The sequence below is a fragment of the Oncorhynchus gorbuscha genome, linkage group LG05, assembly GCF_021184085.1.
Source record: "Oncorhynchus gorbuscha isolate QuinsamMale2020 ecotype Even-year linkage group LG05, OgorEven_v1.0, whole genome shotgun sequence".
NCBI lineage: Eukaryota > Metazoa > Chordata > Actinopteri > Salmoniformes > Salmonidae > Oncorhynchus > Oncorhynchus gorbuscha.
Genome location: NC_060177.1, coordinates 33,976,684 through 34,120,862, shown reverse-complemented (window position 1 = coordinate 34,120,862; position 144,179 = coordinate 33,976,684). Strand labels below are relative to the sequence as shown.

The following is a 144,179-nucleotide window of genomic DNA, read 5'->3' as shown; positions in this document are numbered from 1 at the left end:
TTAACATTTGATAATTTGTATTTATCTTATTTAACCTTTATTTCTATTCATTATTACAGGAAAATAAACTCACAACATGATCATTATTTACAAGTTAATGGCGAGCAATTACAGAAAATAGCTTGAGTGTGATGAAATAAAAGAAGGGCATTCTACTGGAGAATTTTTGAACTTGGATACTGTCTCATCTGCCTAACATTATATCCTAATTTGACTTTGGTGCAGGTCATGTTCTCCTTCACATTACCGTCTCTGGTAAATACACACTATATGAAATATAATCAAAGTTTATTTGTCACATGCACAGGATACAGAAGGTGTAAACAGTACACTACAGGTAGCTAAAGCTAACCAACTAGGTTCAAAGTTAGCGAGTTCACTAACATTAGGCTATAACTAGCAATGAAATTGGCTCTAAAATATGAATAATATTACTGCACAGATCATACACGCATCATTAGCAAGTGAGCCAGCCAGCTAACGTTAGCTAGCTAGCAGTGGTGTAAGGTATTTACATACAGTTGATGTCGGAAGTTTACATACGCTTAGGTTGGAGTCATCAAACACATTTCTTGATAATAAACAATAGTTTTGGCAAGTCAGTTAGGACATCTACTTTGTGCATGACAAAAGTATTTGTTCCAACAATTGTTAACAGACAGATTATTTCACTTATAACTCACTGTATCACAATTCCAGTGGGCCAGAGGTTTATGTACACTAAGTTGACTGTGCCTTTAAACAGCTTGGAAAAGCTTCTGATAGGCTAATTGACATAATTTGAGTCAATTGGAGGTGTACCTGTGGATGTATTTCAAGGCCTACCTTCGAACTCAATGCCTCTTTGCTTGAGATCATGGGAAAATCAAAAGAAATCAACCAAGACCTCAGAATAAAAATTGTAGACCTCCACAAGTCTGGTTCATCCTTGGGAGCAATTTCCAAATGCCTGAAGGTACCTCGTTCATCTTTCAAACAATAGTACGCAAGAATAAGCACCATGGGACCAAGCAGCCGTCATACCGCTGAGGAAGGAGACACATTCTGTCTCCTAGAGATTAACGTGCTTTGGTGCGAAAAGTGCAAACCAATCCCAGAACAACAGCAAAGGACCTTGTGAAGATGCTGGAGGAAACAGGTACAAAAGTTTCTATATCCACAGTAAAACAAGTCCTATATCGACATAACCTGAAAGGCCGCTCAGCAAGGAAGAAGCCACTGCTCCAAAACCGCAATAAAAAAGCCAAAGATCGTACTTTTTGGAGAAATGTCTGATGGTCTGATGAAATAAAAATAGAACTGTCTGGCCATAATGACCACCGTTATGTTTGGAGGAAAGGGAAAGGGGGATGCCATCCAAAGAACACCCAACCGTGAAGCACGGGGGTGGCAACATCATGTTGTGGGGGTGCTTTGCTGCCGGAGTTACTGGTGCACTTCACAAAACAGATGGCGTCATGAGAAAGGACAATTACATGGATATATTGAAGCAACATCTCAAGACATCAGTCAGGAAGTTAAAGTTTGGTTGCAAATGGGTCTTCCAAATGAACAATGACCCCAATGATTCTTCCAAAGTTCTGGCAAAATGGCTTAAGGGCAACAAAGTCAAGTTGTTGGAGTGGCCGTTACAATGACTGAAAAAGCGTGTTACACCAGCTCTGTCATGAGGAATGGGCCAAAATTCACCCAAATTATTGTGGGAAGCTTGTGGAAGGCTACCCAAAATGTTTGACCCAAGTTAAACAATTTAAAGGCAATGCTACCAAATACTAATTGAGTGTATGTAAAATTCTGACCCACTGGGAATGTGATGAACAAAATAAAAGCTAAAATATATATATATATTTTTTTCACCTTTATTTAACCAGGTAGGCTAGTTGAGAACAAGTTCTCATTTGCAACTGCGACCTGGCCAAGATAAAGCATAGCAGTGTGAACAGAGAACACAGAGTTACACATGGAGTAAACAATTAACAAGTCAATAACACAGTAATCATTCTCTCTATTATTATTCTGACATTTCACATTCTAAAATAAAATGGTGATCCTAACTTTATTTGACTATTTATATTTTTGACAACTTTTACTTTTACTTCACTACATTCCTACAGAAAATAATGTACTTTTTACTCCATACTATTTTCCCTGACACCCAAAAGTACTCGTTACATTTTGAGTGCTTAGCAGGACAGGAAAATGGTCCAATTCACACAGTTATCAAGTGAACATCCCGGTCATCTCTACTGCCGCTGATCTGGCGGACTCACTAAACACAAGTGCATCATTTCTAAAGGATGTCTGAGTGTTGGAATGTGCCCCTGGCTATCCGTAAAAATAAAAAACAAGAACATGGTGGTCTTTGGTTGGTTTAATATAAGGAATTAGAAATCATTTATACTTTGACTTTGACTTTTAATACTTAAGTATATTTTAGCAATTACATTTACTTTTGAAACTTAAGTAAATTTTAAACCAAATTCTATTAGACATTTACTCAAGTAGTATTTTACTGGGTGACTCACTTTTACTTGAGTCAGTATCCATTTTGGTATCTTTACTTTCACTCAAGTATGACAATTGCATACTTTTCCCACCACTGCTAGCTAGCAAATAGTACACTTTAACTTGCAATGACAGCATCATGTATAATATCTGAAAATGGAGCAAGCTAGACTCTCTTACCCGTATACATGGATGAACACTCCTCCCTCTCTGTCATGGTTGCCATGGTTGCCCTTAGTTGGAATATGTAATTTTGGAGACAGGTGTTTTATACAACAGCCTTCTGAGTGTTCTCATTTCAACTCCCTCTGCATATTTGCAATCAAACACCAGAATTTTCTCCATCTCCTCCATTCCACTGATTTCCAAACTCTGTTCTCCAGAAATTGGAGAGGATTATCAACACTTTTGCAGATCTTTATGATATCTTTCAAAAAAGCTACGTTAGAAAGGATTACCTACACATACTGAGGAGCTCATGTTATAGACAGAAGACAGCTACATGGCAGACCAATCCAAACTCATCTCATGGCATGTCCTGCCCATGCATTATCTCAGCCAATCACGGCTAGCGGGAAGGTTCCTGTCTTTTCTGTCGCTAAACCAACTAGGCTCTTAATTGTATTTGTACTTACAGATGGCATACACGTTTATTATTAAGGCACATGAAAGTTCACATGTTCCAGAAGGAATTTCTAGAAGAAAAAGAAATGCACACCTATCAGGAGAGGTCCTGGCAAGCGGAGTAGAAAATGTGAAATTGTGTGACTTTGCCATTGCAATTGTTTGTAAGCTTGTGTAGTCGAAAATGAATTTATGATCGTATGCTATCCATTTGTTTTTTGTATGCTGTTCTTTGTATGCCATTTTAATATTTGAGAATTAACCAATGATATTAGGCCACTCCTGGCCATGATTACAGACACCTGTGTCTTTTGACACTATATAAACGAGTCATCCCGCAGTGTTTGTGATTATACCCTGATGAAGACAGCCTGGCTGTCGAAACATTGGTAATTACATTTTTGCATCTGATCTCCTAGAGTGTGCGGCTCTCTTTTATTTAAAAAAACAAACACATTTTGATTAAAAAATATATATATTTATGTTCAAATGCCTCTCTGGTGAAGTAGTGATGCGCGACATACAAGTCACATATGCTTGCTGTGGTTGTATACTAACTTAAATGTTGTATGTGTGTATCGCACACTGTTGCACAGTCATGATACTTTAAAACCCTGACTTTAAATTAATGTAGAAGCAAGGAAACATGAAGAATATATATAAAACAGGATATTACAACAATAACTTGGTGTGGCAGGAGCAATTAGGAATTATACATCCATATGGATTACAGTTACTATTGTAAATGTTTCTCTAACAAAAGCATTGTCCACTCAAAGTATTATTTTTTTAATATATATATATTTTAATAAAAGTATGATTTAAATTGTCTGTGACAACCGCTACTCAAACTGAGCAGGCCATAAACTGAGCAGGCCAGAACCAGTCCAGACACACTATTTACACATCTCAGAAATGGCCAGTTTTGCAGTAAAGTGTGAAGGAATAAGGGAGAGTGGATTTTACCCCAAAGCCTCTTATGACCTCAATGTCCATCCATTCTAAACAAACATAGCCTGAATCCAAACGTAACACCATCCTCCATATCCCAAACAGGCATGTATTTCAATCATTGTCACAAAAAATCTAAAGAAACATACATTGGAATGGTAGTATAACCGATTCTTTGAAAACAGTACCCTACGGTACATTTTTGCATTTGCATTTTTGGAATTTAGCAGATGCTCTTATCCAGAGCGACTAACTAATTAGTCCATTTAACTTAATTAAGGTAGCTAAGAGAGACAACCGCAAATCACAGTCATACAGTGGTAAGCAAAACATCTTCCTCAATAAGTAGCTATCTGCAATTTCAGTGCTAGTAAAACAAGAAAGGGAAGATTCATTTTATTTTTATTTTTTTTCAGTTCATTTTTTGTATTCCGTTGTTCATTTGGAATTATGTGGGTGGTTGAATTTCTCATGGTTGTTTCTACAGTAATTTAAATTCTACAAAATGATTACTACTGTTTGTGGTCTCCGTTCCTCAGGTGATGGAATGTTTTCTTCATAAATGTAACCCCTTGCTGTACTGACTATTTGAATTTAAATAGCACCGTTCTATAATCCCAAATGATTTACAAGATCATTGAATACAGATAGCTAAGTGACAGTTTAATAAAGATAAATGATGCAAGATGTAATAATTTTGCATTATAGTCGGTACGTTGGTCAACAATAATTGCACCATTTACTCTCAACTGACCAGATTGAGGAACTGTTTAACAGCTGTCAAGGATGATCAGCATGACACTGTGGCCTGCAGTCTGAGCCATGTTAGTATTGGATCTGATTTGGCCTTGACACCCAGATAACATACCATGTAAGGAATCCAATGAATACGTGCCCACATCACAATGCCCATGTCATTCTCCTTTTTCTTTCTAAAAAGTTTCTTATAAAAAAACAATCTCATATTTTTGCTTATCTTACACTGTACCTCACAACATAAAGGGCTCAAATGTCAACAACACGCTCACCTTAGAATAATATTTATATAGGAGGGTTCTAGATTTGCAGTGATAGTGTCCATTTGCTTGATCAGTTGTGAGTTTTTCACAATTCTGAGACAAACACTTGTTCTTTTAAACACTTTGCTCTTCAAAACTCCTTAGCAACCAGGTGTTAACAGTATAAGTAGTAACATCAAAGGGTTTGATGATTAGTTGAATCAGGTGTGACACCATGAATAGCACTGATGCAACCAACAATAATAAGGAAATACATACATAGATCAAGATAAAAGATCACAAAAAAAACACTACTAAATACTTGGCCAAGATTAAACACATTAACAAGATATCAACTGAGCGTACATACTTCTTTTTGAGCAATACTCTGAGTTTCCACTGGCACTGCAGTTAAACCCCTTAAAGTTAAGAATGATAGAAAATATAAGAAAATTAAGAAGGATAATTTATGTTTGTTAGATATGTTATGCTCAATCAGTGAAAGGCCTCTAGAGTGCATTCCCTTAGTATCAAACTTCCCCTGAAAACCTGCCGCTGCCTCAATTACTTTACGCCGTCACAATAAAAGATTAATGAATGAAGTAGATTTTGGTTCACAGGGATTAATTATGTCTCATTTTTCTGCTCCCCCTAACAGATGAGATATTCACAGCCGTAAACCTGGTGGCAATTTTTATCAACACACACAGAGGGAAATTAATAGACTTTCAACAAGCAATCTCGCCAGAGAAGATGTCTCTGGACTTGGGCAGAGGAAGGAGATGGTCAGAATCTGGTCTAGTTTAGCTCCGAGATATTTGTTGTTGTTTTTTCTTCACATTTTGTTACTGTGGTGACAGTGTGTCAGTGTGTATACTACATAGATGCTAGTTGTCTGATACTGCCCCAAAGCAATGCATGATGCCCCGTGATGCCTTCTGCATGATCTACTGTTTATAAAGAAGTTTTCTGAGGAGATGTAGCTACCACAGCTAGCATTTAAATTCATATTCGGTATTAATGTAAATATACATTAGCATTTACTGTATATTCATATTGTTCATACTTCCTAGCATAACATAATTTGGTAAATATCATACTGCTTGTATTATGGTCCTCTGTAGCTCAGTTGGTAGAGCATGGCGCTTGTAACGCCAGGGTAGTGGGTTTGATTCCCGGGGCCACCCATACGTAGAATGTATGCACACATGACTGTAAGTCGCTTTGGATAAAAGCGTCTGCTAAATGGCATATATTATTATTATTATATATATTTAACCTTTACTTTGTTAGAGAGAACAGGCAGAGAGGTCACTAGAGAACTAATTCTCATTTGCAATGACAACTTCGCCAAGAGGCAAAAACACAACAAAGATAAAATACACAAAAGACAAATCTACGTGCCTCTATCTCAGCAGATATGCTGTACATATGTACGTGAAGGGACTGATGTGTTGAAACACAACATCATATTCGTTTGAGTTCATGTTTCTCTTTTAATAATGAAACTTGTTTTATAATAAAGCAGTACTCCATCAAAGGCACACACGGTTGAATGGACAGAGTCCTTGGCACAACTCAATCTCGCTCCCGTGAAAGATATCATATTGTGTTGGTTAGCGCTTATGGGTGTAAATCTGCTTGTGTCTGTAGTTGAGACCATCAGGTTCCCACCTCTTTATATGTCCACTACTTGTTCATTAGTGTGGTGGATTGTCAAGGGCCATTCTAACCATTTTGAATGTTCAGTGATGGATATTGGCAAACAGCTTGCCTCTGTGAGTAAGGATAACCTTCCATTTGATCAATCTTGCACCCGTCACTAAGACTATACCCCCCAATAAATCAATATCTAGGATTTGTTTGTCCTAGCACTTTCTATTCTTCTCAAGCTATCTAAATTTGTTCACATAGTAAACTCCTATCTCTTCCCATCCGCATATGGCTATAATTATTGGTTTATGTATCAAACATAGCACAAGGCCTAGATGTGATATAATGGCCACAGTAAAGATTATTGCTAGAGCAATTATTTCCATTTGTTTTTAAAGGAATATTTTACTTGGACATTTCATGTCCAACATGTATAATGATGGGATGAATTCATGTTGTTAGTTAAACAGTTATTGTTCCTCAAGGAATGTTATTATAAGTATGTGTACTGTGTGCAGACACTTATTCATCATATGCCTAAATTATTTCATCAATTTTGGCTGCATGGTTCCTCTTGGAAATGTTTGTGTCTATGATTCTTGCCGCTGAAAACGACAATGTAAGTTTAAATGCAGGCAAGGATGAATAGCATTCAAAAGTGAACACTAGCAGAAAGCAAAAACTGAGGTACTGATGGCATTTGAGTGAAAATCAAGACCAGTGTTTTTTTTTTTTTTTAAATCATCAAACAATTTATATAAGACTCAAAGTAAAGCAGGACTATGAGCTTTATAATGTTGTTCCATTAATATTATCTCAACTCAAAGAAAAGCTTTTTTCCCCATTTAATTTCATGTTAGAACAGAATCATTATATTGTAATACTCACAGGAACACGTTTGTAGATGGTGTCATTACATTTTCAGAACAAAACACTTTAGGTGCGGTGGTGCAATCTCCCTGGACCCTTGGGCTCCTTCATACTAGCTGTATATGAGATTGAGGGTGTATTTTCAAATGACTTCAAATAATCCTATAGGGTGTCATACACAAACACCAATTATTAATTAGAGTGGTCGAATCCCATTGGGATAACTTCATGGTAAGAATGTAAGATATGCAATCCCCCAGATACCAAGCAAATATAATTTTAATCTTCAAATGCAGGATTTGGTTTAAGCACCACCATGAGCTCGGCATACAAACATTTTGCGGTTTTATACATTATAAGTAATAGTGTGTTGTTGAGTGCAACCGTGACCTATCTTTGAGCTTGTCTTCAACTGCATTTTGATTGGAGATCAAGCATGCACTTATACAGGGTCATAGACTTGGATGTTGTGAGCTAGTAGGTAGCTAGCTAAACTCAGCAGAAAAAGAAACGTCCTCTCACTGTCAGCTGATCTTATTTTCAACAAACGTGACGTGTAAATATTTGTATGAACATAACAAGATTCAACAACTGAGACATAAACTGAACAAGTTCCACAGACATGAGACGAACATAAATGGAATAATGTGTCCCTGAACAAAGGGGGAAAATCAAAAGTAACAGTCAGTATCTGGTGTGGCCACCAGCTGCATTAAGTACTGCAGTGCATCTCCTCCTCATGGACTGCACCAGATTTGCCAGTTCTTGCTGTGAGATGTTACCCCACTCTTCCACCAAGGCACCTGCAAGTTTCCGGACGTTTCTGGGGGGAATGGCCCTAGCCCTCACCCTCCGATCCAACAGTTCCCAGACGTGCTCAATGGGATTGAGATCCTGGCTCTTCGCTGGCAATGGCAGAACACTGACATTCCTGTCTTGCAGGAAATCACGCACAGAAGTAGCAGTATGGCTGGTGGCATTTTCATTGTGGAAGGTCATGTCAGGATGAGCCTGCAGGAAGGGTACCACATGAGGGATAAGGATGTCTTCCCTGTAACACACAGTGTTGAGACTGCCTGCATTGACAACAAGTTCAGTCCGATGATGCTGTGAGACACCACCCTAGACCATGACGGACCCTCCGCCTCCAAATCGATCCCGCTCCAGAGCACAGGCCTTGGTGTAATGCTAATTCCTTTGACGATAAACGTGAATCCGACCATCACCCCTGGTGAGAAAAAACTGTGACTTATCAGTGAAGAGCACTTTTTTCCTTTCCTGTCTAGTCCAGCGACGGTGGGTTTGTACCCATAGATGACATTGTTGCCGGTGATGTCTGGTGAGGACCTGCCTTTACAACAGGCCTACATGCTCTCAGTCCAGCCTCTCTGAGCCTATTGCGGACAGTCTGAGCACTGATGGAGGCATTGTGCATTCCTGGTGTAACTCGGGCAGTTGTTGTTGCCATCCTGTACCTGTCTAGCAGGTGTGATGTTCGGATGTACCAATCCTGTGCAGGTGTTGTTACACGTAGTCTGCCACTGCGAGGACGATCAGCTGTCCATCCTGTCTCCATGTAGTGCTGTCTTAGGCATCTCACAGTACGGACATTGCAATTTATTGCCCTGGCCACATCTGCAGTCCTCGTGCCTCCTTGCAGCATGCCTAAGGCATGTTCACACAGATGAGCAGGGACCCTGGGCATCCTTCTTTTGGTGTTTTTCAGAGTCCGTAGAAAGGCCTCTTTAGTGTCCTAAGTATTCATAACTGTGACCTTAATTGCCTGCCGTCTGTAAGCTGTTTTTCTGTCTTAACGACCGTTCCATAGGTTCATGTTAATTAATTGTTCATGGTTCATTAACCAAGCATGGGAAACAGTGTTCAACCTCTTTACAATGAAGATCTGTGAAGTAATTTGTATTTTTATGAATTATCTTTGAAAGACAGGGTCCTGAAAAAGAGCTGTTTCTTTTTTTGCTGAGTTTAGTTTAGTTTAGTTGTAATTCATTTCAATCTTACAGAATTCAACCAAATTGGATATTATACATTTGAGGCTTTTTTGTTAACATCTGTGCCGTATTTTGTCACTGTTCATATTGCTTTGGAAAAAAAGCTTCACCATTTTCCACACCTTTCTTTTTCAGCTTTTGTCCACAAAATAAATTGACAATAATCTTCCACACTGCCTGTAGACACGTCCCATCCTCCATAATCTTGTGACTGTCTCTCTTAATGAGTGCTATTAAAGGTAACGCAAGTCATTATTACAGAACTTCTTCTATTTATTACGACCATCAATGTCTACTTTTAGAACAAATCTCAACACTCAGTGTCACATAAAACCCCATTACCATATATGAATGTCCAATTACTTCCTAAGTCCTAAATCTGACTTCTGTAACCGTAGGCTGTACAGTAGGTTGTCATCTTCATCAAAAGACAGATTTGAACATGGATATGTACCTCTAAGGCCCACTTTAACTAGTCTTTAATCTGATTCAAACCAAAGCACAGTGTGTTTTGGTTTTAGGTTTGGTCTAATACAGCTCTTACACTGCACCTAGATAGAAACCATTTGATGGTTAACAGTTTGCGTGCGTAATATTATGCAACTACATATTAGTTATTGTGCAACACACTATCACAGATTATCATGAAATAGACACAAAAAAAGTAAATTGTTTCATGGGCACCACACGATGTTTGAAATAATGCCTTCGTGTCTAGTAAACTATTCTTCATGTCCACCACACCATCTTCTTCTGAACGCATCCGTGTCCAGGACACAATTTTCTATGTTATCTAAGTTGCTAACTTTAGCTAGGCTAGGGGTTAAGGTTAGGGTTTGGGGGTTAAGATTAGGTATGAGGGTTAGGGGTAGAGGTTAGGTTTAGGGGTAGGGCTACGTAACATGCTAGCTAAATAGTTCAAGGTTTAAGGTTAGGGTTAGCTAACATGCTAGTTAAGTAGTTAAATAGTAGTAAGTAGTTGCTAAATAGCTAAAAATGCTAAAGCTGTCCATCATGTGATTCGAACACGTAACACGTTTTAATTGCTACACCTTTGCGCTATACACCCACCCATCCTCCCCGACCAACCTCCCTCCTATCATTTCTGTCTTAATAAGTATCCTACTGCTTTCATCTGTCATTGAAATCCACCGTCTACAAAATCGTGTGGTGGACATTAATTATACATTTTTTGCGTGTCTGTCACAAATTTTGCAAAAGTAATTTGTGTCTATTTCATGATCATTTGCAATAGTGGTTGTTAATGTTATTACAGTAGGTAGACATGTCATCTCATTGCCACAATAGCGTACACTGACTGATGAGACAGATAGGAAAGTCAATGTTGGCCACATAATTGGGAAATAAGTGAATAGATATGTGGGTATTAATAAATAAGGGACATGTAATTAATATGGGGACCAACCTAAAAACCCATGATAATTAAATCTGCTGTGTTTTTCAATTTGCATGATTAAGATGTTAGTTATGTTGTTCATTTACATTACAGGTAGTTCATTCTGAAAATGTCATCTTATCAAAAATCTCAACACTGCACTTAATTATCTGTGGGGCTTTACAACCATCAACGCAAAAGCAATTAACTTGAATTTGCTATCAATTAAAATGTGACTTTTAAGAATGTTAATATGCCAAGCATTATGCTATACCAATGCAGCTTTTTAAAACATGCACGTCACCCAAAAGTCCTCTGTGTGAAAATGCAGATATGTGTGTAGGAGGGAGGCACTTCAACTAGCATAAATATTACTCTCATGCAGTGTTCCCTTTCTCTATTGGGTGTTTTTTGTATCTTGTTTTGGGTCAGGTGAAATAGAGAGTACATTTGGCACTATGCACTGGTAGGTTAATGGGTAAAATGATGTGAGTGATTTGAGTGGGACTTGTTGAGCACATTGTGCCATGTTTACTAATAAGAGTTTCAAAAGCGGTTTCACATTTCACACTCAATATTCGAAGTTGCAGTGCCGAGCACTGAAACGTATGTTGACAAATAAGTAGAAAATATCTAAAGAACCAGGGTAAGGCTAGTAGGAAACATACATGGTTTATACATGGTTCAACAACCTGCAAGCAACATGTGGAGTATTACATTAGTTAGCAATGCATGGTGACAAAATGGCACGGCAATAGATGGCTGCCGTTTTACGGGCTCCTTTTTAAGCCCTGATTTTAATGTTTTTTTTTTGTACATAATGTTTCCAGTGGTGTAAAGTACTTAAGTGAAATTGCTTTAAAGTACCACTTAAGTCGTTTTTGGGGGGTATCTGTACATTACTATTTACATTTTGTACAACTTTTACTACACTGCATTCCTAAAGAAAAGAATGAACTTTTTAGTATTTATTTTTTACAATTTTCCCTGACACTCAAAAGTACTCATTGCTTAGCAGGACAGGAAAATTGTCAAATTCATGCACTTATCCCTACTGCCTCTGATCTGGCGGACTCAATAAACACACATGCTTCGTTTGTAAAGTTTGTGTTGGAGTGAGCCCCTGGCCATCTGTAAATAAAAATTAAACGGTGCCGTCTGGTTTGCTTAATATACAGAATTTGAAATCATTTATACTTTTACTTTTGATACTTAAAGAGTAACTTTCATGAAGATACAAATAAATAATTGGAAAGCAGATGTGAAACACGTCAATTCTGGTATTCATTTGACAGTTTGTTGCAAAAGTGATATACCCTGAGTTTACAAAACATTATGAACACCTTCCTAATATTTTTTATTTTTTATTTTTATTTCACCTTTATTTAACCAGGTAGGCAAGTTGAGAACAAGTTCTCATTTACAATTGCGACCTGGCCAAGATAAAGCAAAGCAGTTCGACACATACAACGACACAGAGTTACACATGGAGTAAAACAAACATACAGTCAATAATACAGTATAAACAAGTCTATATACGATGTGAGCAAATGAGGTGAGATAAGGGAGGTAAAGGCAAAAAAAGGCCATGGTGGCAAAGTAAATACGATATAGCAAGTACAACACTGGAATGGTAGATTTGCAATGGAAGAATGTGCAAAGTAGAAATAAAAATAATGGGGTGCAAAGGAGCAAAATAAATGGCATAAATAAATAAATTAAATACAGTAGGGAAAGAGGTAGTTGTTTGGGCTAAATTATAGGTGGGCTATGTACAGGTGCAGTAATCTGTGAGCTGCTCTGACAGTTGGTGCTTAAAGCTAGTGAGGGAGATAAGTGTTTCCAGTTTCAGAGATTTTTGTAGTTTGTTCCAGTCATTGGCAGCAGAGAACTGGAAGGAGAGGCGGCCAAAGAAAGAATTGGTTTTGGGGGTGATTAGAGAGATATACCTGCTGGAGCGTGTGCTACAGGTGGGAGATGCTATGGTGACCAGCGAGCTGAGATAAGGGGGGACTTTACCAAGCAGGGTCTTGAAGATGACATGGAGCCAGTGGGTTTGGCGACGAGTGTGAAGCGAGGACCAGCCAACGAGAGCGTACAGGTCGCAATGGTGGGTAGTATATGGGGCTTTGGTGACAAAACGGATTGCACTGTGATAGACTGCATCCAATTTGTTGAGTAGGGTATTGGAGGCTATTTTGTAAATGACATCGCCAAAGTCGTTGAGGATTGGTAGGATGGTCAGTTGTACAAGGGTATGTTTGGCAGCATGAGTGAAGGATGCTTTGTTGCGAAATAGGAAGCCAATTCTAGATTTAACTTTGGATTGGAGATTTTTGATATGGGTCTGGAAGGAGAGTTTAACCAGACACCTAAGTATTTGTAGTTGTACACGTATTCTAAGTCAGAGCCGTCCAGAGTAGTGATGTTGGACAGGCGGGTAGGTGCAGGTAGCGATCGGTTGAAGAGCATGCATTTAGTTTTACTTGTATTTAAGAGCAATTGGAGGCCACGGAAGGAGAGTTGTATGGCATTGAAGCTTGCCTGGAGGGTTGTTAACACAGTGTCAAAAAGAAGGGCCAGAAGTATACAGAATGGTGTCGTCTGCGTAGAGGTGGATTAGAGACTCACCAGCAGCAAGAGCGACCTCATTGATGTATACAGAGAAGAGAGTCGGTCCAAGAATTGAACCCTGTGGCACCCCCATAGAGACTATATTGAGTTACACATTTCCCCCACACAAGGTGTCAAAAGCATTCCAAAGAAATGCTGGCCCATGTTGACTCCAATGCTTCCCACAGTTGGCTGGTTACCCTTTGAGTGACGGACCATTCTTGTTACGGCAGTTTAGCCTAGTGGTTAGAGCGTTGGGCTAGTAACCGGAAGGTTGCAAGTTCAAATCCCCAAGCTGCCAAGGTACAAATCTGTCGTTCTGCCTCTGAACAGGCAGTTAACCCACTGTTCCTAGTCTGTCATTGAAAATAAGAATTTGTTCTTAACTGACTTGCCTGCTTAAATAAAGGTAAAACAAAAAAAATACACACGGGAAACTGTTGAGAGTGAAAAACTCAGCAGCATTGCAGTTGTTGACACACTCAAACCGGTGCACCTGGCATCTACTTCCTTACCCCTTTTAAATGCACTGAAACATTTTGTCTTGCCCATTCACGCTGTGACTGGCACACATACACAATCCATGTCTCAATTTCCTCCAGGCTTTAAAAAACCTGTCTCCGCCCCTTCATTTACAGTGATTTAAGTGGATTTAACAGGTGACATCAATTAGGGATCATAGGTTTCACCTGGATTTGCCTGGTCAGTCTATGTCATGGAAAGAGCAGTTGTTCCTAATGTTTTTTACACTCAGTGTATGTTAATAGTAAATCTAGCTCTTTTTGCTCCTAGTGGTTCAACTCTACCATTGAAATCGTGATGTACTGTACAGGCTCCTCTCCGTCATCTCAATGGAGGGGTTTGACATACAGTCCCCTTTAGATGTCCTGGGTGGTATCACCTCAATACTTACTATAAAAGCAGGTGACAGCACGCCTTATTTGGCAATGATCTTGGTAAGTGGAGTATACCAATATGTTTAGCATGATGCTTCCTTGACTTCTAACGTTACACAAAATTCAAAAAGGCAGTCAGGTACACATGACCAAATTCAACGTTTTTATTGTTTCATACAAATCTATGTGCTTTTACAAAACATGTAGACTATGAGGATTATTTGTTAATATTCAAATCAAATCAAAATCAAATCAAATCAAATTGTATTTGTCACATACACATGGTTAGCAGATGTTAATGCGAGTGTAGCGAAATGCTTGTGCTTCTAGTTCCTTCATAGCTACATCCATCATTACAAGAAATCGTTGACATTTAATCTATTAATCATTGGTAGCGGAGTGGAGAAGGGTGCAATTGCAGCCTGCAATTTGGGGCATGCCTGTATGTGGGCATTCCTGCATCTGCAGGAGCATCTCTTTATACTTCTATTGGTACATTTTTAAGCTAGGAGGTGGGGGCGCTCCAGTACAGTAGGTGGCGTTAATGCAGAATAACGTTGGATGCCAGCCGCCAATGAACTACACAGAAGAAGGGGCGCTAGCAGTAGTTAGCTAGCCGGTAGACAGTGTCCTTCGTCCCTGCCTGTTGGGCACTGTTTTCCCACAGTTATGTTAACGACGGCGAGGGCAGGTGTTCGAAAGGTGGGAGCGAAGGACACTGTGTGCTAGCTTAACCAGCTAGTCTGGTACACAGTTGACGGGAGGCAGGGGTGACACAATGTGCTAGCTGACTAGCATGCTAGCTAGCACATAGTGTCCCTAACTAGCAAGCTAGCTAGTTAGCTAACACACAGTGTCGACCTAGCCTCCCACCTGCTGCGCTAGATGGAGGCGGGGGCGACCGGTAGAGAGCGTCGGACATGGTTTTCTCTTTTACACAGCAGGCGGGAGCGATGCCATAGCTATCTAGCAAGCTAGCACACATTGTCGTTTAACAAGCTAGCTAGTTAGCTGGCACAGGTTTCCGCCCTAGCCTCCAACCTGCTGTGCTAGCCGGTAGACAATGTCCTTCTCCCCCGCTTATCGGGCACTATTCTCCCACAATTCTGTTAACAACGGAGAGAGCAGGTGCTCTCACAGGCGGGAGCGAATGACACTGTCTACTGGTGTCTAGCAAGGAGAACTCTGGGAAGAGGGGCTGAAAAAACTAAACTCCCCTTTGACCTAAATTCAAATGTGTCACAAGCATGATGATGTTGTACGTTCATGCAGGAACCAATGGGTGCTCGAGGAGTGATGTTCATGCAGAAACCAATTGGATGATTGAGGGGGGGGTTTCATGAAGGAACCAATGGGATGCTCACATGCAGGAACGCCTCGAATTGCAGGAAAGTGATACCGGAGCGCCAAGTCTAGGTCCAAAAGGCTTCTTAACAGCTTCTTCTATCAAGCCATAAGACTGTTGAACAGCTAATCAAATGACTCCCCAGACTATTTGCATTATTTATTTATTAGCCAACATAATTTTTTCAGGGTTCCCACATGTCGGCCTCTCTTACTCCATTTGATCCTTTTCCGCCTCTCTGGGATTATGGCCTGGTCCTGGGTGAGCATTATCTCATGCGCTACTTACTCATTTAAGTAGAAATCTTCATCCAAATCCATGATAGTGATTGCTGCTCTGATGTCCAGAAGCTCTTTTTGGTCATAGGAAACGATGGCAAAAACATTCAGTGGTGGAAAAAGTACCCAATTGTCATACTTGAATAAAACTAAAGATACCTTAATAGAAAATTACTCAAGTGAAAGTCACCCAGTACAATACTACTTTAGTAAAAGTCTAAATGTAATTGATTAAATATACTTAAAGGGTAACTCTCAACCCCAATTTCAGTCTTTACACAACCCCTTCAAATAACATTAAAAAAATACATTAAGGTGAGAAGTTGTGGGTGGGGGGAAATGCTCATCAATTTTCATTTTGTGGGTGGGTAAACCTAGTTGTACCTGATCCCAACACATTCTCACTAAAGAATACTTGCCAGAAGTCCACTGGCACATTTGGAAAACAGAAGTGGTCCAATGAAGCAGATGCTAAGCCGCAGGACTGTTTCGCTAGTACAGACTGGAATATGTTCTGGGATTTATCCAATGTGTTTAGCAATTCAGTCACTGGCTTCATTAATACTGTAAGTGCATTGAGGATGTCGTGCCTATGGTAACCATACGTACATATCCCAACCAGAAGCCATGGATTACAGTCAACATCTGCACTGAGCGGACAGTAATCCAAGTGTTCATAAGAAATCCCGCTACAATCTCTGATAAGCCATCAAACAGGCAAAGCATCAATACAGGAATAAGATCGATTTCCTACTTATGCTCGTATGAAGCTAAATGCCTTCTATGCTCGCTTGAGGCAAGCAACACTGAACCATGCATGAGAGCATCAGCTGTTCCAGATGACTTCATGATCACTCTCTTCAAAGCCGATGTGAGAAAGACCTGTAAAGAGGTTACATTCACAAAGCCGCAGGCCCAAATGGATTACCAGGATGAGTACTCAGAGCAGCTGGCTAGTGTTTTTACTGACATTTTCAACCTCGGCTTGACCAAGCCTGAATGTACCTTGTTTCAAGCAGACCTCCATAATCCCTGTCCCCAAGAATTCCAAGGTAACATGTCTAAATGACTATTACCTCGTAGCACTCATATCTGTATTCATGAAATGCTTTGAAATAATATATATATAATAATATATGCCATTTAGCAGACGCTTTTATCCAAAGCGACTTACAGTCATGTGTGCATACATTCTACGTATGGGTGGTCCCGGGGATCGAACCCACTACCCTGGCTTTACAAGTACCATGCTCTACCAACTGAGCTACAGAAGGACCTGGTCATTTCTCACCTTTACCAACACTCTGGACCAACTACAATTCACATACCACCCCAACAGATCCACAGATGATGCAAGCTATACTGCGCTCCACATTTCACTTTCCCATCTGGACAAAAATAACATGTACGTGAGAATGCTGTTCATTAATCTAACAACCTCCCTCTGCAACTGGATCCTGGACTTCCTGATGGACCTCCCCCAGGTAGTGAGGGTAAGCAACAACACATCCTCCATGCTGACCCTCAGCACGGGTTCCCCTCAGTGGGGCATGCTTAGTCTGTATTCTCTGTTCACTCATGACTGTGTGGCTGCCACCAATTCCAACACCATCATTAACTTTGCTGACGACACGACAGTGGTAGGCCTGATCGCCGATGATGATGAGACAGCCTATAGGGAAGAGAACAGATACTTGACAGTGTGGTGCCAGGACAACAACCTCTCCCTCAATGCCAGCATGTAGTGAAGTGGATTGAGAGATTCAAGTTCCTCCGTGTCCACATCACTAAGGATCTATCCCCTCACACCAACACAGTCATGAAGAGGGAACAACAATGCCTCTTCCCCCTCAGGAGGCTGAATAGATTTGTCATGGGTCCTCAGATCCTAAGAAAGTTATACAGTTGCATCACTGAGAGCATCTTTGCTGGCATGCGGCACCGCAGTGTGGCAACTGCTTGGCATCTCAAGGCACTATAGAGGGTATCTCAATTCCCTTGTACCCCTGCACAACGACTCGGTACTGGTACCACGTGTATAGGCAAGTTATCGTTACTAATTGTGGATTTATTATTACTTTAATTATTACGTGTTATTACTTTTCTATCATTTCACTATTTCTTTCTCTCTGCATTGTTGGGAAGGGCCCCCAAAAGTAATCATTTCACTGTTAGTCTACACCTGTTGTTTACAAAGCACGTGACAAATAAAAATGTATTTGATTTGATAATCAAAGAATGGTTTGTTTCCTGTGTGCTAATGGAGCCTCCCAATTAAGGTCTGCAGTGGTGACATGCTGAAGTCCCTGTCTAGGATGCCAGTAGTACACAAAACAATGGCTCTGTAATTAATTCCTCTGACAAAGCAGTAACTAATGATCGATTGAGAATGCCCGGGTGCTAAAGACCATTTCCCCTTCACTTACTTTGCCTTTTTCAAAGCCATCTGATATTTTGATCACCAGTTAGGGCCATGTCAGTATAATTAATCACATATTTAAAGCTAAGCAAGAGCCTGTCCGCATTTAGATAGTATACAGCGTTTTAGTGATTTCTGAGATGATGTTCACTTATTTCATTATATTCAATTTTATCTGTAAAAAAAGTGTAGGATGTTAATCTTATTTAAAACCATCATGACCTTCACTCAAAGTTTGGAGAAAAATATTGGGTAAATGCCATTGGTGTAAAGTACTTAAGTAAAAAAAAAATGAAATACTACTTAAGTTGTTTTTGTATTTTACTTTATTGATTACAAAAAATATATATTTTCACATTGAAAAATCCTTCATTAATCTACACAATATACCCCATAATGGCAAAGCAAAAATAGGTTTGTAGGAAATGTTTGCACATTTATAAAAAATAACAAACGGAAATATTTACATAACATTTACATAAGTATTCAGATTCTTTATTCAGTACTTTGTTGAAGCCACCTTTTTTCGATTGATAACAGCCTCGGGGCTTCTTGGGTATGACACTTCAAGTTTGGCCCACCTGTATTTGGGTAGTTTCTCCATTTCTTTCTCTGCAGATCCTTTCAAGCCCTGTCAGGTTGGACAGAGAGCATCGATACACAGCTATTTTCAAGTCTCTCCAGGATGTTCGATTGGGTTCAAGTCCGGGCTCTGGCTGGGACACTCAAGTGCATTCAGAGATTTGTCCCGAAGCCACTACTGTCTGTGTGCTTAGGGTTGTTGGAAGGTGAACATTCGCCCCAGTCAGAGGTCCTGAGTGCTCTGGAGCAGGTTTTCATCAAGGATCTCTCTGTACTTTGCTCCTTTCATATTTTGCTCGAACCTGACTAGTCTCACAGTTCTTGCCCCTGAAAAACATCCCCACAGCATGATGCTGCCACCACCATGATTCACTGTAGGGATGGTGCCAGGTTTCCTCCAGACGTGACGCTTCACATTCAGGGCAAAGAGATCAATCTTGGTTTCATCAGACCAAGGAATCTTGTTTCTTATTGTTTGAAAGTCCTTTTGGCAGACTGTCCTCCAAGCAGACTGTTGTGCCTTTTACTGAGGATTTCTTCTGTCTGGACACTCTACCATGAAGGCCTGATTGGTGGAGTGCTGCAGAGATGGTTGTCCTTCTAGAAGTTTCTCTCATCTCCACAGAAGAACTGTTGAGCTCTGCCAGAGTGACCATCGGGTTCTTGGTCATCTCTCTGACGAAGGCCCTTCTCCCCCAATTGCTCAGTTTGGCCGGGCGACCAGGTCTAGGGACTTGGTGGTTCCAAACTTCTTCCATTTAAGAGTGATGGAAGCCACTGTGTTCTTGGGGACCTTCAATGCTGCAGACATTTTTTGGTACCCTTCCCCAGATCTGTGCCTCGACACAATCCTGTCTATGAGCTTTATGAACACTTCCATAGGCTTAATGGCTTGATTTTTGTTCTGACATGCATTGTCAACCTTATATAGACAGGTGTGTGCCTTTCCAAATCATGTCCAATCAATTTAATTTACCTCAGGTGGACTTCAGTCAAGTTGTAGAAACATCTCAATGATGATCAATGGAAACGGGATGCACCTGAGCTTAATTTCAAGTCTCATAGCAAAGGGGCTGAATACTTTTGAAAATATGTTTTTATATATTTTTTATAAATGAGCAGGAATGTAAAAAAAAACGTTTTCCCTTTGTCGTTATGGGGTATTGTGTGTACATATTTTTTTTATATATACATTTTAGAATATGGCTGTAACATAACGGCATTTGGAAAAAGTTAAGGGGTCTGAATACTTTCACCAAAACTTCATCCTCTCTCTGGTCCCAAACAAGTTTAATCAGTCTAAAGTTCTGCTTAGTAAGAAAATTATGTATTAACTTTGGATAAGCATAAAGATGTTTTACTCTTAATTCTAAATAGACACTCCAATGTTTAATTACATACTGTAGCATAAGCAGATAAAATGCAAATGGATTGAACATAAAATAAGGAAAACATTCCTACATAGCAGAGGCTCTTAAAAATATCATTTTTGAATTCCCGTCTGAAACATGCTGCAACATCAAAGTGGGTGGGGAATTAAATGGCTCAGAAAAAATAATAGTAGAGTTGATATCTTTGTTAATTGGGATCTATGGCATCTCGGTCAAAGGCCCTAAGTAGTGAGTCAGGGGGAACATTTTTAGTGGATAAGGAGAAATGATGTAGTGTAAAACGTTTTGAGTTAATTTCTGGTAAAAGATAGATTGACTTCTACCACTATTACTGCTGCTATTCCATCTACTATTATTATTAAGTATGAACCAATAATATTGATAAATGGTATTGAATGAGACTGGGAAATAGAGCTAATGTAATCCCAGTCCTGACATGAATATCAGAGGAACAGTAGGGCCTATGCAGCGTTAATGCATTATGTGCAGCACAGATTTTAATAAGGAGGTCTCACAATTGAAAAACACAAATGCGTCCCTGAGAGTCTGTTGAACCTGACCATCCTCTCTGACTAATAAAGCCCATTCCCTGAAGGCCTGAAGAACTGATCGGTCTGTGTCTCTCTGTCAAGGCTGCAGTTTAACATGCTGCTGAACACTAGAGGGCTCTCCCCTCGACACTACACTGCAGACCTATTCTGCTGGTGCACAGGCCGATATCTCACATTAAACATGGGGCATTCGTATATTAGAATCTACAGCGTTACCACAACCAGTAATCATGGAAGTTGTGGTTAAGTTAGCAGTGGTAATATTTTATCTGTTGTTTAACCCTTCAGCTATTGTCTCCATGCGTCAATAGCTTTGCACGAAACAAGAATTGCAATACTATCCCTTGTGTGTTGCATTGTGTGAGTACAGCGACTATTTCATCCTTAGTCAAGCAAATAGAGGGCCCTTTCAGTGAAAACATACTCTTTGACAACATATTTATGCATATACCTTTTATTATAGCCTGCTCATATCATCTAGATCAAGTTTTTTTTGTTGATAATCATTGTTTATGTTATTTTGATGAAGAACTTTTTGCAGAACAATATAAGAAATCTTGTTTTCTCTCCATCATTTCAGCACCTCTGGCTACAAATAATTGAGAGGGAGTAACCTTTCCTCTGAAGCGAACAGTGTTTTTAGTCAAAGGAAAGTGTGGCTTAGACACGAATTAGCATTTTAAGTAAATTGTCTGTATAAACACATTTCTATATAATCAGCTATAACTGAGGCAAAACACAGCAGTAAGCCCACATTATGGAAAATACAAACATGTCCCTGGAAATGGTTTCCATTCAATTAAAAAGTTGAAGTATTTGGCCAAATGCATTTTCACTATACACATTTTCAAAGTGCACTTCTGTCTCACTTTTACTGTTTGGGTATCAGGTGACCTTGCCGGCCTACCTAAATGAGGAGCCAGGTTAATTGAAATATTTAATTTCACTAATAAAACGTATGGGGGAAGGAAAACCCAATAACAAATGCTTCAAAAGCTCATATGACTGAAGTAAAGCCACCAATTGACGTCCATTTCTTTATATTGCTTTGTTTGACTGAATACAGTGTAGGATACAGATACACTAAATGTACACAAGTATGTGGATACCCCTTCAAATGAGTGGATTCGCCGATTTCCGCCACACCCGTTGCTGACAGGTGTATAAAAACAAGCACAAAGCCATGCAATGTCCATAGACAAACTGGCAGTAGAAGGGCCTTATTGAAGTGCTCAGTGACTTAAAACTTAGCACCAAGATGGGATGCCACCATTCCAAAAAAGTCAGTTAATCATATTTCTGTCATGCTAGAGCTGCCCTGGTCAACTGTCTGAGCTGATATTGTGAAGTGAAACGTTTAGGAGCAACAGCGGCTTAGCCGAGAAGTGGTAGGCCGCACAAGCTCACAGAGCGGGACGCCGAGTACTGAAGCGCTTAGGGTGTAAAAATCGTCTATCCTCAGGTTGAAACACTCACTACTGAGTTCCAAAATGCCTTTGGAAGCAAAGTCAGCACAATAACTGTTCATCAGGAGCTTCATGAAATGGGTTTCCATGGCCAGATAGCCGCACACAAGCCTAAGATCACTATGCGCAATGCCAAGCTTCGGCTGGAGTGGTGTAAAGCTTGCCACCATTGGCCTCTGGAGCAGTGGAAACACGTTCTCTGGAGTGATGAATCACACTTCACCATCTGGCAGTCCGATGGACTAATATGGGTTTGGCGGATGCCAGGAGAACACTACCTGCCCCAATGCATAGTGCCAACGGTGAAGTTTGGTGACGGAGAAATAATGGTCCAGAGCTGTTTTCATGGTTCAGACTAGCCCCCTTAGTCCCGGTTAACGCTACAGCATACAATGACATTCTATACGATTATGTGCTTCTAACTTTGTGGCAATGAGTTGGAATTAAGCCAGGCTTGATCACCCAAAGTCAGTGCCTGACCTCACTAATGCTCCTGAAGCAAGTCCCTGCAGCAATGTTTCAACATCTAGTGGAAAGCCAGAAGAGTGTAGGCTGTTAGGCTGTTATAGCAGCTGTTATAGCAGCAACTCCATACTAATGCCTATGATTTTGGAATGATATTTTCGACGACCAGGTGTCCACATACTTTTGGTTATGGGAGTGTATCTTTGAAACAATACTCTACCACTGGCCCGACCATTAAAGTTGTGTAGTGTATGATCGCGTGCATTAATTTCCGAGGCTGTTGACCTGCCTCCTCATCAGTCCAATGAGCGCGGTAAAAGGGGAGGCTCTTCACACCGAACATTTCTCCTCCATCTCCTCACTTTTCCAGTCAGCAAGCAAGCCTGTCGGAGCTACAATAAGTAGTGCCACTGCGGGGTTGCTAAACTGTAAGGATTTCCACCGTGTCTTCACACTTTTTGCTCATTTTTTTTATTTGTAAACGTCTCTCGAATGAAAAGAGAAAAGCAATTGCAATGCTTTTAATCCATTTTTGAAAGGGTAAAATGGTGCAAGCACAAGGATGCGAGATACTGTAGTAAGTAACGCGGAAATGTATTAACAGGTGCATGAACATGTTTGGGAGAGAACGGGGCTTTTGTTTGATTTTTCTTTTGCATGTTTACATCTCGTTCTGCATATCAAAATCACCCAGAGATTAGCTTGTGCACGAGAACTGCACACTGAGTCGAAAGAATGGTTGGCAACTGACCGGCTAACTATCTAACGTTATGTGAAAACTATTTAGGAAGTGCAGCTTTCCAATGTCGTAGCCTATTTTCAGCTCCGTGTTTTTTTCCCCTCGCTTTGATGGATAGAAATGTAAACTACATTTGTTGAAACCTTGTCCATTTTCAGTGAAGCCATAGTATGTAAGTAGTTTAACTTAGCAACTTGTCTTCGTTTTTTGTGGTTGCCAACCATTTCAAATGAATGAGACAATCATACATTGTTGACCAGGCGTTATGTTGTCACTTTGGACATTTATGCAGAACTGTTTATTGCCTACGTGTTGTAGCCTAATCTGTTTCTCGACGATGCAAGCTACGTGTAGCCTACTAGTTGTAGCCCAACGTTACTTCATGTGGAGCTATCCATTCCGAGTGGTGCTGAAACCAACCGGCAAAGAGCTAATAGGGCACTGGTCTCCATGTAATTCAATGCAGTTTCAGTCATCATTATTAAGCACCATATCAATGTTTGGATGTTTCTGATATTTATATGGCTTTATTTCAATAACAGCAAGCGAACGTTGTTAGGCGGCAGTCATAGAGATGCATTCTCGGGTGAATAATTAACATAGCTATAAGCATGTTTCAATGTAGACGACATGGCAAGTTTGTTTATGCAATATATATATATATATATATATATATATATATGTGTGTGTGTGTGTGTGTGTGTGTGTGTGTGTGTGTGTGTGTGTGTGTGTGTGTGTGTGTGTGTGTGTGTGTGTGTGTGTGTGTGTGTGTGTGTGTGTGTGTGTGTGTGTGTGTGTGTGTGTGTGTGTGTGTATATTCAACTGTAATAATCACGGTTGACTATTTTCAATTATTATTTGGCACAGGGTATGTTGTGATGTTTTGCTTGGCACTAACAGTAGGTATATGAAATCGGTCCAGTTCATAGAGGGATTATGTCTGTCTACTGTCTGTGAATGTCGTTATTTGACTCAGCGTTGCTTTTATGCCTGGCTTGTTTATCACAGTTGATTTTAGTCATATCCAATAGCTATGTCGTACATAGACCTTTATCAAGAAATCCGTATGAACTCCAATGCTGTCATTGCTGTCTTTTAACTTGACCAACTTTGATAAATGGATAGACCGTGTTTGAGGGTGCATTTACCCGTGGGATTTTTACAATTATTTTATTAATGAGGAGAATGATTGGTCTTTTACCATTTCATATTCTTTCATTTCAATTGACATGATGTGGAAGATTCTCTCATTGGTCTGTATAGGCCATTTAAAATCCTATGAATTTTGTGATTGCAGGACTAAAATTGGCATCTGTATGCACATTGCAACATGCCACTCTTTTACTTTTCCTAGTAAATTAACATCAATATCTGTAGATGTTTCTTGTATATTAGATTTAATTACTCTGAATGGTATATTTGTAAAATAGTTTGTGTACCACAATGCTAACACTGATTTCTCTCCTCACAGTCAGAATAATAGTTGATTTTCATTCAATCACTGGTTGTATAGAAGTTATAGATGAGTTGATAAACAAGATTATATCATATTACTCCAATCATGATCTCATCAGGAATATAAGTACTTGCAGCATTGCTGAAATAGAATACCTGGTCTGTGGGATCTTTCCAAGCCTCAATTACAGTGACATGTGGGACATTTGCTTCATATGGAGAGGGTATTTGCTGAAAAGCATATTAGTAAATACATTTATCCAAAGTAACATGAAAACAATAATCATAACCAACATGTAATTGCTCCAAATCTTTCTAGGATAATCTCCAGAACATCAGATTAAAGATAGGCAATCTCATGTATCAGACTTGACCAGATGTATTAGACCAGAGACACAATCGTTTACCCTACACTGTAGCAGTCGAATAGAATCACAGGATAATGGATCACACAGGGTAATGCTTTCTGCTGCTTCCTACCATTTGTAATGAAGAGGACTGACTCTTAAGCTCTTCCTGCTCCTGTCAAAATCGCCATAGAGATGACAGACAGCAATGTGTTTATTTCCTTTGGTTGATAAACGGTTGATATCATCGTGATCATCCATTGATTATCATCAACTAAATCTAGTGATTGTTTGCATGAGTTGGCTCCTTAAATATCGCGTTACAAGTCAGGTTCCACTGATCTAAAGTGAGGACCTTGATTTTCTCTCCCATGTTCCTTCCTTTGAATTCTGCACTTGGCTTGTAATTTATATGGTTAATACTGATCACCTCTGTTTGCTCCCTTGTAGAACTTTCACACTGCTGGAACACCAAATGGATGGTGTATTGAGTACTACATCTCCTCACCATCTGCAATGGAGGCAAATGAAGCAATGTGAGTGACCTTTATCAGACAATGAATGCAAGCTCTGACGTTCAAAGAAGTAAGAAGTAACCTCTGTTTATCATCTAAGGGAGAGCTGTTGATCTTGGGAAAATAAGTGTCATAACAATGCCCAAACGGTCCGAGGAGATGCTGACAGACGTGTGGACTTCCTTGATGCTTGTGTGGATTACGTGTGTCCCTTATACATCCATGACCCCCATCATCAGCCAGTCCAAAAGTTTACAAACGGGTTCCACTGCGCTCCTACGTGGCCTCGTCGAAGGACAAAGAATACTTAGTCGAGCCAAGAGAGGATGGGTTTGGAACCAAATGTTTGTGTTGGAGGAGTTCTCTGGACCAGATCCAATTCTAGTTGGCAGGGTGAGTACTGTGTTTGTCAGCTGTATATTAAGCTTGGTTATCGTTTGGAAACATTAATTCAGCCATTTGAATACTCCACCATTTAAAAAATAAAAAATAAACATTTTTGTGGGATAGTTTTAGTGCTGAGAGTGAGACAGACATTGGCCTGATCTCATGCAGGGTTTTGGAGAGAAAATCTAAATCCACAGCTACCAAATTCTGCGCTGAGGCGTTTTGTGTCGTGTCCCTGAAATATGGAATAAGAGAGTGAAAATGAATAACTAATGATGCGTTACATTGCAATCGAATGACCTACAGTACAACCATATATACAGTGGAAATATCTACGCATTGTGTTTTTCTATCCTTTCTTTTCTATTTTGTGTTTTCTTTTGTTTGTTGGCCAGGGTATTGGGTGTAGTTTTCCTTTGAAGTATTTGTCATAGGAACACAAGGATAAAAAGGGGTATTTTTGGCTACGTTTCATTGTTGAGAATTTGATAGAGCCCTATAATCCAAAGGACAAGGGACACCTGGTACCTGGCCTGTGTAGACGTGGCAGGGCCAAGGACCAGGGCCCGGGGCCCAGTGAGGGTTGTTGATAAGGCAAGCCAAAGCAGCTTGTTCACAGCTCATTGCAAGAACGCACCTGGGGTGTCTCAACCTGGCAGCTACTACCTCTGACCATTACCCAACCACTTTGGCACATGCACCAGAATATGCCATCAAGGATAATATTTGACCTCACACTAGCTATGATTTACACATACCGTAATGCAGTTATCTATTTATTGATGAGGTTATTTCTTGCTGTATATTTCACAGCTTAATGCTGTCATGATATTTACAACTAGTAGTTGGGGGCAAGCTGACATGACGAGGCAGCTATTATATCATTTGAATGATTGCTGCACCTATATCTCAATCCCTATCCCACCATTACAGTATGTAAAACACACCATTTCAGGTCCAATCATTGCCAAACATAACAGTGATAAAGAAGGAATTCATGCTGATCGTAATTGATGGCGCCATGGTACTATAAAGCATGGATAGGTAGAAGTCTCTAAATATTCATGAGGTGGAAAATGGAGCCCTACAGTACTGCCTGAATGCCCAAAGTTTGGCAGAATGTCACATAACTTAGCACTCTAACTTGATTTCTTTGGGGGATTATTGTCACATAGGTATATCAATAAATCACATGCTCTCATGCAGTGTTTACACCTGTGTGTTTCCAAATACCAAACGAACACACAAATGTCGTTAAATGCAGCATTCATATTTCACGGGTCTCAATTAAACGGCCTCTGTCGGATCCTCCAATGGCTCTTCGTCAGAGAGCCGAAATAAACAAAACACACTCTATCGCTGTAATGATCTCCTAGGTGTATCTTTGAGATAGACTGATTTAGCTTTTGGCATGCATATAGAGTTGTTCTCACTGCTGGAGAGAGATTGTCACGAGGGTTCATGGAAAATAAGGATAGCACTCAAATCTGTTTGGTTTTAGGTGTGCATGAAGCCTCTGTTTTTGGTCGGGGATTGTTTTAAGAATATTTAGCCGTTGTCACGCAAAATAATTAGCATGTGTAGGCTGAAGGACATTGCAAGGATTGTAGGAGTTAGTTGGGTTGAGGATGTATTTGTCTCGCATTTGAAAGACAGTGTTGATGAGTTGCATTATTATTCATAAGGTTAAGTACTCATGAGCATGGCTGGCAGAGCAAAGATAAGTTCGATATTGCAGTAAGATACAGGTGTAGGATCTTAATTCGATCACCCTGTTGTTGCAAGAAATGTCCTGCCTGGCAGGAAATGCTAACTTGTAGTGTGTTCTAGGTTTAAAAAGGCTTCTTACATGTTTTAATTTCCTAACGAAAAATGCATCAACCTCCACAAAAATGTCTATTCATTTTAATCCACCCAATAATTCACATTAGAGTCTGTTGCTGCAGGATTATTTTCCTGTTGTGAGAAACTGGTCAAATTAAGATCCTACACATGTATTATGTCTCTCTCGCTCTCTCACTCTCACTCGGTCTCTCTCTTTCTCACGCTTAATTTAAAAAAAATGATCAAATGGAAGTGGGAGGTGTGATTCAAATGGGTCATGCAGATCTCAGTTTTTCAGTGCAGCCTGTGGTTGTGGGTTGATTATCAGGGAACCCCAGGCCAAGATTAGACTCATTCCATCCTTTACATTTCATTGTGCGGCACTCTGATGTTTAATTATACATAGATCTCCTGTCTTGTCAGAGACCGAGCTCCTCTCGAGTTCCTGCTGGCATTGGAAGGAGACTATTAGCATAAATGCAAAAGTGAGCATGGCGGTGTGGGAGTGTGAGATGGTCACAATGCGTGACGGCGTCATCCTTGCTGTTCTTTACAGCACCGCCCTTCTGACATTGTGATTCACTGAGCTGGATCTGCGTCACCCTGTGTCACTCCCATTTGAAGGAAATGCAGTACCTGTAAAACTGAAGCAGACGCGACAGCTGTGAAAGCTTGTTGCTCCAATGTAGAAGTGGTGTGCGGGGGATTTTAAGATTAACCGTGACTGAGTAATGTCTTCAAAAATAACGACTCATTAAGAGCAATGTGAGTGCAGGTGTGAGATTAGATTTAGAATTCTAGAATTCTAGAATGTCATATTAAAGCCATGGCATGACGTTTAAAATAAAATATATATATATATATTTTCCTAAATCTTCTTCATACTACTGTCTGAATTGATCACAAATCCTAGTCTAATCCAGGATAGTACGTTTCCATGATTACTCTTTCTACTTTTCATCCTTAGTTTTAACTCTCTGTGAGTCTAATTATTGAATGTTACAAAGTGCACATTCATTGTCATCCACCAAACAAAACAAAACATCACACTGAAAGGAGAGAGACATATTCAACAAATCAACATTTCTCCCAACCTAAGAAAAATGAGACTCTGTTTGTAAAGGGTCAAATTGATTATAGTCTGTGTCACAGTTTGTTGTATCTCACATAACACTGATGCAACTTTCCTTTTCCTTTCCTTTTGATCTCATGTATTATAATGCTTTTAAGAATGGACTCCATTCTTCCCATTGAGGTGCAGATGTATCCAAATGAAACAGCTCCTGACTGATCCTGTTTCTTATTGTCCGATGCTTTTATCTCTGATACAATTGTGTGTTTTGCACAAAGAGAATTGATAATAAGCCATTCATATTCAACAATTCATACCACTAAGATTGCGAGGGCCGCGAGTAATAAAGAGAGTAATTGCCTTTGATTATTAATGCAGGGGGGGAAAAAACATTTAATGTATTTTTGGTGGCAGAAAACGTTTCCTTTTGCTGTTCGAAAACAAGATATCTGACACCATAAGATGGATAGCATGCAAGGCCTGCAATAGTGTGGGCTTGGATATAAATCCCGTACCTCTCACATCCCTGCTACTTTCTCTTTAGTTAGATGGAGAATGATCTTTATCACCAATCAACAATACAATAGCAACTGATTTGATTAATATCACCCATATACAGTGGGTGATATTGCTCCACTAAATGTTCTGCGATTATGCTGCGGGACTTAGAGGTCGTTTGAGGTTTATTACGGTACCCTGCATCACTACTTCATTGTTCCAGACCAGCACAAGGGGGAGTTAGAGCACTGATTATGCTTTTGGATCCCAAAGCGCTACTGTGTCTCTAACTAGCAATGAATGAGCGACATAAGCCACAGGGAAACTGATAATTGTGAACGACTTCAAATTGAATTTCAATGAACTGAATGATGAGGATGAAGAAGGTGATTGAATTTAGAACAATAGAGTAAGAATTTATATTCCGCTTACTACTCGTCAGTATTACTTACGAAAACTGTTGTTACAATAAGGTTTGTATTCTAAGAGAAACATAGACCAATTATTTTGTGGAAATGTTTAAATAATAAATGTAATATTTTTTCTCTTACTGTAGTACTGTAGCCTACTCCTGAGTGGTTGCGTTGTAGCGGTCTCACACATCACATTGCAAATTGCGCTGCTAATGTCACGCCTTGGTCATTGTATCTTGTGTTTTTGTTATATGTTTGGGTAGGCCAGGGTGTGACATGGGTTTATATGTTGTATTTCGTATTGGGGTTTGTATTAATTGGGAGTGTGTATTATTAGGGGTGTGTCTAGTTAGGCTTGGCTGCCTGAGGCGATTCCTAATTGGAGTCAGCTGATTCTCCGTTGTCTCGGATTGGGAACCGTATTTAGGCAGCCTGAGTGCGCATTGTATTTCATGGGTGATTGTACCTGTCTCTGTGTTAGTTACCAGATAGGCTGTAATTAGTTTCACTCGTTTGTTGTTTTCGTATTTTCAGTTATTTCATGTACCGTATTTTCTTCATTAAAAGTCATGAGTAACCTACACGCTGCATTTCGGTCTGACTCTCTCCAAACAACAGACGAAGTTCATTACAGAATCACCCACCACCATTCACAGACCGAGCAGCGTGTGAACTGGCAGGATCTAAAGGAGGACGTTATGGACGGCAGAAGCAGGGATTATACGACGTGGGAAGAAATCGACAGGTGGGCGGCCGACCCAGAGCGAGTGCAGGAGCCCGCCTGGGATTCCCTACAGCAGTGCGAAGAAGGCTACAGGGGAATCGAGTCAAAGAAAAAGACACGCCGGGAAAAAAGGAGAAACGCTGGTTTAAACAGGCAGCGAAAGCTGGAGCAGCAAAGGGAGAATGAATTATTTGGAGAATGGACATGGGAGGACGTGTTGGATGGTAAAGGTTGTTACACTTGGGAGGAGATATTGGCCGGAAGAGATCGCCTCCCATGGGAACAGGTGGAGGCACTAAGGAGAGCAGAGGCAGCGGGAGATAGGAGCCGACGATACGAGGGAACACGGTTGGCAAGGAAACCGGAAAAGCAGCCCAAAAAAATTATTGGGGGGGAGCTAGAAGGGAGAATAGTTATGCCAGGTAGGAGACCTGCGCATACTTCCTGTGCTCACCGTTGGGCTAGAGAGACTGGGCAGGCACCGTGTTATGCTATGGAGCGCACGGTGTTTTCAGTGCGGGAGCATAGCCCGGTGCGGCACATACCAGCTCTTCCTATTGGCCGGGCTAGAGTGGGCAGCGAGCCAGGTAAGCTTGGGCAGGCTCGGTGCTCAAGAGCTCCAGTGCGCCTGCACAGTCCGGTCTATCCAGAGCCACCTCTACACACCAGTCCTCCGGTAGCAGCTCCCCGCACCAGGCTTCCTGTGCGTGTCCTCGCGCCAGTACCACCAGTTCCAGCACCACGCACCAGGCCTCCAGTGCGCCTCGCCTGTTCAGCACAGCCAGTGCTTTTCTCCCCTCCTGTGCTATCGGAGTCTCCAGCCTGTTTAGCGCAGCCAGAGCCTTTCTCCTCTCCTGTGCTGCCGGAGTCTCCTGTCTGTCCAGCGCCACCAGTGCTACCAGTCGGCCCAGCGCGTCCAGTGCGCCTCGCCTGTTCAGCGCAGCCAGAGCCTTTCTCCTCTCCTGCGCTGCCGGAGTCTCCTGTCTGCCCAGCGCCGCCAGTCGGCCCAGCGTCACCAGTCTGCCAGGATCCGCCAGAAGTGCCAGTCTGCCAAGATCTTCTAGATCGGCCAGACAACCTTAATCATCCAGGTCCACCAGCCAGCCAGGATTTACCGGAGCCTACTACCTGCCTGAGCTTCCTCTCAGTACTGAGCTTCCTCTCAGTACTAGGCTTCCTCTCTGTACTGGGCTTCCTCTCTGTACTGGGCTCCCTCTCAGTACCGGGCTTCCCCTCAGTACCGGGCTGCTTCGGTCCCGGGCTGCCCCTCTGTCCCGGGCTGCCCCTCTGTCCTGAGATGCCCCTCTGTCCTGGGCTGCCCCTCTGTCCCGGGCTGCCCCTCTGTCCTGAGATGCCCCTCTGTCCTGAGATGCCCCTCTGTCCTGAGCTGCCCCTCTGTCCTGAGCTGCCCCTCTGTCCCGAGCTGCCCCTCTGTCCCGAGCTGCCCCTCTGTCCCGAGCTGCCCCTCTGTCCCGAGCTGCCCCTCAGTTATGTGGGGATCAGGGTGAGGACTATTAGGCCATGGTCGGCGGAGAAGGTGGATTATCCTAGGACGCGAAGGGGAGGAACTTGGACATTTATGAAGTGGGGTCCACGTCCCGAGCCAGAACCTCCACCATGGACAGACGCCCACCCGGACCCGCCCTATGCTCTTGAGGTGCGTCCCGGAGTCTGCACCTTAGGGGGGGGGGGGGGTTCTGTCACGCCTTGGTCATTGTATCTTGTGTTTTTGTTATATGTTTGGGTAGGCCAGGGTGTGACATGGGTTTATGTGTTGTATTTTGTATTGGGGTTTGTATTAATTGGGAGTGTGTATTATTAGGGGTGTGTCTAGTTAGGCTTGGCTGCCTGAGGCGATTCCTAATTGGAGTCAGCTGATTCTCGTTGTCTCGGATTGGGAACCGTATTTAGGCAGCCTGAGTGCGCGTTGTATTTCGTGGGTGATTGTACCTGTCTCTGTGTTAGTTACCAGATAGGCTGTAATTAGTTTCACTCGTTTGTTGTTTTCGTATTTTCAGTTATTTCATGTACCGTATTTTCTTCATTAAAAGTCATGAGTAACCTACACGCTGCATTTCGGTCTGACTCTCTCCAAACAACAGACGAAGTTCATTACAGCTACTAGATGCTGGTTCAATACCTGTGTCGGCCATGACCGGGCTTTTGATTTCTCTCCTTCTTAAAAACAGAAATAAATCATTCTAAATAACAAACTGGCTTTATTTACAAATTAGTAACAATGTCTCACCCCATGTTCAAGAATGTCCAGTTTCTCACTCACTTTACTTTATTTGAAATTGAAGAATTCTCCAAAATATCATTATTTTTAAAACAAAGCTATTATTATTATTGTTAATTAATTTAGCATGATATAAAACCCCTTGGATATTCTCACAGATATATTATTTAACACTGTTTTTCACAAGAGAAGCAGGCTGTGAATTCTGCAAACATCATTTCTAGCAGGACAATATAAGGTTGAAGTCGGAAGCTTGCATACACCTTAGCCAAATACATTTAAACTCAGTTTTTCACAAATCCTGACATTTAATCCTACAAACAATTCCCTGTTTTAGGTCAGTTAGGATCACCAGTTTATTTTAAGAATGTGTAATGTCAGAATAATGGTAGAGAGAATGATTTATTTCAGCTTTTATTTCTTTTATCACATTCCCAGTGGGTCAGAAGTTTACATACACTCAATTAGTATTTGGTAGCATTGCCTTTAAATTGTTTAACTTGGGTCAAACATTTCGGGCAGCCTTTCACAAGCTTCCCACAATAAGTTGGGTGAAGTCTGGCCCATTCCTCCTGACAGAGCTGGTGTAACTGAGTCAGGTTTGTAGGCCTCCTTGCTCACACAAGCTTTTTCAGTTCTGCCCACAAATTTACTATAGGATTGAGGACAGGGCTTTGTGATGGCCACTCCATTGCCTAGACTTTGTTGTCATTAAACCATTTTGGCACAACTTTAGAAGTATGCTTGGGGTCATTGCCCACAATTTCAAGGCAATGCTACCAAATACTAATTGAGTGTATGTAAACTGAAAGAAATTAAATAAATACATGCATACATAAATCATTCTCTCTACAATTCTTCTGACATTTCACATTCTTAAAATAAAGTGGGGATCCGAACTGACCTAAAACACGGAAGGTTTACTAGGATTTAATGTCAGGAATTGTGAAAAACGAAGTTTAAATGTATTTGGCTAAGATGTGTTTAAACTTCCGACTTCAACTGTAAATCCGAACTGGATTTAACAAAAAATGACATGAAAAGCGCACATTTGTAATCCCAAACTAAAAGTAATTGGAAAGGTAGATACAAATTATTTGTGTTATTGTGGTTGCAATAAACAATGTAAACAGGATGTAAATGACAGTAATGATGGACAGCTGGATGCATTTGTTTTTCACAAGTGTACTGTAGTACCTTTCCAGTACTCTTCACCTTGCCCCAAACTCCACCTGTAACACCTTAATTAACACAGTTGCCATTCAAAAACGAGCTGTTTATCAAAAAAAAGAAGACATTTCGACTAAAGAGAACAGACGAAATGGACATAGTTTTCAGTAAACCAGCTTCTTTCTATGCTGCTACCCGTTCCAGGGTTCGGACCATAAACCACCAGAGGACTTGAAAATGAACCTGAATGGGGGGGGATCACCAAAACAAGTTATTTTGGTTACGGTGCATTTTCTTTTAAAAAATGATATCGCCTATCAATGTGTAGGCATACTATGTAATATAATCGATAACTAAATAAGGGTTAAATAAAAACATTTTTACAAAAATATTGTGTTGTAAAACCTTGAATGTGTTTTTGCAGCCATGCCGACAACATTCCGTTGAACATCTACCGTTTCTATCATAGGCCATTGTAATCGATGGGGGCTCAGGGCGGTACCGTTCTGCTCATCTGATGAATGTGCACATGGATCAGATTCAAACTTTGAAGACCGAGATCGAGTCATCGAAGGCAGACCAGCAGAATGAGAAACAGTAGATAATGAGGGCAGAGATACGGGTGACAACTGATGTATTGGTCCAGGCGGTATTGGCAGAAAGTCACTTGACATTGGCGGAGAGTCAGGTGGAGAATGACGCGTTGAAGAGGGCGAGGAACGAGATGGAGTCGCAATCCATGCGAGGTACACCTGTGAGCTCTGAAACTCTACGTCCGACAGGCTGAGTCAACATACCTGGCGGGTTCGTCATTGGTCATTGGTTCACCCTGACATTTCCATTCCTCCTCTGACAACAGATCTTGACCAACTACTCACCAGGCACAGCAAGGGCCATTCGGACCGTTATGCTGTTCTGCTATTCCAAGGATGTGTAACTGAAGAGATACCACTAGTGGACACAGAATACCAACTGGGATGGATCCTGTGGCAGATAAGGCTGAGCAGTGAACCTCCGGGTGTTCTTCATTAGTACTGTGTCTCAGACGTTTCTGTCCATGACTGATGCAACCCCAAAAAGCATTAAAGACAGAGTTAATGAGTACTTGAGGTCACGAGAAAGTCTGGACATGGCCTGCTCTTCCTTATGTAAGGAATTAGACACTTTACCATGTTAACTACAGTATGTACTGTAGGCTATGTCTACTTGTGAGACTGCACAGTAGCCTAATAAACAAATGCTGTGCCGCTTCCATCTTCAAAATGCTGTTAAATGCTTTATTATCTAAATGTTTAAACTGCGTGTGGGCAAGCTCATGGAAACCTCAAAATGTTGGATAAACTTTGGAATTACTATGGGAATAAAAATCACTGAATGACAGAAATATTGGAACATAGTAGGCTAATGAAGTTTAACAAATTGTTGCTTACTGGAAAATACTATTTCCAACACACACGGTCACGTTGCACAGTGCCATAATGGCTATGAGCAGGACAATCAACTTGCCTAGAAGGAGGGTAGGGGGAGATTTCTTCAAATGTATTTCTTAGTTAGGTTGGCTGTACCACAACCGGCCGTTATTGGTTGCATTTTCACTTTAATCCACCAGAAAAGACAGAACAAATCATACAACAAACATTGTGGTTAAACTCAAATATCCTAATAGATAAAAAAACATTTTTCATAATTTTTGTTATTATTATTATGTATCACTTCCGACCGTGATTGGGAGTCCTTTAGGACAGTGCACAATTGCCCCAGTGTTTCTCTCTCTCTAAAAACAGAAACAAATGTTTTTGATAGTCTTTAATAAAGAAATGTTTGGGTTATCTGGACCTGGACACAATGTAAAGCATTATAATAGTACATTATGGGCTATTAGAAGGACAATATACCTTTTCCAACACCTTTCAGTATTTTGATACTTTGTGCAATCAATCTGCATTAAAAACTTTGTGAATGGGGCCCCCCTGAGTGGCATAGACACGGCATCGCAGTGCAGACTGCGTTGCTACAGATGCTGGTTCGAGACCCGTGAGGGTCGCTTTATTTACAAATTAGTGAGAATGTCTTACCCCCTGTTCAAGAATGTTCTTCGCTTAATTTTTAAACAAAGTGATTATTATTATTATTAATGAATTTAGAATTAAATAAAAGCCCCTTTGGTATTCTCACAGACCAGATTTGCCATACTGAAAAATTCCCCTTAGATATGAATTCTCATCATTGAATCTCATCATTGAAAAAATATATATATTTTTCGATATACTGTAGGCCTACTGTAGGCGAAATGAGTCTCACTATTGTTGAGTAATGTGCTGTTAAAAGTAATGTAGGTCTTATTTATTTAAAAAGCATATTGAAATTAGAAGCAATTGGATTTGAAGCAATAGCTATTTCAGCATCGTTTCACATTGCGCTGAGACAAGCATGGGGACTGGTCTTGATAAATCAATGAGATTTTTATTTGCATTATTATTATTATTGCTAAAGGTACTGCATAGGTGTAAATATAATTTTGCAAGAGATAGCACTTGTAAAGCCTAACAATCTTTTTGAAGGGAAACAATAACAGTCTTGAACCTTTTTTGGTGACATAGTGATACAGTATATTCTTAAATACTGTACAATCAGGAATTCAACTACAAAATAGTCTTCTCGCATTTTTTTTACCATTACCCCTACCCACAAAGTGTATAAACAACAACAATAAATAAGAATAAAATAAGATTAGATAATATATTCAAAATTAAAAAGTGAAGAACATAAATCAATCAACTCTAATTAGCACATGTAGGACAGTATGCAAGTTTGAGTGCATGGACTTTGCAGATGTATTTCTCACATGTGCAGCACATAGTATTTGTTTTACAGTCCTTCTTTGGGGGGCAGAATTGGCATCTCCTCCTCTTGCCTGCCCCAGCTGCAGCCTCAGGTGGATCAGGACAAGATTCAGTCCCCTGAACAGCTTTCACAAGCACTGCAGAGGCTGCTGTGCGGAGGAGGTGCTCCTTTCTATGAATGTTTCGGGGTTACAAGTGCCTTTCCCAGCTGCTCCAGGAACACCCTCCTCTTAATCCATATCACAAAGGCATTGTATGAGGACACATCAAGGATGTTATGGAAGATGATCAGGGGCCAGTGTGCAGTCATCCTCCTGCAGCTGTAAGTTCCAATCACCTTGTCCAGCTTGTCCACGCCTCCTTTGTGGCTGTGGTTGTAGTTCATGATGATGGCTGGCTTCCTATCCTCACAATCACTGATCTCAGACATTTTGTGCAGTGTGCTCTGGAGGACCACATTCTTGTTACTCTTTGGGATGTAAGAAACTAGAATGGTGGTGGGGGTGAAGGCAAACTTTAATAAGAAGGCTTCTCCCCCCCTTGTTGCGAGGAGTGCAGGTGGGGGAGCTCAGGCTTGTTCTTTCTAACTGTGCCAACCATGTTGATCTTCCTGTTCAGGAGCTGCTGGCTGAGTTCATGTTGATCTTCCTCTTCAGGAGCTGCTGGCTGAGTTCATAAAAGGTGAAGAAATTGTCACACGGGATATTGGGCCCCCTTAGTCCATCTGTCACATCAAGCACAACCCGCATCCCCTGGTTCTTCTCTGGGCCTCCACTGGTTGGCTTCCATGTGTAGACTTGCATCTTCCAAGCGTGATGCCATACTTTTCTGGCTTGCTGGGCATATCCTGCCAGAAAGGACAGCGACCTTTTGACAAAAGAGATTACTATCAGTAATTTGTATCAGTGCCACAGAAAACAATCACATAAATCAATGATATTACAGCAATACATAATATCATTTAACAGTGAAAAGCACTTACATTACAGATATGAACATAAAAATGTATGGAACCAGTTGCTCATCCACTGTTACTTCAGGCCCAGGGTTGTAGAGGTATGGCAGACGCTCCACCCACTTCTCCCAGACCTCTCTTATGGCCACCAGTTTGTCTCTCACATGTCTTGCAGGTCTTGACTTACTGTGACTCAAATCGTAGTATTCTTGAGAAAGTGTGAAAGACTTTCAGTGGCATCGTGGCACGGAAAATTGCCCTTCCACTCTTTGCATCCCAGAGACTACATTTAGCCTTGCCTCGGGACCTATACACACCCGCTAAGATTAGCAGCCCTATGTAGGCACGCAGGTCAATCTCATCCATCCTTTTCCAGATGCCTCCATATTTACGGAAACCCAGGATGATTTTTTTCTATGGCTGGTGTGGTGAACATGTTGAATTTTGAGGTGATGTCCTGGGCATGGGTAACTGCATGTCTTGTGGGCCCTGGGGTCATCCTTATGGCATGTTGTGCTGCCATCCTGCCCTGGTTGTCATATGGTGACAAGGACCATGTTATTTTGCTGTTCTTCAACAAACATATCTCTTTCAGCCCATCTGAAGATGATGAGTCGTGCTCTGAGTTGTATTCTTCCCCATCTTCTTCTTCAGATTCCTCCTCCTCTTTTAAATCATTGTTCTCTTGTCCCTCCTGGACATCTAAAAAAATAAGATATATGACCTGTTGAGCACTGAAACGTGCACTCATTGCTTCAGCAAAGAGAGAGCTGGGCACCTTTATAGCCTCTAACTGCATTCCCCATTAGTAAACAATGCTTCCAAGAACTGTTTAATTTGTCTGAAATGTTGTTTATTTTGTCTGTGAATTTGAGTCGGAGGGGGAGTTCAATCCGTAGCACACATAATCTCAATTTCTCGTGTGTGTGTATCTGTGTGTGTGTGTTTGTCTTTGTGATTTTTGTGGCGTGTAAATGATTTAAAAAATGAGCATAAGACAATCTTTGTACCCCGGGGGTGTACAGCTTTCATGGAAATATGAACAAAGGCGATGTTTTACTTTTTCTAATGCCGGTGTCTCTCCAGGAAAAGTCATCAAATTTCAAAAGAAAACCTCCTAAATAATGTTTTTTTCAACTTGAAATTTGATGACTTTTCCTACCTCTAGGAAAAGTCATCAAATTTCAAGTTGAAAAACACATCATTTAGGAGGTTTTCTTTAGGAGGTGGCGGGTCATTTTGTCACCCTTAAGACAACACAAGGGTTAAAAGAGGAACCACTGTATTGATGCTAACGGTTTCATCAACAGCTTCTCAGCATCACTGTCATTTTGAAATATTGTCATGGAATATATTTTCATGTCGGGCAACAACTGTTAGTGCACCGCTCCTCACAGGTGAAGAGACACCCATCAGCTATCCAGTCAAGTCCCAGATGTTTGTTTATTCCATAAGAGTACAAAGGAGCTGACTGAAGTTATACTCCTATATGCCTGTCAGTGCTGGGGGCTTGGTTCTCTCCTTCTGTATGATACAGTTAGTAAAGTGAGAGGGACTCTTGAGTCCTGGAAAGCTTGTCCTCGGAGCCGATGGAGTGGGGGGCGACGGCGTTCAAATTTCGTCGTTTTCAACTTCAATAATGCGTGGCGGGAAGCTCTCTCTGGGTGTTGGCGCTGTTGTAGACAACTTCACCCTTGGAGCTTCTTGACAAGGTTTTTTTTAGTAGATCAAAGGTCCTCCTCCTGATCCCACCTCGATTTAGCACCTGCCAAAGTGCACTGTGATCTGAGAAGATCTCACGCGTTAATCTGCATTCGCTAAGGTTAGGACAGAGTCAACACAGGTTCTAGTGGATATCGAGCTTCGCCCTTGATTGAAGGCTTCGTAGTGGGAGTTAACAAGAGTATTACTCTGCATTTATGAAAGCTAATGTTGAGACTGAAATGATAGGTATTGGGCTACAGAATCAGCCTAAGTATAACATTGATGACTAATGTAGGTACAACGGTTTAAGCATCAACCATTCGAAAATTAGTCACTTGACGTTTATGGTTTGAGTTCCAATCCACTTCTTCCTCACAGCCTCTCCTGGGCTCTCCCTGGTGTTTTCTCCTTGTAGTATCTCTCTTCTGTGTGTTATCTTACTATGTTACTGCTAGTATATATCATGGAGGCCTTTATATCATTGGAACATGAGCACAGTCCCCCATTCCCTTTCTACAGTGACTGTAATAAAACAGTCTGATTGAGCTGTGGGATCACATTATTGCTTCCTTGGAAGAGGCTGACAGGTTGTCTATTGCTCTGTGTTGTCGTCTTGCTCCGCGTTAACAAGGTGTATGTGTGTGGTGTGGAGGGGCACAGGGACAAAACCAAAAATGAGTAGGAAGTATAATCTAAAACTCCACGGTCATGAGTGCAATTGCAAAATCCCATTGCAAATGCTTTTGACCAGGAGTGGTATCATTAAAAATGCATACAGCGCAGGATTTAAACAACTAAATGCTGGCGTTCTATTTCTCTTAATGCTCTCTCTCTCTCTCTCTCTCTCTCTCTCTCTCTCTCTCTCTCTCTCTCTCTCTCTCTCTCTCTCTCTCTCTCTCTCTCTCTGTCTCTCTCTCTCACTCTCACCTCAACCTTGTTTTATGGCAGTAACACCGAGATGTTGCCTGTGTAAATCCTCTATCCTTACATAATGTTCAAATCCACATACAGTACGTGCACATACTCCATTTCCTCTCTCCAGGTATTGTTACCTTTTGGCCGTACATTTATCGTCAGACGTAGGAGAAGGCACAATCCCTCAGACGCAGTGATACAGACGCTTATGAGATATACTCTTAAGGTCATGTATAGGCTAATTCCCTATGCATGCATCAAATATTACAGTATATGCATCCGGTGTCCAGGTCTGTTGCCACAGAAACCCTGAGGATATAACAAGGTTGCCATTGTTCACAACAAGGTGCTGAGTTAGTGAGTGCATGGGTATTTTCATGGTTTAATGCAGATTCCTAATAAATGGGTATTTGTGATGTAACCTTGGAAAGGCTTGCAGTGATTAGCGCTCCCATGTCAGTGTTTGCGAGCTGATATGTGGTGTTAACCTCTCCTCTAGCGACTGGCGGCTCTGCTTCCTGCATCCTGGCCTCAGCTCGATCTGAATTTGCGGTGCTGGTGCATTGAGCGGCTCAACGGAGTTGGCTGGCAAAGTGCCGTGAACTCTCCTCAAACTAATCATTGGAATGAAGTAGTTCACCTCTAATGCTTTGCTTGTGCATTGCTTTGGCTAAATCGTCCCTATTTTGGCTTGATCGCTTTTCCCCAAACCCCCCAAAAAAGCCATTTGTTTAACCTGTTACTCCTACCCCCTACTTTTTCAAACATTCTGTTAAAAATCGCGTAACATTTCAGCGCCCTGCTACTCATGCCAGGAATATAGTATATGCATATGATTAGTATGTGTGGATAGAAAACACTCAGACGTTTATAAAACTGGTTAAATCACGGCTGTGACTATAACAGAACGTGCGTTTCATCGAAAAGCGCAGGAAAATGTGATCACTGAAAATGCGAAAATATATCCATGCGCCACTAGAACCCATTGTTGAATGTGAACCACATTAAATGGGGCCAAGGTTGCAATACCTACAGCTTCCACACGATGTCAACAGTCTTGTCATTTGCCTACGATTTGTTTCTTGGTCAAACGGACACAAGGTAGCGCCTTTCTTCCGGTCTCTGACCGGATATTTTGGTTGAGATTTACCCGGACATTATTTCCAGACGTACAGCTATAGAATATACATCGCCTCGTGATCAATTTGATCGCTTATTAACGTTTACTAATACCTAAAGTTGCATTACAAAAGTATTTCGAAGTGTTTTGTGAAAGTTTATCGTCAACCTTTTTAATTTAAAAAAATGACGTTATGTTATAAAACACTATTTTATTCCTTGATCACAGTCTTCATAGATCGATATCTAGGCTATATATGGACCGATTTAATCGAAAAAAAGACCCAATAGTGATGTTTATGGGACATCTAGGAGTGCCAACAAAGAAGATGGTCAAAGGTAATGAATGTTTTATATTTTATTTGTGCGTTTTGTGTAGCGCCGACTATGCTAATTATTTTGTTTACGTCCCCTGCGGGTCTTTTGGGGTGTTACATGCTATCAGATAATAGCTTCTCATGCTTTCGCCGAAAAGCATTTAAAAAATCTGACTTGTTGCCTGGATTCACAACGACTGTAGCTTTATTTCAGTACCCTGCATGTGTATTTTAATGAACGTTTGAGTTTTAACGAGTGCTATTAGCATTTAGCATAGTGCATTTGCATTTCCAGAATGTCTAGATGGGACGCCTGCGTGTCGGGTAGGAGCAAGAGGTTAATCCTAACAGGCTTAATGCTTTCAGTCTCACAGTCTTTTATTGACATAGCATCATTCATTGTCTTCTAGATATGCCAGTTAACTAACCCCAATTATTCTGGGGATATTATACATGCACCCTATGTGTACCACTATAGAGAGCTCGTTATGGTGACATGTTGGTACGTGACCTTTATGTCACCCTCTATGGGGGAATGTAATATGGGCCTATATTCGTTCAAGACATGTGCTAAACATTGGGCAGACAGGATCAATTTGCCATAATGACAAATTATTCAAATCTACGATTATAATGATCTAAAACCTACTAATTGGCCTCTTGCAGTGATCGTGGGCAGCTAAGAAACCCTTTGAGCCAGTAGATGTTTGGCTCAGCTCGCCATCCCTCTCCTATGGATGGCATCTTCAGCCTGAGTAGCTGCAGGCATCACAGCTTATCCCTGTGCCTCTGCTCCCATACACAGTCCAGGAGCAAAACTGGGACTACAAAGTAATCTTGTTAAGAATGGATGTTGTTATTGTGCATTTGGCTTCATGGTTAGCTAGGAGCACACGTGGGCTGCCGGAAGAAGACAATATGGGAAGGGGTGGGTGGAAAGCCTATTTCTGGAATTTTTTAAGATGACAGCAACCACCCCCCTTCCTCCTCGCATCTCTCCCTCATGAGCCAAAACAACAACAAAGATGAAATGAACAATGGCGCTGACATTTGCTTGAGGAGCCATTTCTTTACCAATCTCCGCTAGTGAAGATGATGATAATCATAGCAGAGGGAAAGGAAGAAAGGGTGCTAACCTTAATCACTGTTTTGTCGCTATTATGGTGAGTTGAGCAGGAAATATTGTGAAAGAAAGTATCCATGGAGAATCAATGGCCCAGGCACTTCTCGGCGAAACTGCCTCAGCCAACAGACTGTGCCTCTGACCTTTATCCCAAATGAATTATTTCTGTTTAATGATCCTTTTGCGAGAAGAAAGAAATAGCTGAAATAATTGCTGAAAGTATAAAACCCCTTAAAAGGGCAACCAAGCAGACTTTTCTCAACAACCCAGTGCACACAAACTCATATCCTCTGAAAATGATTTTATTTGCATCTCCACGGTGTCCATGACTCAACAGCAAAGCCTTACAAATGAAAAAGTCCAGCATTTAGATAGGACCTACTAGCAGGTTGTGGTGGCAATGCAGGCTTAATTTGTGATACCTATGGATACACAATATTTGCAGATTTTTCAGTTCTGGATGAGGGGATGAGGAGGAGGGGGGGGGGGGCGAGGGGTCGGGGGGGGGTGCATGCATGATAAATTCAGAACGTTGTAATATAATATCCAGATGAGTCATGAATCCTTAATGGAAATCAGGACTGAACATGTAGGGTCTTGGAATTGTGCTCAAAGAACGATGGCTTTCTTTGTTAGCTGCCAATTGTGTTGGTAATGGGCTTCTGTTTTAGACACACACACACATGCCATTATCCATCTCTTCGCTGTATTGTGTTGTTCAGACATGTGCCCTTGGCTGATAGTAAGCAAGAGGGATGGGAGGAATAGGAGTAAGCCAACAATTGTGTGAAAAGCTATGACTTAGCGTACAGTGAAATGCATTGTTCTTGGGGCGTAGCTATAATGGTATATCATCAGTTTGGTTATGCAACTGAAAAGGACATTTAAACTCAGCAAAAAAAGAAACAGACCTTTTTCAGGACCCTGTCTTTCCAAATAAATAACTGCACAGATCTTCATTGTAAAGGGTTTAAACACTGTTTCCCATGCTTAAACAATTAATGAATATGCACCTGTGGAACAGCTTACAGACGGCAGGCAATTAAGGTCACAGCTATGGAAACTTAGGACACTAAAGAGGCCTTTCTAAAGACTCTGAAAAACACCAAAAGAAAGATGCCGAGGGTCCCTGCTCATCTGCTTGAACATACCTTAGGCATGCTGCAAGGAGGCACGAGGACTGCAGATGTGGCCAGGGCAATAAAGTGCAATGTCCGTACTGTGAGACGCCTAAAACAGCACTACCGGGAGACAAGATGGACAGCTGATCGTCCTCGCTGATCGTCCTCGCAGTGGCAGACCACATGTAACAACACCTGCACAGGATTGGTATATCTGAACATCACAGCTGCGAGACAGGTACAGGATGGCAACATCAGCTTCCCGAGTTACACCAGGAAGGCACAATCCCTCCATCTGTGCTCAGACTGTCCGCAATAGGCTGAGAGAGACTGGACTGAGGGATTGTAGGTCTGTTATAAGGCAGGTTCTCATCAGACATCATCAGCAACAATGTCGCCTATGGACACAAACCTACTGTTGCTGGACTAGACAGGACTGGCAAAAAGTTCTCTTCACTGACGAGTCGCGGTTTTTACTCAGCAGGGGTGATGGTCGGATTTGTGTTTATCGTCAAAGGAATGAGCATTACACCGAGGCCTGTGCTCTGGAGCGGGATCGATTTCGAGGTGGAGGGTCCGTCATGGTCTAGGGTGGTGTCTCACAGCATCATCGGACTGAACTTGTTGTCATTGCAGGCAATCTCAACGCTGTGCGTTATAGGGAAGACATCCTCCTCCCTCATGTGGTACCCTCCCTGCAGGCTCATCCTGACATGACCCTCCACAATGACAATGCCACCAGCCAAACTGCTAGTTCTGTGCGTGATTTCCTGCAAGACAGGAATGTCAGTGTTCTGCCATTGCCAGCGAAGAGCCCGGATCTCAATCCCATTGAGCACGTCTGGGAACTGTTGGATCGGAGGGTGAGGGCTAGGGCCATTCCCCCCAGATATGTCTGGGAACTTGCAGGTGCCTTGGTGGAAGAGTGGGGTAACATCTCACAGCAAGAACTGGCAAATCTGGTGCAGTCCATGAGGAGGAGACACATTATTCCATTTCTATTAGTCACATGTCTGTGGAACGTGTTCAGTTTATGTCTCAGTTGTTGAATCTTGTTATGTTCATACAAATATTTACACATGTTATGTTTGCTGAAAATAAACACAGTTGACAGTGAGAGGACATTTCTTTTTTTGCTGAGTTTATGATGGTGAAAGTCTGAAAATCGTTTTTGTATTTTTTATTTCCTCATTCTTTACCGTTGTAGCATACAGTTTTGTTATCAATAGTAGAGAGTCCAATGATCAAATGTTCATATGTTTAAAGTCCGTTGACATTATTCTACATCACTGTCCATGTGGACTGATGTTTATCTTGACCCCCATATCCTGAGCTCATCTGGTTACCCTGGAACTGAAAACAAACATCAAGGAGTTCACCTGCTCCACCACATATTGAGAAATGGAACTAAATGATAATGCACCTCATGTGCATTATCATTTAAATAGCGCGACCAATGTCAATTACAGATACATCTTCTTGGAACTACTCATATTTTTGTTATTTTATTTACCTAGGCAAGTAAGTTAAGAACACATTCGTATTTACAATGACGGCCTACGAACAGTGGGTTAACTTTCTTGTTCAGGGGCAGAACGACAGATTTTTACCTTTGTCAGCTCGGGGATTCGATCAAGCAACCTTTCGGGTACTGGCCCAACGCTCTAACAACTAACCACCTGCTGCCCCAATATTGTAGATGTATGATGTTTATTGATCATCGACATATGAGCAACAGGTACCTGGGGATGCTCTGCACAGTTGCTGTGATAGTTTCGTCACTTCATATCTTCATTGGTCTTAAAATGTATCACACTCACTCATATGGGATGACCTAGCAAACCGATTGCGACCTCTGAATCGATGCTGCCACACAGCCCCGTATTTCTCACTATTTGTGTAGCCCCCTGCCTGGTGATGTTTGCTGAATCCCAGTAGCCTGTATCCCCACTGCTAAAATGTGCCATGTTTATCAATGTTTTCTTGCACTCAAGAAAAGAATGTCATGTTTTCTTATCTCCCATTTATGGAGATACACAGTGTGTGTGCTGTGAAAATGCTAATGCTGGGGGTGTGTCCATGTTGATGACCTTTTCTTTTTGTTGATGCACAATGTTTTCATAAATAGCGTACTGATATCCCAGGCTGTGTAATTACCGCACTACAACACACGGGTGCCTCTTTATTAGTTTTCTGACAATGGCCTGCCTCGTCACAGCCGGCGGGTAGGAAACGCACTCGTGTTGTCTTGTATATACAAAGATGATCCCCCGTATGTCGTCCTCTCTTCGAGGGCTTTCGATTAAGCTATTGCTTAAAGATGCATATTCAGTGGGACACATTCTGCCTAGATTTAGGTTCACTTTAAGGGCTGTTGAGTTACATACATTCGTCTTGTTTCATTAATAAGGGCACAATAGAACTTGTGGGCGTTGTAATCATACAGTTCTATCACTGCATCTGATTAATATCAAGTAGGATAAAGGCAAAGCCAATTAACACTGGGGTTATGACTAGCTGACAATGGCTGTTGTATTATTCATGTTAGTTTCTGTTCTTTTCATTTAATCATGGCGATGATGTTCAGACATTAAACTACGAATTCAATTACCTTTTCAACAATGTACTTAGTGAGAGATACTAATTGCAAGGTAGCCTGCTCATCGACAGGTTCGTGTCAACACATCTGAAAGGTCGGACCTTTGAAGAATCGGGATGGGTCTTTTGGATTGGATTATCAAACATTTACAATGGAATAGAAGGGAGATTCCATTCTTTGTTGCATCACTAGTAGCAAGGATGCTGCATTCCAAAAAGGTCTGTGCATATGTAATTGAATCCCACTCTGTCTGTACTAGCTTTGCACTTGTCGATAAGGATCACACTCTGCAGGTTCGGCTCTTGGGATTAGGGCAGAGGCGCTTGATCTGAGAGAGGAGAGGGAAACGGTTTGCATAAAATCACAACTCCACTGAATCCGTTTTGAAAAAGGCTGTGTCAACTGATTGAGGTTATTGTCACATGCCCAGCCCTGGACTTAGCCTAGCTTATTGTGTCTTCAGGATACCTTTGTCAACAATTAGCTCATACAATGGTGATACAGTGCTAGATCTTTCCTCTTGATCTATCCATATACACCCACACACACCTCCGCACACTTTCCCAAACAAAAGAAACAGTGTTGCTCAAATCACGTTGGCCTAAACAACACAGTATGTCTCATCATACCGGAAAGTTAACTTGACTTTTATCATACAAGCTGCGGTTGGCCTGGCAGATAACGGCATGCCCAGAAGTGCCTTGGATCAGCTATCTGGGTCCCTTGTGCCCGAATGGGATCAACACAGCAAAGGGGCTGGATGTGCCAGTTACGGAACATAATTACTACTAATGACCATTAGGAGTTCAGTTTTCACCCTCCAGGGGTTGGAGAAAGGGCTTCCGTCTTATCAGTTGATTAGAGCAAATAGAGGGGCCGGATCCTGAATGTTAAGTAAACGGGGGGCTAAAATGTGTTGCATTATCTGGGGAAGACTAATGGAGCAGCTAAAAGTCCATCTCCCACTAATGCACAGCACACATACGGAACCGCTTACAAGAGTCATCAAATCTGGACACATTTGTTCCACCCTGATATAAGTTTCAGGCTTTTGACATTTCTCCAAATTCACTCTGCAGACAATTGTTTTTCTCTGTTGCAGCACCTTGGATTTTTAGCCCTCGCATTCAAGTGTCGATGTCACTGTTGTTGGTTTTCCTCCTTCTCGATTCATTTGCATATGTAAATGAACAATTGATATGGATCTTCCACTGTCAGATTAACATTTTGCATAGCAACTTGCCAAGCAAGTAATTACTTATTGACAGACTCATATTTTGGAGGAAATTATAACATGAGGTGGAAACGGGGCCAAGTTGAAAACCTCTGATTAATCAATAGGTGGACATGAGTTGCGAGAGAGATCACTGCCAATCAAGACTGGATAATTAACTTTGTGCTGCTTCAGATTCTACCTCGTGTTGAGACTCATCATCATTATAAAGCATCCCGTCCACCTTCAACTGCAGGCCAAAGTTGGTTGGTAACACTGTTTCACAAGTGAAGTCAAACTTTATCCAGAAGATACTCCACCTCCTAACATGCATACAATCATTATAAACAATCGAGACTAAAATGTGGGACAATAAATTGTGCACAAAATAATGTTTGTTTTATTCACCAATGTCCTAAGGCATGTTTGCCAGGCCCACATATCCAATCTGGTGATGGCTGGTACTCCAAGGCAACTCTAGCCAACCAAATGTACCATGTAACCTTGAACACGATGACCCCCTGTAACCTTGAACATTTGGAGTCACGAAAGTCAATAAGCAATTAATATCACTTTGGCCAGGCACTTAGAATTGTGACTGTGGACATTAGATCCGCTGTAATTATCCCGTTCATAATCCTCCATCAATAATAACATTTCCGTTGTCTGCATCAGCCTTAATTTGCGAAATATTTTCAATGTGTCTGCATCAGCCCTATTCCCCCTTTAATATCATCCTTCCCGCGAGAGTAGCACCACGAGGAAAGATAGAGAGAGAAAAATATGTGCAGCTGCGCCTTCTACCAAGTAATCGAATCCCTCAAAAAGGGTTTCATTTTTCTTCATTTCTCTTGGACCAAAGGACCTTTAAACAGACCTATGCACCAAAAGAAGGCACCATAGAACACAATTATAATTCCAATACAGTGTTGTAGAGAAAATGTAAACAGATCGCTGGCTGCAAAGCTTGCTCTCCGATTTTTCCCAAAAGACTGGTAATAAAGTAGAACAGATGTAACAGTCGAAAGAGCTTTATACCTCTGTCCTTTTCTTGCTCCAGAAATTGAAAACTGTGGGCCCGTTAGATGCTAGGAGGAGAAGGGATACTCTAGATTTATGGGAGAGGGGGATTTTGCCATGGGTGTTAATGCGGTTTGTAAATAGAATATAATGTATGAGTATAAATGGTGTTCTCCAAAGCTGACATGCCTGCTTTCCCATACAATACATCTCTGTGTTTTGTCGCAGGCTTAATTTCGAGTGGTTAACTGCCAGACTCTGAGGGGAAAATAAACAAACATAGTTCCCCCCAGATATCTGAACAAGTGCAAATTGGTGGCAAACTTTGATTTATAGAGTGCTTGTTGTATATTGGCAAATCTGGAATTCTCCAGGCAAGATATTTTTATCCCCATCCATTGTGTCTGAATATTCTGTTTGTTGCATTCTGTCTTGGGGCAGCATTTGTTTTATGTCTGATTTTGTTTTCCTGTTTATACCCCAATCCTTATGATGCACAAACACTAGTGAGCTGCTTATCATCATCGTCTGGCTTTGGTTACAACTACTGATGTATTTAATGACTAGTGGGGAAAGTTATGGAAGGCATACAATTAGTGCCTCAGGACAAATCATATTTTTGTCATCGTTGTTCAATGACCAGAAAAGTATATCTGAAAACAAATATATCTGAAAACAAAAAAATATACAATATTGTTAATTATAGTGTCTTTGCACAGTTACAGTTCTTTGCATATTTAATTGGAGCGGAAATGCCTCTGTATTTGTGGAAGGGTTGAATGTAGAAGATAGAATCTGTCAAATAATACAAGTATCCTCTTAGGAAGCATTGTGATATGAGCCATTTGTCACCATGAGCAAAAAGTGTCCCATTAAAATGTGAATGCCAATTAGCAAAAACAAATTCCATCCCCCAAACACATTAATTAGACAATAGTTTTTGTTCATTTCCTTCTCGATTCACTTGTCGTTTTGTGGTAGTAATTAACAATAGTGTTGAATAAAACACATTTCGGTATAGCTTCGTTTAACATGCTACTGATGCCTTGGGATTCATTTCCGGCTCAGACCATGTAGGCCATAAGATCTACTGTCCTGACCTTTAGCATATGAATCCAATCTTGTGGAGTTAGTCACTTAGCCTGGGAGAAGTCTTCTGCAGGCAGTTAAAGTGTAAAGTGACGATCTCAACTGACCTAGCCCTCTGATGTGTGTAAATCAGGGAGCTGGGTCGGGCCAGGCACTCTGGCAAGCAACTCTGGGAATGCCAGGCAGTGTGACTTCACTGTCTGAGAGGACTAGCAAGCCACTGAAGAACAAGTCATCCGTCTGCTCTGACACTGACACTGTAAAGGTTGTCCTCAGGCAAGGACTCCCTCTGTACAGTATGAGGAGTAGGTGTTAGCGGGAAAGTGTCATGGGCTTTCTCTTTTCCTCTCTTTTTATCGCAAACACACTTTCTCTCTCTCACACACACACAAACACACACACACACACACACACACACACACACACACACACACACACACACACACACACACACACACACACACACACACACACACACACACACACACACACACACACACACACACACACACACACACACACACACACACACACACACACACACACACACACACACACACACACACATTTGTGACTGAATTATCCCTGTTTGTTTGCTAGTTTTCTTTCTACCAGCTTTGCCCCTTGAATATAAGTATTATGTTGTGATCCCTCCAATAACAAGCTGTTTGAGGTCTAGCTGGTGCCCCAGATAGAGAAGGCATGAAGTTACTGTAAGTTAGTTTAATGGCGGGCGCCTGGTAACCGTGCATGGTCATGAACAGGCTGTTTTGAACAATGGCTAATCAAAAGCTCCACAGTGTGAGTGACAGCATCAAAGTGGATCTGCATACTGGGGGAATTCTCCAACTTTCTGATTCTCTGCAATTAAGTCTGTGTGGGAAAAAAAATGCATGCTGTGATGATTTCTTTCACCAGGCACAAACAACACGAGCACTTCTCAATTCTGCTGTTGTGCTTGTGTACATTATTCTCAACCCCAGGAGAGCTAGGAGTTGAGAGAATTAAAAAGGAAGAGAGGGAACTGAAGGGTGGGGAGAGGGAAAAATGCAATATTTTCATGTTTTATTGTTGCAGAGCCTTTTTACAGCAGTAACAATGTTAGACAAATTATACACCGCACAAGGAAACGCTGTTCTTCGTCGATTATGACCACTAGGCCCCAAATAAGATCTGGTTTTTGACCTAAAATACTTGGAATTGATCGTTTCTGGCTTTAAAATGTCTTGGAAGAAGTATCTCTATATCTCCATTTATTTGCTCTAAATGTATCAAGATATGGCATGTAACTCTTCTTTTCTCTCCCTCTATGTACAACTCCATATTTGTTTTTTGTATCCTCCCGCACAGGTATTACAGGTCAGTAGATTTCATCACCCCATTTCGGTGCATGTAAGCATTTTTGTAAGCATCTGGAGCGACTTGGATATTGGAACCTGTTATAGAAGACAGAGAAGCATTGGACAATGGTGAGATTGACGAGTGTTTGGGTGTTTTCCCTGTGACCCTTCCGCATCTGGCAGGAACAGAGTCAGGCAGGTGTGACAGCCAGAATCCATCTCTCAGTCAGGGGTAATAGGGAGGGGCACTCATACAGAGACAACCCCCCCCCTTCCTGTTCTAGCCATCATTCCAGGAAGGACTCTATTTGTTTCAGTATCTTCCAGTAGGATATTGGTCTGCTCTCTTATATGATTAGGACGACTTATGGCATGCTTTCTGACACGTTTTCTCTGTAAAAGACTGCTGCTTTCAAGTAACTACCCTGATTCCATAGTGTAGTAAAATATACACTACATGGCCAAACGTATGCGAACATCTCCTCGTCGAACATCTCATTCCAAAATCATGGGCATTAATATGGAGTTGGTCCCCCTTTGCTGCTGTAACAGCCTCCACTCTTCTAGGAAGGCTTTCCACTAGATGTTGGAACATTGCTGCGGGGACTTGCTTCCATTCAGCCATAAGAGCATTAGTGAGGTCGGGCATTGATGTTGGGTGATTAGGCCTGGCACACAGTCGCTGTTCCAATTCATCCCAAAGGTTTTCGATTGGGTTTAGGTCAGGGCTCTGTGCAAGCCAGTCAAGTTCTTCCACACCGATCTCACCAAACAATTTCTGCATGGACCTCACTTTGTGCATGGTGGCATTGTCATGTTGAAACAGGAAAGGGCCTCCCCCAAACTGCCACAAAGTTGGAAGCACAGAATCGTCTAGAATGTAATTGTATGCTGTAGTGTTAAGATTTCCCTTCACCGACCATTATTCCTCCTCCACCAAACTTTACAGTTGGCACTATGCATTTGGGCAGGTAGCGTTCTCCTGGCATCCACCAAACCCAAGTCTATTCTTTTGTTATTTATTGAGAGGTTGCACAGGTGGGCGTCTGCAGTCGCAATGGTCTGACTTTTTTCCGTGGGAGGGAGCCCTAAATAAAGGTTGTTTCACTGCATGTCTCTCTTAGTGCTCTGTAATGTATGTCATGACTCATTGTACAGAACATGAGGGTAAAGTCCCCTAGAAGTGTACAGGTTAAATTTATCCTAGAATAACAGTCTTTAATTTTTCTGGAATTAATGTTCTGATAAATGTATTTTAGCCTATTGTCACGTCGATAGGCTGATAGGCTGTTTGAGAAGGTTTGAATCCTAAGCAACCTGCCTACTGTAATGATATTCGTCTGCTGTTTGAAGAGAGTCAGACCGAAAAGCAGCGTGTAGGTTACTCATGACTTTTAATGAAGCTAATACGGTACATGAAATAACGGAATACAAAACAACAAACGAGTGAAACTAATACAGCCTATCTGGTGACTAACACAATCACCCACAAAATACAACGCGCACTCAGGCTACCTAAATACGGTTCCCAATCCGAGACAACTAGAATCAGCTGACTCCAATTAGGAATCGCCTCAGGCAGCCAAGCCTAACTAGACACACCCCTAATAATACACACTCCCAATTAATACAAACCCTAATACGAAATACAACATATAAACCCATGTCACACCCTGGCCTACCCAAACATATAACAAAAACACAAGATACAATGACCAAGACGTGACAGAACCCCCCCCCCCTAAGGTGCGGACTCCGGGACGCACCTCAAGAGCATAGGGAGGGTCCGGGTGGGCGTCTGTCCATGGTGGCGGTTCTGGCTCGGGACGTGGACCCTACTCCATAAATGTCCTAGTTCCTCCCCTTCGCGTCATAGGATAATCCACCTTCTCCGCCGACCATGGCCTAATAGTCCTCACCCTGATCCCCACATAACTGAGGGGCAGCTCGGGACCGAGGGGCAGCTCGGGACCGAGGGGCAGCTCGGGACAGAGGGGCAGCTCGGGACAGAGGGGCAGCTCGGGACAGAGGGGCAACTCGGGACAGAGGGGCAACTCAGGATAGAGGGGCAACTCAGGATAGAGGGGCAGCCCGGGACAGAGGGGCAGCCCGGGACAGAGGGGCAGCCCGGGACAGAGGGGAAGCCCGGTACTGAGGGGAAGCCCGGTACTGAGAGGAGGCTCGGTACTGAGAGGAAGCTCGGTACTGAAAGGGAGCCCAGTACAGAGAGGAAGCTCAGTACTGAGAGGAAGCTCAGGCAGGTAGTAGGCTCCGGTAAATCCTGGCTGGCTGGTGGACCTGGATGATTAAGGTTGTCTGGCTGATCTAGAAGATCTTGGTAGACTGGCACTTCTGGCGGATCCTGGCAGACTGGCACTTCTGGCGGATCCTGGCAGACTGGTGACGCTGGGCCGACTGGCGGCGCTGGGCAGACAGGAGACTCCGGCAGCGCAGGAGAGGAGAACGGCTCTGGCTGCGCTGAACAGGCGAGGCGCACTGGACGCGCTGGGCCGACTGGGAGCGCTGGTGGCGCTGGACAGACAGGAGACTCCGGCAGCGCAGGAGAGGAGAAAGGCTCTGGTTGCGCTAAACAAGCGGGAGACTCCGATAGCGCAGGAGAAGAGAACAGCTCTGGTTGCGCTAAACAAGCGGTAGACTCCGGCAGCGCAGGAGTGGAGAAAAGCACTGGCTGCGCTGAACAGGCGATGCGCACTGGACGCGCTGGGCCGACTGGGAGCACTGGTGGCGCTGGACAGACAGGAGACTCCGGCAGCGCAGGAGAGGAGAAAAGCTCTGGCTGCGCTAAACAGGCGAGGCGCACTGGAGGCCTGGTGCGTGGTGCTGGAACTGGTGGTACTGGCGCGAGGACACGCACAGGAAGCCTGGTGCGGGGAGCTGCTACCGGAGGACTGGTGTGTAGAGGTGGCTCTGGATAGACCGGACCGTGCAGGCGCACTGGAGCTCTTGAGCACCGAGCCTGCCCAAGCTTACCTGGCTCGATGCCCACTCTAGCCCGGCCAATAGGAAGGGCTGGTATGAGTCGCAGCTGGCTCTGCACCCGCACTGGAAACACCGTGTGCTCCATAGCATAACACGGTGCCTGCCTGGTCTCTCTAGCCCAACGGTGAGCACAGGGAGTATGCGCAGGTTTCCTACCTGGCATAACTATTCTCCCTTCTAGCTCCCCCCCAATAATTTTTTTGGGCTGTTTTTCCGGTTTCCAACCGCGTCGCCGTGCTGCCTCCTCATACATACGCGTCTCCGCTTTAGCTTCCTCTATTTCCTCCTTGGGACGGCGATAATCTCCCGGCTGCTCCCAGGGTCCTTGACCGTCTAATTCCTCCTCCCATGTCCAAATCTCCAAATGATGCATTCTCTCCCATTGCAACTGCTCTTCACGATTAACAGGGAGAGTAGGCTCAGGTCTGTTTCCTGACTCAGCCACTCTCTCTCTGCGCTTTCCCCTGTTACCTTCAGTTTTCGCTCTGTATAGCAATGCTTTCCTTCTCGATTCCATCCGTGTATAGCCCTCCTCGCATTGCTGTAGGGAATCCCAGGCGGGCTCTTGCACTCGCTCTGGGTCGGCTGCCCACCTGTCGATTTCTTCCCACGTCGTATAATCCCTGCTTCTGCCGTCCATATCGTCCTCCTTTAGCTCCTGCCAGTTCACACGCTGCTCGGTCTGTGAATCGTGGTGGGTGATTCTGTAATGATATTCGTCTGCTGTTTGAAGAGAGTCAGACCGAAAAGCAGCGTGTAGGTTACTCATGACTTTTAATGAAGCTAATACGGTACATGAAATAACGGAATACAAAACAACAAACGAGTGAAACTAATACAGCCTATCTGGTGACTAACACAAAGACAGGTACAATCACCCACGAAATACAACGCGCACTCAGGCTACCTAAATACGGTTCCCAATCCGAGACAACTAGAATCAGCTGACTCCAATTAGGAATCGCCTCAGGCAGCCAAGCCTAACTAGACACACCCCTAATAATACACACTCCCAATTAATACAAACCCTAATACGAAATACAACATATAAACCCATGTCACACCCTGGCCTACCCAAACATATAACAAAAACACAAGATACAATGACCAAGGCGTGACACCTACACATTGTTTGAAGTACAGTAGACCAACATAGTAACTGTAGTAGGCAAAGCTATATGCTGGATAATCTTGGTAGAGCATTTCACTGGAATTAAGGGACCTAGCCCGAACCCTGAAAAATAGCCCCAGACATTATTCCTCCTTCACCAAACTTTACAGTTGGCACCATGCATTGGGGCAGGTAGCATTCTCCTGGCATCTGCCAAACTCATTGTGAAGCATGATTCATCACTCTAGAGAACGTGTTTCCACTGCTCTAGAGTCCGATGGCAGCGAGCTTTACACCACTCCAGCCGACGCTTGGCATTGCGCATGGTGAACTGAGGCTTGTGTGCGGCTGCTCGGCCATGGAAACCCATTTCATGAAACTCCCTACAAACAGTTATTGTGCTGACGTTGCTTCCAAAGGCAGTTTGGAACTTGGTAATGAGTGTTGCAACCAAGGACAAATTATTTTTACACGCTACGTGCTTCAGCACTCGATGGTTCCGTTCGGAGAGCTTGTGTGACCTACCACTTTGTGGCTGAGCCGTTGTTGCTCCTAGACATTTCCACTTCACAATAACAGCACTGACAGTTGACCGGGGCAGATCTAGCAGGGCACAAATTTGACAAACTGACATGTTGGAAAGGTGGAATTCTATGACGGTGCCACGCTGAAAGTCTCTGAGCTCTTCAGTATGAACCATTCTACTGCCAATGTTCGTCTATGGCTGTGCGTTCGATATTATACACGTCAGCAACGGGTGTGGCTGAAATAGCCGAATCCACTCATTTGAAGGGGTGTCCACATACTTTTGGTGATGTAATGTATTTCCATGAATAGGTAATATGGTAATGCATGTATCTTCTGAAATGTACTGTACTGTACTTTATCCCAAGATAACATTACTAGACAAGCTCTGTTTCATAGGGTACTTTCAGCAGATCATATCTAAGTTATTTAATACTGTAGTAAATAAAATGAATAATTGCAGTCATGTAGACTGTCTCTCTTGGTGGTAAAAACAGCCCTATGCCTTGTGGCCGAACAGCATTGTTCGGGTGCGTAACTCTGGAGCCCTGGAGTGTTGTCCTGTCAGTGGCATGGAAAATCCCTTTGTGGCTCAGCTCTAATGTAAATCACAGGTAAGGGGACCCTGAGCCTGGCTGATGTACCAGCAGTGTGCCGTGAAATCTCTGTTGACATTACCTTATGGGCAATTCCAGAAAGAGAGAGAGAAAAAAAGACACATGAACAATTCAAAAAGTCAGTTTTGACTCTTTCACTATGGAACTGAATTTAATTACAGTAAAAGGCTCGACTTTTTCCTATTTACCAGCTGTCATCTGCACATTCCCAGAACTGAGGACACCATCCCTGACAGTAACTAGTTATAAAAATAACTCCTAATTTACCTGCTCGTTCTTACATTTACAATACCCCAAAGACCTAACCCGTTTTCTTATTTTTTCCTGGGTAACCTTTTAAACAGACTAAGATATTTCCCAGATTTGATGGGGAGAGAAAAGCAGATAACTTTAAAATGAAGTGAGGTAGCTAGGGAGATGAGTTACATGAAGCAATTTCTACGTTTCTCGGCACCGTAGGGAGGAAGAAATGACTCTCTTTCTGTAGCATATAACAATATTTAGTTGAAATGATCTCGACTGAAGTGCTGGCCTAAAATTGGAGCACTTTATATGAATGTTCAGGACCTTGTCTGTTATTTTGCTGCATTCTTTTGAGTGGTGCAGTGTGATGTAAAAGGTCAGCCGTTTTGCATTGGGATAAAGTTATGTAATTTTGGATAGGTCCTGAACTGTGTCTCAGAGCTACAACGATAATGTACTTAGATGGCTGAGTTTCTCCAAAAAAAACAGCATCACTGCTGTCTGTGGGAGGGTATGGTGATGTTTCTCTCCCTGGTCAATGGTTCCTTCTTCTCAGCAGTGTGAAACACACGCACACAAGCATGACTCACACAGACAGTGCTTCAGCCTGTAAGCGGCCGTCCACTCGGAAGTGACGTGACGTCTTCCAACACAGGTTGGTGTAATCCCACGTGCCAACTCGGCGACCTGCGTTGACGGTGCTACCTAATCGAGGGACCTTTTCCGTCCCCTAGCTATCCGAAGGGAGCTGCCAGCTGCTGCTGTGAAGAGCACTGCTTAACTGCTTTCCGCTACAGCAAAGCATCCCTTTTTTTCCCATCCAAGAACATAAAACGATGCTGTCATTTGCATATCTAATGAGAGTCGAAAAGCTAAGCTTCTTAATTAAGGGGGGCGGGGGATATAAATCTAACCAATAACAGCAATGTTTCTAGATGTATTACATGCCTGTACATACATTTCTCTCTGATACCTGTACATGGAATATCCCAATGGAGAGATACGCAAGCCTGGTTTCTATATGAAATCCAGGTGTTGCTGTGTGTTTATTGCTGGATTGGCGTACCTAGTTTAATATTCCTGCTAGCTCGCCACAGGGTACAGATACATGTTTTTAGTGCACTTGTGGCCTACTTTTTTTCAGTAGGACACACTTACAATTTGTTCCCGACAGAGAAAACTCTTAACTCAAGTTGTCCATGACACCTGGTCAAGGACCCAAAAGTCTGTTCTTCCATCATTGAAATGATGCTCCCTCCCGTGACTCATTGTACAGAACATGGGGGTAAAGTCCCCTAGAAGTGTACTGGTTCAATTTATCCTAGAATAACATTCTTTCATTTTACTGGAATTGTGATTCTGATAAATGTATCGTTAGCCTATAGTCACGTCAATAGGTTGATGGGCTGTTCGATAGGCTGTTTGAGAAGGTTTGAATCCTAAGCAACCTGCCTACACATTCTTTGAAGTACAATAGACCAACATAGCTACTGTAGTAGGTCAAAGCTATGTGCTGGAAAACCTTGGAAGAGCATTTAAAACATCGTTTTTGAGTTTAATTGACACACGTAATAATAGTGTGTTTAACTGTTGACCATGTTTGGTGAGAAAGTTACAAAACAAAAATTCCTGTATAATACTCTGTAAATTAGAGTAGGCCACAGCTACGTTTCTACTCAACAGTCCAACATGAAGAACAGCAGCTCCATTGTCTAAAGGGCAATTCAGAATCCAAAGCTGTGGTTTGCCCTGTGGTCCATTGTGACAAATCCATCTGACTTTGCAACCACCATTCGCTTAGACACACAGCCGCGACCGTGCACCTCCCCAACATTTCTAACCGACGTGGAGACGGTTGGGGAAATAGCTTGAGACGTGCAAGAATTTGGAAAAGTATTCAAGGTAACGGTCCAATATTCAAGAACACTTGGTGTGTGGATGCGTGTACATTTCTGGACTCCGATAAGCATTCAATCCTTAAAAATGTGTTGCTTTGCAGTGGTGTCATTTACAAGATCACATTGCATGTTGTACTGGAGAATGAGATGCCTATCTTCTATCTTCTAACTAATTCATTCAGTTGTTCAATATTTAAAAAACAAAAGATGGTTGAAATATGAATTACAAACCCAAGCAGCGCCATCTGGACAACAATAACAATCCATCATAACGAAATGATGCATCAAATTACACTTGCAACAGGTTCCATCTGTAACTTGCGAAATCAATCTCATTCTGATTTGAGTAGGTCAGCTGCGTGGAAAAAAAAGAAAACAATTTGCTCCTTGATTATTGTTGTTTTGTTCTGGCTTCTCCCCTAGCCTGTGGTGTGTATATTAAGGCTCATAGGTAGGCTAATCATACTGTGGAGGAGGTTAAAGCTAAAAACCTACCCCCGTTTAACAGACCGCACAGCATCCATCTCCTAATGAATTTTTACTGCTGCGGCTCCTTTGTCTCTGCACTCTACATAATGCAGAGGTTTCTGCCCGGGCTAAGACCTTGTTACGCAGAATCTCAGAGAATGCATATGGAATGGCGATACAATGGATAGATATACTCATTGCGTCAAGTGCATTGACTTGACTTTGCAGTTAAATATTTTTATAGCACACTTGTGAAGGCGTCAGTAGCAGATTGATTGGCTCAGGTTGGGAAATTGTAACAAATTAAATGAACAGTGGGAATGACTCAATAGGGATAGTTTCTTACGTACCAAAGGTTACTCCCTCACTATAGCGTGTAAGGCCTTTAAAGTGTACTGCAAAATCATTTTCCATTTCCAAGTTTCTCTCAGCAGGCAGTCAGCCTGATATACACCCTCCTCTCTCTCTCACACACACACACACACACGGACGCACGCACGCTCACACACACACACACACACACACACACACACACACACACACACACACACACACACACACACACACACACACACACACACACACACACACACACACACACACACACACACACACACACACACACACACACACACACACACACACACACACTCACAAACAACATATTTTCATGGATGAGTACATCTAATTGCATTGGCCTCTTAGACTAAAGGTAGCCAAATCATTTGCTCTGTGATCCTTTTGCCTTAGAATTAATCTTGAGAAGCAATAGTCTGGCCCAACAATACCACAGTGGTTGCCATTTCTTCCTCTTCTCCTCCTCAATAGGGTTCTGCTTTGAGAGATTGCACCATTCAAGACAGTGGATCTGACTTTATTTATTGTAACTCTCATTGTTGGAGTAGTGTGGTTCTCACTGAGGACATTTTTGGCAGATTTGATTAAAATGGTACTTTCATGGGATGGACTGCAGAGAAAATTGTCCCCAAGAATAGCTAAGTGTATCATATATCATGCATCGAGCCATCTGTTCCTTATATTCAAATGTTATTGCAATATTTAGAATTACAGATTATTCATGTAGGTGTAATTAACAAATTAAATCTTTCTAATGAAAAACTGTCTGTATAAATTGGTAGACTTCTTGCTCAGAATCTAGTAACTACAGTAAGTCATTTCTTAGTGTAGCCTTAAGGTAAAGTGGAATATGCTTTATATATACAGTACCAGTCAAAAGTTTGGAAACACCTACTCATTCAATGGTTTTTCTTTATTTTTACTATTTTATACATTGTATAATAATAGTGAAGACATCAAAACTATGAAATAACGCATATTGAATCATGTAGTAACCAAAAAAAAGTGTTAAACAAATCAAAATATATTTAATATTGTAGATTCTTCAAAGCAGCAACCCTTTGCCCTGATGACAGCTTTGCACACTCTTGGCATTCTCTCAACCAGCTTCATGAGGAATGCTTTTCCAACAGTCTTGAAGGAGTTCCCGCATATGCTGAGCACTTGTTGGCTGCTTTTCCTTCACTCTGCGGTCTAACACATCCCAAACCATCTCAATTGGGTTGAGGTTGAGTGATTGTGGAGGCCAGGTCATCTGATGCAGCACTCCATCACTCTTCTTGGCCGAATAGCCCTTACACAGCCTGGAGGTATGTTTAGGGTCTTTGTCCTGTTGAAAAACAAATGATAATCCAACTAAGTGCAAAGCAGATGGGATGGCACATCACTGCATAATGCTGTGGTAGCCATGCTGGTTGTGCCTTGAATTCTAAATAAATCACTGACAGTTTCACCAGCAAAGTACCCCACACCATCACACCTCTTCCTCCATGCTTCACGGTGGGAACCACACATGCAGAGATCAACCAAAAATCTCAAATTTAAACTCATTAGATTTCCACCAGTCTAATGTCCATTGCTCGTGTTTGTTGGCCCAAACAAGTCTCATCTTATTAACGGTGTCCTTCGGCAGTGGTTTCTTTGCAGCAATTCAACCATGAATGCCTGTTTCACACCGTCTCCTCTGAACAGTTGATGTTGAGATGTGTCTGTTACTTGAACTCTGTGAAGCATTTATTTGGGCTGCAATCTGAGGTGCAGTTAACTTAACTTATCCTCTGCAGCAGAGCCAACTCTGGATCTTCCTTTGCTGTGGCATAGCACTTGATGTTTTTTGCAACTGCACTTGAAGAAACTTTAAAAGTTCTTGAAATTTTCTGGAGTGACTGACCTTCATGTCTTAAAATAATGATGGACTGTCGTTTCTATTTGCTCATTTAATCTGCTCTTGCCATAATATGTACTTGGTCTTTTACCAAATAGGGATATCTTATGTATTTAATTTTTAATTTATTTAACCTTTATTTAACCAGAAAAGCCAGTTGAGAACAAGTTTACAACTGCGACCTGGCCAAGATAAAGCAAATCAGTGCGACACAAACAACAACAATATAACAGTCTATATACAGTGTGTGCAAATGAGGTAAGATAAAGGAGATAAGGCAATAAATAGGCCATAGTGGCGGAAAAATTACAATTTAGCAATTAAACACTGGCGTGATAGATGTGCAGTAGATGCATGTGCAAGTAGAGATACTGGGGTGCAAAGGAGCAAAACATAAATACACTATGGGGATGAGGTAGTTGGATGGGCTATTTACAGATGGGCTACATACAGGTGCAGTGATCTGTGAGCTGCTCTGCTTAAAGTTAGAGTGGGAGATATGAGTCTCCAGCTTCAGTGATTTGGGTATACCACTCCTACCTTGTCACAACACAACTGATTGGCTCAAATGTATTAAGAAGGAAACATATTCCACAAATTAACAAGGCAATTGAAATACATTCCAGGTGACTACCTCATGAAGCTGGTTGAGAGAATGCCAAGAGTGTTCAAGGCTGTCATCAAGGCAAAGGGTGGATACTTTGAAGAATCTAAAATATGTTTTGATTTGTTTGATGTCTTCAGTTTTATTCTACAATGTATAAAATAGTAAAAATCAAGAAAAACCCTTGAATGAGTGGTGTCCAATCTTTTGACTGGTTCTGTATATGATGCCATGTTTTTAGAACTACATCCCCTATGATGGCAACTGTGACTTAATACAGTGAGAAATTGTTACAGTGACCAATGGACATCATATCTGACCTTTTATCTGATCGCGATCTAATCAAATAAGAACATATAGGAAATAGTCATTCTCATTATCTTACCAGTTGTAAACAAGGTTTCAGTCTGATCATACTTGCTCATATGTTGCTTTTCATGTCAGTTTGTGAACCACACACATATAGCCCACATCCAAATTTCTTAGGATGTAAAAAGCAAGTATTTTAGGATGAATTTCACCACACAAATCAGCATATAAGGATTTAAGCTTCCAGGACGAACTGCACAAAGAAACCCTGGCTAATTGAGCCTTGCGATGAGATTCAGATGGGGAACTGCTCTGACATGCTAGACGCCAGCTGACACCCAGCCTTACAGGGTGACAGGGCCCCCTCTCCCTCACACTCCCTCACCCTGCAGAGAGGAGCAGCACATGCCCTCTCCACCACTTGCCCTGACAAGGAGCAAAATCATTAATTCGCCATGTAGGGCTTAACGCTACACTTAAGTGTGGAGCCTGAGGCCGAGGGGAATGAAATATTCCTCATTAGAATGCACTATTGTTCCACCGACTGCTATGAAAGCTCATCTTGAGTATGGAGTGGCATGTTTTCTCCTGAGCTTGACTGTCAAAGCAGCCACATGTGGCAGTGATTGAGGGTACAGTGGGAAGGGGGTCTGATTCCCCTCATTGTGCATTGGGATTCACAATGAAGCAGTGAACTATAACGCAGGCCAATAAGCATGATGTCTGAGTTCTTACATGTAGAGGGGTTTCTAATAAACATAGATACATAGATGCATGATGGGAAGTCCGGATATGTGAGCAGTTTTCATTATCATGCAAGGCTGCTGTTGTGACATTGCTATTGGGTTATTTTCCAGTCGTTAATCTACTTATGCTTATTTAGTGCAGACTTAGTCTTTTTTTATTGAATTTTTGGGTTTAAACTTTATTTAACTCAAAGTGCAGTTTGAGGGTTTGAGTGGTTGAGTGTCTGTACCATATAACGTTATTGTTGCAATTGCGAATGTGGACAGAACAGTTTTAATGAACACAAAACGGTTAAGGTTAAAGGTTAAGGTTGTGGTGAAAAGATCATCCTACGAGAGGGAAAGATGTACCATTTACACTGGACGGTATGCACTGTATCTAAAAACATTCTGGTGAGAATGGGTTTCTCACAGTTTACTGTACATACATACTCTGAGGGGGGGGGGGGGTTGATATTTATTTTTGTTCCATGATTAGAATAATTGATACAATTATACTAAGAAGACTTCGTACCATGTATGGTTCTTCTTTGCTGGCTTTGTATTTTAACACACACACACACACACACACACACACACACACACACACACACACACACACACACACACACACACACACACACACACACACACACACACACACACACACACACACACACACACACACACACACACACACACACACACACACACACACACACACAGCCTCCAAGTAAACCGACATGCATTCATTTGGGCTCATTTAAGGGGTTTCGTAGTGTGTGGACTGTTGTGAAGCTGTTGTGTTAATGAGCCACATCTTTCATGTGAAATGATGGCACAATTAGGAAAACAAAAGTGCAAGGTGTGACAATTTAAGTGAATATGCTTTGTCAGTGTCTGTGAACAGCACCTTTGAGACAGTATATGCATAAAAACGGGTTTATAAAACAATCGTGGAGGCTTTATAGAGGTCTGGATTTCTGTACACACATTTTACCTTGTTACTCTGTCCCCAAACATGGTCTCAAAGGAATACCTCTGGCAAATTTCGGGGCAGAAAATGAAATTGAAGTTGCTGAATAGGATGTTCTGGGGCAAGATCTTTACAAAAATACAAATTAGAAAGAGGACCTCTTCTGGCAATGTTTCAGACCAATGCTGAACATTGTCCAATTTGCAAATATTCTACTTTAAGATCCCCCCTGCAATCCTTAGTTACTTACCTTTGGGATCAAGTTCCTAATATATGGATAGAATAAAACCAGCCATATCCGCTCCTCATTTGAAGAAGAAGAAAAAAAACTCCAACTGTCTCTTACCTTGGAGCTCCAGTTCTCTTATCATCTTATTCCCTATGAATCTCTTTAGTTGTTTTAAACATGAAAAGGGTTGTCTGTACTTGAATCCGCTAATGTTCACACAATGTGTGCTCGCTTGCCAGATGGCAGTGTCAAAGACCTTGACAGGTGACTCTATACATAGGCAGTGATGGGAAAAAGTACTCAAATCTCATACATTAATAGAAAATGACTCAAGTAAGAGTGAAAGTCACCAGGTAAAATACTCCCTGAGTAAAAGTCTGAGAGTGTTTGGTTTTAAAGTAAATGTAACTTCTAAAATATACTTACGTATCAAAAGTTCAAGTAAATGTTAATCAAACCAGATGGCAAGATTTTCTTGTTTTATGAATGTATGGATAGCCAGGAGCACACTCCAACACTCAGACATAATTTACAAACAAAGCATTTGTGTTTCGTGAGTCCGCCAGATCAGATGCATTAGGGATGGCTTGAGATGTGCTCTTGATAATTCTGTGAATTAGACACTTTTCTTGTCTTGCTAAGCATTCAACATTTAAATAGTACATTTGGGTGTCAGATAAAATATATGAAGTAAAAAGTACATATTTTCTTTAGGAACGTAGTGGAGTAAAACTATAAGTTGTCAATAATATAAGTAGTCATGTAAAGTACAGATACCCCAAAAAATGTAGTAGTACTTTAAAGTATTTTTACTTCAGTACTTTACACCACGGATTTATAGGAAATGAAGGTGTTTGAGGTTGTTTTGAAAGAAAAAAAACTCTGGCCATAGAGTGTTATTCGCACTAATGTGTACTGGCATTACTATTTGTATACTGTGCTTCATGATAAGATAATAAGGTAGACATGACCCACTTTCTATAGTGCATCAGTTCACCATAAACTTTGTTCTCAGTGGGCTTCAGTTATCAATATGTACGAAAAAACATTTATGACTACCCCAGTCGCGTCAACATTCATAAAACTCTTATCAATTAACTTAAAAGACTATGCCAGTGATATAAGAATAAATTGTGATGCTTACCAATTCATTCCTTTTTTTCCCAGCTACACACAGATTTGGATGTTGGCAGCACACCAATAAAGTATGTCCTGGCTGGCGAGGGGGCGGGTACCATCTTTGCCATCAACGAGATTACGGGAGATATTCACGCCATGAAGAGACTGGACAGAGAGGAGAAGGCAGAGTACACGCTTACAGCACAAGTCACGAACAGAGACACCGATCAACCCCTGGAACCGCCCTCGGAGTTCATCATAAAGGTGCAGGATATCAACGACAATCCGCCACAGTTCGTTGAAGGCCCCTACCGGGCCTCTGTCCCAGAGACGTCTCAAGTGGGTAAGTCAAGTGAAGGCCTTCAACTTCTCTTTCTGCGGGCATACAAACTCACCTCTACATCATTTGAAAATAGAACCTTTATTTACGTGTAATTGTAGGGTATTTGGGTAACTGTCGTGATATGTAATACCCACATTTCTGTTTTGATAACATTGGTCATCATTGGAATACACACTTTTTGCCTGACTTTTCAATTGCATGTTACCATCATGAATTCCATGTTGTCATATTATTATTTAACCTTCATTTAACTAGGGGAGTCAGTTAAGAACACGTTCTTATTTCCAATGACATCGGAGTAGCAGTGGGTTAACTGCCTTGTTCAGGGTAGAACGACACATTTTGACTTTGTCAGGACGGGGAATCGATCTTGCAACCTTTCGGTTACTAGTCCAATGCTCTAACCACCAGGCTACATGCCGACCCTAATATTAAGTATGGTCTTCAGTGTTGAGTAGTAACAATTCCTGCAAGGGGATAGCATATATGCTTTCAACACGTTTGACATATTCCTTAACAATATTGTATATAACCACTACAAAACCTTTTGTATGTAACAGTATGTTAATATATTCATATGTTTATTTCAGCCAAGCATTCAAATTAGCGGTGCCTGATCACACATTTCAAATATAGCACACAAAGTTAGCAGTACCTGAAAATAAATCGGCTCATGTATTTCGAGGGTCTCAGTACTGACCTTGGAATGGTTACCTAACTGTGAGTATTTTGTAGAAAATCAGAAACAAGTGGGAGAGCGGGATGCATCTCTTCATCTTTTTGACATGCTGCCTTCAGAAAGAGGCATATAGTGGTGTGGTTATTTGTTGGGTACTGTTGTTCCCTATCATGATGATGACATGAGTCAGATATGATTTTACTATGACTGCAAACACATATTGCAGCCACCAACATTGCAGTTTTCTCTTAGTGTGTTGTTCTCAATTGAAATGCTCATTGTATTTATCCAAGGGTTTTGACAGTGAAGTGAAGGGAATTGTTAGTAGTGGGTTGAAAAGCAAAGTGCTAGTTGACTGCAGAGACTGGGATTTGGCAAAGGGAATGCAATATAAAAATTGAAGTTGGTGGCTTTTGTGATTGTTGCTTTGTCACTGCTGATTAATTAAACATTCACCAATGTTCTCTTGTTAGCTTGAAAGGCTTTTTGAAAGGACTTGTTTTGGTCTTGTTAAGTTTTTATGTGTTGTGGCGTTATCAAAAGCTCTGGACATAAAGACACAAACAAACATTGGAGTCTTTTTTCATCTCCCGTCTCATATTCATAAATCATTTGTGTTTCATTTCTATCACACTAAAATAAGATTTCATACAAAACTCACTCATACTCTATTTTCTAATTGTGCTTTAAAATTCCAATAACGTCTACTGCGAAAACAGAGGAAAATAAACTCTTATGAACATAGACTGTTGGATTTCTGACAAAAACATGTAACTCAAAACTATTAAAAAGGGCTGGAAGTAAATTCAAAAACCGGAAGCTGTTATATGGAGCTTTTTAACAAACAAAGGTGAGCTTTTAACATGTTTGGGCTGACATGCCTCTCGTAGTACACAATGAAACACAGGCTTGACAATGCCTCAGTGTGTCATCACTACCTTGGCAGGCAGTTACCGCTAGAAAAAAATATATGTGACATGTGCTTGTAAGGGCTTCATGTTTCCAGTGTGCAGGTGAGCACAAAGGTTAATAGAACATGCCTGAGAATGCCTTGTTCTTTCTGAAGGTGAGCTGGATAAGAAACATGGCTTTGTTCACTTCATGTTATGTCATTTATGGAAAAACAAATCAAATAAAGCCATTTACAGTTTGGGTTTTGTTTATTGGTGTACTGACATTGTCAAGCCCTGATCTGTTTCACCTGTCTTGGTGATTGTCTCCACCCACCTCCAGGTGTCTCCTGTTTTCCCCATTAGTCCCCGGTGTATTTATCCCCGTGTTCCCTGTCTCTCTGTGCCAGTTTGTCTTGTTTTGCCAAGTCAACCAGCGTTTCTCCTAGCTCCTATTTTTCCCAGTTTGTGTTTTTCTTAGCCCTCTTGGTTTTGACCCTTGTCTGTTCTGACGCCGAATCCATCTGACTAAACACTCTGCCTGTTCTGACTTCGAGCCTGCCTATCCCCTTGTACTGTTTGGACTCGGACCTGTTCACTGAACCCCTGTCTGTCCTGACCTCGAGCCTGCCTATCCCCTTGTACTGTTTGGACTCGGACCTGTTCACTGAACCCCTGTCTGTCCTGACCTCGAGCCTACCTATCCCCTGGTACTGTTTGAACTCTGACCTGGCTTATGAACTCTGTCCACGACCTGCCTTTTGCCTACCCTTTTGGTGTAATAAATATCGGCGCTCAAGCCTCCTGTGTCTGCATTTTGGTCTCGCCTTGTGCCCTTATAAACATTCTCCATTGAAGACGATAGAGTGCAGAGTACATGTCATGACATTTATTTTACTTACTTCCTTGGTGATGTGCATTCAACCTACAGGAGATGTTCCTCTTATCTTACTCTGATCTCATTCCCTGACTGTAACACTTAATGTTCTCATTCTAGGAGGACATTAGAGCATTAAACATTTTTTTCTTCAACATTATCTCAAATGGGAAGTTGTTGGGGTGTTTGTCATATTAATATGGCTTACATCTTCATATTAACCTTTGAGTGTGGGCAAATAAACAATCAAACAAGCACCAAATATCCTGTTAAAGGTTTTATATGATTATATATTAATATTTAATACACTATACTCATCCATTCATTTCTTGATACTGGACAGCTGAAAATGCTGTATCTATATTCACAATATTTATATATTTAAAGTGGTCTTAAATTCTAAATGAGTTTGTTACAAGGGGAATTATGTATCATTTGCACGGATTGGACAAATCTCACTGGATTACTGGATCCGTTCTCTTGTTAATGGGGTCTTTGACTTTAAGGCCAAGACAAGCAAGCAAATTCCCTCACTAGGTCCTCCAACCATATGCCGGAATTATAGAGCTCCCTGCCTTCTGGAGCTAACAAGGGGATTGTGATGTAGTTTAAATTACAGAGTCTGCTTAAAGTGACGATTCAGGTAATGAGAATCAGGTCGTCCGACCCTCCTCTCTACCAGAGAAAGGGTGTGAATGACAATAATTGCTACACAGAGAAATAAACTTGGAAAGTTGTTTTGCCTTCTCAAACTCCAACGTGAGGCCTCGGGAGCCTTGCCTGAGCCTGCTTCATTATCAAGGCGATTAATAAAGCTGGTGGAGAGACAGATGGCATGTCGCTCCTCAGCCCTCCTCTCCTCGCAGCGCGGCCGCTCTCAACCCCCCCTGTAAAATGAGCCTGTGTACAGAAGCACCAGGCGTGCAAACGTGTCAGGATCTGCTAAATTGGAGCGCAGACATAAAATTGAAGTGACATTAATAGATTACCTGGAGTTCATTTGCATTTTGAGAGTTATTATGAACATCGGTAACAGGACTAACAGGCACGGTCTGTGGCTCTAATGATATTTTTGATTATGCACTGATCAATGATGGCAGCTTGGGAAATAAGTAAAGAGTTGTCATCATTGATTTTGACTTGATCAAGGAGAAGACGTATGGAAATGAGTGCTACATGCAGACATCCATTGGGCTTCCAATCATACAGTATACGTACATTAGACCCCTCATTTTAATATTAGCACACCTTCATAAATTAAACGTAAATTAAACATGTACAGAGTGAAACATAACACGTTTTTTACAAAAAAGCAAAGGGACGCAGGTGAACTCAGATATGGGCCACATTAGTCACCTGTGAGATGATCTTACACACAATACTTCAACACATTACAGGACAGCTGGACTATTTTTGATACCCTTCCACGCTCCATTTAGGCCATGGTCTTCAACTGTAACAACTTGGTGGAGAACGTTGGTACAGGGCTTCTGTTTGGTGCGACTCGCCTCTCCGATTCAGGACTCTAGGTTCTGGCAGATGGGCAGGGAGGCAGGAGGTTGGGGGCCTTTAACACTGTCTGCAGCTGGACCATCGCAGAGTCACATCTGCCGTGCAGGCCAGGCACGGTGCTGTAGAAGGCCAATGGCCTCAGCTGAGGCAGGGGTCAGGCCTGTGAACCTGGTGTGACTCTCTCAGCCCAGCCAGCCCTTTCGGTGCTGCTAAATAGGGACAGGACAGGAGTCCAAGGCAGAGGAGACTTCACAGACAAGCTGGGCCTAGCTGTAAATAACTTGCTCCTTCTATTTCACCTCATTCTGCATTTGGAGAGTCCTCTCTCTCTCTCTCTCTCTCTCTCTCTCTCTCTCTCTCTCTCGCTATTTCTCCCTCTATATGGGTGCCTATGCTTATATACAAATCTAGATTCGTCTTTCGATAAAGCTTTTTGATATGGCTTGTTGGATGATAGAAAACAATTTCAAGTTTTGGCAATGTGTTGTTTTGTCAGACAAACAGTGTGAATATGCTGAGACAACGGGCGTGTCTGGACTGGTTCTGCCATCATTCAATTTAATCAATCACCTAGCTGACGCATCTGTCGGGTTGTACCAAAATAATGAAAGTGCGCACGCACACACACACACACACACACACACACACACACACACACACACACACACACACACACACACACACACACACACACACACACACACACACACACACACACACACACACACACACACACACACACACACACACACACACACACACACACACACACACACACACACACACACACACACACACTGACTCACACATTACTTATTCATCACATGTTATTTATTATCCGGCGTAACTCTGAATTATGCATGTAATATGATCAGTCTCTGGTCCTTCAAAGCCTCCTGAGGCATTTATTCTTCGTAGGATACAGTATGTAGGCTTTCTATGTAGCATGCACTCTGTGGCACACATAACATACCTAGCTGTGCATTAACACAATTGTACCCTGCAGTTCCAAGGTTGCTGGTGCCTGTCATTTGTCCTGCCACCCTGTGTGGCTGAGCCTGAACTCTCCCTCTCTAATACCTCAGCTTGGTCTTCCTTGAAGAGAGAACAAAAACTACAGGCTCCCAGGTAACGATGCCCTTCAATATGTTCTACATAAGATTGGCTCTTACGGATGAATGGTAAAGAGCTCAATGAAACGAAGGACAAAACCCCCGACTGGCTCTTTTCAAAAGTCACCCTTTTCGTGGCGGCCATGAAGCCCACAAAAAATGAAGAGATAAGAGGCAATGTGATAAAAGACAGGGAAATGAATGAGCTGAAGTGTGTTTTTGTCTGGGCAGCTCTTGTGGTGAGAGGAAGGTACATAAACACCCAAGGCCAGTGCTAATGAGTCTGGGCAGCATTGTGTCGGCTGGAGTGATGCGACTGATCCCCTTTGACAGGGTAACCAGTACAATGCTGGACACTGACATTATCCCTTTCATGATGGAGACGGGAGGGATGGAGAGCATCCCGAGAGTGGAACATGCTATATGTGGTACTACAAGCCTAATAAAGGCCCAGTGTATAGCTGCCAACATACGATTTACATTGATATTACCTTTATATCACGTTTCGGGGAAGATCCAAATGCAGACAAGTAACAAAAGTTGATTACGAGAACAGGGGGCAGGCAAAATGACAGGTCAAGGGCAGGCAGAGGTCAGTATCCAGATCAGAGTCCATTAGGTATAAAACAGCAGGCATTCTCTGGGTCAGGGCAGGGAGAGGTCAATAATCAAGTGTGGTGTGACAAGGTAAAGAACAACAGGCAGGCTCAGGGCAGGTAGAATGGTCAAAACAGGAACTAGAAAAAGACAGCAGCAAGGGGAAAGCTGCTGGTATGCTTGACAAACAAAATAAATAGGCAACAGACAGAGAACTCAGGTATAAATACACTGGGGATAATGGGGAAGATGGGCGACACCTGGAGGGGGGTGGAGACAACACAAAGACAGGTGAAACAGATCAGGGTGTTACACTTTATGTTGCCTGGTTCAGTTCTCACATGTAAAAACACAGTGAGGTGCTCATGTCACCTTCCTAATATATATATTTTTTGATGTGTTAATTAACATTATGGACATTTGCATGGAATAGATGACTATGTAAGAATGCAGTTTTATATGAGCGAAGTGTTATAAAGCATATTATGAATTAGGCCTGGGTGATATACCGTTTGTACCGTATACCGTCCGGGGAATTTTGAAATCCTGTTGGTATGATTTAAAACCGTATATATCTTGGTTACAGCAGAGACATTCAATCCCCTACTGCAGATATTCCCAAACTGGGGTACGTGTAATGCCGTCGGGGGTACGCCAAATAAAAATGTGATTTCAAACAGTCCATTTAGATTTTCCAACAGGGCTATACATTTGGGTGATGTTTTTTTCTCTCACCTGAGTAGCCTCGTTTCACTGCCAAAAATAAAATTAAACCATCTAGTGTTCAGTGAAATAACAACACAATGTCAAATGCCTAGTCAAATAATTAACATGCAATCACATTAATCGTTACTCTCTCGCGGGAATTTAGCTAACACTCAGTATGTAGCTAAACGTAGCTGCTGCTCATTCTGTTTGCTCGAAAATTGATAAATGGTTTATAAAAGGTAGGCCTGCGTCCATAGAGACACGTACCAGCTCTACTGGTAGTTCTGATACTACCAGCAGTACTACACCTGCACTGTTTCATGACGCATCAGTGACATGGCAGGAGATGTTTTGAAACTATTTCTGCTTTGCATACAAGCCAGTGAATTCTATGCGTTACAGCTGGATGAGTCAACAGATGTGACGGGCCTGGCACAGCTCCTGGTATAGGTCCGTGACGTTTATGAGGGGTCAACTAAGGAAGACTTTCTCTTCTGCAAACCACTGGAAACCAGGACAACAGGAGAGGATATTTTTTAAGTACTGGACAGCTTTGTGACATCAAATGGACATTGGTGGTCAATATGTGTTGGTATCTGTACTGATGGCGCAAAAGCCATGACAGGGAGACTTAGTAGAGTGGTCACCCATGTGCAAGCAGTTGCTCCTGACGCCACTTTGGTACACTGCAGCATCCACCGAGAGGCTCGTTTTGGATACTAGAGTGAAAATGGTTAACTTTGTTAAAGAAAGGCCCCTGAACTCTCGTATATTTTCTGCATTATGCAATGATATGGGCAGCGACCATGTAACGCTTTAACAACATACAGAAGTGCGTGCACTGGTTATCAAGGGGCAAGTATTGACACTTTTTTTAACCTCTAGCGACGAGCAATCCCATATCCGGGAGCGTGATCATAGCCTCAAGCTCATTACCATATTCATTTCCTATTCATTAAAATCGCAAATGAAATGAAATTAATATATTCAAACACAAGCTTAGCCTTTTGTTAATAACACTGTCATCTCAGATTTTCAAAATATGCTTTAACCAAAGCTAAACAAGCATTTGTGTAAGAGTATTGATAGCCTAGCATAGCATTAAGCCATTGCATTCAGCAGGCAACATTTTCACAAAAACAAGAAAAGCATTCAAATAAAATAATTTACCTTTGAAGAACTTTGGATGTTTTCAATGACGAGACTTAGTTAGATAGCAAATGTTCATTTTTTCAAAAAGTTTATTTGTGTAGACGGAATAGCTTTGTTCATCACGTTTGGCTAAGGAAAATACCGGAAAATGCAGTCACTTACAACGCCAAACTTTTTTCAAAATTAGCACCATAATGTCGACAGAAACATGGCAAACGTTGTTTAGAACCAAACCTCAAGGTGTTTTTCACATATCTATTTGATAATCTATCAGTGGTGGCAGTTGGCTTCTCATCAGAAGGAAACGGAAAAATACTGCAGCTGGAGATTACGCAATAATTGCGATGGAGGACACCAAGCAAAAACCTGGTAGATGTAGTCTCTTATGGTCAATCTTCCAATGATATGCCTACAAATACGTCACAATGCTGTCGACACCTTGGGGAAGCGACAGAAAGCCTAAGCTCATTCGTGGCCCATTCACAGCCATATAAGGAGTCTTTGGCATGAGGCGGTTTCAAAAAATGCGGCCCTTCCTGATTGGATTTTTATCTGGGTATTTTCTGTAACATCAGTTCTGTGGCACTCACAGACAATATCTTTGCAGTTTTGGAAACGTCAGAGTGTTTTCTTTCCAAAGCTGTCAATTATATGCATAGTTGAGCATCTTTTCGTGACAAAATATCTTGTTTAAAACGGGAACGTTATTCATCCAAAAATATAAATAGCGCCCCCTATATCCAAGAAGTTAAGAAGTTGGAGCTCTTCTCTGTCTGCATTAACAAGGACAACACACAGGTCTTTCCATCATTATATGATTTGTTATGTGCAAATGAACTTAAGCTTACGGACAATGTAAAATATGACATCGCGAAGCACCTGAGTGAGTTGGGTGCGCAATTACACAGGTACTTTCCCGAAACGGATGACACAAACAACTGGATTCGCTATCCCTTTCATGCCCCGCCTCCAGTCCACTTACTGATATCTGAACAAGAGAGCCTCATCGAAATTGCATCAAGCGGTTCTGTGAAAATTGAATTTAATCAGAAGCCACCGCCAGATTTCTGGATAGGGCTATGCTCTGAGTATCCTGCCTTGGAAAATCGCGCTGTTAAGACACTGATGCGCTTTGCAACCATGTACCTATGTTAGAGTGGATTCTCTGCCCTCACTAGCATGAAAAGTAAGTACATGTAACGGCGTTCTTCGTTTGTCGAAAGAAAGTCGGACCGAAATGCAGCGTGGTGGTTACTCATGTCTTTAATGAAGAGAAAACGGAACGATACATGAAATAACTAATAAATACAAAAACAACAAACAGAACGTGAAACCTATTACAGCCTATCTGGTGAACACTACACAGAGACAGGAACAATCACCCACGAAATACAAAGCGAAACCCAGGCTACCTAAATACGGTTCCCAATCAGAGACAACGAGAACCGCCTCAGGTAGCCAAGCCCATACAACACCCCTACTCAGCCGCAATCCCAATAACCACAAAACTCCAATACGAAATACAACAAAACAAACCCATGTCACACCCTGGCCTGACCAAACAATCAACGAAAACACAAAACACTAAGACCAAGGCGTGACAGTACAGGCACAAATTATGTGGAAAATTATTTAAGACTGAAACTCTCTCCAATACAACCCAACATTGCAGAGTTATGTGCATCCTTTTAAGCACACCCTTCTCATTAACCTGTGGTCAGTTATTCGCCATTTATGATGAACAAATAAGGTTTTATATGTAAGATGGTTAAATAAAGGGCAAAATTACTGAATATTATAATATTATTATTTGTGCCCTGGTCCTATAAGAGCTCTTTTTACACTTCCCACGAGCCGGGTTGTGACAAAAACTCAAACTCATTCTTAAGTTTAATAAATGTATCATATAGTGTGTGTGGCAGGCTTACAACACCCCTTGTGTGCACATTAGGTAATACCTTATAGTGCAGTGTATAGTGCAGAAACGGTATGAAAAGGTCTAAAAATCTGGATACCTTCCAACCCCATTATGAATTGATTGGAAGTGAACAGGGAAACCCAAAGGCTGCATGGTGGGTGGGAGGTCTGTAAATGAGCACAGAGCGAGGCGGGGAGTGTTTTCTGAATGCTGAAGTGTTCTAATTCGCAGCCCAGCATTGGCAACGCTTATTCATATCTGATAGGATGCCAGGTTGCTTTCTCACAGACATTCTTCAGTTCAAAATATCTTGCTCCGTCCCATTAATTATGCAGGAGGAGAGCTGCAGATATGTAGTGTTGCGTTGAGGCTTTTTCTCTGCTGCTCTCCTTCTCGCTTCTGCTCTGCAAGCCTCCCTCTTTTTACTCCCTGCCTCTCTTCCCCACTATCGCTGTGTATCTCTCTCACTATATTTCACTTGTTTTCACCCCCAAACTCTTTCCTAAGTGTGTGTGTTTGAAGGACTGTAGTGTGTGGGAGGGTGCGTTGCGGGAACAGTTGTCTATACTCGTGCTCTTCTTGCTCCTGGTGATTGTAGAGTACTCAGCAGTGAGTGTGGGATCCTATGCCCTCCCATCGTTCTCTGTCTGCATTATTAATTGTCAGAGGTACAAACCATTGTTGTTTGGTCCCCGCAGGCACCCAACCGCGCTCTCCCAAATGGAAAGCACTGATTGCATCCTGTGGAGAGAAAAAAATACGTTATCTTTATAGTTGTTTTAAAAGGCATTTTCAAATTACTAAAGGCAGTACACCAAGTAAATACTTACGAGAGACGAAAAAGGTCCATGATTCTACCCACAGTAGCTTAAGCATCTCCTTAGTGAAGAACACACACACAAAAGTAAAAAGCTTTCTGGGGATCACTTCAGTAAACACAGGGATGAGGCTTTATTTTGTGCATGAGAGTGTCACTGCTATGCTAACATTTCCCAAAGGGGCCCGGCAGAAGATTCATGTGGCACTGCTGGTGGCGGGAATTGCACACAGACACATAAATGGGAGGGAAAAACATTCATCAAGGTGGCAGAGACTTGAGCAAGGAGGCCCATCCAATCACAGCAGAGAATAAAGGGAAGGCATAAAAGTCCATGCAGCAAGGTCATTTGAAAAAGGAACCGATAAGAACGTGAGATCAAGTGGTAAATCTCCTGTATGTGGAGCCTTTGTGATCCTCACAGATGCCTGTCCCATTAACCAAAGCCAATGCTCTGTTACACTGCCTCTGCTCATGCTTTCTCCAACACTTCTCTAACCTGTGTGTGGAAACCATGAAACAGCACTCAGCCTGTTACATGTTCTGTAGATGATGATTATTCTTTGAGGAGTGTTTTTCTTCACCTCTCTGCTCATGTTGGTATTTGGCTTGTTTTGTTTCAGCACAGTGCCTTATTCTGGTTTCACTGTTAGTGAAATATTGACAGTTGCATTGTACCTTACGCCGGAGTATGGATTTAACCAGTCTGTGGTTTCTCCACAGCCATAGGCTGGTGTCCACAGTAGTCTATGCAGCACCAGTCAGTGAACAGGTTGACTATGTCACTTCAGCGCTTCTGGGTAATTGTCTAAATCTGCTCTGCAACAGAGTGCAGAGATGGCCCTTTAAAATTTCAACTCACTTCAAGGAGGATAAACAAAGCAGGAGATGACTTGGAGTTTGGAGGCCCTAGCCATTGTATTTTCTCTCTTCTTCTATGTGATATCCATCAGGTGCGTGCGTGTGCGCTAATTTTATAGGGACATAGTGTAAGTGACCACAAGCTTCTGTGTGTTCCCAATGATGGATTGCTCGTCAGGAGGGAGTAGGAATTCTCTGTATGCCTGACTGATGCATTGAGTCCCAAGTCACGTGCAGTGCATTTGGTCTTACCTTTCAGATTCCTCCGGGAATCATGTTGACCCTTTGGACTCAACGATCTTGTATCTGATGGCAGTTCAGCTAAGTTCTCCGGTGTTCCCTCCTACACTCACATTTCCTCTGAGTACAGGGTGCATGTTTTGATTCAGTTCTCTAGGAGGTGTCTGACCAATGTCAAAGCGGGCTCCCAAGTGGCACAGTGGTCTAAGTCACTGCAGTACCTGGTTTGAATCCAGGCTGCATCACATCTGGCCGTGATTGGTTGTTCCATAGGGCGGCGCACAATTGGCCTAGTGTCGTCCGTGTTTGGCCGGGGTAGGCTGTCATTGTAAATAAGAATTTGTTCTTAACTGACTTGCCTAGTTAAAAACCTGTTATACCTGTGGTAGTTGGTCCTATGTGATATTCAGAAGTCCTATGCCCCATTTCCCTTGTTTCACCCTCAGGCTGCTGCCCCCTGGTTATGGGACCTTTGACTGCAGTCTTGCAGTTTGGGTCATTTGGATACATTTTCCAATGCAAAGAAAATGTACAATGCAAATCTAGTTATGTTAAAAACAATGTGCTACAGTGCATTTGTCTATGTCAGCGTAGTGCATTGGTCATCATTGTAACACAGTCATTCTTGGTTTCAAGTCTCTGTTGACCATGGACAGCTTCTATTGAATAAGCAGCTTCTATAATCAGCTTCTATTGAATAACCCTTAACCACACCATCATTTTCCAGAACAGTTCCTACAGCATATTGTAACTTGTTTTTCAAAAACATAATGTGTACTAAATATTTACACTCCTTGCTGTAAGAGTATTGGAAGAACACCATTGTGGTCACTTACTCAGGATGAATATATTCATAAGAACATATACCAATGTTTTTTATTTGTTTTTGCCCAGCCATTATAACTGTCCTGGGAGCAATTAAATATGTGAAGTGTCCCATTCTGTCTCTAACTTCCTTCCCTGAACTATCTGCATGTTGCATACATTTCCTAACAACTAATTAAAGTGAATCAATGACACAACACTTCAAAATGACGGCATATGTCACAGCCATCAGCGGTGAACAAAGGACACTCTTAATTGTTTTGTTCCTGTGGTTCCTGTAAACGGCTTGTCACGGCTCACACTCCACAGCCTGCTTGTTATGTAAGTTTTCCTTGTCACTCCTCCTGCAACACACACACACACACACATGCACACACACACACACACACACACACACACACACACACACACACACACACACACACACACACACACACACACACACACACACACACACACACACACACACACACACACACACACACACACACACACACACACACACACACATTCCCTTCCAGTTTCTCAGTGATTGCTGTATCTTAAAAAAGGCAATGAATTGTACTGCAAAAATGACAATGACCACAAAGGGGTTATGTGTGACAGTTACTTACACTTCACATGCCTGATGTCCCCGATCAAGCAATGGCTCAGGGGAGCAATTTTGGTGATACTGACAACTATGTATTCTGGATATTCTGGGCAGGAAAACAGTATCTGATATTCAACAGGTCTTCAAATCAAATCAAATGTTATTTGTCAGATACACGTGGTTAGTAGATGCGAGTGTAGCGAAATGCTTGTGCTTGTAGTTATGGCAGTGCAGTAATATCTAACAAGTAATCGAACAATTCCCCAACAACTACCTAATACACACATTTCTAAAGGGGTGAATGAGAATATGTACATATAAGTATATGGATGAGTGATGGCTGAGCGGTATAGGCAGGGTGCAATAGATGGTATAAAATACACTATATATACATGTGATAGATTTGTTTGTAAACATTATTGAAGTGGCATTATTTAAAGTGCCATTTATTAAAGTGGCCAGTGATTTGGTCTCAATGCATGCAGCAGGCTCTCTGAGTTAGTGATTGCTGTTCAGCAGTCTGATGGCCATGAGATAGAAGCTGTTTTTCAATCTCTCTGTTCCAGCTTTGATGCACCTGTACTGACCTCGCCTTCTGGATGGTAGTGGTTGGAACAGGCAGTGGCTCAGGTGGTTGTTGTCCTTGATGATCTTTTTGGCCTTCCTGTGACATTGGGTGTTGTAGGTGTTATGGAGGGCAGGTAGTTTGCCCCCAGTGATGCATTGTGCAGACGGCACCGCCCACTGGAGAGCCTAGCGGATGAGGGCAGTGCAGTTGCCGTACCAGGCTGTGATACAACCTGACAGGATGCTCTCGATTGTGCATCTATAAAAGTTTGTCAGGGTTTTGGGCGACAAGCAAAATTTCTTCAGCCTCCTGAGATTGAAGAGGTGCTGTTGCACCTTCTTCACCACAATGTCTGTGTGATTGGACCATTTCAGTTTGTCTGTGATGTGTACGCCGAGGAACTTAAAACTTTCCACCTTCTCCAGTGATGTCCCTTCGATGTGGATAGGGGGGTGTTCCCTCTGCTGTTTCCTGAGGTCCACGATCATCTCCTTTGTTTTGTTGACATTGAGTAAGAGGTTGTTTTCCTGACACCACACTCTGAGTGCCTCTACCTCCTCCCTGTAGGCTTTCTTGTTGTTGTTGGTAATCACGCCCACCACTGTTGTGTCGTCTGCAAACTTGGTGATTGAGTTGGAGGCGTGCATGGCCATGCAGTCATGGGTGAACAGGGAATACAGGTGGGGGCTGAGCACACACGCTTGTGGGGCCACAGTGTTGAGGGTAAGCGAAGTTGAGATGTTGTTTTCTACATTCACCACCTGGGGGTGGCCCGTCAGAAAGTCCAGGACCCAATTGCACAGAGTGGGGTTGAGTACTATGGTGTTGAATGCTGAGCATTCTTACATAGGTATTCCTTTTGTCCAGATGGGATAGGGCAGTGTGCAGTATGTTTACTAGTCTCCCAAAGAACGTCATGATGACAGAAGTCATTTAGTTCAGTTATCTTTGCCTTCTTGGGTACAGGAACAATGTTAGCCATCTTGAAGCATGTGATAACAACAGACTGGGATAGGGAGCGATTGAATATGTTCGTAAACACACCAGCCAGCTGGTCTGCGCATGCTTTGAGGATGCGGCTAGGGATGCTGTCTGGGCCAGCAGCCTTGCGAGGGTTAACGACTTTATATGTTTTACTCACGTCAGCCACGGAGAAGGAAGGGGGGGGGGGTTGCGGTCCTTGTTAGCAGGCTGCAATGGTGGCACTGTATTATCTTCAAAGCGGGCAAAGAAGGTGTTTAGTTTGTCTGTAAGTGTGACGTCGGTGTCCATGACGTGGCTGGATTTCTTTTTGCAGTCTGTGATTTCCTGTAGACCCTGCCACATATGTCTCGAGTCTGAGCCATTGAATTGCGACTCCTCCTTGTCCCTGTACTGGCATTTCGCTTGTTTGATTGCCTTGCGTAGGGAATAGCTTCACTGTTATATTCAGACATAATCCCAGACCTCTTTCCATGATTAAATGCAGTGGATCGCCCTATCAGTTTTGCGCAAATTCCACCATCCAGCCATGGTTTCTGGTTAGGTTAGGTTTTATTAGTAACAGTGGGTAAAACATCTCTAAAGCATTTCTTTATAAACACACTCACCGAGTCAGCGCATATGTCGATGTTGTTCCAGTCCGTGTGATCAAAACAATTTTGAAGCGTGGCTTCCGATTGGTCCTGCAAATGTGGCATGTTTCTCGTCACTGGTACATCCTGTTTGAGTTTCTGCTTATAATACGGAAGGAGCAAGATGGCGTTGTGGTTGGATTTACCGAAGGGAGGGCGGGGGAGGGCTTTGTATGCATCGCGGATGTCAGAGTCGCAGTATTGCGCATGCGCGCTGCGCAGTCAATATGCTGGAAGCATTTAGGTAGACTTGTTCTCAGATTTGCTTTGTTAAAATCCCCAGCTACAATAAATGTAGCCTCAGGGTGTATGGTTTACAGTTTGCATATAGTCCAGTGAAGTTCCTTGATAGCCGTCTTGGTGTCTGCTTGAGGGGGAATGTACACAGCTGTGACTATAAATGACAAGAATTTTCTTGGTAGGTAAAATGGCCGGCACTTAATTGTAATTCATTCTAGATCGGATGAGCAGAGGGACTTGAATTCCTGTATCTTTTTGTGATTACACCATGAGTCGTTAAAAACACATGCATTTTGATCATCTCAGATTCAGACTGTCCATTCTTTCTCCTATCCGTTGAAGTAGCCCTACTCGCACACAACGTTAAGCATGGGTATGCATTACCTGGGTTATGAAGAGTGATCTGTTGAGGGAGAGAATGCTTTACTGATGGATTATTATTTTTCGTCAGACTTTTACACCATGTTCTTGTCTCCTCATGAGCAATATGGAATGTAACACCATTTTCAGTGACAATGCTAGTTGTAAATCATACTGGATTGAAAATTGGTTGGGAAATTGGACTGCCATGTTGAGTGGCAGATGACAAAGTTCACTCTTTCAAGTTGTTTCCATACTGATTTGTTTCAGAATTTCCATCACATCCATCTGCCTCATCAAAGTTAATATGTAACCCATATGGAACCTGGTTGTCAACCCTGAGAATACATTGGCAGCATTCCAAATATGGCATTGCACCTACAGTACATGGTTGTTTACTGAACCTTGTTTATCCTATTTCTATAGTCAAGAGTTTTGGCCTGCTGTTTTCATGTGACACAGTCCTGACTTTGCTTAATGTGTTTCCCAGTCTATGCATTTCAATCAACAGGGTCATACAGCAGCCGCATTCACTACAGCAAGGTAAGCCAATCCACATGAGTCTCTTAGTCTGACCATAAGCTGTTTTTCTATTGTGGCACAGCCAGAAAAGATAACAGCGCCAACATCTATCTGATGATCATTAATACGTGGTCATTCTCTTGTCACAAGGCTAGTGCATTCATAGACCATTCACTACCGGTCAGCCAGTTGAGGACTGGCACTCATTTGATTTGACCTAGAAACCAGAGGAGATGATGAGCCCGGGGAATATCTATTCATCACCATGATGAGTCACTGAAACTTAATTCACATACGGTATTTTTCAATACATTTGAGTATAAATAGGTGAAGATAGAAAATAGCAATTATTTCAAGGACACTATTTTCATAATATTTATTTGTATATTATTTGCAATCTCAGATGAGGCTAGACATACAGTAAATAATACTGCTATTCTAACCACTGAACACGGTGTTCTTGGTTTAGTCTATGTGCACTCCACAGTGCAGACACAGTGAGATAAATAGCACGGGTGTATCCAAGGTTGTAGAGTTGGATACTACTTTCCTGATGTCTACGTGACTGCATATATATATAAACTCAGCAAAAAAAAGAAACATCCCTTTTTCAGGACCCTGTCTTTCAAATAAAATCCAAATAACGTCACAGATCTTCATTGTAAATGGTTTAAACACTGTTTCCCATGCTTGTTCAATGAACCATAAACAATTAATGAACACGCACTAGTGGAACGGTCGTTAAGACACTAACAGCTTACAGATGGTTGGCAATTAAGGTCCCAGTTAGGAAAACTTAGGACACTAAAGAGGCCTTTCTACTGACTCTGAAAAACACCAAAAGAAAGATGCCGAGGGTCCCTGCTCATCTGCTTGAACATACCTTAGGCATGCTGCAAGGAGGCACGAGGACTGCAGATGTGGCCAGGGCAATAAATTGCAATGTCCGTACTATGAGACGCCTAAGACAGCAATACAGGGAGACAGGATGGACAGCTGATCGTCCTCGCAGTGGCAGACCACGTGTAACAACACCTGCACAGGATTGGTACATCCGAACATCACACCTGCAAGACAGGTACAGGATGGCAACAACAACTGCCCGAGTTACACCAGGAACGCACAATCCCTTCATCAGTGCTCAGACTGTCCGCAATAGGCTGAGAGAGGCTGGACTGAGGGCATGTAGGCCTGTTGTAAGGCAGGTCCTCACCAGACATCACCGGCAACAACGTTGCCTATGGGCACAAACCCACCGTCGCTGGACCAGACAGGACTGGCAAAAAAGTGCTCTTCACTGACAAGTCGCGGTTTTGCCTCACCATGATGGTCGAATTCTCGTTTATCGTCGAAGGAATGAGCGTTACACCGTGGCCTGCACTTTGGAGTGGGATCGATTTGGAGGTGGAGGGTCCATCATGGTCTGGGGCAGTGTGTCAGAGCATCATTGGACTGAGCTTGTTGTCATTGCAGGCAATCTCAACACTGTTCGTTACAGGGAAGACATCCTCCTCCCTCATGTGGTACCCTTCCTGCAGGCTCATCCTGACATGACCCTCCAGCATGACAATGACACCAGCCATACTGCTCGTTCTGTGCGTGATTTCCTGCAAAACAGTGTTCTGCCATGCCAGCGAAGCCTGGAACCTGTTGGATCGAAGGGTGAGGGCTAGTGCCATTTCCCCCAGAAATGTCCGAGAACTTGCAGGTGCCTTGGTGGAAGAGTGGCGTCTCACAGCAAGAACTGGCAAATCTGGTGCAGTCCAGGAGGAGGAGATACACTGCAGTACTTAATGCAGCTGGTGGCCACACCAGATACTGACTGTTACTTTTGATTTTGAACCCTCTTTTGTTCAGGGACACATGATTCCACTTCTGTGAGTCTCATGTCTGTGGAACTTGTTCAGTTTATGTCTCAGTTGTTGAAACTTGTTATGTTCATACAAACATTTACACATGTTCAGTTTGCTGAAAATAAATGGCGTTGACAGTGAGAGGACGTTTCTTTTTTTGCTGAGTTTACACGTGGTCACAGAGCCCCATTCTCCCTTACTGTCAGTGGCATGCCAATCAGGATAGCCCTGACGTCTGACGTCCTGTTAGCCCCATGGGCCCCTGGCAACACTGGAGCATCAGCCAGAGACAATTATGACACTGGGAAACAAAAGCCATGGCACTAACAAAGAGTTCCCACTCCCACTGCCATCGTGCCACAACTGCCATCACTAAGCCTCTGGATTTATCCCCTCCAGTTTTCAAGGAAGATTCCTATTGATTTTCTATCACTGTAGGAATGTACACAGTAAATGGGAAGTGCCCTCTTAGTTTTTCATCTGATGAGACAAAGGGATATACCCCAACAACTTTATCCCGCCCTCACTCTTGAAACGCTAGCTTTTGCACCATAAAGACCATGACCATAACTCCTATTTGCCTAATAGTTTCATAACCTGCGGGCATTAAAAAAAATTGTATAATTTGTGTAGCAATAAATCCTCAGTACTCTAGTTAATATTAATGAGATTACATTAGGTTTACCATAGGAACACAATCTGTAGCATCTCTGGGTGTTTGTGGACGGCTGGAACAAAACAAAAGTGCATGACACATGTCTTTAGACAGGGGGATAGCATGGATTCATTCATCCATCACAAAAGTAGTTCAGAAACTACCACATACTGTAAGTGACATTTGTTTGAGAATTAACGTCAGTAGTGTGACTGCACAACGTCAATCGATTTAGGCCTCAAACCTGCAGAGGTTTTGTCACAGACCCAAATCAGCTTTGTAATTTCATTTGTATAAGAAATTGTTATTTTTCATCACCTGAAGCATATAGGTGTTACATATTTGTAATTGCACTGGTGGGCTACAGGCATCAAATCAAACCATAGACAATATTCCCACAATTGAGTTTCCTCGACCAAGGGCCCAGTGGTGCATCCAACTCTGCAGTCATGAGTGTCCCCGAATTCTCGGTACAATATCCAGGAAGGACAAGCTAATCTGTACTGATTTGAAACAGTGCCAAACAGAAGCTTTTTTAATCCCTCACCTTTTTTTTATCAGAGGAGTGGAGAATCTACCCCTCTGAAAAGAAAAAGGTAGAGGGGGCTATTTCATGGCCCACTAGTTCCACTGTTTTGTTCCACACTTCAGTCCCTATGTATTGTCACATAGTTTGGATTTGCTATTTGCTGCAGACACACCTTTCAAGAAATCAGAGGTATGAAGGTGCCTTCATAATTAAATGCAAATATGGCTCCATTTTCCCACTGCCACTGTAGTATTAGCAATTTAACTTTTAGGCAGATAAGACTTATTATCTCTGAAAAGTGGAGCAATTTCCTGTCCTGTCCTAATTTCATTTGACAATTGGCAAATACCTATAGCAGATACAATATACAGTACATTATTCTCAACCAGCGTTGCAGGAATAGACACATTTTTATTGTTGCATACATCAATAGTACTTCAATTGTAATTCATTTGTATTATTTCCCTACATTGTCATGCCTTGGTCATTGTATTTTGTGTTTTTGGTATATGTTTGGGTAGGCCAGGGTGTGACATGGGTTTATATGCTGTGTTTCGTATTGGGGTTTGTATTAATTGGGATTGTGTATGATTAGGGGTGTGTCTAGGCAATTCTCAATTGGAGTCAGGTGATTCTCGTTGTCTCGGATTGGGAACCGTATTTAGGTAGCCTGAGTTCGCGTTGTATTTTGTGGGTGTTTGTTGCAGTCTCTGTGTAGTGTTCACCAGATAGGCTGTAATAGGTTTCACGTTCCGTTTGTTGTTTTTGTATTTATTCAGTTATTTCATGTACCGCGATTATCTTCTTTAAAGTCATGAGTAACCTACACGCTGCATTTCGGTCTGACTCTCTTCTTACAACAGACAAACGACGTTACATACATTCCCTGATCATTCCCTAAACAAAGACTTTGTGACACTTTCAAAGAATCTAGGTTTACTAAAATTCTGGTATTGTAACAGCACGTGAAACTGTTGAGTGATTTGGTAAGCCCTGGCAATGGTAAGGGTCATCACAGCACATGAATAACTAACAAACACATGTCTCAAAGGGCCACTTGAGGCTCTCTATGTTAAATAATTGGGTAGCAATAGCAAAGCAGGTTTTTAGTCAGAGTGCAATGGTGGTCTATATGTTTTGTTTTTGTAAAAGGGAGCACAGTGTTACTATTAATCATTGTTAGACATGTTTTGGCTGTATAAAAAAGGAAATGCATTCCCCTCATGTACAATATTTAATGACCCTCTCTCATGAAACAATCTTGAAATTCTGTAACATGTCATATGAACAGGCTCATGAGAATATTATACAGTTTATTTATTTTTTATTTAGTTCACCAGGTAGGCTAGTTGAGAATATTTTTTTATTTAACCAGGTAGGCAAGTAGAGAATAAGTTCTCATTTACAACTGCGACCTGGCCAAGATAAAGCAAAGCAGTTCAACACATACAACAACACAGAGATACACATGGAATAAACAAACATACAGTCAATAACACAATAGAGGAAAAAAAGTCTATATACAGTGTCCGCAAATGGGGTAAGATAAGGGAGGTAAGGCAATAAATAGGCCATGGTGGTGAAGTAATTACAATATACCAATTAAACACTGTCATTAAAGCTCGTCTGGAGGTTAGTTAACACTGTACCCAAAGAAGGGCCAGAAGTATACAGAATGGTGTCATCTGCATAGAGGTGGATCAGAGAATCACCCGCAGAAAGATCGACATCATTGATGTATACAGAGAAGAGAGTGGGCCCGATAATTTAACCCTGTGGCACACCCATAGAGACTGCTAGAGGTCTGGACAACAGGCCCTCCGATTTGACACACTGAACTCTACCAGAGAAGTGTACCTGTAAAACAGTTGATGAGCACCACATATTCTGAACTGCAGATTGTCTGTATCTACAAAGGCACAACTCGTGCTCTCTGCCTCAAAACCATTTGCCAAGCCCCAAAGCCAGGTGATACAAGGCAGAACAGAGGGGTTTAGACCAACAGACTGTTTGTTCCCTGCCAACAGCTGCATAAGGGAAACATCTCAACCTTTATTCCACACATTTTCTTTCAATGGTCCTAACAACAATTTTGCAGAGAAATCTACTAGAAAAGAAAAGAGTTAGCATCCTTATATTAAAACTGAGAAGCACCATGTTAAACTGGCCTGGTGTTATTACTCTGTTTGTGCCAGATTAATGGCATATGCCTAATGGTCGGCACAGAGGTGGCCTTAACTAGTGTTGTCCCCCACTATGACCCATTATGTCTCCTGCAGTCAGCAGGCCTGGATACCTGTGGCTAGGCCTGATGCCTTCTGTAACCATGAACATTTACCGATGTTGTCAGAACACCTGAGAACACATTTTACAAAACAAATTACCATACCATCTGTACTGTCAAGTTGCTGCCTCTGCGAACAGCTTTCCTCCTTTTATTCTCTTTCCACCTGAGCCACAGACTAATGACGAGTTGGGCATCAGCATCAACCCTGCTCTTTATTGTTCATTTTTCAAAGCTTTCACTGTATGATTGTTTTCTCTGCTGGGACGTTGTAGCACAGTATGCTGTGTCATTCATGTGTCTGGCAATAATGTTGTCTTTAACCTTACCAATAAGTACCCCTGGCTTTATAGTGGAACCAGGAAGATTACAGGGGGAGAAGCTAGCTGTAAGGAGTGATTATGGGTGTCAGAAGTCCACTCTCTTTTTAATTATATGCCCTTTCTCATATACAGGTACCTCAGTCACTAGGGTGACGGCAACAGACGCAGATGACCCAGTCTATGGAAACAGTGCTAAACTTGTGTACAGCATACTGGAAGGACAGCCCTACTTCTCCATAGACCCCAACACTGGTGAGTGGATTGCCATGGTGAAATACTAAAGCAAATCCAAGTTTATTCGTCACATGCACAGGATCCAGCGGGTATAAACAGTACAGTGAAATGCTTACTTGCAGCTCTTTCTTCAACAGTGCAAAATACATGTAACTTTCAGGATCATGGCATGTAACATTGTTGAGCCTGAACAAATACACTCCTTCCTGTATGGTTCGATGGCAGTCAAAACAAGTGTTGTTTCAGTGAAATGTACAGATTGAATGCATAAAATCCATACATGGACAATTACTCAGCATACAAATTATAGTTGCGTTTTGAGGATATAACTCCCAACAAGATATTCAAGGACTCTTTACATTTAAAAGACAGTGCCGTCTTTTTTAATTCAATTTGCCGTCCGCTTATTCCTCAACCTTGACTCTGCTGTTTTCCTAATTGCATTTTCAGCCGACTTGTTAACAGTGTGTCTGTAAGCAACGTGATTAAATAATGGTGAAATTACATTAATAAGCAATGAGATGGAAATCAACTGCTCACAATTTGGAAAAACAACATATAATAGACAAGCTCCAAGAACGTCCAAACTGTATGTCCATAATACATATGAAGGCACATTTCGACATATACTGTAGAAACCCTGTTTCCACCTCAACCATATTATGATTTTAAACCACTCACCTCTGCCACAATAAAATGGAGAAGGTATAGCGAATCTATGAAAGGACAATTTGAGGATCAGCGTGCACGCTTTGCATGATTACTGAGCAAATGCAGATGGCTCATTCAAGTGAGCCAGCTGTTTTAATGAATGTTAATGACAAATAAAAAGTCAGGGAAAAACAAACATTATTATCCATTTGACACTTCCAACACCATGAAGGAAATGAAAGGCATGTGATAAATAAATAAACATCATGCCCCAATCCATCACTTGGTTAATGGACGGTACAAAAAAAAATCCTACCGAATATCTATGGAAATGAGTGTTTGTCTTTCCACCCTTTTCAGTGATGAGGAATTAATTTGAATAGCTAACGATGATCAACAGAGATGACAGTAGAGTGAGTACCAGAGGATAACTGAAGTGTGTGTGCATGTGTGTCTGTGGGTGTGGTGCGTGAGTACATATGAGTTTGTGTGTGTGTGTGTGTTTTGTGTGTTTGCACTTCTTTTAGGGAGAGTTGTTCTTACCTGCTTCCGACAGGTAAGAACAGTGCATTGTCTCAGGCATAATATGACCAAGGGTGTCAGGCCTTTATTAAGTGTTGATTATTTTTTGGATTATCCTGCCGGGCCTCTGTTTGCTGAGTGGATTATCCTTGCCCTGAGCTCTTCATTTTCTGCACCGTGCCACTGCAGTCAATAAGGTTCATTCTGTGTACAATATTTTCGATATATGCAGTACCAGTCAAAGGTTTGGACACACCTATTCAATCCAGGGTTTTTCTTGATTTTTACTATTTGTAGAATAATAGTGAAGACATCAAACGATGAAACAACACATATGCAATCATGTAGTAACCAAAACAGTGTTACACAAATCAAAATATATTTTATATTTGAGATTATTGAACGAAGCCTGCATTGATGACAGCTTTGCACTCTCTTGGCATTCTCTCAACCAGCTTCATGAGATGGTCACCTGGAAAGTATTTCAATTAACAGGTGTGCCTTGTTAAAAGTACATTTGGGGGAAGTTATTTCCTTCTTAATGCGTTTGAGCCAATCAGTTGTGTTGTGACAAGGTAGGGGCGGTAAACAAAAGATAGCCCTATTTGGTAAAATACCAAGTCCTTATTATGGCAAGAACAGCTAAAATAAGCAAAGGGAAACAACAGTCCATCTTTACTTTAAGACATGAAGGTCAGTCAATGCGGAAAATTTCAAGAACATTTAACGTTTTAGTTCAGTCTCTTAAACCATCAAGTGCTATGATGAAACTGGCTCTCATGAGGACTGCCACAGGAAAGGAAGACCCAGAATTGCCTCTGCTGCAGAGGATAAGTTCATTAACAGCACCTCATATTGCAGCCCAAATAAATGCTTCACAGAGTTCAAGTAACAGACACATCTCAACATCAACTGTTCAGAGGAGATTGTGTGAATCGGGCCTTCATGGTCAAATTGCTGCAAAAAACACTACTTAAGGACACCTATAACAAGAAGAGACTTGCTTGGGCCAAGAAACACGAGCAATGGACATTTGATGGAAATCTGTACTTTGGTCTAAGGAGTCCAAATGCAAGATTTTTAGTTCCAAACACTGTGTCTTTGTGAGACGCAGAGTAGGTGAACACATCTCCGCATGTGTGGTTCCCACCGTGAAGCATGGAGGAGGTATGATGGTGTGGGGTTGCTTTGCTGGTGTCACAGTCTATGATTCATTTACAATTCAAGGCACACGTATTAACCAGCATGGCTACCACAGCATTCTGTAGTGATATGCCATCCCATCTGGTTTGTGCTTAGTGGGACTATCATTTGTTTCTCAACAGGACAATGACCCAAAAAACACATCAAGGCTGAGTAAGGGCCATTTTACCAAGAAGGAGATTGATGGAGTGCTGCATCAGATGACCTGGCCTCCACAATCCCCTGACCTCGACCCAATTGAGATGGTTTGGGATGAGTTGGAAAGCAGAGTGAAGGAAAAGCAGCCAACAAGTGCTCATTATATGTGGAACTCCTTCGAGACTGTTGGAAAAGCACACAGAGATGCATACCAAGCTCTCCCCCGCCCTCCATTTGGAAAATCTGACCATAATTATATCCTCCTGATTCCTGCTTACAAGCAAAAACTAAAGCAGGAAGTACCAGTGACTCGCTCAATACGGAAGTGGTCAGATGACGCGGCTGCTACGCGCCAGGACTGTTATGCTAGCACATACTGGAATATGTTCCGTGATTCATCCAATGGCATTGAGCAGTATACTGCCTCAGTCATCGGCTTCATCTATAAGTGCATTGACGACGTCGTACAGACGAAGCAACAAACAAGCAAAGCATCAATACAGGATAAAGATTGAATCCTGCTACACCGGCTCTGACGCTCGTCTGATGTGGCAGGGCTTGAAAACTATTACAGACTACAAGGGGAACCCAGACGCAAGCTTCCCAGTGACGTAAGCCTACCAGACGAGCTAAATGCATTTTATGCTCGCTTTCAGGCAAGCAACACTGAAACATGCATGAGAGCACCAGTTGTTCTGGACGACTGTGTGATAACTCTCTCGGTAGCCAAAGTGAGCAGGTCAACATTCACAAAGCTGCGGGGGCAGACTGATTACTAGGACATGTACTCAAAGCATGCGAGGACCAACTGGCAAGTGTCTTCACTGACATTTTCAACCTCTACCTGACCGTAATACCTGCTTGTTTCAAGCAGACCACCATGGTCGCTGTGCCCAAGGAAGCGAAGGTAACCTGGACAAAAGGAACACCTATTTGAGAATGCTGTTAATTAAATACAGCTGTGTACAGCAGTGTTCAACAACACAGTGCCCACAAAGCTCATCACTAAGCTAAGGACCCTGGGACTAAACACTACCCTCTGCAACTGGATCCTGGACTTCCTGATGGGCCTCCTCAGGTGGTAAGGGTAGGCAACAACACGTCTGCCATACTGATCCCCAACACTGGGGCCCCTCAAGGGTGTGTATATATTCCTGTCCTGTATGCCCTGTTCAGCCACAACTGTCTGGCCAAACACAACTCCAAGACCATCATTAAGTTTGCTGACAACACAACAGTGGTAGGCCTGATTACCGACATCGATGAGACAACCTGTAGGAAGGAGGTCAGAGACATAGCAGTGCGATGCCAGGACAACAACCTCTTCCTCAATGTAAGCAAGACAAAGGAGCTGATCGTGAACTAAAGGAAAAGGAGGGCCGAACAGGCCAACATTAACATCGACGGAGCGGTCATGGAGCAGGTCGAGAGTTTCAAGTTCCTTGGTGTCAATATCACCAACGAACTATCATTGGTCAAACAAACCAAGAAAGTCGTGAAGAGGGCACGAAAACGCCTTTTCCCACTTAGGAGACTGGTGGTCCTGTAGCTCAGTTGGTAGAGCATGGCGCTTGTAACGCCAGGGTAGTGGGTTCGATCCCCGGGACCACCCATACGTAGAATGTATGCACACATGACTGTAAGTCGCTTTGGATAAAAGCGTCTGCTAAATGGCATATATTATTATATTATTATTATTAACAAATTTGTTCTCAAAAAGTTCTACAGCTGCACCATTGAGAGCATCCTGACCAGTTACATCATCGCCTTGTATGGCAGCTGCTCTGCATCTGACCGTAAGGTGCTACAGAGGTTGGTGCGTATGGCCCAGGACATCACTGGGGCCAAGGTTCCTGCCATCCAAGGACCTATATAATAGGTGGTGTCAAAGGGAAGCCCAAAAAATTGTCAGAGACTCCAGTCACACAAGTCATAGACTGTTTTCTCTACCACACGACAAGTGGTACCGGAGCACCAAGTCTAGAACCAAATTGGCTCCTTAACAGCTTCTACCCCCAAGCAATAAGATTGCTGAACAATGAATCAAATGGCCACGGGACTATTTACATTGACCCCTCCATTTGTTTTGTACACTGCTGCTGATCGCTTTTTATTATCTATGCGTAGTCACTTCACCCCTACCTACATGTACAAATTACCTCGACTAACCTGTGCCCCCGCAGATTGACTCGGTAACGGTACCCCCTGTATATAGCCTCGTTATTGTTATTTTATTGTGTTACTTTTATAATTTTTTACTTTAGCTTATTTGGTAAATATTTTCTTAACTCTTCTTGAACTACACTGTTGGTTAAGGGCTTGCAAGTAAGCATTTCAAGGTAAGGTCTATACTTGTTGTATTCGGCGCATGTGACAAATACATAATTTTGATTTGATTTGGCTGAGAGAATGCCAAGAGTGTTTAAAGCTGTCATCAAGGCAAAGGGTGGCTACTTCGAAGAAATCTTGTTTATTAAGACTCTTTTGGTTTCTACATGATTCAATATGTGTTATTTCATAGTTTTGATGTCTTTATTATTATTCTACAGTGTAGAAAATAGTCAACATAAAGAAAAAACCTTGAATGAGCAGGTGTGTCCAAACTTTTGACTGGAACTGTGTATTTATTATTCTCTGTAATAATACTACCTACTTAGCAATGTCCCTGGGGCTCGAGGGCACCGGGCTGCCCTGCATTACGCACTCCTGCCACCATCATTACACGCACCAGCTTCCCTCGTCACGCGCATCAGCGATTCATTACACTCACCTGGACTCAATCACCTGTGTTATTACCTCCCCTATATCTGTCTGATCCCCAGCTCTGTTCCCTGCTTCTACATTAATGTTTGTTTGTCATGACGCTGTTCATGTCATGTTCCATGTCTGTGCTAAATTAAATGTTCAACTCTCCGTACCTGCTTCTTTTCTTCAGCTTCGGTTCTTACACAATCAAGTTAGAGCAGCTAGCTTGTCTATCTTAGCTGGCATGCCTGCTTGTAAGGTTGGTAGACTTTAGAAAAGCTAGCAAAATACTAAATGATCTGAATAAGACACATTTCTTTCAATCTTTTACCCAGATTTTAGCAGAGATGCAGAGATTCATAGTTAGATTCTTTTTTTTAAAGATCCACCAGTCAGGATGATACAGACAGCTCAAGAGGTATGCTTAGATATGCAGATAAATAAACACATTTTTAACATAAAAGTAAGCATATTAATTATGGTTCTAGATTGCAGGAGAAAATAGTTTCAGGTGTCTGAGAAATGCTAAATTCTCTACCCCCCCAGCCATCCTCACGTACTTGGTGTCCCCTCAGACTTCCGGGGTGCATGACGCACCTGGACGGCATAATTCCCATTCAATTAGAACAAAAATTACTTGCAGACACTCCAGCAAACAAAGACAATGATTTGCAATGCCATCCACAGGATTAGAGCTTCTCTCCAGGTGTTCTGTCAGAAATTCCACCTCTGTTTAAGAAAGGTTGTTATGAAGGATACTGCAACACTCTTAAAGGTGCAATGAAACGATCCTGTCAAGCATTATGAATGCCTTTGTATACCCCATAATTTTTCATTTATGTGTATGTTGAGTTTTTGCAATAACAATACATTTGTTGTTAATTCTTTTGCTTTCAGCAATCATTAAAATTGCTTTACATGGGATGGATCGAGAGATGCGAGAGGAGTACCTGGTCGTCATTCAAGCAAAAGACATGGGTGGTCATATGGGAGGGTTGTCAGGGACAACAACAGTTACTGTCACACTAACAGATGTCAACGATAACCCTCCGAAGTTCTCAAAAAGTAAACAAAATGTCCAATTCTCTCTCCATATACTATAGTTTAGAACCCATCATTGGTAAATCTGAATGTATTTGTTGTTGTTTTGCTGCCTACTGTTTTTTAATGAATTTCCAAAATAATCAGAATTGTATTAGTTATATAGATGCATAGATAAGGGTACAACATCTACTGTTAGGGTGAAATAATCATGACGTCCTATTCTTCAGGTCTGTACGAGTTTGTGATCGCAGAGGACCTTGCCATTGGTCAACCTGGTGGCAAGGTAAAGGCAAATGATAGGGACATTGGCGAGAACGCCAAATCAACGTACAACATCATTGACGGTGATGAGAGGGATGTCTTCGAGATCACTACAGATGCCCAGACTCAAGAGGGGATCCTTCGGCTAAAGAAGGTAAGGACCTGACGCAAACTGCCCTGTCCTAGGGTTCCACCAACAACCACTTGATATCAGCTTAACAGCTTCAACTTAAACAAGGACCAAATAGTTGGTTGCAAGATGGGGTATCAAAGGAGGAAGTTTGTTCATGCAGGCTACAGGTCAGAGCTGTATATGTAGACTGATTTCATTTAGATTGACCATGGAGGGGGAAATGCTGTTCTACAACATATATACTGCAAAGCAGTTTCAATGGCGAAGATGCAGAGAGATGGCGGCCCCCCATGTACTGTACTTACCACAAACGCCTCATTTGCTAGGTTCGCCGTATTGTACAGTGCACTCTGCTACAATTGTTTTGTGTTGGCATTAGCACAGTATACATGATCCCAATTCTAGCAATTTGGCAATTTTAAGAAATAAAAAAATGTGATTGCGCTGATATTTAGGCACATTGAACCATGTCACACGCCGTAGTTTTAAAAGTCTGTGGATAGTGCGCAAACAAAGACATCATCATCTGAATTCCTCCATCTTAATGCACCTTTTGCCATTGAATTGATCTGTAAGACTATATCAAAAACAACTACCAAAAATGAACACTGTTGATTCAGTAGATGGTTAAATGTACAAAAGGGAAAACAAATGATATGGCATGTTTGCCTCCAGCAATCTAAATATTTACTATTACACAAGCATATGGAGTGTCACCGTTTGTCCGTAGAACTGCGATGATAGAAGAAGAAGCTACTTCAGGCCTGAAGTATTGAAGTGTATGCATGACTAATGGATGTGTGCTCAAGTCTTGACTCGTGGTTTGTTTAATGTCTGGAGTTAGAGCTATAGATCATTCAAATGTGATTGTATGTCACTGCATTTGGATGCTAAATGACATTACGTTAGGACATCCACTGTGACTTCCTATTGGATGAAATGAAATCATATTTTTTCTGATGATCTGCCTGGAATAGATTATACTCTACTAAACAAAATAGACAGCTTGAGAACAAACTAGACATGATCAATAAGACCTTTGACATACTTCCCTCTAGTATTTCACAGCGACAGCAGCGCTGTGGCTCTGCCTCATCACTTTATTCCGGTATACTTGGCTTGGAATCTGTTGCCTGCATTGCTAATAGCATGATGGATGAGATTGCATGTGAAAAACAGGAAATCAACTGCCTACTCTCTTCTCACCTCCACATCTCCAGATGGTGAAGTTCAGATTACTTTAGCAGAACTGGTATTTCTGCTTCCGTTCCGTCCTCTGAACAACATTTTCTTGGTTTCAGAGCCCTGTTGCACCAGCTCGTGGAGTTTTTCTTAGCCGATGTGGAAGAACAAAGGATTAAATGGAGCAAATAGCACCACGACACTCCCAAAAACAAAAATAGTTTTGTAAACTACTGTCAAATACCAAGTGCAAATTATTAAAGGTTCTTTGCGGCAAGGTTACAAAATATTGATCTAAACACGACTGCAGAAGCACAAACTAAGAAGTGACTTTGTTGTTTTGGGTTTAAGCTTTTTATCTTCCAACCCTCAGGCCTATCAGGGAATGTTAGTGGGAAGTTCTGCTTCCTCCACCAGCCAGCACTGAACTTTGATGTCTCTAAATGGCCTATATGTATACATACAGATCCTATGCTGAGATTTACGGGAATTTGAAGCATGGCACAGGAGGGCTCTGAGGTGGGGATGTCAGCAAGGGGCAAGCATGGGGGAAAATGGAGTGAAAAAGCTGTCCCATATTCATATGCACATACTGTAGCAACACAAGCCGGTCCGACACTTTCACTAAGCATATGTTCCACCAAAGTGCTGCTCTCCGGATTACAGAGAGTCAAGTGCTGCATGAATTGAACTCCCCCAAAACAATGAGTAATGGCAGAGTGGCATAGAGGGCCAATTCAAATATGGCTGACTCAGTGGAGAGGTCAGATGTCATTGAGGATGAGAATATGAATACTATTGTCAAAGTTATATTCTGAGGTAAAACTGGTAGAGTCGCTTGTTGAAACAATCATACAGTGTTAAGAGGGGGGAAAAAATACATAATTCTTCATTATAAGATTTGGTCAATTATGCATTACAATTTAAAAGTACAATTATAACTGCAATGCAGTAAGGAGTCTGACTTGTTAATTGTTGTTGTAAATCAAATACAAAAACAGAATAGAGGTGATCAGGAAATAGTGCTGAGTAGTTAGTTTAACTATTGTGGTATTCCATCCTTTGTCTGTGGTGTAATTCGGACAATTGACCCCTGTCCACTTCTAGCCCTGGGCTCCTTTGTACTTGGCATTAGGCTGGAATCCATTTTTTGCTCTTGGTCCAGCTGTTCACTCCTCTCAGCATAGAGGAGGAGGAGAAGAAGGTGGGGAGAGAAGAGAGAGAGGAAGAGCGGTTAATAATGAAAATGGTCCAAATAGCTTTTCGGACCGCGGAAGACTGGGCTGCAGGGCCCTGATGCCAGACGTGTGGACTTCAAAGCCCCCTGTCAGTCCCCGTCCCCAGCTGCTTTTCTCTCACAGCTGGGCCTGCTGTCGGCACTGCCCCAACACTGGCCTAACCCAGCCTAGGGGACCACTGGATTCTTTAATTTTTTTGTGTGAAAAGCTGGAATACATTTTTTGATCCCTCTGTGAACCCCTCTCATTCCCAAAGCCAACTCAAATCCCCTCAAGCGGCAAGGCCCAGTTTTGATTTCCCTATAAATCCTGGTTTTGGAGTGTGGAAGTGACTTGGTCCCATTACTCTAGTATTATAAGAGAGGCCAGAGGTGATTCAAAATACAATTGTGTCTAGGATGGCTACAGAGACGCCAGAGACTTATTGCAATGATTTTACATGTTGCAAATATTCAATGATGAGCATGTGTAAAAAAGTACTGGACTGTTTCTCAATGTCCTTGTGAAATAGGAATGAGACCAGCTGTTATTTAAGGGGTATGTTTCTTCTCACTGAAGTACACATACAGTAGGTATGCAATTCTCCCTAGGAAATTGCATTGTTGTGTTAGAATTCCTGACGACACATCCACTTCTATTCAAGTGATGATAATGCCTCAATAATTGCTATCCTTCAAATGATTGCGGCAATAATCTTATACCAGTGTTATCGTCATGGTAATGCATGTCCACAAAATTATATTTTCAGGTAGCACAAACCTACAAATAACATTATTTTCATTATTGCCTAACACATTTGAACCAGATCGGTGTGATATCAGATTAGATTAACTTTATTTACAGCCGTATTCTATCCTAGAGCAGATGTCACAAAACAAATTGCCAACACATGGATTACTTGAGGTGAGATTGTGGTTATTGCTAATAATTACAAATGTTGTTCCGCCCTGTGTTTGTTTTATTTCCCTACACGTTTTGATAGCGTCAGAGATCACACTTTTGAATTTCAACTCAGAAATGCTTCAGACATCAGCTGCATTTTCCCCTGTTGCTTTTTGGACATCAGTGAAAGGCATGTCTTTCTGTCATTTTCCACAGCCCCTGAACTTCGAGACTAAAAAGTCATATACACTGAAGGTGGAGGCGGCCAACATTCGATTTGATCCCAACAGCGGCGCCCCCTTCAAAGATACAGCCACGGTGAAGATTGCAGTGGAAGATTCAGATGAACCCCCTGTCTTCTCCAAGCCCACATTTGTCCTGCAGGTGGACGAGAATGCCCCCATCAACACGGTTGTAGGAACGGTCACAGCCCGCGACCCTGATGTCACTGGCAGTCTGGTCAGGTAAGAAACAAGATGTTATTCACAACCTCAATTCACCAAACACTTGTTTACCTTATTGTTTTCACACCCATATAAGGACTGCGGCATGGAATCATATGTATTTCAAAACATAGTCTTGCCACTGTGCGTGTTCCTTTTGGAGGTGAAATGTGAGCCGACGGCTGCCCTGGTTTCCTTAGGACCACAGTGTAGTAAACTTGAAAGCACAGCACAGGGAGACTTCTCTTCGTGATGACTTTGCCTGCTGCGTTTCAGTTGTGTGACTTATTCTTGGAAATACCACAAGGGCACCTTGTATAGGTTATACAGGCAATTTCTCTCCATCCACCCCGGCATTTCATTAATTCTTCAGTGACTTGCCGCGTCTCCCGGACAACACTCAACAGGTTATGTAATTTCATGGCGAACAGAGTGCAAGCTGGTAATCATTATTTGGCTATTGCCAAAGCAGGGGAGTTCAACCTGGTTCCATCTTCATTAAAAAAAATAAAAAAATAGGCATACCAAGATAACGTAACCTGTTCTCATGTTTGGGTGTCTCTTTAGTTCTTCTTCTGTGACCCCAATGCTCTTTTATGTTGCACTTTCACTACGTTTTTCATTATCACTGTGCTGTGCTGTGCATATTTATTGACATGTGCTTTACATTATGCTGTTGATCTATGTGTGATATGCACGGCCCTATTTCATTTTTATGTGAACATGTCTATCCAAGTGTCCAAAATAATTGTCATAAACGGTACTCCGTTGTACTATATTGACATGTCAGACTGGCATTTGGGAATCATATTTTTCAGTGTAATGATGTATTAGGTTGTTTTTTCCACTCGGGACTTTCTCATTGAAAGTATATTTCTGATTCCTTGTTTTCTGTTTTCAATGAAAGAGCACTTCATGTGTTTACTATTTTGTGGATAAGATTACAGATTTCGATAAGTGAATTGAGGCTGAAGGATATTATGCCAGTGTATGTAAGGCTGTCCGAAAGCTTTCAAGCAATCAGAGTTAAAGGAAGCTTTACGGAACCTACTTAGAGGCGGTAAGAGTTTGGAGCCGGATAAAGATGAATTATATTCAGCACGTATGTGGTTAATGTCACATTGCTTCTCATGTCTGCCAATGTCAAGGAAGGCATTCAACAGTAAAGCCATTCTGTTTAGGGGAAGGAAGGGAATGGCTCTTACACAGCTTGAGATGTTCCTGCCATCTTGTGTTGTTTCTCAATACTGATAAATTGCTGCAAGATGGAATCTTACTTTTTGGGGGGTATTTTCTTAAAACTGCATTGTTGGTTAAGTAAGTAAGCATTTCACTGTAAAGTGAATACCTGTTGGATTCGGCACATGTGACAAATAAAATGTGATTTGAATGTACTGTACCTTTAATGCCTCCATGCAGTCTTTTTATTTAATTTCTAATAAATCACTATGTGTGTTTATTTCATGAAAATAATTCCCCAAATATTTGTTATTATTTGTTTCCATGAGCCGTCATTGAAATTCCCAGTCTGATCGTGTGGTGTTGACACACATGTTAATATAGGTACTGTACATACACAGCCCTGATTGGCAGATAGGATCATCTAGACGAGGGGCCTTCAACCTTTTCAAGCATGAGAGCTACTTTTAAATTATGAAACATGTCGCAAGCTACTCATACATTTTTCCTAGCTTTCAAATAGGCACTCTTGGTATTCTCCCGAAATCCATTTTCTCGCTTCTAATTGACCTGGTTTGGGATTTTTTTTCTCTGTTTTTCTCTCTAAATATTACAATTATTCATAGAGAAACACTGACAATGGATGTTGTGAGTCCATGTCAATGCTTAATTCACATCAGAAGATACTTTTTAAATGTAATACCCCTTTAGAGGAGAGGAATGTGCTGGTCTAGTGATGTTTTTGCTGGTGCATTATGTCATGACACATGATTGATACAAGTAGTCATTGTATAATTCTTAATAATTGAGCCTACTTTCTAGTTTACTTTCTAACATTTCCTTGAGAATGTTTTAGGGAAACTCTTTCTGTCTACCCAAAAGACAGACATCATTATGTCTAACAGATATACAGGGTCAATATTGATGGAAATAAATAGGCAGATATTGTGTTACGCTTGACTTTTTAAGCCAATTGTGGCTACGGCACCTTTAGAAACTATTGACACCCCTTGACTTTTTCCACATTTTATTGTGTTACGACATGAATTTCAAACGGATTAAATTGAGATACATATATATACAACCGGTCAAAAGTTTTAGAACACCTACTCATACTCAAGGGTTTTTCTATATTTTGACTATTTTCTACATTGTAGAATAATAGTGAAGATATCAAAACTATGAAATAACACATATGGAATCATGTAGTAATCTATTTTATATTTGAGATTCTTCAAATAGCCACCCTTTGCCTTGATGACAGCTTTGCACACTCTTGGCATTCTCTCATCCAGCTTCACCTGAGATGCTTTTCCAACAGTTCCCACATATATTGAGCACTTGTTTTTTACCTGCACTCTGCGGTCCAACTCATCCCTAACCATCTCAATTTGGTTGAGGTCGGTGTTATGCAGGTGAAGTAAGGACCCAAAAGCGACTTAACAGAAACAGAGTTTATTCAAGTCCAAAACAGAAAACGACAAATCCTGAATCCATAACAGAAATCCTCTAGTCTGTAGAGGGGAAGGACAGGAGAAGCGGCCACAGACTGCAGGTCGCTTCGGGTAGGCGCAGGCCGTAGCTGACAGAGACACCTGCTCACACGCAGCATCTGATGAAGGCAAAAACACGACAGGACGGAACAAGAACACAGTACAGCAAACAAGGATCCGACAAGGACAGAAGCGGAAACAGAGGGAGAAATAGGGACTCTAATCAGAGGGCAAAATAGGGGACAGGTGTGAAAGAGTAAACAAGGTAGTTAGGAGAATGAGGAACAGCTGGGAGCAGGAACGGAACGATAGAGAGAGAGAGAGAGAGAGAGAGAGAGAGAGAGAGAGAGAGAGAGAGAGAGAGAGAGAGAGAGAGATAGAGAGAGAGAGGGAAAGAACCTAATAAGACCAGCAGGGGGAAACAAATAGAAGAGAAAGCACAGGGACAAGACATGACAATCTATGACAAAACATGACAGTCGGGGGATTGTGGAGGCCACGTCATCTGATGCAGCACTCCATCACTCTCCTTCATGGTAAAATAGCCCTTACACAGCCTGGAGATGTGTTGGGTCATTGTCCTGTTGAAAAAAATGATAGTCTCACTAAACCTGAACCAGATGTGTGCCTTGAAATCTAAATAAATCACTGACAGTGTCATAAGCAAAGCACCCCCACACCATTACACCTCCTCTTCCATGCTTCATGGTGGGAACCACACATGCAGAGATCATCCGTTCACCTACTCTGCATCTCCAAAGACACAGAGGTTGGAACCAAAAATCTCACATTTGGACTCCAGACCATAGGACAAATTTCCATCGGTCTATTGTCCATTGCTCATGTTTCTTGGCCCAAGCAAGTCTCTTCTTCTTATCAGTGTCCTTTTGCAATTCGACCATGAAGGCCTGATTCACGCAGTCTCATCTGAACAGTTGATGTTGAGATGTGTCTGTTATTTTAACTCTGTGAAGCATTCATTTGGGCTGCAATTTCTGAGGCTGGTAACTCTAATTTTCCTCTGCAGCAGAGGTAACTCTGTGTATTCCATTCCTGTGACGGTCCTCCTGAGAGCCAGTTTCATCATAGTGCTTGATGGTTTTTGCGACTGCATTTGAAGAAACCTTCAATGTTCTTGAAATGTTCCATAATGACTAACCTTCATGTCTTAAAGTAATGATGGACTGCTATTTCTCTTTGCTTATTTGAGCTGTTCTTGCCATAATATGGTCTTTTACCAAATATGGTTTTCTTCTGTATACCTCCTACCTTGTAACAACACAGCTGATTGTCTCAAACGCATTAAGAAGGAAAGAGATTCCACAAATTAACTTTTAAAAAGGCACATATATTAATTCAAATGCATTCCATGTGATTACCTCATGAAGCTGGTTGACAGAATGCCAAGAGTGTCCAAAGCTGTCATCAAGGCAAAGGTTGGCTAATTGAAGAATCTCAAATATAAAAAATACTTTGATTTGTTTAACACTTTATTACTACGTGATTCCATATGTGCTATTTCATAGTTGAATTCTTTACTAGCATTTTACAATGTAGAAAATAGTAAAAAAAAAAAAAAAACCTTGAATGAGTAGGTGTTCTAAATCTTTTGACAGGTACAATTGTAGACCTTTTTTATTTCTTCAAGAGCTGTTACACTAAAAGAGCATTTTCATAATTTTCACAATTTCTATGTTATTTCGACCTCTTAGTGTGGAAACTGCACTGCTTCTTTAAGTCAAGACATTTTCCCTGTATGTCTTCACAATGTGTCAGATATATAAGATATATATAAGATATATAAGATATATATAAGTCAATTGCTTTTCACCACACATGACATGACATACAATATTGCCATTGACAGTTTAGTTTATTGTATTACTTTTATAAAATGTAACTTCTATTCTGTAATGTCTTCAATTTTATCTCCTTGTGTTTCTTGTAATAATATAATAATTTCTGACAATTTAGTATCTATTTATATTATTTGTGTGTGATTTTGAATATGTAATAATGCATCCTCATAGAACTGTATGTAGTCTCTCAGAGACCTCATGAAGAGACAATCAATGCAAGTCTCAGACTGTTTTTATGCCCAGACAAATGTTATCCTTGACATACCATGCTGTTGGATAGAGTGCATCTCTATGGAGTGATAATAAGCAATGTTGTGACCATCACAGAGGTTATAGGCTGAACACTGTTAGCTTTATCTGAAAGACTAGACGTAACCAGGTAAACACAAATGTCTAGTGTGTTTGAATCTCATCACGGATAACTTTTTACATTTTTACTAATTAGCAACTTTGCAACTACTTACTACTTTTTTATCTACTTTGCAACTACTAGCATGTTAGCTACCCCTTCTCCTGATCATAACCTTAACCCTAATCGTAACCCCAACCCCTAGCCAAGATAACATTATCCTCCAAGCTAACGTTCGTGTTAACAACCTAACCACCTACTGTAGCAAACGTTAGCAACAACACATTAGAATTGGTAACATATCATAACGTATTGCAAATTCTTAATATTGTACGAATTATAAATTGTAACATATCATACAAATTGTCATTTGGATTCTATCATACGAAATGGGTGATGGACATCTACAAATGTATACATACCTTATGAAATGTAACAAAGCATACCGAATGGAGGGAGACAGATTTATATTTACTATGTTATGTCTACCGCTAAGTCCAGGTTGTGAGTAAACACCCTCACACCGAAATGACTCACTGTCTCTCAGTCTGGCCAGGATGACTCAAAGGCTTAGGGCTGGCTCCTCACTTAGACCTCAACCTTCAAGCTATACTGTATGCATTCAACCAAGGTTTCAGGTGGACTTCATCAAATGCAACACAATTCCTTCAGTGTCCTCCCATACTCTGTGAATATGATTTGAATCTTGAATGATCATTAGGCTCAAGACTTTGGGCATTACACCATAGCTTTGAAGGCTAGAGTAAGAGCCAATCAAGGGTATCATTCCAGTACCTGGTATTGATGATGCCTTTTAATAATACGTTATGGCTAACCTAGGAAGTTGCCCTAAATACCATGTAGAGAAACATTTGCGCATTGACGGAGTTGAGTGGGACATGCACACAACACTGAACCCGGTGAGGGTTTAGAAGCGGATCATAGGACTACAAAAGGTTATGGGTAATGAGAGCCAGGTCTGTCAGGTGACTGTGTAAGCTTGTCTGCCTTTCTTCAGGCCCCGCTACATCATTTACTTACCTTGACAGCTGACATGATGCAAATGTTAATACGAGGAGTCATGTAAAAGAGATTATGAAAAATGAATGTAAAATGTAATGTCAAGTAGGCTTTCTTGTAGAAAACAGGTTCAGGACATGTTCAGGGAAAACGGGAATAAATGTGTCCTTACAAAGAGATGGTTAGCATGCGGAGGACAGAGAAATTAGTTCTACATCTGTGATCCTCCCAATAGAATTACTGACCTTATATAAGACAGAAATGTCATGAATGCATTTGTTCTCTGTCTCACACTCATATTACTGGCTTTATGGCTTATAGCCAACACTAATTATAGCTATCACTTCTAACATCCCCTTTTTGTGACCCAGATGACAGCTTAGTAAATGTAGTGTTCAAACCAAAAATAATATTGACACAGCGTGTAAAAGTTATGCATGTCATATGATTGAATAAGAAATATGTTTTTAGGTGGAGAGCTGCCCAATGTAATTGGAGTCAGTTATTGAAGGAGTGGAAAGTATGAGGTGCTATTTTATGTCGTCCTTTCCCGGCATTGAATTATTCACATCCAATGATCCGCTCCCAAACACATCCTCACACCTTTGACAGTCAGCACCCATCTCTTGCATGGAACATCTGATAATTGTGTTTGCTTTAATTCTTTTCACATCACATTGTCAGTTTGATTGACACGTGGCAGAACATTTCAGGGTCGGTCTCCCTCCACGTGAAGCTGTCAAAGACTGACTGGAATCCACTCCGTCTCCTGGAGAATTCTCCCAGGTGGTTTGGACTGTCTGCCTGTCTTGAAAGTGCTCTGCGTCTGTGGAGGAGTCCTCCTGGACCTCCTGCCTGCCGTCTGAGGATTTACACCATTTCATCCCCAAAAAATTGAAATGTCATGGCTCAATACGTCTCCCACAGTTGGAATCTAGGGCAATGGCTTATTTATTTCATTTCCTGTAAGCTCTTTGTTTTCATTATTATTCTGTCATTGTTGTTTTTTTCTCTCCCATTTTTCTCATGCAGAAATGCATGTCTGTCAACAGGTCTGTGCTGATAGGGATGAGCAGTTCCACAGTGAAATAGGATGAGACCCAAGGTCATGTGTGAAGGGAGATGGGGTTGGGAGGGCGGGTGGAGGAGGATTGCAAAGACCATTGGGGAATTGGATTAGTGAAAAAGCAAGGCATTGGCTAAACTTTTGACTTGGATTTTGCTTTGAACGAGGCTATGTTTAGAGGGAGGGGCATTTAGTTTAAAGGAATATCCATGTATGTTCTGTGTGGCATTGAGAGCATTCAACTATTGAATGTATGCATTCACATGCATATGATATACCTTAAAGGCCTTGTTGCTCTTGGACACTTTGATGTTTCTAACTGGCAGCCTTAATTTAGGGCAATTCACAGTTTTTGATGGCATGTTTTTCACATGCCAAGTGTGGCAATGAATGCGTTAAAAATAAACATGAAAAATAACACCGTTTCCATGCCAATAACATGTTTTTCACATGCCAAGTGTGCACGTGTGTCCTTTCTGAAAGCGTTTGAGGGATTGGCACCCCACAATGCACTGTGACAAAGCCAGTTCTGCAGTCACAATGATTTTGGAAATGCACATAAATATTACCTTTAAGAGCTTTTTTAATGGTCAATGTGTCATCATGTTGTTGCTATTGGTGAGGTTGTTGAATTATATATAAGGTTGCTGCCCTTGAAATGCTCTTCTGTCTTGCTTCAATCCACAGAACAGGGACATCAGCGTGAACGAGGATGGTTGATTTGGATTTGAATTTAAACGCAACATTACATTGTACCCCGTCTATCTTGTGACTTTCCCACCCCTCCTTAGTATGACCCCTGTGAAGTTTTTCAAACGAGGTCAAGGTAAAGTCATAAGGAAAGGAGATAATGTTAAGGAGGATGGTAGTGTCACTAATGACATATTTGTATGGAGGGGGACATTAAGGAGCCTCTGTTGGGAGACTAAACCGGACTCACGTCCACTTTAGTTTTTAAAGAACTTCCTAAACCGTATTGCGGCTTGAATGTCCTCTCCTGCTAATCTGAGACCTGTAATTCATTCTTCGATTATAATTATTGACTTCCTACTGCTTTTCACTTACATTCATCCACAGGAACCTCTTGATGGATACATCTCCATTAGTCAGTGCACCCAAGGCATCGTCGAGAACGGTTAGCTGTGTGCTGCATGTAGAACTTCTGATGATTCTCTCTGTTTGTGTAGGTACTTTATTGATCGCCACACCGATCTGGAGAGGCAGTTCAATGTTAACGTAGATGATGGGAAGATCACGTTGGCCAAACCACTGGACCGAGAGACAGATATGTGGCACAACATCACAGTAACAGCCACTGAAATCAGTAAGTAACATTTCCAATAGAAATTGTTACACTGTTTGTGGTCTACTACATAATTAACAAAATGCAATATCCTCTTCATATCAATGCAATGATGAAGGACGAGTGTCAACTCAGGGGGGGAAAGACAGCTGCTTGTGAACATTCAGATCTGTTTACGAACACAGTTTGAACAACTTCATTCTTGCCTCCAACAAAGGAGTGACCGCCCTTCCTAGTCCTCTATAAAATAGTCCTGCACTTGTAACCTATCTCATGTTGATGACCATAGAGTGTGATACAGCTCAGTAGTCAATTTGTGGAAGTGCGAGTACATTAAGAAGTATCCAATTAACAGTTGTAAACACAAACGCCAACGTTGTTTACACCAAAGCCAGCATCCATTACGGATACAGGAACATCTGTGATCCAGGAAACTGACTGACTATACAACATCTTCGAGGTAGAACGACAAACAACTCAAACCATATGTAAAACTTTATTTGCATAACAGATTGTTTCAGGGGGACTATATGTTGTTATAAAATGTAGTGCACACCTTAAATGAGAAATGTAAAATACTTGTAACTTGCTCCCCCTCACCTTTCTTAATCAAAGGCAAACACTAATTGTCACAGCAATAAAAAAAAATAAAAAATATCCCCGTTTTCTTACATCAAAGTTATGCTATAGAGCATAATAATCTCTGTTGATATTCATGCTAGTTTTTGTGATGTCTGGTGTTAGACATTTCACTGTGCCTTTCATGACTTATGCTAAAGTGACTGTGACTCAAGACAGCAGCATCAATGAACGCACTTAATCGAAATTGACCAAAATAAATATGTCTGTTTACTATTCTTGGTGGATTGGAGCCAAGCAGGAATCCTCTCTGGCGTGAAGAGGAAGAAATGTGTTCCCAGTCCAATTCCATTGCCATTTGCCACCCAAACGGTGTCGCGTTCTACTGCTTGCACCAGTTGACATCTGACTAATCAGATTGCAATTCTTGCTGCGGTGGAGTGAAAGTCACTTTAACAGAGCACAAGGAAAATGTGGACACTTCTCTTTTTCCCCACTCTGTCCATCTATCACCTTCTAGCAAACTGTCTATTTTAGTTTCTCTCTGTTTCCCACTCTTTCTCTCCTCTCTTATGCTCACCACTGGGCATTTTGTCCTGAAGCATTCTTAAGTGTAAAATCCTCCATTTGCTCCAGTGTTATATCTCAAAACCAGTTTCTGTTTTTCTGTTTTCTATGTGACAACATGCATCATGCACATCATTGTTTTGAATGTTAGCTATGTGTATGGTCTCACAAACATACAAAAAGAGGAAAAGATGTCAACAGCCAGAACGACATCTACTGCTCCATGGACCAAATTATTAGCTGCAAGTTAGTGGTTGCAACACTTATTAACCACAATCATTTATCTCAAAAGGGACTGTCAATTATGGGCGATGAATAATCCCAATAAAAATCCAATCTAATTAAATTGCCCTTTATTATCTTTTTAGACTTCTGCTGCCGTTGATTCATTAATATGCATTTTTTTTGAACCCTCATGCATGAAACATGAGCGTGTTCAGGGGATTTCAAAAGCACTTTGAATGTGTTTTTTTTCTTCTCTCTCACCACTTCTGTTTTGCATTCTTGATATTAGCTAAAACTCAGATTGATGTGGCACCTCATCTGCCTTTCTATCAGCCAAGGGGATTTTTCTTTTTTTTTAAATAACAGAAGGAGAAAGAAAATCTGGGTCACGGAATTTACCTGGGATTTAATTTCCCGCTGTAGATAGTATCCAATGTCATTGTATTCATTGTCTGTTGTTGGGTTTTTTTGTCTATCAGGAAACCACAGCCAGATATCACGGGCTACCGTGGCCATCCGAGTGCTGGACATAAATGACAACGCCCCAGAGTTTGCGACGGAATACGAGGCTTTCCTCTGTGAAAATGGCAAACCTGGCCAGGTAGGGGGGCATTCATCAAGGCTGCTATTGTCGTCTCCCCCTGCATCTCCTCCGTAATGATCAGCCATGGTGAATTATAGCCTATTTATTTCACTGGGAAAGTACAGAGGCAGGAGTGTGGCTTTTCTCTGAGACACTCTCCTCCCCTGACACAGCACATAGAGACGGAGGGAAAATGAGAGCAGTCAGATTTGATCAGAGTGAATCATAATTCAGAGTTGTCTTTCATGTCCTCCTCCAGATGGCACAATGGATCTCTGGCCAAAATTCTGGACAAGTGCTTTGCATTCTCCTTCACATCAATCCTATTCATTCAGACGACGACAATAATAAATTTAAAACACACCAATGACCGAGATAGCTGAATTCTCATTTCTAATCAATCACAGACATACAGCTTGATAATAACTATGTTGGCAGGTAAATAGATGAACCCAGAAACCAAAAAGTGTGCCAGGTGAGACAGCACCACATTGATAACAATCTCAAATTCCTGGAATGAATGGAGGATATTTTTCATTTTCTCTTAGCCAATGTCACGGTCAGGCTTTTCGTGATGGCAAAAAAAAGTAATGGATGACCTATCTCTCTAATGGTATTGGGCTCCTCTCTTTCTGTCTGTGTTTCCACAGGTGATACAGACAGTCAGTGCTGTCGACAAGGATGACCCAATACAGGGACACTACTTTGAATACCGCCTCATCCCAGAGATGTTAAACAATCCTAATTTCACGATAAAGAACAACGGAGGTAAGGGCAGAACATGTGACTTAGAATGACAAAAAATGTCTTATATCCTGCAGCATATTAGTCCAATTGAAGATGAAATCTAGTTGGATTACCGGACCCAGTGGTTAGCAGATGCGCAATAGCCTGGTCATCAGCTATTCTTTACTCCCTAGTGCATTTTGAAAGGAAGTCAATTAGTTGAATCCAAATCGTCTGCGGGTAGTCTTGCAGCTCATTGTAGGGTGACTTCTTGAGCTGTTGCTGCATGGCAGATGGCACTACATTTGTTTGCTAAATACGGTGATTGGTTTAGCAGGCTTTCTGTCCATCCTCCGTCCCCCCGTCCCCCGTCCCCCCCGCTCTCTTTTCCATTACTCTCACTGAAGTTGTTGCGTAATGTTCTCAAAGAGCTTGGGGCGAAGAATCTTCATCTGGTTCTGTCCAACTGTTTTGATGTGAAGGCTGCAGGCAAGAGGAACTGCTGTGTCTAGTTGTTAGTAAAAGGAAAATATAGAATAAGGACATTAAATGCACCAGCCTCTTTATCTAAATGGGAACCTGCCACCATGGAAACAGGTGTATTAAGAGACAAATAGGAAAAGTTGCTGAATCTAGAGGAATTTATTTATAAATAAGAAACCACAGGCAACATTGAAGCAACATTTTCACATGTAGATATCATTATGATATTAATTCAACTGCTACAACGAATACACATATATACTTATCCATAACAATAAACAGGTTTTTACATTTGAATCACATTTTCTCAGTAAAAATTTGATAGTGTAAGAAATCACTCTTCTTGTTAATGTCTACATTCAAAAGTTTTACTTAAACCCTAAATGGTTCTCAAGTAGATTACTAAGAAAATCTCATCCATTGTTTAAAAATGGCCTTTTTGCCTTTGTGCAGATTGCCATGTCTCATTTTCGATTAATTGAAAATTATACTTTTTTTTCCAAAGTATCTCTCTTTCTCAAACAAGCATTACAGAGCTGGCTACAATTTCATTTTCATCCCCCTGAAAAGATAGAACAAATATTACAACAAATATTATGGCTGAATTCAAATGTGCTGGTTGATAAAATACCTGTATTTATGGGAAAGATGTTTGAAAAGGGAAAAGTATTTATCTTCAACAAGTAATCTGTGGATTCTGTTCGATTAAATAGATTGAAATTGTACGTTAAACATCATCACAGCATAGTTGAATGGTATGTGTTGAGTAGAAACACGAAGTGGGTGGCCAGCAGAGATAGATGGGATGGGCTGAGGGAAGCTGAGGGTTGGGATGTGGAATTGGAAGTGGGAGTGAAGTTGCTGTGCGGGAGATAGAATGATGGTCAAAGATAAAAGTTTTTTGTTGTTTTTGTTTTAAAAAACATAATAAAAAGTCCGTTTGAATGACACTGAGGGCCAGTGTTTTTACAGCTAATGCCGGTTTGTCTGAGGCTGATGCCGTGCAGGTGTTTGTACACATGCATATACACACACTCTCATAAAAATAAACGCATACAAGAACACATGTAATAGTGCCAGACATGCACAAACATATACAGTTGGCATTGCTGTTATGATTTCAGTTGTCCTTGATGTCCTTTGTTTTTTTGCATTGTTTGCTGTTTTCTTCTGTCTTTTTCTTTTTTCTCTTTACCTCGTTCTCTTCGTTGTTAGAATATTGGGGGGGTTCTAGGGGGTGGGGAATGGAATTAATTACATTTTGTATTTATTATTTTTCTTCTTGGGGGGGAACTGTGGGTGGGGTCTCGAATGGTTGAGGGACAGCTATTGGGGAACGGTGGGGGGGGGGATCTTGGAGGGTTCGGGTTCACGTTTTTTTTGGCCTGGTGGGAGATCTGTCAACGTGCCCTTGAGTAGGGCATTGCTTCTGTGTGTCGCTCTGAATGGGAGTCTGTTGGATGACTGGTATCATGTAGTTGTTGAGCGGCTTCACTGCAAGTATATTGTATGTTTCGGATATTCAATAAAATAAATACATACAATATAAATAAATAAATATAAATATGTTTAAAAAATGTCTACATCTAGCTGTTGTGAAGTGTCAGTATTCTACATGAGAAATATAGGCACAGCACTTGTATGACTATTTCCACTATTTGCCTGCACAGAGCAGGCAAAGCCACTCCAGTGAAAAGTAGCAGACCCTTTGAACTTTGACCCTTTGTGCTGGTTTGTTTGTGACGGTGACTCTAATTGCAGTGAATGTGCTGTGGAGAGGATATGTGCTGTGGAGAGGATAGGGTTAGCCAGGGCCAGGGTCAGCCAGCTAGGATATTCTACTGCACACAAGCTGTTCAGGCTTTAACCCAATACTTCAGAGAAATGTTCAGGTATGTAATGTGATAAATGATGCACTTAAGATTGACACGATAGGAACCAGCATTTTACCAGGCGCTCTTATCCAAAGCAACTTACAGTAGTGGTCTCTCGTGGGAATCGAACCCACAATCCTGCCGTTGCAAGGGCCATGCTCTACCAACAGAGACACACACCGATTGTACAAAACAGGTGAATCCAGGTGAAAGCTATGATCCCTTATTGAGGTCACCTGTTAAATCCACTTTAATCATTGTAGATGAAGGGGAGGAGAAGGATTTTTTAAAAGTCTATAGACAATTGAGACATGGATTGTGTATGTGTGCTATTCAGAGGACGAATGGGCAAGACAAAAGATTGAAGTGTTTTTGAACGGGGTATGGTTGTGGGTACCAGATGCATCTGTTTGAGTGGGTCAATAAAGGAAAGAGAAAGGGGAAGAGGAATACCTAGTCAGTTGTCCAACTGAATGAATTGTCACGCTGCTGTGTTTTTCATGCTCAACAGTTTCCCATGCGTATCAAGAATGGTCCACCACCCAAAGGACATCCAGCCAACACGACTATAGGAAGCATTGGAGTCGACGTGGGCCTTCAGGCTTGATTGCTAATGTTTCACGTCTCTCTGTCACACATGCTCAGACAGAGGGTAGACAATTAAACTGCCCTCGTGGAGAAAGCACATTAATTTCACATGTGAACACGTGAAGTGTTCCCAAAAACACGTTCTCATGTGATCACGTGATGTCATGTGAAGTTATTGTGATAACATTCGGCAACATGTAAAGGCTACATGTGATAATATGAAACTACACGTGCTGACATGTGATCACAATAACTGTCTTCCAAAAGCACGTTTTCACATGATTTCAAATGTGAACCTTCACGTGAAATCATTTTGCTTTTTTTTTCGTTACACCAACTTGAGTAGACTCTTTACAGGAATAAAAGTGTTTGACAATATGTGGGTGAGTGGATATTATTAGCTAGATAATGAACACAGAGCTCACAGAAGTGTCATCAAAGAGTCCCTGGCACCTCTCGGAGTTGCCTTGTACCATCTTCTAAGTCAGTGCCGCACTCACCTCTCTTCATTTCCACATCTTAATATGGGTTTGACAGAATAGGATTCAATCGCTTACAGAGTTCTGCTATTAGAATATGGTGAGGAGGAAGGTGACTGAAAGCCATCGGCAGAGTATACACGTGAGACCACAAAACAAATGGCAGGCCAATGCAACATGCTGTTTTTCTATCGTCAATTTGGAATTGCCCCCCAAAAAAAAAAAAAAAAAAAATGTTACTGGATTGCAAAACATTTTGGTTTGTCACTACAAAAATACACGCTCTTACTCAACGGAAGCTAATTTGCTAGATGTTTTTTTGTTTACAACTGCTTTCTCTCCCCACAGACAACTCTATCAGTGTTTTAGCCAAGCATGACACCTTCCGGCGCCAGAAACAGGAGATGTACTTCCTGCCCATAATTGTGACTGACAATGGAAATCCTCCAATGAGCAGCACTAACACGTTGACCATCCGGGTGTGTGGATGCAGCAGGGAGGGAATAGTCCAGTCATGCAACGTGGAGGCCTATGTCCTACCCATTGGCCTCAGCATGGGAGCTTTGATTGCCATTCTGGCCTGCATAATACTACTTTTAGGTAAGATAATACTGATACTTTATACCATTTGATTACATCTGAAAAATACAGACGTGCAACACTGGTAAACTTCTACAAACATTGTCTTTGTGAGCACATGACTTTGACATGTCCTCTTGTTCGGCAGTTATAGTGGTGCTGTTTGTGACGCTCAGAAGACACAAGAACAAGCCACTTATCATCAAAGATGACGAAGATGTGAGGGAGAACATCATCCGCTATGACGATGAGGGGGGTGGAGAAGAAGATACTGAGGCCTTTGACATTGCCACACTGCAGAACCCTGATGGAATCAATGGCTACCTGCCCCGCAAGGATATCAAGCCGGACCTGCAGTTCATGCCAAGGCAGAGTAGTGGCCCTAACGGTGTGGATGTGGATGAGTTCATCAATGTCAGACTCCATGAGGCGGACAACGATCCCACAGCCCCTCCCTACGACTCCATTCAGATCTATGGCTATGAGGGCCGGGGCTCCATTGCTGGGTCTCTGAGCTCCCTTGAGACTGCGTCCTCAGACTCAGACCAGAACTATGACTACCTCAGAGAGTGGGGTCCGCGTTTCAGAAGACTTGGGGAGCTCTACTCAGTGGGTGAAAGTGATAAGGAGACTTGACCTTTGATCTGTAGAGACCCTTTGATTTTGTCCACATACTTGTGTATTATGCTAGGGTTTGCCGGCTTTTAGAATCAGCTGTTTAAAAAAGGGGGCCACCTTTCGTACTCTTAGATTGAAGTATAACGTTCATCATCTATCACATCAAGCGCTTTGTATTGTTGAGCCAAACTTAACAATGTCTATATTAGGAGGTCTATGATTCTTGTGGAGTGTAACTTAGATTCCGTTGTGGAGTGTCTAGCAGTATTTTGGGTATTTGTCATTTGCTGTGACTGACAGAAGCATAAAGACCTGGATTCTTGGTAGTTGCCTGATGAAAGAAGAGAGAGGGATTGTGTGATCTACAGCCTTCTTGGACAACGTGGAGATTCAACCACAGAACAATGGCACTACTGAGTGGCCCTCATCTCAGATCTCTACCCACCACCCAGCTAATCAAAGATAAAATAGGAAACTAAAAGAGAAAGCAATATTTGATCGACATTACAATGTTGAATGTATGTATGATTTGAAAAAGCGAAATGAGAACCACCAATATTGGCTTCAAAATTAATTAGTTTAGATATCATTTGATACCAGGTGGCCACATTTATAAACTGTCTGAGCCAGACGGCTTGCTTTATACAACTATTTGTATTTACACGCTCCAAGTGTGGTTTGCAAATATTATTAGCCTATAAAAGACTAAAGCGAAAGACAAAAAAAGAGAAATGTAGAAACTTTGAGGCCTTCTTTTTACAGAAGCAAGCATTAAAATACAATTGTATTCACATGTTTTTTGAAAATGATCGTGTTGATTCCTCATTATCGTTGTATGATTTGTTTTTGTTTTATATATCTGTTCTTATTTGCGTTTGTTACTGTGCTACAGGTTATAAGTGAGTGAGAGTTTAGAATGATCCCTTTTCTCAACTTTTCTTTCCACCACTGAAGCTATTTCATCACAGCTGAACTTGTTGTTTGGATATTGCTGTTAATATAGTATACAGAGAACACGAATTACTGTATAGTAAAATATTGGACGGAAAAGGAACTTTTACATATACAATTAATGTATACTGTTTATCATTATTCTGTATACAGAGTTACCAGTAACCATATAAGCACAATAGCTGGGATAATTTAATTGATGTGAATATTCGACCCCTCAATTTTATTTAGGACCCACGGGTAACAAAACCCATAAAAATAAAATACAGACTCTTGCATATTGTGCTACACTGTATGATATTATACAAAAAATACATGTACATAGAGTTACTGATAATGTCCTCAACTTTCATTGAGGTGGTAGGTTTTGTCTATGCACGTTAGCTCTTGCACATGAGAATCTAAAATGGCACTACAGCTGCGTGCATACTCAATTTGTACTGATACAGTATATGGCAGTTCTCAGTAGACTTAACAATATATATGAAAGTCTTACATGCAGATCATATTTTCTACTGTGCTTTAACGCTTATAAATGTGTATGTTTAATTATTTACTCCCTGTAATGTAATCTAAGATACCCTGTATTGTTTCCTACTTTGTGAAATATATTTTTATAAATATTGCTGAATGAGTTTGGCTTTCTTCAGCAGCTAAGATGGTTGGAATAAGAGAGTTTTGCACAGTTCCTACTTGAATTATCTATGTCCGTCATTGTGCATGAGGAAGTACCAATACCAATGTCAACATGTCACATATCTTATAATTAGGAAGAATTTATTTGGCAGTTGATGCACTGACTGGTTTTAAAACCTACAGTCAGACCCAAAATTATTGGCACCCTTGGTATCTTGTTCAAACAAGTTAGTATCTAATTTGAACGACTTAATTGTTATTGTGTAATTAGGCCTCATTTTGTGATGCAGGCCCAGTTGTGTTTGTCCTTTGCTGCAATCATTCATTTACTGATGCCATCCACTGATATGATTATTCATTGACAGTTCTTTGATAGGGCCTGTAAGTGGGGAAAACAAGATCTCACGTTTTACCAATTTTGACTTCAGATTCTGACGTTTATCCACTTTTCTCCAAACGTTTTGGAGTTGCTCAGCATCATCTTTCATTAATTCTCAATGCTTAAGTTAAGGTTTACATTTTTGGATAGGGCAACAAACAAAAAACTACACTTACATTTAGGCATTCATTCTGAATGGTTAAAGTAAGAGATAAGGTTTGGGATAGGGTTCAAACAAAAACATCAAACAAGTGTCTTCCACTGGGATTGAACATGCAACCTTCGGAAGGATGAACTTAGTATCTCGAATGACTTAGTATCTCGTTTGAATGACTAAGTCATGACTAAGTCATTCAAAAAAGAACAATGTTGCTTTAGGGCTTCCATAGAATAAGCCAAAAACATTGTATAAAATAAATAATACAAATACTGAGCTATATTGTGTGCACGTTTTTGGGGGAAAATTGGATTTGGTATTTTTTATGTCTTTTCTATGATATACAGTTGCTCAGGGGAAGAGATTTTGTTTTACCTTTAAATACCTCACCTTGCGAGGATAATGGCACTGAGGTGTTTTCTAAAATGTTTATTGAGATTGGAGAATACATTGGAAGGGATCTTAGACCAGTGCTCTATACAGAATCTGCCCATATCCTTGAAATCCTTTGTCTGCGCTTATGGAATGGACAGCCACAGGTTTTTAATTTGGAGACTGAGATGACCATTGCAAAATGTTGATTTTGTGGTAAATTAACCATTTCTTTGTGGATTTTGGTGTGTGCTTAGGGTTATTGTCTTGCTGGGAGATCCACTTGTGGCCAAGTTTCCACCTCCTGGAGAGGCAACCAGGTTTTTGGCTAAAATGTCCTGGTACTGGGTAAAGTGCATGATAACGTTGGCCTTAACAAGGGCCCCGGGAGCAGTGGAAGCAAAATAGCATCAAAGATCAAATCAAATTGTGAAATGCTTACTTACAAGCCCTTAACCAACATTCATTTAAGAAAAAATGTCGAAACCAAAGAGCCCTGCAGATAAGAATGGGGGCATGCTCAGTCCTCCTTTTCCTTTAGTTTCTTTGTCTTGATCACGTTGAGGGCGAGGTTGTTGTCTTGGCACCACATGACCAGGTCTCTGACCTCCTCCCTATAGGCTGTCTCATCATTGTCGGTGATCAGGCCTACCACTGTTGTGTCATCGGCAAATTTGATGATGGTGTTGGAGTCGAGCCTGGCCATGCAGTCATGAGTGAACAGGGAGTACGGAGGGGACTGAGCACGCACCCCTGAGGGGCACCAGTGTTGAGGAGTGGTGGTATATAGACACATACAAAGAATGTAGGTGCTTATCATGAGATACTAAACCTCAGGCGAGCAAAACCTTGAGAATTCCTTAGATTTCGTGCACCAGCTGTTGTTTACAAATATATATATAGGCTGTCACCCCTTGTGTTACCAGAGGCCACTGTTCTATCCTGCCGAAAAAGCTTAAAAACTGCCAGCTGTATGGTAATCATGTCGTCGTTCAGTCATGACTCGGTGAAACATAAGATTTTACAGTTTCTAATGTCCCGCTGGTAGGATATACATGCTCGTAAATTGTCTATTTTATTATCAATTGATTGTACATTGGCTAATAAGGCCGATGGTAAAGGTAGATTACCCTCTCGGCGACGGATCCTTAAAAGACACCCGGACCGTTGTCCACGACATCTCTGTCTTTTCCTCCTGCGAATGACAGGGATGAGGGCCTTGTCGGGTGTCAGGAGTAAATCCTTCCCGTCTGACTCGTTGAAGAGGAATTCCTCCAGTACTGGGTGAGTAATCGCTGCCCTGATATCAAGAAGCACTTTTCGGTCATAAGACACGGTGGCAGAAACATTATGTACAAAATTGTAAGGAACAATGCTGCAGAAGAGAAACGGGTATGGGGAGTTGACAGTTACTGTAATTTGGAACGGACATGCTACAGGACAGAAACAGAGTCAGAAATGGGAAACACAAAGACAGACGACAATCAATGCAGCAGTGGGGAACAGAGCTGGGGAACTGGAAAATATAGGGGAGGTAATAAACAGTCGATTGAGTCCAGGTGAGTCTAATATCGCTGATGCGCGTGACGAGGGAAGGCAGGCGTGCGTAATGATGTTGGCAGGAATGCGAAAAGCTGGGCAGCAATGCTGGGTGTAAAATCACGATGATCCGGCAGAGGCGTGGGAGCCTGGCAAACTGGCAGAGGCATAGAAGCCTGTCGATCCCGCTGACGTTGTGGGAGCCCGATGATCTGGCTGAGGCATAGCAGCCTGACAAGCCGGCTGGGCTTAAAAACCTGATGGTCTGGCTGGGGCCTGACGTGGGAGGGGCGCCTTCCGAGCCAACCGTGGCAAGGAAGCCTCTCGAGCCAGCTAGGGAATGGAAGCCTGACGATCCAGCTAAGGCACCCTGTGGTTCCATCGGCGGCACCCCCGGACCCGACATCACCACCAACCGAACCGCCAGCACTCACCGATGCTTTATTTGAGGGCTGCTGCATTCTGTAAGGAACAACGCTGCAGAAGAGAAGCAGGTACGGGGAGTTGACATTTAATTTGAATAAGACATGCATCAAGACTGGAACAGCGTCAGAACTGGGAAACACAAAGACAGATGACAATCAATGCTGCAGCGGGGACAGAGCTGGGGAGCTGACACAAATAGGGGAGGTAATAAACAGGTGATTGAGTCCAGGTGAGTCCAAAATCTTTAATGTTCATGACGAGGGAAGGCAGGTGTGAGTAATGATAGTGGCAGGAGAGCATAAAGCTGGGCAGCCTGGTGCCCTCGAGCTCCAGGGGGGGAAGATCGGAAGCAGCGTGACAAAATAATTTACAAATAACTTGAAAAAACATACACAATAGCACAATTGGTTACGGGACCGTAAAATGGCGGCCATCTCCTTCAGCACCACCATACAGTAGGCATGGGGTTCTTGTCTTCATATGCATCATTCTTTCAATGCCAAACCCACCACTGGTGTGCCTGGCCAAATATATCTATTTTCACGTCATCTGTCCACAGCACATGTTTCGAATCCACATTTAGCAATGTCCTGGCGTTTACATTTGTTGGATGACATGAAAATAGAGTTTTTTGGCCATGCATACATCTTTTACTCTGAGCAATTATATTAGTACAAAATAATATAATTTTCACCCCACCAAAAATGAATACCTGTAACGATATTCGTCTTCCTCTGACGAGGAGTATGAAGGATCGGACCAATATGCAGCGTTTATTAACATTGAACACCAAAAACAAAATAACAAGGAGCGAACGAAAGCGAAACAGTTCTGTCTGGTAGAGACACAGAGACAGAAACAACAATCAGCCACAATTAAAATGGGGAAAACAGGCTACCTAAGTATGATTCTCAATCAGAGACAACGAACGACACCTGCCTCTGATTGAGAACCATAGCAGGCCAAACACATAAATACTACATAGAAAAAAGAACATAGACTACCCACCCCAACTCACACCCTGACCAAACTAACACAACGACATAATAAAGGAACTAAGGTCAGAACGTGACAATACAATATAGCTCAGTATTTGTATTATTTATTTCATGCAGTCATTTAGATTATCTTTATCCTGGTTGCCAATCATTTTGGGCCTGACTGTGTTTCCTCAGGAATTCTGTCTTTGCTGTTTGCTTGGAAAGAAAAAAAACATTGACATTTGAGCCAGTAAAGTAAAGTATGTTACAATCAAGATTATTGACTGTGAACCTAAATTGTAAACGGCAGGCAGAAAAAAACAGGAAATGTCAACTGCTTATCATTTGTTGCTCCTAGTAGCTTTTCTTTAAAAAGTGCTGTGTTTATCCACATACGATCCTGGGATTGTTCTCAACCTATACTGTCTTAAATAAGTACTTTATTAGTTTAACATTATGGAATTAACTCGTTTTAACTTTACAAATCACATACATTGTATAACTTGCTTGTTTATTGAATGTGACGAAACTTCACAGCTTTTGTAATGTCAGACTGGGTAGTTCAGCTCTGAACAACGGTACAACATGAAACTTTCCATAACAAAGATCCCTCCAAGGGCTTGAGATATTGTATTCCATTTCGAGTTCCAGGGCATTACATAGAAAAGCGACTAATGGATTTCTGCACAACATGTTCTCAACTATTTACAATGAAAAAATGTTCTCATGTCCCATTACAATGTGTAGAGGACTACTCAGGTATCAATACAGATATTTAAGGTTATCACCATCAACAACAGAGGGCGGAACATGTTTAGGTCTGTTCTGTTCGACCTCATGGTTACTAAACTCATTTCCTTTCATGAGTAAGTGCCCCTATTCATGTCTCATATAGGTCAATTGAATATGTATTTTATATGTATAATATGTATTATTTCAAATGAAAATGACAGTCTCAAAAAGCTGTTTTGGTGAACATGCAAGGTCATTAGACCATTTTCTTCAATTTGATATCTGCCAAAGCCCGTCAACCTGCAAATAAATATTGTGAAGTCTGTTAAACAAATATGTTTTTCAATTAGACTGAACAGATGTTCTTTATGTGTACCCTCTCACCACTCATTTCTCTTCAAAGAAAGTAAACCCATCATCTTTCCATCTCGGGAACGTTACCTACTCATGTAAAAAGGTTCCTCATGGAATGAATAGACCTTGATTACATTAATGAAATTGAATTCAATTTTATAACTCTGCGTTATATAGTAATAATAGTCTGTCCCTCATTGTGTTAACAACAAAAGAGAGGCTTAGAGGCATTGCAATTTTCCCTTTTTTACTCACATCTTAAAAAGAGATTTATTTTGAGCGTCAGCTTCTCTCGTGGTTAATCCTGCTGAAAGATTAGAGTTCAATCTTATCAGATATTGCAACGACTGTTCATGAATAGCAAAATAACTTGATCTTGTCAATTACTGACTGTGCTTGAATTAATTCATATATTGTTACACAGAAAGAGAGTGGGGGATAATTTATTTTTGTCTTTGTTTATTTGAATCCTATATACTTCATAGGCGGTTAAAAATGTGGATATACTGTAGTAGTTCACCATTAAATATGAAGCTAACTCAAACTACATAAATACTGCAATACTAGTATACTTTACTGCAAATTATACTGACCAAAAATAGAAACTCAACATGTAAAGTGTTGGTCCCATGTTTCATGAGCTGAAATAAAATGATCCCAGAAAATGTCTGTACGCACAAAAAGCTCTCATATTTGATGTACACATTTTTTACATCATTGTTAGTGAGCATTTATCTTTTGCCAAGATAATCCACCAACCTGACAGGTGTGGAAGCTGATTAAAACAGCATGATCATTACACAGGTGTACCTTGTGCTGGGGGACCATAAAAGACCACTGTAAAATGTGCAGTTTTGTCACACAACACAATGCCACAGATTATCTAGCTTTTGCCAGATAATTGAATGTGCATTTCTCTACCATAACCCACCTCTAACGTCATTATAGAGGATTTGGGAGTACGTCCAACCGGCTTCACAACCACAGATCATGTGTAACCTCGCCAGCCCAGGACCTCCACATCCGGCTTCTTCACCTACATGATCGTCTGAGACCAACTGATGAAACGTGCAATAAAGCCATTTTATGGGGAAAAGCGAATTCTGATTGGTGCCCCTGCCCAGTCATGTGAAATCCATAAATTAGGGCCTAATGAATTTATTTCAATTTACATATTTGTCAATATGAACTGTACCTCAGTAAAAAAAATTGAAATTGTTGCATTTTGTGTTTATATTTTTGTTTAATGCATTTAGAACGAGGTTTGTCTCCTTGATTTGTTTTTCCTAAAGTGTTGACATACTCCGTAGAAATGTGAATCCAACCTGTGTGACCCCGGCAGACCAACTGGCTCACTTCAGTCACAGTTCATGTAGTCACAGTTCATGCAGTCAGTTCCTGCAGTCACAATTATGTTTTGTCTGTAGGTCTGACAGAGGCTGCTTAACTAAACAGCAAATCTAATTATCTTCCCTCTTTTGTCACGTAATGGAAGTGCCCCTCTGGTGACAACCTTGTACATGTTCTCTACTGAGTTTAAATACTGTCTGGTGGCACCTGATGGTGTGGGGAAACTGTAATTACGTTGCCTAAAGTGCTGCCCTCCATCACAAAAACATCAGCACATGCAAATGTTGGAATATGTTAGACTGCAGTTTGAATTAGATAAGTGTGTTTTGCATTTTTAAATATCCCAATCCATCTGTCCATCATGACCCTTCTGTCTGACTGTCCATAGACCACATTTATACTGATATTATAACTACCATCACTACCATTCTGTTTATCCCTGCTTTCTTTACAGTTGGCAGTATAATGCCCAAAATGCCTCCTAGCCCAAATCAGGAAGGTGATATTAGTAGATCCTATCTACTGTGACTGGATTGCACTGGATGTGAGAACAGATCCAATCACAGGATGGATTTATTACTAAATATGAAAAGGCTCATTCAGAGACAGTGTAGTCACAGCAAACACCTAGGCCAGAGCGGTAATGTGGTTTCATGTTAAGCCAATTAATGATTACTGTATATCAACAGTCTCACAACATCAAACAACACTGTCTGTAGTAGGTGGTGGCTGCATACACAAGACTAAGTTTAAATTGTAGCAGTCATTATATGATTAAGAGCATTTTACCTTTGGTTGTGTTCTCATTTAATGTATTATTTAATTTGAATGTTTTGATTTAATCTATTTTTAGGAGCATGGTTGTGGTTATTGGTAATGCCATAACACAGTGACACTGATCCTGCACTGTGGAGTGCGTAATTGACACACTCGTGTAATTAGCATTAATTAGTACCTCTGTCGGCGGATAGCACGGCTGAAACTGGATGTCCTGCAGTTTGGACCGTGCACTGCTGTCACTGCTGCAGTGACCCGCTTGAAAACTATCTGGCTACTTTGGCTGCAGTGGCTATTCTCTGCGAGAGTCCGTATCATTCACCGTAAGAATGATGGAATCTGGGGTGCTCACACTTTCTGGTTTAATTGAAAAGATACCCATACAGTTTCTTCAAACTTCTTTGCTCTTTGTGCCCTTTCCACAATGTAAATTACCCCAAGTCTTAAGTCCTGGTAGTTCACTTTGCACTTGTGTACAAATACGTTTTCTGAACTTATTTAAACACATATGGAATCATGTAGTAACCAAAAAAGTGTTAAACAAAGTAGCCACCCTTTGCCTTGATGACAGCTTTGCACAACTACTGTGATTATTATTTTTTTGACCATGCTGGTCATTTATGAACATTTGAACGTCTTGGCCATGTTCGGTTATAATCTCCACCTGGCACAGCCAGAAGAGGACTGGCCACCCCTCATAGCCTGGTTCCTCTCTAGGTTTCTTCCTAGGTTTTGGCCTTTCTAGGGAGTTTTTTCTAGCCATCATGCTTCTACACCTGCAATGCTTGCTGTTTGGGGTTTTAGGCTGGGTTTCTGTACAGCACTTTGAGATATCAGCTGATATCCGGAGGGCTATATAAATACATTTGATTTGATTTTGATTTGGGTTTGTGCAGATAACCAACAATGTACGACGTTTTGGAATGAGTCTAACGTGAGGTAAAGTAAATAATCCTTAATTCGAAGACTAATTGATCAGATATAAAATATCTGAAAAGTTATTTGGAAATGATAACTTTGTAATCTGAATATTTTCCTTGGTGCCCCGACTTCATAATTAATTACAGTTACATGATTAATCAGTTTAATCACGTAATACTAATTACAGAGAATCTTTGATAAAACTAAAAGTCTTCATTTAATGATAGTAAAGTCACGACATATATGACGCCCCCGTAAGAGGAATCTAAAATAGAATTAGACCTTGCTGTGGAATTCTATATATCAATTGTGCAAACAGAATTGTACAAACAGACTGCTTTGTATACATTCAAATTGGTTGTGTGCGTGTATTCCCATTTGAAGAGGCTACAGAGCGCCTCCGGTAGCGGTCGTTAGCGTCAGAGCAATGAGTGATAAATTCCAGATTTAGTCCATTAGGCCAAACGGTACTATTTCTGTCAGTCAATATTAACTTCTAGAGCAAGGGCAGAGAGACAGTTAGGTTTGGAATTAGAGGATAGATCTTCGGTGTTCGAGCTGTATTTTGTCCGCCTACCGTACTAAATGAGTGTGGACTGACTTCAGGCATATCTGTATTTATGTACCGTGTCGCTCAGGTCAACATAACGCTAGCAAAGTATGCCGAATGGTTTAATGTGAGACGTCACTAGAAAAGCCACCCTTTCCATGGTGAGAAGACCCTATTGTGCGCTTAGAAGTGATATTTCTGAACAATGTAGAATTAGCTTGCACGGGATGCTAAGTTAACAGAGAGGGAACATTTTTCACTTCCTGTGTTCCGTTTAAATTCCTGCGCGTTGCGCGACGGAAGTCCCGCCCTTTGAACTTACGTTTGATTTCAGCATTCTGTATCACTGGTGGTGAAGAATCGTAAGTCCATCTCTTAAAAGAAGTGTTGGAAATCCAAACGTGGATCACATTAAAATAATCCTGCAATCTCAATTGCTTGGGTCTCATTAAATGTATTTATTTAAATTGTCGAACATACCTTTCTAGGTTCTTCCAGTTAAATGAGACACCTTAAACTTTGCAATAGTAACCTAGATGAACCAACTTCCCGACTTCCTTAAAACTTTCATTTTAAGTTTAATTCCCGACAGCCTATCCAGGTATGATTAATCATTATCATTGATTAATTTAATTTGCTTTTGCAAATTCATTCACGTCCAACTTCCACAGTACTGTCCAGTACTGATGGTTCATAAACATCTATAAATAGATTAAAATTGTCTTTGCAGCTCCCAATATATTGCAAAACCAAACTTTGGAAAATTAGACAACAACGCTTTCCAAAATCAACCATCGGGCGCAGGCCTCATAAAGGTTCTCTCCAGTCTAGCCCTGATGTCTTGCCACCCGAGATTGGCATCTGTCCAATACCGCAGTGCACAGCTGAAGCACTAGCAGGTAATGATAGACATAAAGGGACAGGTGGAGAGAACCGGGAAACCAATGACAAATGCAGAAAAGGGAAAAATTCTGCTAGTTATGGAACTGCGCTTGAAAACTGAACAATTAAATGTATTTGCAAAAACCTATGACGATGAACAAGCACAAGCTCTTCAACAAAATCGTCTTCTACAGGAACAAAATCATATGCTACAGGAACATCTCGATTTAGCCAAAACTAAACACGATGATGTCCACGCCAAACTAGATAAACCTGAAGAGTTATCTACAAACAGGAGCGCTGACCTAATGAATGATGAGAGAACTCATGTGATGAAGATGGAAATATTGATTTCTAAACAAGAGGAGGAAATCTCATCACTGAATGTCTTGCTCCGTACTCAATACCTCTAACTGCAAACCATGACAGATAAGTTTGAGGCAAGTTTGTCTTTCTCTCTCTCTCTCTCTCTCTCTCTCTCGCTCTCTCGGAGAACCTGAGCCCTAGGACCATGCCTCAGGACTACCTGGCATGATGACTTCTTGTTATCCCCAGTCCACCTGGCCGTGCTGCTGATCCAGTTTCAACTGTTCTGCCTGCGGCTTTGGAACCCTGACCTGTTCACCGGACGTGCTACCTGTCCCAGACCTGCTGTGTTCAACTCTCGAGAGACAGCAGGAGCGGTAGAGACACTCAATGATCTGCCATAAAAAGCCAACTGACATTTACTCCTGAGGTGCTGACTTGTTGCACCCTCTACAACTACTGTGATTATTATTATTTGACCATGCTGGTAATTTATGAACATTTGAACATCTTGGCTATTTTCTGTTATGATCTCCACCCGGCACAGCCAGAAGAGGACTGGCCACCCCTCATAGCCTAGATTCCTCTCGAGGTTTCTTCCTAGTTTTTCCTAGCCACTGTGCTTCCACACCTGCATTACTTGCTTTTTGGGGCTTTAGGCTGGGATTCTGATGTAAGAAGGGCTATATAAATACATTGATTTGATTAGCTCAAACATGGGAAGGTCCTAAGCAAAACTACGAATTGATCGAATCTACAAGAGATGGGGTGAAATGTAAAGCAAGCAGTCTTGGTTCTTGTTGCAAGTTAGATGTATAGCTCGACCACTTCACAAGAGCAGTATGCTGGAAATCAATAGTGTCTGGTCAGAGCTCTTCTACCGCAGCACTTACTCCCGTTCAAGAGTCCCTTAAATGACTGAGGGTGGGTCCGTAAGCCCAAACCGCAGAACATTATACTACTTTGCATTTACAGAACTTAGTTCATCTTGGTGTCACAGTATTTTATCAACTTGATGACGATAAGATGCCTCACACCATCCGTGATTCAATAGAGACATTGATCCAACACCATTAATTGAATACTACACTCTCTTTGCATTGTACCTTTAATGATTTTATCTCTAGAAAGATCATACAAAACCCCACCGGAGAGCTACAGGTTGACAAGGAATTATGTCATCTTTATGGGATTCCAGGTAACACTAGGGACACTGGTCAAAGTACACTGGTAGAGTGCTCCAGATATACAGTGAGTTTCAAAAGTATTGGGACAGCGACAAACGTTTTCTTGTTTTGGCTCTGGATTTGAAAGGATACAATTGAAGTGTGGACTGTCAGCTTTCATTTAAATGGTATTTTCATCCATATCGGATGAACGGTTTAGAAATTATAACGCTTTTGCACACAGACCTCCCACTTTAGGGACCATTACGGATAATCCTGAATGAATCATGAATAATGATGAGTGAAAAAGTTCCAGACGCATAAATCCCAAGACATGCTAACCTCTCGCTAACAGGGGAGGTTAGCATTTTTGGGGGGTATGATATTTGTGCGTGTGTAACTTTCTCACCCATCTTTATTCATGATTAATTTGGGATTATCTTTAACCATGGTAGCATCCACATTAATATAGAATTGTTAAGAAACATATTATACTCTTATTTACAATAAAAGTGACTCCAAACTGTGTCACGCCCTGGTCGAAGTATTTTGTGTTTGTCTTTATTTATTTGGTCAGGCCGGGGTGTGACATGGGTTTATTGTGGTGTGTTTTGTCTTGGGGTTTTGTTAGTTATTGTGTGTGTGGCTTAGTGGAGGTATCTAGCAAAGTCTATGGCTGTCTGGAGTGGTTCTCAATCAGATGCAGGTGTTTATCGTTGTCTCTGATTGGGAACCATATTTAGGCAGTCATATTCTTTGAGTGTTTCGTGGGTGATTGTCCTTAGTGTCCTTGTTCCTGTATCTGTGTTAGTTTACACTAGTATAGGCTGTTTCGGTTTTTGTTATGTTTTGTAGTGTTTATAATTGATTCGTGTTTTACGTTTGTTCATTAAACATGGATCGCAATCTACACTCTACATCTACACCCGAACAGGCAGGGGAGCCAACACGGAAGTCGTGATAGGAACAAAATAATCTGAAACAGAAATAAACAAACAGTAATTGCATCGGAAAAATATGTAGAGTTACAATCTTGATGTATTCATTACGTGCTATGAATATTGGACCAAATACTTAACTTTTTTCTACATAAGTGAATTTGTTCCAATACATTTGGTCGCCTAAAATTGGGGAACTATGTACAAGAAGTGTTGTAATTTCCAAGTGGTTCACCCAATATCGATGAAAATACCCCCAAAGTCTACTAGTAGTTAGCTTTTATTTCTTTCATCACATTCCCAGTGGGTCAGAAGTTTACATACACTCAATTAGTATTTGGTAGCATTGCCTTGAAATTGTTTAACTTGGGTAAACCATTTCGGGTAGCCTTCCACAAGCTTCCCACAATAAGTTGGGTAATTTGTGGCCCATTCCTCCTGACAGAGCTGGTGTAACTGAGTCAGGTTTGTAGGCCTCCTTGCTTGCACACCCTTTTTCAGTTCTGCCCACAAATTTTCGATAGGATGAGGTCAGGGCTTTGTGATGGCCACTCCAATACCTTGACTTTGTTGTCCTTAAGCCATTTTGCCACAACTTTGCAAGTATGCTTGGGGTCATTGTGAATTTGGAAGACCCATTTGAGACCAAGTTTTAATTTCCTGACTGATGTCTTGAGATGTTGCTTCAACATATCCACAGAATTTTCCTCCCTCAGGATGCTTTCTATTTTGTGAAGTGCACCAGTCACTCCTGCAGCAAAGCACCTCCACAACATGTTTCTGCCACCCCTGTGCTTCACGGTTGGGATGGTGTGCTTCGACTTGCAATCTTGCAACCTTTTCAATGGTCATTATGGCCAAACAGTTCTATTTTTGTTTCATCAGACCAGAGGACATTTCTCCAAAAAGTATGACCTTTGTACCCATGTGTAGTTGCAAACCGAAGTCTGGATTTTTAATGGTGGTTTTGGAGCAGTGGCTTCTTCCTTGTTGAGCGGCCTTTCAGGTTATGTCGATATAGGATTCGTTTTACTGTGGATATAGATACTTTTGTACCTGTTTGCTCTAGCATCTTCACAAGGTCCTTTGCTGTTGTTCTGGGATTGATTTGCACTTTTCGCACCAAAGCACGTTCATCTCTAGGAGACAGAACGTTTCTCCTTCCTGAGCGGTATGATGGCTGCGTGGTCCCATGGTGTTTATACTTGCATACTATTGTTTGTACAGATGAACGTGGTACTTTCATGCGTTTGGGAATTGCTCCCAAGGATGAACCAGACTTGGTATTTTTTTCAGAGGTCTTGGCTCTGAAAGCAAAGAGGCACTGAGTTTGAAGGTAGGCCTAGAAATACACACACAGGTACTCCTCCAATTGACTGAAATCATGTCAATTAGCCTATCAGAAGCTTCTCAAGCCATGACATCATTTTCTGGAATGTTCAAAGCTCTTTAAAGGCACGGTCAACTTAGTGTCTGGAAACATCTGATACACTGGAATTGTGATACAGTGAATTATAAGTGAAACAATCTGTCTGTAAACAATTATTGGAAAAAATCACTTGTGTCATGCACAAAGTAGATGTCCTAACTGACTTGCCAAAACTGTAGTTTGTTAACAACAAATGTGTGTGGTGTTTGATACATGAGTTTTAATGACTCCAACCGAAGTGTAGGAACCCTTCCAACTTCAACTGTACATTTTCAAACCCCAGAGTTAACACATGTTAGAATCACCTTTGGCAGCGAGTACAGCTGTGAGAGCTTTGCACACCTGAATTGTACATACTTGCACATTATTCTTTTTTTAATCTTCAAAGCTCTGTCAAGTTGGTTGTTGACAGCCATTTTCAAGTCTTACAATATTTAAGTCAAAGTTGTAATTAGGCCACTCAGTAACATTCAATATCATCTTGGTGCGCAACTCCAGCGCATATTTGTGACCGACGGGCTCAAATCAGTCTAATGTAGCAAATTTGAAATTGTACGTTGAATAAAAGTAGAGACTCAGAGCTGCAAAATGGTATATCATACTGCATTGTTGAGGCACAATGGGAAAGTAATTATATTTTGAAAGTTGATAAACTTGTAAACTCACTTGAGGAAAGCCTTTTGAGGAAGACCTTTGATTGCTTTGGTAACTACTGGAGAGCTCTCCTTTGTCTACAGCCATTCAGCCGTTCACATCTTAAGCCAGACCCACCCATCTCTTTAATGATTCACATTTGAGGTCATGTGCTAAACAGTGGTAAAAGTGGTAAAAGTAGTAGCCTATAATAAGGAAAAATTCCAGGTAAACAGAAATTGATGGGTCATGTGAAAGAAATACTATAACCCCCAGACATATCTTGCCAAGTGGATGGGTCTCCACAGAAGGTGTAAACAGTACAGCCAAATGGTTACATACATATTATATTATATTACATATATTTAGAGCGTGTAGTCTTAGAGTGATTATCTTAATTTACCGAGGTTAGCTAGCCAGCTATTTGTCGTCCTTAACGTAGGAGACACTGCTAGCTAGCCAACAGCTAGCCAACGTCTACTGAATAGAACTTCTGCACTCAACAACCCGGTCGCATTCCGCTTCGCTCCACAGGTAGTATCACATTTTTCATTTCATTTCATTACAGCACAACGGTTTGATTTGTTTGACCGTAGCTAGCTACATAGCTAGCTACATAGCCGTCTGTGTATCAAAGATAATTGTGTAGTCTAGAGCGATTTTCTAGGTTAGCTAGCCAGCTATTGTCGTTCTTTTAACGCAACATAACGTAATCAACAGTGCTAGCTAGCCAGCTAGCCCCCGAATAGCAGCACTGTAGAAACTACTACACTCAACGGAACGACTTGATTAGTGTAGTGTCAACAACGCAGCCACTGTCAGCTAGCCTACAAAGTCAACAACGCAGCCACTGCCAGCTAGCCTACTTCAGCAGTACTGTATCATTTTTAATAATTTTAGTCAATAAGATTCTTGCTACGTAAGCTTAACTTTCTGAACATTCGAGACGTGTAGTCCACTTGTCATTCCAATCTCCTTGCATTAGCGTAGCCTCTTCTGTAGCCTGTCAACTATGTGTCTGTCTATCCCTGTTCTCTCCTCTCTGCACAGACCATACAAACGCTCCACACCGCGTGGCCGCTGCCACCCTAATCTGGTGGTCCCAGCGCGCACGACCCACGTGGAGTTCCAGGTCTCCGGTAGCCTCTGGAACTGCCGATCTGCAGCCAACAAGGCAGAGTTCATCTCAGCCTATGCCTCCCTCCAGTCCCTCGACTTCTTGGCACTGACAGAAACATGGATCACCACAGATAACACTGCTACTCCTACTGCTCTCTCTTCGTCCGCCCACGTGTTCTCGCACACCCCGAGAGCTTCTGGTCAGCGGGGTGGTGGCATAGGGATCCTTATCTCTCCCATGTGGTCATTCTCTCTTTCTCCCCTTACCCATCTGTCTATCGCCTCCTTTGAATTTCATGCTGTCACAGTTACCAGCCCTTTCAAGCTTAACATCCTTATCATTTATCGCCCTCCAGGTCCCCTCGGAGAGTTCATCAATGAGCTTGATGCCTTGATAAGCTCCTTTCCTGAGGACGGCTCACCTCTCACAGTTCTGGGTGACTTTAACCTCCCCACGTCTACCTTTGACTCATTCCTCTCTGCCTCCTTCTTTCCACTCCTCTCCTCTTTTGACCTCACCCTCTCACCTTCCCCCCTACTCACAAGGCAGGCAATACGCTCGACCTCATCTTTACTAGATGCTGTTCTTCCACTAACCTCATTGCAACTCCCCTCCAAGTCTCCGACCACTACCTTGTATCCTTTTCCCTCTCGCTCTCATCCAACACTTCCCACACTGCCCCTACTCGGATGGTATCGCGCCGTCCCAACCTTCGCTCTCTCTCCCCGCTACTCTCTCCTCTTCCATCCTATCATCTCTTCCCTCTGCTCAAACCTTCTCCAACCTATCTCCTGATTCTGCCTCCTCAACCCTCCTCTCCTCCCTTTCTGCATCCTTTGACTCTCTATGTCCCCTATCTTCCAGGCCGGCTCGGTCCTCCCCTCCCGCTCCGTGGCTTGACGACTCAATGCGAGCTCACAGAACAGGGCTCCGGAAGGCCGAGCGGAAATGGAGGAAAACTCGCCTCCCTGCGGACCTGGCATCCTTTCACTCCCTCCTCTCTACATTTTCCTCCTCTGTCTCTGCTGCTAAAGCCACTTTCTACCACTCTAAATTCCAAGCATCTGCCTCTAACCCTAGGAAGCTCTTTGCCACATTCTCCTCCCTCCTGAATCCTCCTCCCCCTCCCCCTCCTCCCTCTCTGCAGATGACTTCGTCAACCATTTTGAAAAGAAGATCGACGACATCCGATCCTCGTTTGCTAAGTCAAACAACACCGCTGGTTCTGCTCACACTGCCCTACCCTGTGCTCTGACCTCTTTCTCCCCTCTCTCCAGATGAAATCTCGCGTCTTGTGACGGCCGGCCGCCCAACAACCTGCCCGCTCGACCCTATCCCCTCCTCTCTTCTCCAGACCATTTCCGGAGACCTTCTCCCTTACCTCACCTCGCTCATCAACTTATCCCTGACCGCTGGCTACGTCCCTTCCGTCTTCAAGAGAGCGAGAGTTGCACCCCTTCTGAAAAAAACCTACACTCGATCCCTCCGATGTCAACAACTACAGACCAGTATCCCTTCTTTCTTTTCTCTCCAAAACTCTTGAACGTGCCGTCCTTGGTCAGCTCTCCCGCTATCTCTCTCAGAATGACCTTCTTGATCCAAATCAGTCAGGTTTCAAGACTAGTCATTCAACTGAGACTGCTCTTCTCTGTATCACGGAGGCGCTCCGCACCGCTAAAGCTAACTCTCTCTCCTCTGCTCTCATCCTTCTAGACCTATCGGCTGCCTTCGATACTGTGAACCATCAGATCCTCCTCTCCACCCTCTCCGAGTTGGGCATCTCCGGCGCGGCCCACGCTTGGATTGCGTCCTACCTGACAGGTCGCTCCTACCAGGTGGCATGGCAAGAATCTGTCTCCTCACCACGCGCTCTCACCACTGGTGTCCCCCAGGGCTCTGTTCTAGGCCCTCTCCTATTCTCGCTATACACCAAGTCACTTGGCTCTGTCATAACCTCACATGGTCTCTCCTATCATTGCTATGCAGACGACACACAATTAATCTTCTCCTTTCCCCCTTCTGATGACCAGGTGGCGAATCGCATCTCTGCATGTCTGGCAGACATATCAGTGTGGATGACGGATCACCACCTCAAGCTGAACTTCGGCAAGACGGAGCTGCTCTTCCTCCCGGGGAAGGACTGCCCGTTCCATGATCTCGCCATCACGGTTGACAACTCCATTGTGTCCTCCTCCCAGAGCGCTAAGAACCTTGGCGTGATCCTGGACAACAAACTGTCGTTCTCAACTAACATCAAGGCGGTGGCCCGTTCCTGTAGGTTCATGCTCTACAACATCCGCAGAGTACGACCCTGCCTCACACAGGAAGCGGCGCAGGTCCTAATCCAGGCACTTGTCATCTCCCGTCTGGATTACTGCAACTCGCTGTTGGCTGGGCTCCTGCCTGTGCCATTAAACCCCTACAACTCATCCAGAACGCCGCAGCCTGTCTAGTGTTCAACCTTCCCAAGTTCTCTCACGTCACCCCGCTCCTCCGCTCTCTCCACTGGCTTCCAGTTGAAGCTCGCATCCGCTACAAGACCATGGTGCTTGCCTACGGAGCTGTGAGGGGAACGGCACCTCAGTACCTCCAGGCTCTGATCAGGCCCTACACCCAAATAAGGGCACTGCGTTCATCCACCTCTGGCCTGCTCGCCTCCCTACCACTGAGGAAGTACAGTTCCTGCTCAGCTCAGTCAAAACTGTTCGCTGCTCTGGCTCCCCAATGGTGGAACAAACTCCCTCACGACGCCAGGACAGCGGAGTCAATCACCACCTTCCGGAGACACCTGAAACCCCACCTCTTTAAGGAATACCTAGGATAGGATAAAGTAATCCTTCTCACCCCCTCCCCCCTTAAAATATTTAGATGCACTATTGTAAAGTGGTTGTTCCACTGGATGTCATAAGGTGAATGCACCAATTTGTAAGTCGCTCTGGATAAGAGCGTCTGCTAAATGACTTAAATGTAAATGTAATGTAAATGTATATTAGCAGTGGTCAATATAAATAAAATAATATATAGTATGTACAAGAACAATATCAATAACAATATTAGTGATAGACGAGGTAGTTATATGCATCCAATCAGGGGTAAAGTGGCTGAGCAGCAGGATTAAAAATAGCAGCAATGTTTGACGTGTGTTAAGAGAGAGTCATGTGAATAGAGGCACTGCAGATAGTGCTGATGACTGGTTAGTCCGACACCACGCATGTACAAGTGAATCTATATTCGGAGTGCCTGTTTCTGTCCTGCCCTTGATTTTGGTGCAGGGCATGTTATGTCCATAGACTCTTCGTTGCAAAACTCCCATATCTTCTCAAAAACATAAGTTTGTCTAGCTGTGTCCAGTCCAGGTGGTGCTTGTACAGACAGACCATCTATGGGAGGAAGGATGTCAGTGTTGTTCAGCAGCTGAAACCTGGTCCCAACTGAGTCCGAATGCTCCTTGGCGACAACAACACCAGGCTCTAGAGCATCGAAGCAGTAAAACAGGAAATGTCAGCAAAAAACATTACAACCTTGCACAACATCAATTCACCTCCCAAATTTAGATAATAAGAATAAGGCCTTGTGTTTTAGGTTATGGTGCTGCTGAAAGGTGAATTTGTCTCCCAGTGTCTGTTGGAAAGCAGACTGAACCAGTTTTTCACGTAGGATTTTGCCTGTGCTTATCTCTATTCTGTTTATTTTCATCATCAAAGACTCCCTAGTCCTTGACAAGCATACCCATAACATGTTGCAGCCACCACCATGCTTGAAAATATTAAGAGTGGTACTCAACTATATTTTTGACATTTTTTTCGCAGTTTTACTTTGTTTTGGAATAATTGTATTCTTTAAGGGCTTCCTTTTCACTCTGTCAATTAGGTAACGACAATGGTGTTGATCCATCCTCAGTTTTCTCCTATCACAGCCTTTAAACTGTCACCGTTTTAAAGTCACCATCGGCCTCATGGAGAAATCCCTGAGTGGTTTCCTTCCTCTCCGGCAGCTGAGTTAGGAAGATGCCTGTATGAGTCGGGTACAGAGATGATTTTGTCATTAAATAATAATGTTTAACACTATTATTGCACACAGAGTGAGTCCATGCAACTTATTATGTGACTTGTTAAGAAACTGTTTACTCCTGAACTCATTTACCCTTGCCATAACAAAGGGGCTGAATTCCTCTTGACTCAAGACATTTCAGCTTTAATTGAAATGTTTAATTAATTTGTAAACATTTCTAAAAACATAATTCCACTTTGACATTATGGGGTTTTGTCGTGATGTGTGTATTGTCCTATATTTTAATTTAATTTATTTTTAGATTTTTAATCCTTCGTCTACGCAGGAGGCCTTTTGCCATTTGGTAGGCCGTCATTGCAAATAAGAATTTGTTCTTAACTGACTTGCCTCGTTAAATAAAGGTTAAATATATATATTTTTAAATCTATTTTAAATTCAGTCTGTAACACAACAAAATGTGGAAAAGTCGTACTTTCTGAAGGCCCTGTACAAAATCAATAGTTATTGTGCCACACTTGTAATTAATTCATACTTTTTATAGTGTGTTAACCTTTTTGATATTTAGAAAGGCTCAGTCATTATCGTGCTACATTGTGGTGCGGTCCATAGTAGTGCATCATTCCGAGTTCTTTATTATTGAATGAGTTGCATCAACTTCGGGTTGAGGGGTCTTGTTGAGATGCAGCCTCACTCTCCCCCTCGCCGTTGATCGGGTCATGCATATTTCATGATCAATGTAATGTCAATGAGTCCTATACTAATCCACCTGAGAGCCAGAGCGAGTAGACCCAATGATCAGGGTGAGTGAACTCAAACAGACTGGGATAAATATTGTATTTTGAGAGGCAGAGGGAGAAGGTAGAAATAGAGAGAGAATGGAAGGGCAATATACAGAGTCTGGTATTTACCTTTCTCTTTTGATAACAAGTTGTAGATTTAAGATTACAACCTGAGGATTGCTATTGTGGACATCGAGGCAGACATGTCCCACGTTCTAATCGTTGTCTGAAAGTCATGCAGATGTCTGCAAAAAATAGCTCACATTAGTGTAAAGTTGGTATTATGCCCTGGCATTCAAGGGAGTAAAAAATGTGCAGAATTGAATATAGAGTGCGGGGGATAATTGATTGCAAAGTGGGTATGTGTCTTGACAAGTCAATAAGCTGTAACTGCCAGTGCATTCAATTTATGCCCTGCTGTGCTGAAACAGAGTTCTCACACGATTCCAAAAGATCATAATAATATTATATATATACACTGAGTTTACAAAGCATTACTAAGACCTTCCTAATATTGCATTTTTCATATCCTCAGAACCGCCACATCTACAAGGTGTCGAAAGCATTCCACAGGGATGCTGACCCATGTTGACCCATGTTCAATGCTTCCATAACCATGTCAAGTTGGCTGGATGTCTTTTGGGTGGTGGACCATTCTTGATACACACGGGAAACTATTAAGTGTGAAAAACCCAGCAGCTTTACCGTTCTTGACACAAACCAGTGTGCCTGGCACCTACTACCATACCCCGTTCAAAGGGACTTAAAATCGTTCGTCTTGTCCATCCACCCTCTGAATGTCACACATACACAATCCATGTCTCAATTGTCTCGCGGTTTAAAAATAATTACTTAACCTGTCTCCTCCTCTTCATCTACACTGATTAAAGTCAATTGAGTGACAACAATAAGGGCTCATAGCGATAGCCTGGATTTACATGGTCATTCTATTTCAAGTAAAGAGCAGGTGTTCCTAATTTTTTTTTACACTTATTTTGTGTTGTAAGTCTTATTTATATGGTACCTCTTCATCCCATTACAGGTAATTCTGACAACTTGAAAGCTTTATTTCCCTAAAACAATGTGTGTAGTAGAAGATCAAGGTTAAACAACCCGAATTCACCGTCAAATACATTTTTTTAAGTGGGATGTCCAGTGGAAGGTTGACCAAAGACACCCCTGTGAGCTGATTGGTTGATACTTCCCTTTCAATTGGAGCAGAGGGACAACTCAAATAGAGATGTGTCAGATCTCAGTCCAAATGCATTCAGAACAAGCTCGCAAGCCAAGCTAGTCAGACTGAACGATATCAGGGAGGTTTCCCACAACGTAAACAGACACTAATGGAGGCTGTGAAACTGCATGAGCATTTCAGTTCAAACCAAGGCTGTTGCCTCAGCAGTGGGCTAATATCACGAATGTTTACCCACTGCACTTACGCACACTTGCGCACAAGAACATCCAAACATATCCCTGTGCTCATTACGTAGGCATGTTATTGCTCTAGGAGTAGAATAACCTGCCTAATCCCAATTTTTTTTCACGTTGACATTTTCACTCCGGTGCGAGCATTTCAACCACTTTCCAAAAACTTGAATGTGACAATATTTATAGAGTGATGCAGGATAACAAAATAATTTATTGAGATAAATAGGTGTGGCATGTTCGTGCACTTCCTTTTAGACCCATTAGACACAGAAAAAAAATAATTATTTGGACTGAGTGGGACTGAGTGATCCTTGTTCCAATGTAGAATGGGGAGTTAACATGGTATTACAGGAAGAAAGAATGTATTTTACATCAGATGATTAGCCCTTTCAGACCTAATTATGTCCCAGGGGACCCTGGGACTTTCGTCAGCACTTCTCCCTGACACTGTGAGCTCTACCTCTTCCTTTCAGCTGCTGGCTGACGGGTGCAGACAGACCTACTCCTCCCAATTATGCCCAAATTCCCTTCAGTCCCCATCCAAAGACCTCCACTCCAATGTATGTTAACACTTCGATTTCTTTTACCCAATTAGTCTCGCTTATTGGTTTAATTCTTTGCTTAAATGCCACATCAATGGGATTAATCCTCAAGTATGATGTCATTGAACACGTTGAATCGATTTCCAATATGTATGTATGGATGTTAGCGTTAGGTGAAGCAGGGATTGCACTTTCTAGCCCAGAAGATATTCAACAAGTGAACACTATCGGGTCCTGAGCAACACGTAGACTAGTAGTCCACTAACTGCGATAACATATATCTTTTTTTTACTTAACCTTTTTATTGAACCTTTTGCAAAGTTAGTTAGGAACACATTCTTATTTACAATGACACCCTACCCTGGCCAAACCCGGATGATGCTTGGCCAATTGTGTGCCAAACTATGGGGACTCCCAATAATGGCCGGTTGCGATTCAGTCTGGAATTGAACCAGGGTCTGTAGTGACGCCTTTAGCACTGAGATGTGGTGCCATAGTGCACTGCGCAACTCGGGAGCCCCAATTGAAGTCTGTCCTTAAAAGTTTTGCAATTGCAAGTTATCTTTCAAACAGATGTTGAGCAGAAATTGTACTTAAACACAATTGACTGCACTCTGAACGTGCCGTTGAAGGACAAGTCAGTGTTATCATTTACTGGTAGAAATAGTGAAGGTTCAAGACAGACTAATTCAAAGTGACGGTAAATGTCTATTGTGTGCATATGTGTATGCAGAAAAAGTATATTTACTTTGTAAAGAAAAACAGGACATTAAACATACTGCATAGCCAAACCATTGTTAGATACATCAGTGTAACAACATGTCTCAAGAATGAGTTCTCTCCCTTTTCAATTGTATTCATAGTGACCTCAAATGATTCATTCTTAAAGTGTCCCTGGCAGTTAGACAGCACAAGTACTAACTGATCACGTAGATGGTTTTGGAATGTGCTAAATTGACATTGGTGCACGAGGCAGTAGAACAGGACTGGAGAACTGGAGTGCATGTCCCCTGATTAGATAAGTATGCAAAGTGTTTGTCTGTCTTTGGCATGTGCTGTGTTATTGCACCCTATTCGAGTGGGACCACTTGTCTTAGGGAGGGAATGAACATAACTTAAGCCAAGCACCCTGCAATTCAATTTAGAGGCGGGCAGAACGTCTGAAATTCTCGGCACACTCTAAGGTAAAGCCTCATTAATAAAGAGCAAAATCACTATTAAGCCATTCGATTTGGTACTATCAGTAAATGAGTGTTCCTGGCTGTGCATGTGCATTTTGATTGTGACTGATTTAGTGGGCAGTAATAGCATGCAGATATATTGGAACATGCATACCAACTATCATCTCAATATCCATGGATACAACTGAATGTTTAATTGAAGGCCTATTGAGTTATGATCAGACAAATTTCAGACAAATTTCCAAGACTAAGCTGACATAAATCAGTGAGCCAGCTTCAAAAATGATCCTTCATGGTCAGTACTGCAACATTTCACAGAATGGCAATCTCGTTTCAAATGTAGCAATGCTGCTGTCATTCTTGTTATGCTCTAATGTATATAAATGGATAAACTATAACTGAACTATAGTGTAATCATCATTGAAAGCCTTCACAGTAACCATTCTACCATGATATTGTACTAGGGTTGAGGCATTGTTCATTCAATACAATTGTGCGGGACTGCGAGCATGGGATGTTTGCCACTGCTTAATTGATAGTGTCATTATAGAGATAGAGCTGCTTATTTGGTTTTAATTTCGATAACCCCCCATGAAAAAGTAGCTGAGTATGACTTTTTCCTTCCACTCTCTATGTGTTTTAGGCACTCAATGTCTGCTCCCTCTAATTAAATGAGGTGAAACAGCCTTGTGTTGCACTTTTATCTTTCAATTTTGTCAGCATGTTTCCAAATGCACCCATCTGAATTTCAAATGATACATGTAAATATAAAGTCTACTCTCTGAGAACCAATTACATTAAAGGCTACATTATGGAAATAGAGACCAAAACCTACAATGTGAAATTAAAAGTTCTGCATTTAGTTCCTCATAGGGATGTGAAGAAAATAACATTTATTCAATTTGCTAATATTGAAGTGCTTAGTCTTCCCTGAAAAACCACATTACTCCTGACATAAGTGAAATATTTGCACTGTGCATTTTTTTTTACTACAGTTATTACATTTGAATAGAAGGTACTTCATAGTTTTGAATTGGACTTATTTTAACATTAACCTTATACATCTCTAACCGAAGGACTGTAGTTGCATGTGGCCTTGGACAAATTCATTCAAATGAACTCCTATTCCTTGTTGGTCTAACAGCGAATTTAACTAGCATGTCAATCCCAGTTGTGTCAGTCAACACTTGTACAACTCTAACATACTGTATGTTGCTCAAGGTCATTATTAAGTTGATCGTTCATTTTAATACCAACGATTCATCAATATTGGGAAACTCATTCCTAAAGAGTTAAAAAATGCTCAAGAAAATATAACTGATAGCATTGGCTAACCAAAGCTCTCTAAGACACAAAAGGTAGCCTGAAATTCAGATGCACAACTGAATAATCTGTCAATCATACTAGAAGCCATTCCTAGAGATTTATTTTATTCCATGCATGGTTCCAACAGTGCTGGTATTAGCAGACATATGGATCACAGCCTGCAGGAATGCTTCAGTCTCACTGCAGGATCATTATTTCGATGGATGGAGCCAGGTTAAAAAATATGCTCATTGAGTTCTCGGGCGGCTCTCTTTTTGTTTCCAGACTGTCCCTATTTGTCTTGTTGATCTGAATCTGTGCGGCCAAAGCATCTTTAAGAAAGACAGGTGAAATACAGGGTACATTTTGTCCACTGTGGTTTATAGTGTCGTTTAAATGTTGGGCTATTCACCTGTAGTAGCAGTGAGTGGGTAAAATCACTGGAGAAGCCAAGGCAGAAAAAAAAGCCACACTACAACCTGTGTTGTGATAATTGTGTTGTTTTCTCTATAACCTGTTAGTTAATATTCCTTGCCGCCTAAGGCCGAGACAATAGGAGGACACAGTGGCAGAATAAATTCAACCACACCTTTGTTTCGTCAGAAAACCGGAGAGCAACATCTGTCCAGTGAAGTCCACAAAACATATTGCATGTAACAGACAGTTACATGACCTACAGCGTGGTCAAACAAGTTAATGTTTCTGAAACTTTCAGACCACTAAAAACCTATTGATTTAGAACCACGGAGAGTTACCATAAGTCGCAAAGAATACAGGAGCTGCCTGCACTATTCCAGCACCATTTCAACTTCAACATTTCTACATCATCAAATCACTTATTCTTAGTCTAATACAGTATCAACTAAAAGATACCAAAAGCTATTTAGTCCAGTCAACATAAGCTAAATATGATGTGGCTGTCCATGGTCCTGATTTATCTCTCTCTCTGTGTGTGTGTGTGTGTGTGTGTGTGTGTGTGTGTGTGTGTGTGTGTGTGTGTGTGTGTGTGTGTGTGTGTGTGTGTGTGTGTGTGTGTGTGTGTGTGTGTGTGTGTGTGTGTGTGTGTGTGTGTGTGTGTGTGCGCAAGTAGAAAAACATGCTGACTCACCCTACTTGTAGAGAAACGGCAATGCCATCCTCCTCTCTTTCATGTTGCCAAAATGGTCTGTGACTCTGTCAAGCAGTACACGCTTTTAGTTTTTGTTGTCCTAGGCTACCTGGCTAAAATGCTCGCTAGGCTAACTTCCTTTCATGGGCAACGATTAGGCAGCTAGTCAACATTAGCCTACTACATATAGCACAATCTAGGAATCTATGGTTGGATCAGAATCGCTGTTATAATCATTGGCCAGTATGGATAATTAAGGAAAACTACAAGTCAAAATACCTACAGTATCTCCTTTCATTAATGATTTAGGAAAGGGACAAGCTAGCTAAAGTGTTAGCTAGCTAACCACTGGAGGATAACGACAAAACGAGATGCAACAAGTTTTTTCTGTCAATTAGATTTAGCTTTTGATGTGATTGGTGTGAAGCCAAATACAAACTGGTTTCTCTTAACACTTTGTTTTTTGGGTGCACCAGCGCCATTCACAGTTGAGCTCACTCAGTTTAGCTCAATGCTGATTGGCTATTATTGTTTAAAAAAATACAAAGGGAGGCCAAATGCTTACTGGCTTCACTTGCATTCAATGCTACTAACAATGGCATACTCTTCTTTTTACCCCTTTTTCATGGTATCCAATTGTTAGTAGCTACTATCTTGTCTCATCACTACAACTCCCGTACAGGCTCAGGAGAGACGAAGGTTGAAAGTCATGCGTCCTCGGATACACAACCCAACCAAGCCGCACTGCTTCTTAACACAGCGCGCATCCAGCCCGGAAGCCAGCCGCACCAATGTGTCGGAGGAAACACCTGCACCTGGCAACCTCCAGTGACTCCGCCACAGGAGTCACTGGTGCACAATGAGACAAGGATATCCCTACCGGCCAAAGCCTCCCAAACCCAGACAACTGTGCGTTGCCCCACGGACCTCCCGGTCGTGGCCGGTTATGACAGAGCCTGGGCACGAACCCAGAGTCTCTGGTGGCACAGCTGGCGCTGCAGTACAGCGCCCTTAACCACTGTGCCAAGCGGGAGGCCCTGGCATACTCTTTTTGACCAGACAGCATCAGATAGACGGGCTACAGATACTGAGAAAGAGGGGCGCTGTTTCGGTCGTATGGATGGTTTCTCTGGTGAGATACAATCATTCAGCCTCTTACGAATTGAAGGAAAATTATGAAACACAAATAGACAAAAGATACATTATTTTATGTTTTTTCTTTTTGTAATGGTACATTTTTTGGGGCAGAAGCCTGGCTTCCCTTGGCATTCATGAATACAAGCCACTGTTCACCTGATAATACTATTTATCTCGATTATTTATCTTAATTTATCGCAATCAAAGTAACACATACAATACATAGGCTAATTACACATGTATCCAATCATTAAGAAACCAATTAACACTGAACGTTTGCTTTGATAAATTTGAATTAAAACCTGTCAGCATTACTAACAAAATGTATAAATGTATCTGATAATGCATACAAACTAATAAAGACCGCGTATATAGTTGCATGTTGTCTTAAGTGGGTACCTTTTTTGCAGTGTGACATGGACTCGGAGAGGTCTGAAATCACAGATGCGCTCTACAGGGCTCCGTGCTTTTACACCACCGTCAGCATCTTTCCCAACCACCTAGCATATGTGGCGTTTCAGCCTGGATTGCATCCATGAGGAAGCGCAGGAGAAGATTTGCTGACACTACTCAAAGAGAGAGAGAGAGAGAGAGAGAGAGAGAGAGAGAGAGAGAGAGAGAGAGAAGCCCTGTTTATTTCTGGTTCTAACATGTGTCCTTTGTCCTGATCTTTGCCAAATTCTGATAATGCCCACATTTTATGACAGGTGTAGACAATCAAAATACAAGTTGGCTGCGTTTACACAGGCAAGTTACGTAAGTTATTTGACAGATATTCTTTCAAAATAATATTTATTTTGACACATATTGATGGCATAAGTCAATGGTGCCACCTGTCAATGATTTTAGAGGGCAGAATTATTATGATTGAAATGGTTTCACAGTCCAGGTCCGTCACAATCAGATCTAAATCGCTGCGTTTACACATGCAGGCAGCCCAATTGGTCTTTTGACCATCCACTTCAGATCTTTTTCAAAGCTCATCTCGTCACAATGAGGACATGGTGGACGGAAAATAGACACATTTTAATACCATGTCTGAAAATGTGGACACAATCAGGACACATATTTCAACCAGGTATAACCGAGGCGAGAAAGAAAGAGAGACAGAGACAGAGACAGAGAACAGACAAGCATTTTCCAGGAATTAGAATGCTATTGTACAAATGTGAATGTCAAACACAAGTCATTACTATTTTTATCCACTACTGTTTTACCCAGAGCTATATCATCTCCACTATTCAAGAGCCAAAGGAGATCAAGTCATGCAAACCTGCACAAAGCCTAGAGGAACAGGGGTAGACAACAATTTATTGTAACGTCATTCATCATTCGCCAGGTAATTGATTGTAGCTTTGCCTCATTAATAGCAGGCATTATTTCCCCCCTGTCATTAAGATGGAGTAGGTGCAGCTCTCTGATAAGCGCCACATTTGTTGATGGACACTATATCAAAGCAAATCTTTATCAAGGTACATCAGCTATTTTGAGATGAAGGACTTTACCCAGACAAACTTGTCCATTCTCCAAAGTTGCAGTGAGAAGGTGTATTTTCAGGGGGGTAATTAAGAAATGTTTCATTCACTGCAAACTGTATTGAAATATCAATTTTTATTATTAAGGGCATGGTGGCATTTCGGGTGCATGCTCTACAAATAATACTACACATAATGATGCATAACTGTCAAGGGAGGTGGAGACTATCACAAAGATAGGTGAAACAGATCAGGGTGTGTAACTCACTGTCCAATTTACAGTAGCTATTACAGTGAAAGAATGCCATGCTATTGTTTGAGGAGAGTGCACTGTTATGAACTTGAAAATGTATTAATAAACCATTTAGGCACATTTGGACAGACTTGATACCAAATTTCGAAAATAAATGCAATGGTTCATTTGATCAGTCTAAAACGTTGCACATTCACTGCTGCCATCTAGTGGCCAAAATATATGTT

At 41.7% G+C, this 144,179-nt stretch overlaps 1 protein-coding gene across 1 annotated transcript; it reads left to right on the top strand.

Moving 5' to 3' along the window:
• Positions 1–23,394: 23,394 nt before the first annotated feature.
• On the top strand, positions 23,395–115,711 carry LOC124035091 (cadherin-8-like). Its single transcript, XM_046348508.1, has 12 exons — positions 23,395–23,589; positions 26,004–26,461; positions 65,868–66,162; positions 88,022–88,141; positions 94,280–94,447; positions 94,654–94,841; positions 98,339–98,586; positions 106,719–106,855; positions 108,685–108,806; positions 109,439–109,556; positions 113,287–113,538; positions 113,666–115,711. Exons 2-12 carry the CDS (start codon positions 26,207–26,209, stop codon positions 114,151–114,153), a joined length of 2,391 nt encoding a protein of 796 aa, XP_046204464.1. The 5' UTR covers positions 23,395–23,589; positions 26,004–26,206; the 3' UTR covers positions 114,154–115,711.
• Positions 115,712–144,179: the final 28,468 nt, after the last annotated feature.

Excerpts from the sequence above, each read along its gene's own strand:
- LOC124035091 (XM_046348508.1), top strand. The coding sequence starts at position 26,207 with ATGCCCAAACGGTCCGAGGAGATGCTGACAGACGTGTGGACTTCCTTG. Across the intron at positions 66,163-88,021 it reads CCCAGAGACGTCTCAAGTGG|GTACCTCAGTCACTAGGGTG; the intron begins GTAAGTCAAGTG and ends TCTCATATACAG. Across the intron at positions 98,587-106,718 it reads GTCACTGGCAGTCTGGTCAG|GTACTTTATTGATCGCCACA; the intron begins GTAAGAAACAAG and ends CTGTTTGTGTAG.